Genomic DNA, 144,179 nt, shown 5'->3' with positions numbered 1-144,179 from the left:
ACTAGGAGAGCAGTTTTCTGCCTGTAAACATACTGTATCCTTTCTCTTGCTTAAATACAATTTTTAAAGGATTGAGTTCTGCTTCCTAAGCTATCTGATGCTTGGCCTGGCTGACAAGGCCTCTATATTTGGGTAATAACAACAATATGATTAGCAGTTTTCCATATAATGAGCCAGTCAGGGTGAAGCAAGGATGGACTGTACTAACAGGAGGGAGCAAACTTCCTAGGAGATCTAATATGTGGGATAGCTGGCTGACAAGGCTTCTAGTTTGATGATGATGATGATGATGATGATGATGATGATGATGATGATGATGGAGTTGATGGTGGTGGTGGTGATAGTTGTGGTGATGATGATGAAAGTTTCCATGTGATTGGCTAATAGTAGGAATGAGCCTGGCAGCATCACTCATGCTTTATTTGGAATGATTATCCTTTCACAGACAACTCTACATACCTCTGCTTCTCTTCCAAACCAAATGCAAAAAAGCTCCATTTGGGGAGCTGGGAAGTTGGCCTTGGAATGCATGCCTTAGGATGGCAATCTTGGGAGGAAAGGAAGTCCCATTTGAATCTACTTGTCTGTATGGATAACTGCCCGTGATGGCTTACAGCCAAAGCTACAACTTCCTATTGAATGTGTACCTCAAAGCTATTCTCTGAATACTGGGCTTGCAGAGAGCTCCCCTCACATTTCTCTGTTTACATGCAGCCCAGTGCCTACCCTGCAACTGCTTGCTGAAGCCTCAAACAGGCTCAGGTCCTTCATGTTCTCTCAACTCTGCCCATCAGCAGCTTTAACAGCACAGATCTCATCATCACACAGGGGAGTCTCAACACTAGAGCTTATATTCTTCCCCCACCCCACCCCCATCCCTTCCCCACTCTCATATTCTGGCTAGTTTGAAATAAAGTTTTCACCTTGCTTGTACAGTGCCTTGCAAAAGCCCTCTCTGTAGTTATTTTATGTCTTTGGATATGTGCACTTATGTGCACTTAGAGAAGCAGGAAGGAGCCAGCAGCATGGCAGGGGATTAAAAGAGAAGGCATGCAAAGTGGTGCAGGGGAATGGGAGGGTGATTGTGGGTGGAGGGAAACAGTCTGGGGCAAAGCTGTGCTGACTGACAAATCTCCCTGCTCTGGCAGCAAAGCAAAATTAAATTTGTGCTAGAAGTGGTCTCACTTGTTACAGGGAGAACGAAAAGTGAAAGCAGAGCTTGAAGAAATACATCTGTACAAGAAAACTTGCTGAGACAGACATTCACCCACACCACACAGCAAATATGTTGTGCGCAAGTGACTTGTAAGTCTGCATCTCAAGCGAATTGAAAACAAAGTATCTTCTTTTGCTGTTTTTAATACACAAGTGGGAAATCTTTATTTTTTGCTCTTGAGATTTGTGAATATTATAGGACGTATTAGAAAAAGAAAAAAATTCTGTTATGTTAAATTTAATTTATATACCACCCTCCCCCGAAGGGCTCAGGGCAGTAAACAACAGTAAACAATAATACAACCAATAATACATAATAGATATAATGCATCAAAACAGAATACCTAACAAGAAACTCGGTAACTCTTAGCAATATCTAATATCAGGTTATCTAATATCAGGCTATCTCTCAGTATTCATAACCTATGCAATTGTTCAGTGGAGTTGGAGCAGGGAAATGCCTATCACTGCTTGACTGCTTATCAGATCTCCCATAGATCAGTTTTCACATTAACAGAGGGGTCCTACTATCGTTTCAGCGTCTGCATCTTAAGCTAATTGGTAAGGAAATATCTTCCATTCTACCTTGAAACGCATAGATGTGAATTTACTTGGATCTTTTCTCTCCTTTAAATCTTGGGATCTGCAAGACTGCATGCACTTCAAGCTATCAAAAAAGTAATAGCTGCTACATTTGTTGTAATTCTGCCCCTCAAGTTAACTGGGAAGCAATAACTGTTGTGTTTGCCAGTAGCAACAAGGCAGCCTCTCCAATGCAAGGGAAGCCTCAAGCCTAGCTCACCCCAAGTGAAAAACAAAACTGTTCCAGGGGGAAGGCTTGCAAACAATGATTTGGAAAAGCATTTTTGTTATTTTCTTCAGTCTTGTAGATGGTTTGTCTTCTGTCCAGGCAGAAAAGTGGCTCATGGAATGCAGGGGTCTTTAACAAGAAGAATCAAGCATGGAACAGAATTCCCAGCTTTCATTTTTTAAAAAATCTCTACTAGCCTCTTCCCTCACAGATATATGCCTTTTCCCTTATACCTCCATGAAACAAGAGGCTTGAGACTTCCCAAAAAAAAAACCTTGGAATTTAAAGAACCTCTGAAGCCTATTGCTGCAACACACCAGTGAAATATCTATATTTTAGTGCTGCTCTTTTTTTTAAAAAAAAGTACGACATTCTCATTTTCAGAGTGGGGGGAGGAGTGGAAATGGTTTGACAATGACAGTGCAGTCATTGAACAGTGGCTGGAGGTAGATGGGAGCGAGTGGTATTACAATAGGCAAGGTCTGGTGTGCAAAGATAAAAAAGAAGGCTCTGCAAGGGGTAGCCAGTGGGCAGTTAGACAGTGAAATTAGGACCTTCCATTCTTTTAGATGCAATCTCTTGTCTGTCTCCAGTCCAGACAAATACTCTTAGGACAATACATTTCTACTTGGAAATCTATTCTGCTTTCTCAGGCCGTTTCCGCACGGGCGGAATATGGCGGCCTGGGGATGGCAAAAACGCAGTCCCCAGGCCGCCATTCGCACAGGGGGCGCAGCTGCATCGCAGCCGCGCTGCCCTCGCGCCGCCCGCCCGTCCCCACGCCGGCATTTTCCCAGAGCGCTCGGAAGCGCTCTTGTTGGGGAAATGCCGGCTGGAAGCCGCTGCCGTGTGAATGGCAGTGGCTTCCCCGGCGCTTCCCCCCCACCCCCTCGCTTCCCTTACCTGCTCTCCGGCCCTCCGGCGCGTTGCCGGGGCCTGGGGACACGCCCCCTTGCTCTGCGACCCGGAAGCAGGCACGCAGGGCAGGGAAGGTGTGTCCCCAGGCCCCGGCGACGCGCCGGAGGGCCGGAGAGCAGGTAAGGCGACCAGGCGCCAGCGCCCAGCAGCACCGTTTCCCTGGTTCTTTCTGGGACCGTCCATGCGGACGATCCCAGCGTCGTCGGGTCGGCGTCGAGTATGCCGACCCGGCCGCTTCCACATTCGTGCGGAAACGGCCTCCGCTAGTTATATAGTTAGGAGACTCTCTCTCTCTCTCCTCATTATTATTTATTATGTATTTATTGCCTATTATGCAGTTTTGATCGCTGTCTCCATAGCTGTTGTGAGGGAGAGGAGCCAAGAGTTCCAGGCACCACAGCGAGGGATCAAGTGTGTGTTGTTTGTGTATGTGTGTGTGTGTGTGTGGGGGGGGGGGTTGGTCACGCCCTGCTAGTAAATATATATCTGCATCTTCATCAGATTCTGAAATTCCACTGTATAACTCTAAACTCTGCAAATACAAAGAAAACTGGCAGAAACATTACACACAAGGAGAAAGATGACTCAAAATTGGGTTCTAGAAAAACAAGAAGGTAAAAGTGGTCTCAAAAATAGCACAAAAAAAACCCCTAAGGAAGAAGCAAAAACAAAAATCCTGGAGCAAAAACTAAAGTTGAAAAAACGCATGTGGAAATCAGGATAAACTGAAGCAGTATGGGGCCAGAACAAAAAAATCTATATGGAAAAGCCCTAAAACAGGAAAACAGCTGGAAAGAAAGACAATTTCCCTAAAAGAACTCCTGATTGACCTGAAGACTTTGCTGAAGCTTTGAGCTAGCTCAGTGTGTTAGAGGGAAAAGCATGTTTGGCATTCTAAATGTTATTTATTTTTCATTGGTTTTATCAATTTAACTGTATTTGATTGTATTTTATGGTGTTGCAGACTGCCCACATATTTGTAAATAAACAATCTGCCTTAATTTGTAAAAGGCCTGTGTCCTTCACAGTTATACGCTTCTAGATGGTGGCCAACATGTCTAATATTTGTTAGTTGTCAAGGAAGACTTTATTTTCAGACTCAGCGAGGGATGCACAAAGAGGTGATGCATAATGGAAGCCATATGTTAAGAAAACATATTTGCATTACTGAGAACATTTCAAGAGCCATGCTCTGTGTAAAGTACTGGCAGCACTCTCCTTCTGTGCTTCTGCGATGCCAACTCTTTTTTTGCAGGAGTTGTTCATGTGGCCTTTTTGTCTGATTTGTTTCCGTGGCCACTATGCAGAGGACACAAAACAGGGAAACTGGAGAAACGGAAGTTCATTTTTTTCAAGGCCATTTTTGATCACATGATGGTTGCCCGTATCAACTGGTAAATATGATGAAAACATATTTGCTTTTTGTAGGTGTAATCATAGCCTTTTGTACAGAAGTAACACAATAAACCTGGCTTATAAATCAAAACTAAAAATGGGAAATCTCAAAGTGCAAATATTTACACTATTATATTGCAGATGGCTACTCGTTGGAACACCCTAACTAATGCATGGCCTCAGTTGCAAATTATAATGAATCTCTGAGGCAGGACAAAGTGGCTCCTGGAACTGGAGTGAAGCTGCGCCAGTGCATTTGTCCACCCCACCAGTGTAAGTGACACTTATGCCAGCAGGGAGGACAAATGCAAAGGGAGGTGGGTACCATGAAGCTCCACAATACCTAATCCAGAAAAGCCTGCTGCCTGAAGAGCCACACTGGTCTACAGCTGGATGCCAATATGGCTGGGGGCAGGATAAGGGCATTGCCAGGGGTGGAGCCAGAGGCGTAACGGGGGAAATGGCACCTGGACACAACACCTGCTTCAGGTGCCCCCACGTTCCCCGCACTTGGGGACAGGATTAGGGCAGGGGTGGCTCGCACAGGCACCACAGCGACAGGCTGGCTCCCCAAGTCACCCCTCTGCCTCCCTGCAGGCCACCTCCTGCCCTCCCTAGGCCCTGCGGAGGGCAGAAGCTAGCCTTCAGGAAAGTGGGGGGCAGGGTACCATGGTGGGCGGTCCAGGAGCCAGCCTGCCACCACAGTGCCCATCCAAGCTGCCCCCGCCCCCCGCCCCCTAGGGCCTGGGGAGGAAAGGAGGTGGCTTGGGTGGGCGCCATGGCAGCAGGTCAGCTCCGTCTTTGGGCACCCCTGCCATTGCTCCTGGAGTTCGGTATGACACTGGGTGGAGCCAACTTTAGTCAGCTTCCATTGGGCTTTCGAGCCAGGAACACCTTGTGCAGGCCTCCAACTATGCCACCTGAAAGGATGGTTTAAGTCCATTTTGCCCTATGGAGGACTTCCAGGTAGCTGGGAATTTTATGGTGTTTACTGCCTTTCTGTGCTGCCTGCCCTCTGGAGGCAGTGTGGCGGCATGGCAGTGGCACCATCCACAGTCACCAGAGCTCTCTGGATTGGACTGTTAGGAAAAACATGCACATACAGTACATGACCTTTTGTGAACCTTTTAATCTATGTTTGTGGTAGACATTTGGGATTTGCTCTCCACAAGAAGGGTAGATAGTCTGTCCTCTGAGCAATGAACTAAACAGTGTTCATCATTCATAAACATGACCAGAAAATTTATTTATTTTATTATTTAATACAAGTATTTATACCTCACCTTTCTACTGCAGCTTACTTTCTCTCTGCAAGCCACAGACAACTAAGAATGTTCAGTTTATCCTGTTATTTCAAAAAAGTGGAAGAAAACATGTTAGGCAGTTTTGTTAAATTGCACTATTCTTGTTCACTGCCAATTTCATTCACCATATAGCCAAATTCAAAAGAAAATTTAAAAAATTGCTTCCATTTTTAAAATGGCTGCTTTAAGTTCACTTTTTAGATTCTTCAGTTTACTTTTAGTTCTCTTCAGCTCTGAGGCATAGCTAGGGAAAATGGAGCCTGGGACAAAATCTGAGCCCCCATATGGATGGTTGTCCTTTACTAGGACAATTTACTAGCAGCAAAGCCCATTGCTGGGGAGATGCAATGGGCCCTAGAACAGGGTAGAAGGCTGGGGGATTGGTAGGTGAGTATGAGGGTGGGGAGGGTGGGGAGTTAGTATTGGGGTGGAGGAGGGAGGCAAAGTGAGGGTAGGGGTGGGGGAAGTTTAAAAATGAGGCTTGAGTGTGGGAGTGTGGGAAGCTGTAGGTTAGGATGGGGGTGGCAGGCCCCAGGCTTCCTTGCAGAAGTGGGGGGAGACAGGGGAGGGCCCACGGAGCTGCTCCGTGGTTCCGGGCTTCCTCGTGGGAGTGGGAGGGAGGTAGGGAGTGCTTGCATGGATAAGGAGAAGCGAAGAGGGCATGCCTGGCAGGGCGTAGCACAGAGCTGTCCAGAAGGGGATGGCAGCCTGGCGAGGGGTGGGGTGGGGTGAGCCTTACCTCTTTCCTTGCTTGCTCGCTGCCTACTACCCAGCAGGGCAAGACTGTGCTGAGCACCTCAAGGGAAGGAGGCGGGGTGCTGGGGGGAAGGAAGAAGAGTGTGGGAGGCGATTTTCCACTTCCCCCACATGACTGAACGGTGGCCATCAGGGCATTTGACCCCAGATGTTTCCGTGGAAACTCTACCTCTGCTTCAGCTACAAAGTCTGGAACCAAAGGCTGTGCACATTCCAGAGTAGCAGAAAGTTGAGAATACTCTTATTTCTGTCCGAAAAGCTTCCTCCATCCAAAGACAAGGAAAGGGGATTGGCATATGGAGTCAGTGGGAGCTGTCCCAGTGTGTTTGCCCATCCCACCAGTGTAAGAAATATTTCCATCAGAGGGGAGGGCAAACTGGGATGCAAACAGATGCTGCACAAATTGGCAGACCCCAACCTGGAAATGCCTGCCTCCTGAAGAGCTGTGCTGCCCTAAACCTGGCTGCCAGCATAACTGAGGTGGGTTAGGGGTGTTTCCTGGGGTACAGCTAACTTTAATCAGCTTCTACCACATCTTATGCCACCTGGAAGGCTTCCCAGGTGGCTGGGTTTTTTCCCCATTTTTACAGCCTTCCCATGTCATCTGGAAAGACCTCTGGAGGCAGCACAGCAGCATGACAGCAATGATGCCCCCAGATACTGGGCTTAAGAGAGCATTTTGTCTTCACAAACCTCCCTGAGATTGTTAAAAAATGACCCAAGGCATTGGGCTCATGTATGCTCTCTCCTCTCCTTGCACATAGCACTAAAAAAACAAGCCTTCTACTTCTTCTACTCCAGATGCTTCTATTCCAGATGCTTCAACAAATAGCAAATGATTTGAGTGAAGTTAAAGGCCCAGTTAAAATCACTCAATGATTTGAGTGAAGTAGTAAAGGCCCAGTTTCGACTTCACTAGAAATGGAAGTTCTCGTCCTTGTGGTACTGTGCATGAATCGGCGTGACAAGAAAGAATAAGTGGGAGGAAACACCTGAGTGTCAATTGACGTGTTTGTTGGATGATGAAACAAGAACTTTGAGCAAGTTGTCTAATGGGAATCTTGCGCCTCCCAAACTATTGCCTACCCTTTTCTCCTTGTGACCATGGCATGTGGGCAGAAGCAGCTGGAGCCTTCACCTCCACCCTGTTTTCACTCCTGAAAACCAATTCACAGAGCTGCTCCATTTGTGAAAGCTTAGCTAACAGTGGCTTTGTGGGCAAGACTGGGGAAGAGAAAGTGTGGAAAGGAAGGCTACAGCCAATTTTGTCCTGATAGACTAATCAGAAGAAGAAAAGGGCAGGTGTGAGTCTGTGGAGCATGAAACTTTCATTGAGCGCCTGATTGTCCTTCTGTCATCCCCTGACAAGCACTTTGTAACGTGGAAATTGCCTTAATCTGGTCACAGTCCAATCTCAGTTTGGTTTTGACACCTGAATGCTGCCACAGAAAGTGCTTTGCCAGTTTTCCCTCTGTTATAAATGTTCAAAGGGATGTAGAACAGTGCAGCATAGCCTAATCCCATCAGGTCTCAGAAGCTAAGCAGGCCCCGTGCTTGGATGAGAGACAACCAAGAAAGACTTTGCAAAAGAAGGCTCTGCCAAGCCACTTCTCCTTCTCACTTGCCTTGGAAACCCCATGGGTCAACTTAACCCAGCTGCAACTTAATGGCACTTTACAAACCCAGAAATGTTCAAAAATAAAATTGATAAAGCTCATTGCCAATGATGGGATGGAACATAATCTCCAGGTTGAAAAAAGACTGTATAGTTTCACAAGTGGTGAGGCATCCTAACTTTATACAAGTATTCCTGAGTAAGTCCTATGTGGTCAAGGAGCAAAGGTCCATAAGATATTACAGAAAGCAGGATTTCCCTAACAAGTCTTTAATAAGAAGTCATTTTAAAAGTAGCATGAGAACTGATAAGAGTCAGGCAACCAGCTCCCATCAATATTATCAGTGAACTGTCTGCAAGAACTCCAGAAAAAAAAATGAAGCTAGGAAAATAAAACAATCTGGACAGCCTGATTTGGATGGATCCAGAAGCCATTTATCATGTGTTTTTCCAGGAGTTAATGGGTAATTTCTAATTTATAATTGTTTCCTGAAAAAGTAGATTTGTTCTCATTTTACTTTGTTATGAATAAGAATACAGTCATTTGGTGGGTCACATAATAGCATAATCAGGCAAATAGTCTTCTGCAATGGAAAATTATAGCACTTAGGAAACGTTATGCCAAAAATAATTAAAATAGTCTGATACTTAATTTTTAGACTGTATTGAGCCTATACTGATGTTGTAAAGTGGTTAGAGTATAGGATCTAGTAAAGCCAGGTTTGAACGCCAACCCTGCCATGAAAACTTGTGGGTGACCTTGGACCAGTCCTCTGCTCCTGTCCTAACCCACCTCACAGGATTGTTGTGATGATGAAACAGTGGAGGTAGAGAATGATATAAGCCATTTTCAGTATCCAATGAGGAAAAAAGTAGGGTATTGGAGCACACCTACATCCCCCCTTTCTTCAGATTTTTTTTTGCCAAGTGATAGTGTCTCACCTATACCGGAGCCTGTCTGAATTCCCCTGTTAATTTTTTTTCGCCAGTGTATCATGGCAATGTTACTGCATAGTAATGCCAAGTTTTGTTCCATGAACAAAGGATTGAGGCACACATGAGGGGTTTTGTATTCCGCAAGGAGCATGTTTGTAAACAGATTCAGTTAATGGCAACCAAGCCAGGACAGGGTATTTAAAAATGTAAATACCCAGACCACCCGACATATGCCAGCAAAACCAACAGCCAACTGCTTTGTAAATATATACATATTTTAAAAGTGGCAGTAACATCTCCCAGGAGAAGCAGTGCAGTTTGGAGCCAAGCCAGTAAGTTTTACAGCAAAACACTTGCGTGGGAAGGATAGCATCCACCTAGAACAGTGGTGGCGAACCTTTGGCACTCCAGATGTTATGGACTACAATTCCCATCAGCCCCTTCCAGCATGGCCAATTGGCCATGCTGGAAGGGGCTGATGGGAATTGTAGTCCATAACATCTGGAGTGCCAAAGGTTTGCCACCACGGACCTAGAAGCTGCAGCTTATGACCCTGCTATGGGGGAAGCTAGCCGAAAGACATATGTGTGGAAAAGGTTCAGATCTAAGTAAAGAATTATCATTGTATACTGTGGATTGTTGGGTAACTTGTGTTCATTAATGAAGCGTGGCAAAGTAGCTGTTCAGAGATAAATTGCATACTTGATTACAGATCATTGTGTAATGATATCTTAAAATCTTGAGCTAGGCTGATTTCTATAGAAATGTATAAAGTTCTGAATGTACCCATGAAGCAATATAGAAAACCTACGATTATATCTACAACATATATGAATTGTGTTCAAAGCCACTGAATTCTAGAATACATGATTCAGAGATGTGGAATTCTCTGGAGGATGGTATGATTCCTATCTGGTGTTTACAACACTAAGAATTGTGACATGGTGTCAATATGACTAAACTGTGAAATGTATTCACCACATGTCTGACATCTGTATTCTTCAAGAATCAGATATAGAGGAACTTCTTTCTGTAGATTCACAGTGCTGAATTTCTGAATTTTCACAAAATTGGTTGGTCAGCCATTGTAAAGTCAGTCAGTCATGGTCAGTCATGAAAACTTCTAATATACCGTATGCCAAATAAAAGTTTTTAATATGCCAAATAATTTGAATAGATTTTCTTAAAAATTGCACAGTAAACACATGCCTGAGTGCATAAAATGTGAAGGGGGGGGGGATAAAATAATGTGGACAGCCCGTGTGAAGCATGACAGTAAGACTCTCAAGTGAAGGCTATATGTAAGTCAATTAAGAAGTACATATGGGAGGAGACAGAGCTCACCCAAAAACTAGAATGCCTTCATTCATTCTTCATTGAAGTTATGTCTACCTTACAGCTTATTTCTGATATTTTGTTACTCAAGACTTCTGTAAAGATTGGAAGTTGAGATGTATTTATTTATTTACTTCATTGCTACCTCACCTTTCCCCCCCAATTGGGACCCAAAGCTGTGGGGGTGAACTAGAGACCTGTCGTCTCCCCAACCAACGGGAGAGGGCCCAGGCCTCCTCAATTCCTGAGGTGGTCCACGGTTGCGGACAAGCCCAGAGAGACAGCAGTGGACAAGCCCAGAGAGACGGAGACCAGGACCAGACAGCGACCTACACCGTGGACTCCCAGACTCACCACCAGCATGTCCAGGAGCACCACCGTGATCCCTGGAGAGACCAGCGACCCCACTGTGACTGCCAGAGGTGAACTACCCATGTGCACAGGTAAGGTTGCCTAGGAGCTGCCATCTGCTGCTGCTGCAAAGAGGCCTGCTCCCCCACCATGGACTGTGATCTTACAGGCCTGGAACATACGTTCTCTCTTGCTATGAACTAGTTGCTTATGTGTGCCATCCCAATGTGGACTATTTGCCTATGGACCAGTGACCGGACTCCCAGTGCATGCTGATATATTCTTGCTTTGTACTACCTACTCTTTGACCAATGTTTTGCATTCACCCACATTTCCGGGAACTGTCTGCATTTGCTACGTATACATTTTCTTTATATATGTATTTTAAACATTCTCTGAATAAAAGTCAATCTGTTCTCCTCTATCAGACCTGGCTCCCACCTGGCCTGGCATCGGGTGGCTGGAGCCAAGGTCACACCTGCACTTGCTGTTATTTGTCTATGTTAATGGATCTTTCTGTCTTAATAGCTGTGCTTTGCAACATAGTGAAGTCGGCTCCCTTGGTCCACCCCCCCTTCTGGGCCTGGAATAATGTCTATCTCATGTACTTGAAATACTTGGGACACATAACAAAGCTATTCTCACCTCGTTATTCTGTTGTTCTATTCAACTGTGGGAAGGTGGGCAGGGAGAGGATGAGTGAGGAGATATTTGGGAATAAATGTGCAAGATTTCTGCTACAGTGGCTTTGTACAATAGATCTGGCTTTCTGCTACAATGGTAACTGGCACAGTGTATTGTTGAAGGCTTTCACGGGCGGATTCAACTGGTTGTGGCAGGTTTTCCGGGCTGTGTGGCCGTGGTCTGGTGGATCTTGTTCCTAACGTTTCGCCTGCATCTTCAGAGTTGGCATCTTCAGAGGTGTATCACAGAGGGAAGTCTGTTACATATTTCCTGTTACACATGGCCACACAGCCCGGAAAACCCACCACAACACAGTTCAATAAAGGCTACTGATTTACTCTAGAGTCTTCATTATTGACTGTTGTCCAAGAACCTTACACCCTCTTGTTTATTTTATCCTCACAAAAATCCAGGGTGGTAGGCTGTTGTGGATTTTCCTGGCTGTGTGCTGGTAGTTTTTGGTCCTAACATTTCACTTGCATCTGTGGCTGGCATCTTCAGAGTCTGGTCATGGTAAGCTGTATTTTTCTCCATGTCACAATGTTATGGAGAGAAACACTATGACATGCCTCTGAAGATTCCAGCCATAGATGCAAGAAAAAACATTCGGACCAAAAACTACCAACCCATGGCCACACAACCTAGAAAACCGACAATAACCAGTTGATTCTGGTCATGAAAGCGTTTGATAATATCTGTATGGTAGGTTAGGCTGAGAGTGTGTGACTGGCCCAGGGTCACCCAGTAAGTGAAGTGTGGATTTAAATGTGAATCTCACAGATCCTGGTCCAACACTCTCACACTGCACCATGCTTACTGTGTGATCATGGGCCAATCTCCCTCTCTCAGAATAATCTACCTCACAAGATTGTTGAGAGGATAAATAGGAGGAGAGAAAAATGATATAGACAACACTGAGCTCCTGAGAGAAAGGACAGGATTAAAATATACTTATACTAGGGTGAACTTGGCTACCCTACAGGTGAATGTCAGTGTGGCTGGGGGCAGGCTATTGGCATTCCCAGGAATGCAGCTTTGTCAGTTTCCACCAGGCTTTTGGCCCAGGAACACCCCCAGGGTAATCTTCAGACCTACACCATGATAATGCACCATGTCAGTCTGTTTTCCCAATAGAGTTGTCCAGATAGGTTTTCCGGGTTGTATGGCAGTGTTCCAGTACCATTTTCTCCTGATGTTTCATCTGCATCTGTGGCTGGCATCTTCAGAGGTTCCGTCTGTTGAAGTCAGCGAGCTCAGAAGAGTGTGACTCTGCATCGGACTGCACTGCATATCACTCATTAAACTAGGTGTTAACCAATCACTTTGGTCAGTACTAGTTTAGTGTTTGAATACTAATTTCTGAGCCTTGCTCAGCTTTGCTGAGAGACAGGGATTCTGACAGGAGTTCCTTTTCTATATGCTTTTCTTTCTTAACTGTTTTTCACTTTTAATAAAACATTGGTGCAAAGTTTCTGACTGCCACTGCATTTTTTAAATATTAGAGTTCTCAAGCCTTTTGTGTCTGTTTTTGTGATGGTTTCAGAGAATGAACGTGAATATAAGCTGTCACAACCTGAACAAACCAGTGTGTGTAACTTGACCTGACTTTCACAGTTTAGTGAGGTACTAATAATATTTACTAAACTAAATCTGAGATAACAGAGTGTGTATATTGACCTTAATGTGCTTAAATAGGGGAAGGGAGAAAAATAAGGAAAAGGAGAAAGGGGAGAAAGAGAAAGGGGGAGATAGAAATGGGGGAAAGGGAGAGAAATGGGGGGTGAAGGGAGAGAAACCAGGGGAAAAGAGAAATGGAGGAAAGAGAGAGAAATAGGGAGAAAGGGAGAAATGGGGGAAGGGAGAGAAGGGGTAGAGAGAGAAAGGGAGTAAGAGGGAGATTCAGGGGGCAGGGGGGAATGTCACCCACTGCTGCCACAAAAAAGCACCTGTGCTTTAAAATTAAGCTTCATTTACTTCCAGGCAAATGGCACTGCAGCTGGGAGGAGACTGGGGGCAGAGACTGGGCCGGGAGGGCACCTTTCCTTGGCCTTATCCCTGCTCTTAGTCTCCTCCCAACCACTGCTCAGCTAGAAGCAAGCTAATCTTAATTTTAAAGCAACCACAAGCTTTTTGTCTGGTGGTGGCAGCAGAGGGGAATGTGGGCCACTTTTGTCTCCCCTGCCACATCTCTGCCACCTCAGCCAAAAAAAGTCAGGTTAGGTCAATCAGGGTGGGGGATCTTCCTACACTCCCCCAAGGAGAGTCTGGGGCTCAGGTTCCTTCACCGTTGCTGCTTGTACATCTGATCTACAGAGTAAACCCCATAGATTAAAATAGGACATACATCTGAACAGACTTTCTTAGGTTTTCTCCCTAACTGAATAGAATGGTGTATATTTTGAGCAAACATTGTCTTAAGAAGTTAAAATAGTTCTACATACTTTCCTCCAACAAATAGTTAAAAATATTGAGGGGCTGGGGAAGAAGTAAGAAAATACTATTATTTCATTCTTAAACAACATCACTGTGAAGTGGGCCAGTATTATTTTTATCAATATGATGGGCAGTTCAATCGGGCGTGGAGGGGTGGGGAGAGATGAAGCGTCTACTGGAATTGGCATGGGGCTATGTTGGTGCATTTACCCACCCTGCCTGCATAAATGGCACCTATGCTGGCAGGGAGGGCAGACAAGGTCCGGAAGATCCTGCTGCCTGCAGAGCCAGGCTAGCCTACAGGTGAATGCCAGCATGGCTGGGGGCAGGCTAGTGGCATTCCCAGGAATGCAGCTGACTTTAATCAGTTTCCACCAGGCTTTTGGCCCAGGAATGCCCCCAGAGTAATCTTCAGAACTATACCATAATAATGCACCGTGTCAGTCTGTTTTCCCACAGAGTTGTCCAGGTGGCAGCAGGCTGCACTGACTCCAGCCACCTCCAAACTTCCCCCCATCTAAAAGGGCTTCAATTGATATTTGAACAACAATAATAATACTGGCCGTTGTGGGTTTTCTGGGCTGGGTGGCTGTGGTCTGGTAGTTTTTGGTCCTAATGTTTCTCCTGCATCTATGGCTGCTATCTTCTGAGGCACATCATGATGAGATGTGTTTCTCAGAAAGAATCTTACTGTAACATGCCTCTGAAGATGCCAGCCATAGGTGCACTAGGAGCAAAAACTACCAGATTTTAGCTATACAGCTAGGAAAACCTATAACAGCCAGTTGTTTCTTGCCGTGACAATCTTGAAAAGTGACCCTCATCGACATAGCAGTACCTGGTGACAGTAGGGTCATTGAAAAAGCACATGAGAAGGTAACTAAATACCATGATTTGAAAATTGAACTGCAACGTCTATGGCACAAACCAGCTGAGCTCATCCCAGTGGAAATTGGAACCTCGTGGGCCTACCAAAAACACTAGGGCAGCACTTGAAACATTTTCAAATTGACAAAATTAACATCTGTGAGATTCAGAAGGCAGCCTTACAGGGATCCACACGAATACTATATGGATACATTAAAACTTCCTAGGCCTCTGGGTGAGGCTCAAATTGTAATGAAGGCTAACAATCAGCTAAAGAACTGGCAGCTGCGAAATCAACCAAGAATACTTAAGTAGTGTACAGAATCAAAGCATACTTCCTATATTTATGTACAAAATGTGTTAGATGTTTTTTGCCATAAAAATGCAACCAAATAGATAATAGAACTGGTTTCTTTTGCCATCCTCACAATAACCCTATAATGTAGGACTATGCTAGTGAAGGTTAAGAGAAAGCAACATGTTTTAAGGATATTCAGTGAGTTTATTTTAACTATCTGTCTATAATAATTACCTTTAGGTAGGAATCTCAAAACATCATGAGCTTAGTTTATTTCACTGCAGCATTGGTGATGCTCCTTTGCAAGTCCCATGATAAAGAGCAGAAAGAACCAGAATGCAACTGAAAACTGCATTTTTAAAAAAGAGTTCAAGGGAAGGAAGTTGTTTTGGTGCAAGCAGAATAACCACTCATCCTGGAACATCTCATGGCGAGCCCAGTTTGTATGTATCATCAGTTCTACACGAACTTGTAACTATGACAATGAAATCTGATTTGAAACATATGGAACCACTCTGCATGTGAGATGTGAAGGGAATGGTTCCATTGGATTCCTAGAAGGAAGAAAAAAAATCTAACATCACAACAGAGATTTTTAAAAGTCTAATTTAGCATCTTTTTTAAGAACATTTTTTTTAAATCTCCCACTCTCCCACCTCACTAGTCAGCTGTTCTGTGAAACAAGACTAGATAAACCATTGATCTGATCCAGCAGGATTCTTCTTATGTTGGAAAAAAGGAAGGAGAAAAAGAAAGAAAGAAAGAAAGAAAGAAAGAAAGAAAGAAAGAAAGAAAGAAAGAAAGAAAGAAAGAAAGAAAGAAAGAAAGAGCATTGAGAAAGTTTATACATATGGTTGTAGAGTTCCCTTACTGAGTTCCACTGATCTAATTCCTGTGGCTATGTGGTTAATTTAACTATTATTTTTCTAACAATGTGAATCACATTAAAATGATGAAAAAATTGTTTTCAGTATGGTTTTGATGCAGCAATGTTTTGCAGGATAGAAGTGAAATACGATCATCCGATCCAAATTTAGTTTGATTAGTTTAGACCTAGAGGTAAGGAGAACCAGATAGCTTGTTTACATGGAACAATCAAAACAGAGTTTTCCTCCGCTATTGTAACACTTGGATCAATTTGTTATTACTCACAATCCAGATGTTGAAAAATGCTCTAGTAACTTGTCTCAGCAAGCCAGTTCTTAATCTTTATATTAGCTGATGTGGATTGACTCTTTGCAACAAGCAGCCAATAATCAGTGTAATAAATCTATAGAGAAAAAAGTTATATGGAATCTTTTCACATTTCATATAAAAATGTCCTGTTGAATAGATTGAATTCGCAACAGTGATAAGGAGTATTTGGTCAGTGCATAGTTCCTCTTTTTTCCCCCAAAATGCAAATAGTAGCCTTTCAACACTGACCTCATTTCAAAAGGGCCTTGACTCCTCTAAAGAGCTATATAGAGCCAAAGGGCGTAGTCCATTAAGCACTGCTGCCACACAATTGAAGACATTTCATGATAGCCAAATGATGGGAAGAGTCTCCTCTTTTGTAGGATTAGGCAACTGAGAGCTTGAAGCGGCCTCCAGGAGTTTCTTGTCTGATCCACAGTATATCTTCATGGGTCCCTTCCTGTGGCTGTATACCACTTTCATGCATGAATGAAATAAACACATGCATAAATGATGCAGAAGGAGAGCAACAAGACTGAAGCTTTGCTCCAGTTCACACTAGCAAAAAGAAAGGTCAAGAGTCTTTTGACTGAGTCTTGGTATTAGTGCTGACTACAGGTTTGGCCACAACAAGACAAAGAAGATTAAGAGTTCTTTACCCTAATCCTGAAAGGTGGAGCTTGTTAAATGGCTGCCTTTCTGTCTTTCCTGATTGGCCAGGCCACCTGCGGCCTCCAACAACGCTGCCCCAAGCTTTGGTATATCTGTTCTTGGAAAAGATGAAACAGGCAAAATCAATCTCTATGTTTTGTCACTGTATGAAATTAACTTCCTTTTTTAAAAAATAATAAAATTACGCCATAACAGCCATCTCCTCAGTACATTTGTCAACTTTACTTCTCTCCCCTGCCACACCTAGGTTTCATCCTGGCATGGAAACACTGCTTGTACTTAGCCGTATTACAAGGTGTGAAGCATATGCCACTGACATATAGTTGATTGACTTTGAAGGATACATCTTTCTTGAAGAGATCTTGAAGGATCTTATGTAATCCCCTCGTATTGTTTAAATAATCATGTTTTATTTTTATTCAAGTTAAATAGTCGCAGGGAAATTCTGGTACAAATGTGGATTTTTTTGGTTGCTGTTTTTGTGTATCATGTTTTTATTTGGAAACACCCCACCCCACCACCCCACCCCCAATAATGTACAGATACCTTTGTGGTACTTTTAATATCTGGGAGTGGGGAGGAGGAAAATCCTTCTTTGGAGCCAGCTCATCCCTGCACCAGCAGAAATGCCCTTTCAGCCAGCTCAGAGGCAAATATGCTGACAGAAGGGCAACTTAGGGTGAATTCCCACTGCCTCCTTAGCACGGTTTCGGGCCACTTACTAACACGGTTTCATCGACGTCCTCCCCATGACTTCTGTGGCAGCAACCGTTTCTGACGCTCGTTCGCCCTGTTAATCCGCATTCTGGCAGAACCTGGATGCAAGTGGTTCAGGCCCCGTTATCACAGTTTACGGCTGTTCTGAGGGGAGGAACAAGGTTTGGAAACTGGAGTTGTTCCCCGCCCCAGAGCATGACATGCATTTCGCGCAGCCAATCAGATTGATTTGACCCTTGCGCAGTCTACTTCCGGGTTGATGGAACGATCATGTTTCTGAGCATGTGCAATACAAGTAAACGGTCGCCTGGTAACCGATTTAATGGTAAAACTTTCAGAAAATAGTTGCTTTACTGTAAATGACAAGTATTCATAGTGGTTGCACTTCAGCGTTCACACAGGTTTTTTAATGGGTAAAAATGGGTAGTGTTTCTGAAGTGGCTAACAGGTCCCGCCCAACTGAACACCGACCAATCAGATTAGGGCAATGAAGTGCGATCACATGGCTGTGGGGATTGCAACGATGCCTGCACCCGGGAGTGTCTGCTGTGTGCTCGCAGTGGTGGGGAGGGAGAAACTGCGATGAGGAGAACACGGATTCACAAGGAACAGGTTTGGATCCGCTTGCAATTTCAAGTGGGGATTCGCCCTTACACAACCAGGTGCTGCATGGCTCTGTGGTGCCCAACTTGGAAGCTGGCTTTGTTGCCCAGGCCAGCCAGCACAAAACACTATGGCAGCATGACCAAGGGCATGCCAGGAGCATGCCAAGGGTGGGGCCAATCTTAGTTGGCTTCCAGAATCCAGCTGGCCTCCTTGCGCCAGCAGAGATATGCCACAATTTTTGTTGTGTATCTCTGTTCCACACTATGGGGGATTTTCACCCCTCTTTTTAAAAAAGAACTTTTTAGGGCTTCCGGCTCCATGGGAAAACCCTCTGGAGGGGGGTGGGATGGTGCTGGAGCAGTGCCCTCCCTGCCCAGCATCCCAGTCAGGATTGGGCTATTAAAGTTTTTGTCCTTCCCTGTAAGTAAATTGAGAAACATCCTGATTCTAGTCATCTGTTGCATTCTTTTGAGATTTTGAACTTAATTTATAAGGATGTACAGATATGAGAAGACCAGATTTCTTGCTTTCTATGTGATCATTCAAGCTGCTCTATTGCAGTGATTGTATGAAATGCCAATTCAGGCATTTGGTTCTCAAATTGGTCAAATGCTAAAACCCTTTAAGAATGTCAATTACCAGTAGCTATTGAACCAGTAAAAATAAAAACCTTTGACATGGGACATTTGAGTTGGTGATGTTGCATGTCTGATGACCTCTGGACCATAAATTCAGTTTACGTACAGTACATTTGGTAACATGAACAAAATGAACCTTGAGTTTATCAGAGTCATGCTGATAATGTGTGTCCAGTTCAGGCTCTCTCTTCCCTAAGGTCAGTGGCTGAAGCTGGAGGGTTGAGCTTGGAGGGAAACAACTGCAAGGTTTGGCTGTATTGACCAAAGGCAGCAATAAACACTGGTCCTGGGAGTGGGAGGGCAGGAGTGCGAGAAGCCACCCTGCACGAGGTGTTACTTCTCCAGAAGGTAGCAGCAGGTGACAGAAGGCACCAGACAACGGAAGGAGGGGAAAGGATGCCAGAGAGAGGAAGGAAGGAGGGGGTGGGGAAGGAGGCGTGCTCGCCACATCCCAAGTGCAACTTGCCGTCATTGGCGTCGCCCACTTGGGCGGGATAGACAGCGGTGGTGACACCAATGATGGCAAGTTGCACTTGGGACACAGCAAGTACACCTCCTTCCCTCCCTCCCTCCCTCATCTGGTGCCTGCTGTCACCTTCTGCTACCTTCCGGAAAAGTAGCACCTTGCACGGGGTGGCTTCTAGCTCTCCTGTCCTCCCGTGCCCAGGTGGTCAGGCAGCCACTCTCTTCTTCCATGTCCCTTCAGTCACCCGTCTAGCTGGGGGCGTCCTCCGTAAGTGCAGCTGCCCCTGCAACTTACTGTGTCGGTCAGCTTGCATGGCTGGCTTACATGCTGAAGGGGGGCTTGGGGAGGCCAGGGTGGGGCTTGGGGAGGCCGGGCCATGCCCCCAGAGTGGGTGGGGGCGTGGCCTTACTCCCGAACCCACCCCATGTGGACAACAGCCATGTGTGACCTGGGCTGCAATGAAAAAGCGAATAGGATCCAACACACTGTTAACCGTAGAACCCACAACCACAACTATTTTCTATTCCAAGTCAGACATTTTGATTCTAAGCTTCCTGATTCAAACTTGGAAGACCCTGTGAGACACAAGGATAATTGAATATTAGTAGCTACCTCAATTAGCTATACTAATTAGTAGCTATACTAATTGAACTAATAATTGGATATTAGTAGTTGTAGTTGTCTTTCACACTGACAGTTTGAAGCCTATCCACATGGGTTTGGATCCAGTAAATTTCTTTTACACTCTTACCTTCAGCAAAATGAGTCTCCAACAAAAAGTCTTTTTCCAGGGGAAGGTACCTCATTATACCAAAGAAAGTTATAGGATCCAATTCACTATCTTCCTTCCTCACCCTCTGCCCCTTATCTCTGATACTGTGATTCAGCCTATCACTCTAAGCTGAAATGGGAACACAAAAATTATGCTGTTCGTGGGAGTCTGATGATGAGGGAGGTGAGCAGATTAGTATCTGGCTTTCTGCAGCCAGCTCAGAGATGGAGAGTTGATGGTTTGAGTAAGACATAATTTGTATCTAACTAATCATAATCACTCTACTTAAACAACTGGCTGTGGAGTAGCATGTAGTCATGACAGGCCTGTGGCAGAGGGAACGAGAACTCTCACTGGGGTGTGAGTCTTCATGTATGCATGGAATCCTGCTGGTTATATCATCTGCACATAGTTGATCTGCTCTCAATTAGCTGACCTGCTTGAGGAAAAATTAGATGTGTGCTCATGACCGGTGAACAGGAGGTGAGATGAATCAAACACCTCTGCTTAAGTGGCAGGTGATGTATATTATATGACTTTAGTGTTCATGCGCATGCATTGATATATATGTGTGCAATGACCTTATGTCATGGACCAACTGAAGTCTCCTCCAATTAAAAGATTGGAGATACTGAGAAAAGATACTGAAGTCTCCTCCAATTAAGAGTCAGCAGGCAGCCCTGGCTCTTGTCTATAGCCAGTGGTAGAAATGGTACAGAAATGGTATAGGAGCCAGACTCGAACCCTCAGCTCTCCAGTTCTGTTATGATATATTCAATTGTAAGATAATTGCACTTTTAATGAAAAGAGCTGACCACCTTGGCTTTTAAATGAGTGCAGGCCATTCTAGAGTTAAGGAGCACCATATTAAGCAGGAGAGGAACAGCCTTAAGTAACCTGTAACGATTGTATGTGAAGCTGTGGAAATAGGCAATGATGTACTAACAAAAGGCATACCCTTCTGACTATGCTGAAGTCAATGAGGTTAGAAAGGTGTAATGTTTAGGGGTGAAATTGTCTTTGGGATGAGACTGGGGTTGTTACAGGTATTTCCTGTCTTCATCTGTGAAATGCATGAGTTCTGCTTACATTTGTCCTGAAACACAAATGTGTACACTCTAGTCTAGCAGATGATGAAAGAGAGCCACCTTGTGGCTTTCTTGAAGTGGTATTGGCAAGTAAAGTATACTATGAAAAACATTTCATCCAGTGTTTTTTAGCTAACTCTTCTGACCATGTGCAGTCAATGATCATGAAGCTAGCATCACTTGTCTATTATTGTTACTATGATAGTTTTTAATTTACTTTTGCTTTTACATCAGGCCGCCATGTTCCAGGGAAACAGGATATGAATACATGGAATTACATGTGAAATAGTCCAAAGATTTCCTGAAAAATTCTGCAGGAGTTGTCATTTGGTGTGCCTTTTAATGGCCATTTATATTAGCCAAAAATCAAACGACAACTATTTTAGTTGAATTTTATTCTGATTAGTTACACTAATCATAAGTGACCTATTCCTAATTTTCACAGATGTATTCAAAGAAGGCAAGTACTGAGACTGCCTGTAATCCTCTTTACTTAACTGCATGCACAATTGAATTGGGTGTCATGGCCAGCCCTCTGTCCTTGTCCATCATATCTAATAACTTTGTCTTATTCCAGTGAAAGAGAGAGTTCATTATTTCTCTGGTGGGTGGTCATGGTAGAGGCTGGAGGAGGTTGGAATTCTACCAGGATAAGCTTGGTTACTGGTGGGAGGTTTGGGGAGTTGCATTATCATGAATGTGATGAAGCCACTTCCAGAGAAAACCTGAAAGTAAAAGCAGAGTTTGGATTTATACCCCACCTTTCTCTCCTGTAAGGAGACTCAAGGTAGCTTACAAATTCCTTTCCCTTCCTCTCCCCACAACAGACACTTTGTGAGGTAGGTGGGGCTGAGAGAGTTCTGAACAAACAGTAACTAGCCCAGGGACACCCAGCAGGAATGTAGGAGTGGGGGAACAAATCTGGTTCACTAGAATAGAGTCCACTGCTCATATGGAGGAGTGGGGAATTAAACCCTGTTCTCCCGATTGCAGTCCACTTGCACTATACCATGTTGGCTCATATGGTAGTTCTTGGAAATGGCACAAACTCTATGTTAAAACCATAGAGTTTCTGCCAATTTCTAGAGCTACTGCTATTACTTCCACCTTTTCCCTGGAAGTGATGCCATGACATTTGCAACCCTACCTTTACACTAATGGGAGATCAAGGTAGGGGAATCCCTTGCCAGACTGGAGCTGGGCAGCCCTACCCTTGACCAAGAAGTAGGTTGAGAAGCGTGATAAAATGGGTCCCAGGATTTTGTACTTTTAATGGTTAGTGAATGCTCTGTATTTTCAAGTGAGTCCCCATACCAAGTAAATATTGACTTGGGGGTCACCATCTCAAAAAGAGTGCAGTGAGTGGATTTATGATGAATATATGATACATTTGTTCTTTGTTGCATGTTGTGGGTCTACGATTGCCCATTTCCAGATAGGGCCTGGAAATGTACTGAAATCAGGACCTTTGGAGAAAATGGGTGCTTTGGAGAGTAGACTGTATGGCCTTATATTCTGCTGAGGTCTCTCCCCAGCCTTTAACCCCAAATCTCCAGGAATTTCCTTACCTACAGTTGACAATACTAAGTTTTTGATTTCCTGCCAGCCACTGTTGAGCTTTTCCCCCCCTGCTGGCTGCCCTTTTCATCTCTTTTGCTCTCTGTCTGAACTACTTTAAGTTATAAAACTGCGTCATAAGCTCAGCAACTGAGGCACTGCTCTTTTTACCATGCATATGGAAATAAGCAGTTCTGTGGTGCATGTCTGATGGTTTCATCTTCAAAGAATCAGGACTGACTCCAATGATAATATAAGCAGGAAGGCAAAAGAGAGAAGGGGAAGCAGGCCTATTTACTTCAGATTTGTGGCAATTGTTTTAGAAGATATTCAAGATGGCCAAGAAAGAAGAAATAAACTTGTATTGAAAATATTCTTCTAACCACTCTATAGAAACTGGAATTTGTTCTTGGAATTAAGCGTTCTATGGACTCAGATACTCCTTTTTCATATTTTAAATCAGCTGTATATCTAAATGGTTCAGTGAGTAAATATTTACTTGAATACACCCACACTCGCACTGTAATTTTATATAATGACACATAAACATGTCTGCACTCTGGTATAGAGATTTTTTTGTTGTATAGTAAATGCAATACTAATATGAAATTCATAATTAGATGTTACTAAATGCAGGAAAAATTGTAATGAATATTGCAGTCTACATTACCATTTTTCTTCTGGATTCAGTTCAAAGGTCTTCATATAAAGCAGGGGTTTCCAACCTATGGTTGTCCAGATGTTCATGGACTGAAGTTCCCATCAGCTCTGCCAATTGGTCATGCTGACAGGGGCTGATGGGAATTGTAGTCCATGGACATCTGGTTGGACCATAGGTTGGAGACCCCTGGTGTAAAATCTTTCACAAGCTGGAATCAACATGCATGGTGGGGACAAGTATGAAGCAGCATACTGTCTGCATACAAACTTAGATGAATTCAGTAGTCCTTGCTGATGGTGCCCTTTAGTTGTTTAATGTGTAGGCAATGAGGATTGTGGTTTCTCCATTGTGGTGCACACTCCATTGTGTTGCATTGTGGTGCGTGGCCTACTGGAGATGGTTTGGGAAATTCCTAGCACATTAACTTTTAGCAGAGAATGCCAAAATGTCTTGATTCTCAGGGCTTTTTATGATTGGTGTGATGCTAAGCTTCCATCCTATTGCACTGTGTGTTCATCATTAAAAAAACACATATTTGAAAATAGATAGGCTGCCTTGAATGCAGAAAGGGCACGGTAGAAGCTTTTAAATAAATCAACCTTCATTCCATTCCTAACAAAGACTTCTGCAGATGTCAAGAATGGCTTTTCCCGGCCATAAAAGGCTGCATGGGAAATGGATGCCAGGAAATTTATAGAATGCTAGAGGTGTTAATGAGGAATGATGACTTACAGGACTTTCATAAGTCCTGCAAGAGTTCCAGGGATCCTGATCACTGTAGCTGACAGGAAAACCTGGACTGGCATTACAGCAAATTGTACTTGGGGCTATGTGCCTATGGCTGGGTGGTTTTAGCTCCTAATGTTTTGCCTGCATATGTGATTGCATTCTTCAGAGGCATGTCACGTAAGATGTTTTTCTCTCCATGGCACAGTGAGAAGTATACTGTTTGATTCTTTTGTTATGTATGTCTCTGCTAGAGAAAAAAGAGAGTGCTCTTAGACCATCAAACTGGCTGTGGTCAGGAATATTGTGAGAAGCATGGGCAAAAGCCATGTGGGTCAGGAGTTGTAATACACAGAGTATTAAAGCAAGATTGAAGGGGAAAGCTGGTTGAATCCAATCCTTAGCAAGGTTGTACACCCTATATTGTCTGCAAGATCTTCCTTACCTGAAGTTTGCTTATTCCTTTATATCCAGCTAAAGCAGTATCCCTTTTCTCATTCCAGTTTGTTTTCTATTAATCACTTGACTTGCTGAAGTCAGCACTTAAAGACTCATTAACAGGTGTAACAGAATCTTGAAAAATGGTAGCTTTTATTCTCATTTTAGAACAAAGATCTCTACAGTTAACATGAATACCATAGTCTGCACAAACCTTTTAACCCTTCCATCACCAAAGCATGTTAGTTGAAATGCCAAATATAAGATTAATACAAGAAAAGAAAGGAGTTTTATTAAACTCATGCATGATGACACTTTCAATTGGATTTTACTGAAAAGAAATACTTCTAGACACAAACTGGAAATTTTGCTGTCCAGACAGACTCACAGGATGATATGCTTAAAAATCACAGACATGTATTTAACATACTATTATATCCATGTTTTTGTTTGTTTTTGCTGTAGCCTTTTTAAAAGAAGCTTAGCTCACTATCACTAAAGCTACTGTATATAATGTTTACATTTCATGTTAAAAGCTTATGGCACAGTTTCTTTTTATGCAGCTCACAAGTAAATAGCCACAGAATACTGAAATTAACTTTAGTCCATTGATAACCATTCTGTCAGATGTTGCCAGTACAAATTTAAGGAATGTCTCTTGCATATTTCACAGAGATGAAAGTGAAGAAAGTGCAATAGTATTAAAGCATGGCAAAAATACAGGATGAACGAGAATCGAATATCTTTGAACCCAAATATTCCCCTAACCGCCCCATCCAAGAGCTGGGCACCCTGCCATGGGACTGCAGCCATGCCCAGCCACCGCCCCCAAAGGCGCTTCCCAGCAGCACACAGATGCTTGAAAAGAGAAAAAGCCTCCCAACTTCTGAGAAGCCTCCATGGGACTCAATAGACTTATGCTGCCCTTTTGGGTTCCTGGCTTCTAACATCTTGCCACAAATGGCTGAGAGGGAGCCAACTAAAGTCAACTCCTCCCTAAAGACACTCCCCAGGCTGCCCCTGTTATGCTGGCAGCAGCAGGGGCACTGGGATGGTGGTGCTTCATCTGGTGCCATGTCCCAGTGCTGGGGAAGGGGATGGCAGAATTGCCCCTCTGCCAGGGTAAGTACCCTATGGAGGGCAAATCTGCTGCTGCAGCTGTGTGCTGCTTCTACAAGCAAATTACCCCACACCCCACCACAAATGGGCACTAAAGTCTCAGGGAATTTCATAAACTTGTCAAACTGACAACTGCTTAGGGACCACTGGATGAAACTTACTATTTTGCATTCGAGTCCCATTTTTGGTAACCATTGAGAAGGAAAGTCCCCCACGCAACTCACAAAACATACATACACATAGAGTACTCCCTGAAACTGAAGTGTGGTTTTTTAAAAAAAATTCCAAGTAGCTCAATTTGACATTAGACATTAACAGTCTATCAAAAAAACAAAAAACCATTATGATTGTTTGATATAATGTTCTTTTGTCAAATGAATCATAGATTTCTTTCACAAAGTTACACAGATTAAAATGTTTGAGTCAGACGACTATGAAAAGAATTAATTTGAAGCTTATTTCAAAGAGTTACCAATGACATCTAAATAACTCCCACTTTCATCATACTGAGAGCAGAATCATTCTCTGTCAAGAGTTATTTTGTGCTCTGGGTGTGTTACTTAACGGCATTCACAATTGAATTTGGCCTTGATGATTACATTAAGCATCTTTTCCAATTCATTTAAAAATACTACAATGTAAAACATTTTTTTAAAATAAGGGATTTTTAGCTTCATTTTTTAAAGCTGTGGAAACTAAAAGATTCATTATTCTATCAGTTCTCTAACACCAGTGACATATAGTGACATAATATCCTCACCCTCCTGCCGCATTAAAGTGCATATTTATATTGTCTCTGTAGAAGTCAGCCTAGGACTAGGTGTATGCAGAGAAAATATGTGCTTCTAATAAAGATTTGCAATAAATACTTTTCAAATATATAATCAATTAATAGTAATTTATCAAAGACAGCTCAGTAAAAGAATATATGTAAGATTAAATTAGAGTTGGACAAAAGTATTTGATGAACTCTCTTCAAGTCCACTGAAACCAACAGTACCTACCATCAACATTCCTTAAAGCATGTTAATAAATACTGATTATACCAGTTGGTTAGCATTTGCCTCTTCACTGAAACCTCTTCCATGCTTGGAAGCATCACAGAGAATACAAATCAAGGAAACACTGACAAATTATTGTAATGAAATGTTCAACCAGACAACCTTGTTACATCCTGAATCTAATTGGGTATATAGTAAGCTGACAAGCAGCACGAAACTTTAAATTCAGGGAATCAATCTGTCGTTTTGGGATACGACTGCAAACCTGCAGAGATCATAATGCGAGTATTTCTCATCCCTCTATTAAAATTCTCAGTGATGTGGTCCAAAGCTATGTGTACCTTAAAAATAAACCAAAGAAGCAGGATCCATGGAAGAAAAAGTATTGTTGAATGTCTCCTCACCATAAAGATTTCTTTTAGAAACAACTAGAAATTAACATTTCATGGATCTCCAGCAATGATGACACAATTTTCATTGCACAGTGCTTTATTGTCACATACCCAGACAAATGACTCTGGAAGTATCCCACAGAAACATAATCCTCTTTGATACTGCCATTGATTCTATCAATGTATACCTTCATGTATGGTTGGCTTGCTTTTCCAAATAGAGTTGGATTTACTTCGTCACACTAAATATTTGGTCTGGTATATTATCTGCAGGAACTGAATGCTACTTGCCCCATTTTATGTATTCATCGGCCAAGGCAGCAAGATTTAATATTGTATCAAAAATACATTGTGTTATTCATTTAAAAAAATGAAACAGAAACCAAGAGGAAGAGAATGTCAATCAGAGTGTGGAACTTTTGTATATGTATGACAAATATACTACAATAGGAATAACTGCTTGGAGTTATAGTGGTGACCCCTTCAATCATATAATTCAGGGATGTGCAAAAAAAATCCCTTGTGTTAAAGGATTCTGTTGATGTAAATTTGATGTAAAGTTGATGTAAAGATACCTTCATACAAGGTTAAAAAAAGCTTATTTGGGGCTGTCCCTTATGAACCCAAGGTCTAAGCGAGCGGTCATTTCTAACAGCCGCCAGCTAGAAGCCTCTACTAATGTCAAGAAGGTCCACACAGGGTCACAAACAAGCCATGCTGAACTAGTATAATTGGCAGTGTTTGGTGGGTTGTATCCCACAGAGCCAAACCATGGGGTACTTTCTAGTAACCTCTCCTGAATTCAGTGGAAATCTTCCTAACTTTTTACCACTTGACAAAAATCATTCAGGGTTTTTAAGTTGCAAGAAACATTAATTAGCCTGCTGGGAGTTGCAAGAAACATCAGTTAGCCTGACAGAATCCATTCCCATGGTTATTTGTGATAAGTTGTCATATGCCTGCTGGTATTTTGGATATTTTAAAATAGGCACTACTTGATAGCTGGTTTTTTGTTTTTGTTTTGTGGCATAAGACAACACAAAGTCTTTATTTACCATTATATACTGCAAATGAGTGAGATTAATTAAATGCCTCCCTCTGTAGATGTATAACTACTGTCAATTATTTGTTTATCCCTTAATTTATCCCTTTGCGTACACTTTACATTCACTATAAAAATTGTGAGCAAAGTTTGGTTAAGCTTAAAGTGAAACATTCCCTAGCTGTTGCCTAACCCAGTTTGATAGGGTGATCTCCTTGAATATATTCAGTAGCATTCACAGGTCATGGGTTGGGAAATGCCAGATGATCCTATGAGGTGAGTGCTTTCAGCTTGTTTAAACTGACACACATAGTTCAAAGTTTAAAATCTAGGAAGAGGTTGAATAAGCTAGGACAGCAAATTCCTGGTTATGAGGCAGAGTATGTCATAACAGTAGCAGCCAAAATCAGGTATGCCTGCTACATTGTAGAGATTTAGGCCGTTTCCACATGGCAGCGGAAACGGCTGGGTCGGCGCTTCTCGCGCCGACCCGAAGACGCTGGGACCGTCCGCACGGATGGTCCCGGGAAGAGGCGGGCAGCCGGCGCCGCGGAGCGCCGGCGCCCGCACGACCCGGCTTGTCCCTGGGCCTCCGGCGTGTCGCCGAGGCCTGGGGACACGCCCACCTGGCCCAGCGCCTGCTTTCGGCGGCAGGGAGAGCGTGTCCCCAGGCCTCAGCGACGCCGAGGCCCAGGGACAAGGTGAGTGCCGGTCGGGAGGCCGCGGAAGCCTCTGCCGCTCGGCCGCAGCGCTGCTTCACAGCGGCAGATTCCAAAAAAAGAACGCTTCTTGGCGTTCTCGGAATACCGCCGCGGCCAGCCGGGCGGTGTGGCGCTGCTGCGCTGCCAGCTCGCGCCACCGATCGCGAATGGCAGCCTGGAGACGGCGTTTTTACCGTCTCCAGGCCGTCATTTTCCGCCAGTGCGGAAAGCGGGCCTTAAATACTTCCCAAACATCTCTCCTGTGTTTAGGGAAAAGGGCCAAAGAAAATCTCTTGTGGAACTCTGACCCAAGACATAAATATCTTTTCTTTCCTTGGGGATGTTCTAATGGAACCCTGAGTATGCTCCCTGGCTCCAGTGTGTCTGTAGAACTTTGACTTCATGAATTTTATGCAGCCTAATATATGTTCGTATGAACATTTCCTTAATCCATTTACTCACAGAAAGCCAGTTCCATCCTTCATATCTGAAGTGGGAAGTCATATGGTACACAGGCTGTAGTACTCAAATTTTGTGTTTATATGGATACGTCAATTGTTTGAAAGCATTCCAGTGTCACTATCCCTCCCCACATCTAAAAATGCATCTTCTTAGAGAGAGGTGTTTATAACATTGGAGGCAAAATACATTTAGGAAGCATTCATTCTTAAACAATTGGATGGAGGCATCACTTCAAATCATGTTTGCTCCCCCCACTTCAGTCATTTAAGTCTTAGTTCTAAATCCAAATATACTTTACAGAAAAATTCAAATTTCGCTATTGTTCTTTCTTTCCTTAAAAGAAAACAACAACAAGAATTTTTAAAAAAGATGTGTTCTTCACAGTGGTATGTTTTCTTTCATGTATCTGGTAGCCAATGTTAACAATTTTGCTTTGCCTCATAGCACAAATTTGCTATGTAAATCATGCCACCATGTTAGAGATGTTGTAGGAAGGGCATACTGTTTACAGAACTTATCCTGTCAGACCACATTTGCAGATCCAAAAAAGTTAGGGTATGTCTAGTGACTTTCTTTCCTTGAATTGAAGACTTCTATGCCATATCAAAAATTACTTATGAAGGTCTCCTCTATTATATTAGTTGACAATTTGGCATGAAACACATGCTCAAGCAGCTAGTCAACTTTTTCACCTGTCTCCTTTGTACAGGATAAGTTCTGTATAAGTCTATGTTAAGTCTTGTTATGTGTCTTCAGTTTAGATAGACTGCGGAAAGATTACTTCTATGTCAACAGCTCTACTGGGGAGCAGCAGAGAATGTAGGCTAGCCATTTGCCCACTTGCAACAGGCAAACTTCTGCCCCTGGCCCCAATCACTACCCTTGATGATTTGAAGAGTAAATGGGAACAATAGCATTAATAGGGATGCTCTAGGAATTTTCCCAATCTCTATGGTAAAGGCATAGAGATTGTAGTTATTCCTAGTGTTTACCATAGAAATTACAGAAATTCCTAGAGTATCACAACAGATGTGATACCACATATCCCAGACAGTTTCTCTAAATTTCCTGGTGTTTGCCAATACAGGGCTAGCAGTCCTTAGCATCTGTAGTTGAATAATTCAGCATGCACAAAGCAGGAATGTATTCACTTCAGTGTGATAGGGTAAATAGTGTCTTTTTTCCTGTTAAATGGCAGGGCTTTTATCCCAGAGAAAGATGTATGTGAACAGCCAGTCAGTGGAGAATGATATTTAAGTCTTAGATGTCTTATGCTTTTCTGAAGGAAAATTTTCTGAGCACCTGTACCGTCTATGTTCAGAATGGGTTGACCCAGAAAGGGGTGGAGACTCAAAGCAGCAGGAGACTGCAAAAACTCTAAACTTGGAAGAAGCAAGGCTACCAGGCTTGGACCTTGATTTATTTCTTTATATGCTCTTAACACCTTGTTTAAGGTAACTGCAAAGTTGTTGGAAACTAGTGGGAAGGGAGTTGTTTATTTTTACTGTATTGTAAATGTTAGAATTTATTGTTTCAGGGCTTTCTGTGTATATAGTTGATGGGAGCTCTTTTGGGGGCCTTCATCATCTTGAATCCTGTTCACCAAGCCTCTGAAGTCTTCAAAAGCCAACCACCAGCAAAGAAGAATTGGCATTATCAGTAGACTGTAAATATAAGGACTTGAATTGCAACTTAACAGGACTATAAAGTGTAAATGTTAAATGTTAATGTTTTAAAGGTGTTATTTGTTAAGAGAAGTAAACCATTTTGTTTTAAATTTAGTTCTTTGCAACTTCTTCCAAGTTCTGCCCCACAGAACTCACAAGCAGAGGTTACACACCCATACACTATAAACACAGTCCACTGGAAAGTTTGATGAATTAGAGTGACCAATGCTGTTTCTATTACAGCTATTCATTTCAGTGGTATTTGTGAACAGGCTGTCAGTAAGTGATTTCCTAAAATTTAAAATATAACAAAATCTTGACATTTGATCCAGTCACACTGAAATTAACAATGTAGTCATAATCAGACTTCTAAATCTAGTTGTTTGCAAGGATTTAACAGCTTAGTATAGTATTTAAAAGAATTAATTTGGTGGGATCATGATTGGACTTAATTCTACTTCTGTTTTTTTAACTTAAGAATTAAAAAAAGAAAAAAAGGATTTAAAAAGAAACCTCCCCATATCTGTGAGTAGATTTCAAAAACTACTACAAAAACTACTACATACGAAGTGTTCTATTCTTACGATAATTCAAAAAAGTAATTTTGAAAGAAGAAATAATAGATGGCACAATTTACAGAATGAGTTTCCATAATCATAATGTTCTGTAACATGATGCATAGTTTACTGAAGAATACTGAATTTGTTTTCATACAAAATATTTTATTTCATTTAGCATTATTTTCTAATGTCCTCTTTTGGCTGAGGTCCACTGAGCTGGGTAAAATTAATGGGACTTACAGACTGGCCTTAAATAACTTAACCTGTGGATCTTATTGATGTGAAGGAGGTATGCTTCCCAATAAGCATGAACATTCAGCAAGTAGTAGTTCATTCATAATATTCCATAATTTAAATCATTTTAAAAACATACTTAACCTTCTCTGGGGTACATTCTACTTTTGCACCCCATCTGAGCTTTGAAGGAAACACCTAAGTGACTGTCTAGCCCCAAATCCTATCATTTTGGTTTAGTGCCAAGCATCTGTCCAGTGTTTCATTAAGTCAGCAGAAGGCTCATTTCTGCTGCTACTTGTATTATATGATGTGATAAGACACTTACCTACCTTGAATACTCTTAGAAATACTAACACTTGGCCAAAGTATACTTATCTGTGTCATAACACACATGGCCAACCATCAACATACGGCTCAGTCCAGAGAACCACCAAAGTAGTATTACAAACACAATAGAGATCCTCTGAAGAGGCCAGCCACAGATGAAGGTGAAACATCAGGAGAAAATGCTACCAGAACACGACCATACCGCCCAGAAACCACGCAACCCCCCAGTGATTCCGGCCGTGAAAGCCTTCGACAATACAATACAGTTGGTTTGTGAATTGCAGCTATTGCCTCTTTGTGAAGGATTTCATATGAAATTATAAATCTGAAATATTCCTGTGTTTGTTATAAAAACCATCGGCAGTGCTCTTAAAAGGGAAACCACCAAAGGTTACATTTCCGGAATCAAGGCCCAAGGCAAGTTTTAAGGAGATTTAAAATTGTAATAGCATCTCTGTTGGTATGGCACTTATCTGAAGACATTTGGGACTCCCTTTTGATCAATTTAAGAAATACAATTGAATTAAAAATTTCAGTAAGGAACTTCAAAGAGGCATTATACTATCACATAACAGAATGTATAAATACATTGGCAGTATAGTTTTAGACAAGGGGTTTGTTTTTTTGTTTTGAAAAAACTGGTTACTTTTAGTATGAAGTAAAAACTTTGTTGTACCAGATACCGTATGTTCATTGACTGTCATTCTTCTATTCCATTGTGACTTTGCATAGCAAGTCAAATAAGATTCTTTTTTTCTCCATGCCCTTTACGAGCCAATCAGTATTTGTACCATTGTAATAAAAATCAAAATGGTTAAGTACTGGAAATCTCTAGTACTTAACTTAATTACTGGTGAATGTCTTCATGCCTAATGATTTTGTAGATAATCCAGTAAAAAATGTTGAATATCAGAAAGGCTAGTGGAAAGCAGGCTCTGGAGATGGTGTCAATCTTCTTGGCCCGATCAACAAATACCTTCCTCATTTCTTCAGGGCTTTTTGGTACAACTTGAACAGGATTATTTGGTCCCTTGGGAGCCACACCATCTTTTGCTTGTATACATGGTGGCCCCATTCCATAGCCTGTGAAGCTGAACCGATTCTCTCTTATGTCATCATCCTGGAGGAAGGGGGGGGGGGGAGAAATGAAAAGTCAGAACCTTCATGCCAAATGAATTAAAATGGCTTCTATGCATGATTTTTGAATAAATTATAACTTGCTGTTGTAAATTTAGTAATTTCAGTAACAAAACTGGATTGTTGCTTAATCCATTTACTGGTACTTCCATTTTGGTCACAATTTTTCAGCTCTAAAGTTGTCATCAGCATCTGATTAGCTGAGGTATTATAATATTTATTCCTGCTTTATGACTGCCATCTACACAAGGAGCCTTGTATTGTACAGTTTAAGGTACATTCATACATGGATATTGGAACTGCACAATACATTGAGAGGAAGTATATTTTAACTGTTGCAGTGATTGAACACTACATCATCACTGTTTTTTCCTTCATTATTGAGAGCTGTGAACTTATCCAGATAAGCAGTAACTGGTCTGATAGGAGGGATATGAAATGATAGCTGATCATATACTTGATGGCTTACTAGATTTTTTTTAAGCTCAAGTCCATGGTTGTTGTTTGCAATAGCCAAAAATAGCCACAATCACAAAGGGAATCCTTTTCTGCTCTCTCAGACAGTCAAATCTTGCAAGAAGCCATGTGCTGTAAACGAAAAAGTCTGAAAGCCTGGTGAATTATGGGGAACGTTGTACTGAAATAGCCAAGAGAAATGTTTGAATGAAAGATGACTTTTCATATACTGGAGAGAGGTGATTAAATATTCTCTTCCTTCAAAGAGGCTTTAAATAGAATGCTGTGAAATTCTGCTCCACCCCAGTTTTAAAATGTGGGCTTGGTATTGTTTGGAGAAGGTTTTTGCTTGGAAAAGGTATTGCAAAGTGTTGTCTGTCTGCTATTAAGGAGTCAAATGGCTATGATACAGCAGTCTTCCAGAAGCTAAGCAGGCCTAGGCCCAGCTAGTGCCCAGAGTTGCCAGCTCCTGATTGGGCAGTTCTTGGAGATTTTGAGGATGGAGCCTGAGCAGGGTGGGGGTTGGTTAGGGGAGGGACTTCAGTGGGGTATAAAGCTACAGACTCCACCTTCCAAAGTGACAATTTTCTCCAGGTGAACTGATCTTTGTTGCCTGGAGATCATTTGCAATCTCCAGCTATCTTCTGGAGGTTGGCAACCCTACCAGTTCCTGGACAGGAGACTTCTAAGAAATCAAATGGATGCTGCCTTGAGTTCCTTGGAAAAAAAGAAGATATATAAATACAAAGGAGAAGAAGAGTGGGTTTTATACCTCACTTATTTCTACAGAAAGGAGTCTCAAAGCGATGTACAATCACTTTCTCTTCCTCCCCTGTAACAGGCACCTTGTGAGGTAGGTGAGGCTGAGAGAATTCTAAGAGAACTGTGACTAGCCCAAGGTCACCCAATAGGCTGCATGTGGAAGAGTGAGGAATCAAACCCGGTTCTCCAGTTTATAATACTATGCTCTTAACTATTACACCCCACTGGTTCTCTATATATGTTTGGCCTGAAGTAATGCCTGATGGGAGACTGGCCCTATGACAACATAATGTCAATAGTCTTTTATGGCAGACGTTTTCTGAATGGGAGGTAATTGTCAGAAGATAGTCTCCTGGTAGCACCTTTTTTTCTCCAACGCATCAGCCACTTGGTGGGAGTCCATAGGATTTCCAACAGCTCGGAGAAACAAAGGCCCTTTCTGCACGGGCGTTAAAGAAGGCTTCCCAGGAGATAGCCGCTTTAAAACAAAGCGTCCCTGGGGAGAGGAAGAGTTAACACAGCTGCACGCTGCTGCATCGAGCAAGCCTTGGCGACAATGCCGACAGGACGCTGCTTCGCCAAACCTTTGCTCCCAGTGAGGTTTTTCAGAAGCAGCATCTTCCAACTGCAGGCTTAGTAACTGCTGTTCAAGGTGCTTTAATTGCACAATATTCCTCATTCAGGTAGTCTATCTGTGCACTCTGAAATATTACATGAATTACATGAATGACAATTATATTGGTATTTTTATTTTGCTTGTACTGGCTATGATTCTTCTCTCCCCAATAGTTCAATAGAATATGTTAAAGGCCAAATCTCACTTTACGTTGACAGATAAACTCATATGAAAATTTTTTCCCATGTGGCATAATGTTTATTTTCTTTCAATGAACCTGTGTGTGATAAAGTCTGATATTTAACGCATGAAAGTGCAGTTTTAAAAAGTAAAACTGGTTTCTTATGTAAATGTGTCCTGTTCCAACAATATTACAAGTGACAGCCATGTTTTGTTTTGTTTTATTAAAAAAACTTTATCTGTCTTTTTCCCTTTGGCCTCAAGTTGTGTTGTTATTCAATGCCTCAGCTGCAGATAATTGCTTCTGAAACCTGCAGGTGGAGCTAGTTCAATTCATTCAAAATGGATGGACTCAATACAGCATTTGGCAGGTTCTGTTCAACAAAAAAAAATTGACTTTGCTGCAGCACTTACTGCCCCTAGACATTCAAACAAAATGAAAAGTGAAAATACCAGGAAAATGAATCAATTGTGAATTAATTACTTTTACTGTGAATTACTTTTACCTGTGAAATAATATATTTGTTGCAGTTAATCATGACCAATGATGTTTCAGATACTAATTTGAGAATGAAAGAACAGGGCCCTTTCCACACAAACGTTTTGAGGCAGGAAATAAAATATTTCCTCCATGGAATTACACATTGTTTTTATCCCCAAACATTTTATTTCCAGTCTTAAAACATTTTAAATGAATCCCCTTTTTAAAATGATTCTCTGGCTGAAACATTTTGAAAACATTTTCAATTGCTATGTGATCAATAGACTACAACAGACTACGCTTCTGGGCTTCCCTGAATTTCCTCCTCTGTGCCATTTTCTGAGCTCACTCAGTCCCCCTTGTCTATTTATTTGCAGTATTTCTCTGTTTGTTCTTTTATTTGAGGGGGGAGGTCAATCTTCAAAGCATCAAGTATACAAGGAGTATAGAATGCAGCATTGAAGCATCAATTCAACACAGAACTAAAAAAGAGAGAGAAAATCACATAATCATGGCCAGGAATAATTTTGAGGGGGTGAGTGCAAGCATACATTGTAATGCGAGGGGAGAGATTGAAAATGTTTTAGAAACACTTTAGGGAATTTGTGCAGAAAGGGCCCCAGAAATCACAAGTAGAGAGAGGAGAGGCCTGTAAATATAATAAACAAAATAAAATATTGCTCTTCCAATTCAGATCATGAAAATGGTGCAGGAGGGAGACTACTCCTCTCCACATACTTTCTTTCTTTGATCATGTTGCTTTTAATTAGATTGGGTAAGTGAACGTTTTGAAGGGAAGGCAACAGTGTATGGCCTGGTTTCATCATATATCAAATGCTAAACAGGGTTAGTACCAAGGAAGACTCGGCAGGGGAAGACAATGGTAAACTTCCTCTGCTCCTCACTTTTCTGATACTGCCCATATGTGTCTTTCTAGCATTTACTTTTACCTTACAGATTCCTCTTTACTTTCCTGCTTTTTGTGGGAACAATGAGAAGTAGGCAGCAAATCATGGAGCATGTTATCTAAGCATGCTCTCACCAAAGGCTGTAACAAGCCAGCATGGATCAGTTTTGACTGTTGAGCACCTGACAACATAGCTGAAATGAACTGAATTTCTTAAATGAGCCTTGGAATGCTCCGGTACGAGGTAAAGCTTCAGCAGAATATTCACTGAATAATTGCGACTGTTCATATTTACTCCCCAAAGTAATTGTTTTTGATCTCCAGTAATTTATATTCATTGCTAATTAGGATTCAGTAGTTGATAACTACCAATACTAGACAGCTTACAATATTTAATACTTATTACCTGTATTTGGCATCTGCAATTTGATATTTAACATTTATGCCACAGCTGAATTAATTTTCTCTTCCTTCCCCAATTTGTTTCACATGTTGTTATTTTTTTAATTATTTAATGTACTATTTCAGACCTGCAAATAGCTAACCACATCATTACCTGTGATGAAAAACTGCCTTGAGAAGAGTAAGAAATTAAATTAGAAGAAAATTGGTTGTTTCCTCACCACTTCATGACCTTCATTATACCACAATTCATTGACACGAGGCTAATTTTTCACTGTCAAAATGCCCCGTGGTACATCTGGGAGTGTACCTGCCATGGTGCTATTTGCCCCACTTTTGACTCTCCACTGCTACCCAGTTCTTCCTGGGATTCGAGGCAGGGCCGGTATGTTATGCCCCAAATATTTCTGCATGAGCTTGGTACTTCACCATTTGCACCGTGAGCTCTTCCGCAATGTCTTCCACGCATGCGGGGACAACCTCCATTTCCTGCGTTCTGATTGGCTGAATCTCTCCCCATTCTCCCACTAAATTTCACTATTTTAGTTTTAAATGAATCTGAACACAAAACAGGCACTGATCATCAGCGCCTTCAGTCCTCCCTGTCTAAAATCCTTGCTTGAGTGAGAAAATCGCCACCCTCCTGTTCGCTGCACCTGCCGCTTTTCTGTCTAAAAAACTTTCTCCCTCTGTGTTTTTTCCACTGCAAAGGGGGGAGGGCACTGATTCTCAGCGCCTGTCCATTGGAGGGGTGGGCCAGAGCAGCGAGGTGGGAAAAATTACCCAGTTCTGCTGCCAAAGGGGTTTTCATGGCAGTGGAAACCACCAGACCAGGGGTAGGAACCCTCGCGGCTCTCAGATGTTCAGGAACTACAATTCCCATCAGCCTCTGTCAGCATGGCCAATTGGCCATGCTGGTAGGGGCTGATGGGAATTGTAGTTCCTGAACATCTGGAGAGCCGCAGGTTCCCTACCCCTGCACCAGACCAACAAAGGGTCATTTCAAAAGAACCTCAACTTTGGTGTTTTCTGAAATTCATGTAGCAAAGCCAAAGCTGTGGGGCGCTGCTGGGGCAACAACGTGGCAGACAGGCTGCAGTACCAGGAGCTGTGAAGAACTCCTAGCTGCCCCAGGCTATTTTCCATGCTAGCAACGAGGCATTTTTGTTGGCTAATAAATTATGTAAACTTGTTTGTGAGGCAACAAGAGGCTGATAGTATCAGACCTTCATGTGGGATGAGACATCACATGACATCACATGATGTTTCACTGTCATTTTTGGTTGTATCCAGAAGTAATAGTGCAATGCTCTAGGGCAGTGGTGGCGAACCTTTGGCACTCCAGATGTTATGGACTACAATTCCCATCAGCCCCTGCCAGCATGGCCACCACGGCTCTAGGGATTCCTTGAATCTCAATGGCTTTGAAATTGTGACACCATTTTCTAATTACCAATGAAAGTGACTTTGCTCCCACCGAAGGAAAGATCTGGGAGCTGGGGATGCGAGATTGCTTGCCATGGGAGACAATCTGCTAAAGCTACATATGAGGGTTCTAGGTAACGTAAGGCTGAGCCTACCAACTTGTTACTCAGCCAACTGTACACATATTGCAACCCGACACGTATCCATGGGATTGTTTTCCCCATGTGTCCCCTTGTGCCAACTGCAGTGTTTCTGTTGCTATTTTCAAAAGGTAGCTTCCTGTGAGGGCACTGTCTTTAGAAGTTTTCAGGACTCACTGTAAGGCCATTTTATTTTCTAACACTTTTTGCCAGAGATATTTCCTTGGGCAGTGGTGGGGTAATAAAGTTTTATTGTGTTAACATATGTTTTAATCCTGAAATTTTAAGCTACCTTGAGCCACAAGGAAAATATGGGGCATAAATATTTTAACAACACATACATATTTGTGTTTGAAATCAACACGATTTGATTTGCCAGTAGATTCTTGTTAACTCTCACCATGGTAATCCCCACAAGAATATGTACAGCATAGTACAAAAGCCATACCAGATGATTTACTCCATGAAGAACAGAAGGTTTTGTTATTACATTTCTTAAGAAACCATTAAACTGTATTAAACTGCCAGTTTTATGAGTGGCTACTGGAGAATTTAGGGGAGTTGCAGCCTGTATTTACTGGATACTGTACATTTATGCAATAAATAATACCTGTTGTTGAATAGTGCACAAAATTCCAAACTGTCCTATCCGACTAACATTTCATTATATGCATAGCACAAAACATTTGCAAGCTGTCTAAATGTATGGGGGCCACAGTGCAGGCAAGTACAATGTTTACGAGTGACAGATTAGATTAATATACTTTTAGTCATAGACAGGGAAGTTGAGATCAAATTTTAACAAATCAGAAAAAAACCTCATTTACATCTACTCAAATGATCACTAAGCAATCATCTAATCTTTTAATACAAATTTAAAACCAATGCCATGATGAGCTAATGGAAGAGAGAAAATCATATCTCCAGTATATTTTCTGGTTGAATACCAACTGCTGGGAGATGACATGAAGAGATTGTTCAGATCAGAATCTCAGTGCAGGGGAACCAGTTTCCTGACCTGAAACAGTGCCTTGAAGCCACTATTGCAAGAAAACACAAGTTATCTGCATATAATCTATGTCTTTTCTGCACAGCACAAATAAAACATCTTGAGAATATGTAAAGTAGCATTTGGGGGAGAAGGTTCACACAGTGTGTTCCCCAAGAAGTTCTCAGGATGTTTTGTTTCTGCTCGATCTGACTCATTTTGAAATGCTAAACTAGCAATCTTTTCCCCCTGATGGGTTGAAGACATTTCTTGCTTGCTGTGCAGAAAGAAAGAAACATGCTTGCTGTGCAGAAAGAAAGAAACATCTTATTTTCCCCTCCCAAGTTGAAAGCTCTCGCTTTCGGTATTTCCACAGCTTGTTCCCACTATTTTATGTTGCTCCAGAGATTCACTGTGCTGCCCACCATTAGTTGAGTTGTTCCCCGGGATTTTTCCTCTGCTTGTATTGCAGGTAGCCACTATTTCAGCTTGTAAACGACACAAATAAACATAGCTTTCCCTTCCAATGCCATGCTTCTGTTTCCCCCCCTTTTTGTTTTCAATAACGTGTCTTCAAAACTACGAATACATGATATGAAAATTGCAGCCAATTCTCATATTCTTGATCATACGTAATTGATTTTGGTACAGTCCAGGGCAGATCTGCCAAATGGTGTTCTGTGGACAAAGTTACCTGGTGAATACAAACCTGTAATATCCACAACATAATGGGAATACCGTTTGCTGTTATTTTGTCTCAATACTGGTGTTCTATTGAAAAGTTACCTGGTGGCTTGAAACCTTTAAGATTCTCAATATATATCCTTGATACCTATGGGAATACCATTTAACATTTCTTTAGTCTATTTAAAACATACTTCTGCCCTTTGACCTTCGGCCAAAGAGAAAATGTCATCCTGTTATTGTGTTATTTGCACAGCCACTTTTTAAACAGAATGCTATTATTAGGAAAAAGACAACCTCTGCTCGCACTGCCTGTATTTCTCTAACCTGCACTTGTCATATTTACCTTGTTCTTCTTCCTCTTTCGGTGAAATCTCAAAAGTTCCTTATGCTGTCTTGACACAAAATTTACAGCTGCATATTCCAGAAGGGCCGAGAATACAAAAAGCAGGCATACGGCCATCCAGATGTCAATAGCCTTGACATATGATACCTAAAGCACCAAGTAGAATATTGCAGGTATTAGAAACACAGATGGGAAGTTTTTAGTATTTTATAACACCAAGGAATGAGAAATGTACTTCCTGAAGTCATAGTGAAAGCTAACTATATAACAGAGGGCATTTTTTTATTCCCTCATAAACGCATCATTTTATGAAAACTCTTTAAACCAGAAGCTCTATAGACTTGCTGTGTCATTATGTATAAATCCTCAGGATTGTTCATATTAGTAATTGTGCCAGTACGACATCACATACCATGGTGTCTACACCAACATCTCTCCCATGAGGGAGAAAAGCAACATATACATATAAAAATAACTTTTTCTGTAATCATACACAAGAGAGCAGTATTATATGCACTGGTACTGTTCTAATGTAAGTTCATTCAGCTGAATATCTGAGAGCCAGCGTGGTGTAGTGGTTAAGAGCGGTGGAGAACCAGGTTTGATTCCTCACTGTTCTGCATGAACAGCAGACTCTTATCTGGGCAACTGGATTTGTTTCCCTGCTCCTACACATTAAACCTGCTGGATGACCTTGGGTAGTCACAGTTTTGGGGAACTCTATCAGCCCCACTTACCTCACGAGGTGTCTGTTGTGGGGAGAGGAAGGAAAGGAGTTTGTAAGCTGCTTTGAGATTCCTTACAGGAGAGAAAGGTGACATATAAATCTAAACTCTTCTTCTACACCTTATGAAAGTCAAAGAATTCATACATAGGCTCTTCCAAATGGGAAAGCTCTGAAAAACGTAATCAAATGGATAAACTTATGCCCAAACACTTGTATGTGCATTTGGCTCACTGTACATGATTGACTGTGTTGGAATATAGCAATATCTAATGTACAAAAAAGAAGAAAGGTGATTCTGTAGGAGGCATAAAGGACTTAGACAGGACTTTAGTGGAAATGCTTTCTATCTAAAGGGGTTTCTCCTTGTCTGTGCAGAATGTTTTTCTTAGGCTTTTCTTCTAGAACAGTCTAGAACTCTCTGCAGCTAGTAAGGCAACCAGGTTTATCTCATCTCATCTATATCCAGTTTATTAGCTCCTTTGTTACTTTTAATCAATTCAGTGCTCTAACTGCTGCATAAGTATTCTACAAAAGTATGGCGGGACAGTCTGTGACACCTTGTAAATGCTTACTGGTATTAACCCAAAAGGAAGTTAAATTTACATGGTCTGGATGATAAACTACCTGTGAAAGTTTGTTTTTTCATAACTAAAAGAGATTGTGTTAATTCAGTTCATTTAACTATCTCTCCCCAACACCACAAACCCTTTGATTAAAAAAACCCCAGGCTTTAATCACTGTATGGTGTACATTTTATAGCATTTGGGACCTTTGGCAGTCTTGTATGCATACACATAAGCATACACATTTTTTCCTGCATGCACTTGTTACGTGACCTCCACCCATCCCATCATTTTACAGTAGATATTGTGCTATGTGGCTAATTTAGTTCCCTTTTCTGTTCAGTCTCCATGACTATTCTTTATCAGCAGTAAAACATTTTTGCAGAGTACAACACTTAAGACCACTTTCTATTCTCAGAAATACTAGTTTACTGTTCTGCTGAAGTCAGGGTTTCTTCAAAGTAAAAGAAAACATGATTTGACCTTTGAGTAATAAATCATATAACCGATATCACCTTCAAGTGATGTTTTGAGTTTTATGTCTGCCATCACTTTGAAGCCTGTAGGGAATAGTAAGATCTTTATGGACAAATCTGTGTGGTGTAACTGTCAAAGATACGTCCACAGGGCCTGTAAAACAGAGCTATTCCACCAGGCATATGGTTGAGGCAGCAACAGTTACTTTATTGGGCTTCACCCCTCCCCCATTCTGCTACCTTTTCATCCCTATTTATCTTGATAAATTGCTTTGTTTAATTTGTCCTCTTTTAAGATCTAGGGAAACTCAATGATAGGGTTAATTTGCCATCTTGGTTTGTATGAATGTATAGTTTCAATAGTTTTTTTGTATGAATAGTATGAATAGTTCAATAGTTTTAACCATTTTTGGATGTTATTATTGTATTGATCTAATTTTGGAAACTATACATTCATAGTTGGAAACTATACATTCATTCAGGGAAGGGGTAGTCTAGAAATTGAATAAAATAAAAATAAATACATTAAAATGTTTGAGCACAAATGAAAGAAAAATACTATTCACCTGTATGACATGATTATGATTATATGAATACACCAAGAGCCATAGGAATACTTTTGGGCAAAAGTATTATGAGATAATTACTGTGTAATCCTATAGGCTTTCCATTTACACATTTAGGCGGAGTCCTCACGGGCCAAAAACAGTGCCCCTGGAATGGTAAAAACACAGTTCCAGGGGCGCTGTTCGCACAGCTGCCACCTCTGCATCGAGGCAGCACCATGCTCCTCCCCTATCGGGGTGGAAACACTGTTTCCTACCTCACTCAATGAGGCTTTTGGGAAACAACATTTCCCAGCCAGCACCATGCAAACGGCACTGGGTTGGAGGCGCCGCTTTTCGGTGCCTGCATTTCCCCCACACTTACCTTCTCTCTCTGCGGAGCTCCACAGGGACAGGGAGGCACACCCATGCTGCCCTTTGACCTCTGGAGGTTGGAGCACAGTGTGGGCATGCCTCCCTGTCCCTGTGAAGCTCTGCAGGGAGAGAAGGTAAGAAAATGAAGGCGCCTCTGTGGGCAGCAGACACTCTGGGGCTGCTCGCACCTCAGTGTGCGAATGGCCCTCATGCTCCACCAACTTCATATATGCCTGTGGGAAACCACTGTAGGGGCCCATAAGGAATTCACCCTAGAGTAGGAAATTACCATTCTTTTGCCCGAATTCTCTACCTTTAAGTGGTTTGGAAACAGAAGGAAAAAAAAATGGCCTTCATATAATCATAGGCCCCTCCCGCACATGCAGAATAATGCACTTTCAATCCACTTTCAATGCACTTTGCAGCTGGATTTTACTGTGCGGAATAGCAAAATCCACTTGCAAACAGTGGTGAAAGTGGATTGAATGTGCATTATTCTGTGTGTGCGGAAGGGGCCAGAGTCTGGGAATGTCTAATAGCTCTATAGCAGTGGTGGCGAACCTATGGTATGGGTGCCAGCGGTGGCACTCAGAGCCCTCTCTGTGGGCACGCGCGCACAGAATTTGTCATGTGGGAAGGAAATTGCCCCCCCCCCACATCTGTGTACCTCAGCGAGCAGGGAGGACTCGGCTGGCAGGCCTGGTTCTCCAGGTGGCTGCTGCCGGGGGGAAGGGGGGGCAGAGGCAGCAGAGATGCTAGAGAGGCGCTGAGCAGCACATGTGGGACTTGCTGGAGGCTACAGCAGGCTGACCCCTGCTTGAGGGGGTTATTTAGATTAAATTGCCGCATTGGCACTTTGCGGTAAATAAGTGGATTTTGGGTTGCAATTTGGGCACTTGGTCTCGAAAAGGTTCGCCATCACTGCTCTATAACAAAGGCCGTAAAGACTGGGGAGACAGTCCAGAGTGTCACTAGAAAGTGAAATCACACCCTCACCAAACTGTATTCACTTCAGCATCCCCCCCCCCCCCAAATATCTTGATATTTTCCAAGGGAACCTTTTGCACATAATTACTCCAGTCTAAGTCCATTGATTTTAATGATCTTAAATGGGAGTAATTTAGCACAGGATTGCTCTACAAATAGTTAAGCTGCCATACTCAGTCTAAAACAATGTAAGTAAATGACATTTTTATTATAGCTTCTTGCAATTTTTAGCCTATCATTAAGTTTAAGAATTAAAACATGTAATTTCTATACAAAGATAGATAAAGTTATAATAAATATCTACTGGTTTTGGTCTTGCCAGCAAACTCCAACTCATGGGATAGATCTAACAAGGTTTCTGAAAGATGAGTCTTTCACCAAATAGGGACAATCCCTGTCAGTTAAAAGGCACCTTAGTGATATTGTGAATTCACCCCAAAGGGTGGAGACTGAGGAAGAAGAGAGCTCAGCAGTGGTATGATTACATAAAGAGGCCATTCCCTCCAGGGGAACTAATCTCATTAGTTGGAAAATCAGTTGTAATTCTGGGAAAACTCTATGCACCGTCTTGAAGTTGATAACCCATGTAATTCATGTAGTTAAATTCAAACGCCTTTTATTGGCATATCAAATTCATGTAGTTCACTAGTTGACAATCCCTTCTCTTTGACATTTTCTGTTATATTGAACTCTAGTAACCATATGTTTATGGAAAATATGGTCAAAGACTGTGAATACAACAGATTATTAATTAAGCTAATACAAATATAATTTGACATAAATGATGACAGTCAAAACAAAGGACGTTTAACAGTTTTCCTACCTTTGGGAGTGATGCCCGTGATCCTGAACTCTGCGTTGTCATAGTAAGCACAGTTGTTATACCTAAAGCCACTCTGGCTGGAGCTGCATCCATATTGATCCAAAAGGACACCCAGGACAGTATGACGATCAACAGACTAGGTATGTACATTTGAATTAGATAATAACCCATCTGCCGTTCAAGGTGGAAGCGGACTTCGATACATGTAAACTTGCCTAAATAGAACAGAGAAAAATGGTTAACTTATGCTTTTCATCAGCAGCACCTGATCAAATGACAGTAATTTCAAAAACCATTTCCAACATTTATTCAGTTTATATTGCATTTATAACAATTCAAAATAGAACTGCCACATAGTCATGGCTCCATGTGTTCCATTGAACTCCGCTTATTGAAAAAAAGATGTAAACACCTCTGATTCATAGGACCTTTCTTTGGACTCAAGATTTCTCCTCTTTGTGCTCTGATAACTTCATTTAATCAAGAAACGGTTTGGCACATGGTTTGCTCTACAGGCTGATCAACAGTGGTACATGGACAGCTGCGACTATTCTGTTTTCCTATCCAGCCAGTAGCAACACATGCATAATATCCTTGTGTGTTTCAAGAAACAGAATAAATGGTAAGCTATATGGAAAAATGGTCACCATACTGACAAAGGATTTGGAAACCAGTTATTTCCCAGAATCAGCACACTGAACAGCACTTTGGCTAAAATTTCTGTTTTCTTACTTATTTGCATGTGAAAAATGTTTCCCTTTTAGAGTCTGAATAGCTGAAATAGCGGCATAGGGATGCAGAGTTTTTAGTATAGTTCAGCAACTGAACGCAGGACTTGAGGCCTAGGTTGATATCCATGCTTCAATCTGAATTCACTGGTTTCAGTTTCCCATGAAATTATCTGGCTTCAAGGATGCAACTTATCCAGCCTCACTTTCATCATCCTTTTATGTTTTGATTTTTTCGGCTCCTTCATTTTCCTTAACTTCTATGATTATCGATAAAAACAAACCTTCAAAGCTTTCCTTATTGTTTTTTCTAGGTTCCAATGCGGAATGTGAGAGTAAGTGAAGACATGTTCCTACTTCAAGACACTGAGGAAGAGATGTTCTTCCTCTCAGTTTAGGAAATCACTTCCTGAGCTGCCATTTGTGGCTAATTGGCAACTGCACATGTGTAGCACCACTGCTCTTGGGCTATGACAGCTGTAAGGCTAAACATTACTGAAGTGTTTGTAGGATTAACATTGCAATAAACAACCACTGTCCTTGCGAACTGTTACAGTTAGTGAACTGGATCAGTCTCCTACCTGTGTTGTAATGCTTGGTGCAATAACATAAATCTTTCTCTTCTTTCAGCAGAAACTGAGGCAAAGTGAGTCCATCAGCTACCTGCACAGCACCTTTTTCTTGCCACTCAAAGATGAGATCATTCATTGTGTATCCAACTAGGAAGCAAAGCAAGGCATACAACACATGTGTAATTCCAGGACCAATTGCACAGCAAAAGTAAGTAAAACATTAGCATAGAAAGGTTCAAAAGTTTATTCTGTGCATATACTACATATTGTCTATGCATTCCATGTAATTTATATAGGCTTCCTGATAGCTTTATCTGAATTATGGATCTTTTTTCACCAATTAACTGGTAATTAAGTTTTTAGATGTCACAAATATCGTACCACGGCCACAATCTATGAGATTGTTCTGATGTTAAAAAGCAGGATGCAGCCTGAGCTGATGGACTGGTAGTACTCTTCCATTAACAACCATCATTAGTAGGTAGAACATGGTAATGATGTGCATACTTGTGTGCATGGGACTGAAACAAAGCATGACTGAATCGGGAAAAAATCAGCATAGCTTCCAGATAACATGGTGGAACTAGCTGCATTGGTTTAGCTCTACATAGTATTAAACTTTTCTAATACAATTGCAATTGAGAGGTAGCACAACAAGGTGGAAATGCAAGCTTATAAAGCGTAGAGTGTTATCTTAGATACAGTCATGCAACACAGTCTATGTATAACAGCAGGACTAAGAGCAAAAGAAACTTTATCTATGTAGGATGTCCTTTTATTGGGCCAATTTTTTTCAGTATGCTGAAGATTAATGCATCATCCTCAAGTACAAAGTCATCGAGATCTCACGAAAATGACACAGGGGAGTTACTAAAGCAAAGGTATATTGTTACTTCTAGCAAATGAACTGCAAATCCTTTCTTTCTTTGGATGATGTCATCCAACAAAAAGCTGTAGGAAAAGGGGAAGAAGGGGCAAATCTGCATTGTAATGGTTTGGCTCAAGAGGAGCTTATAGTAGACAGAAAGTCTTTTCTACATTGATTGTCTTATTGCGTTAGAGAAGTTTGCATGCATTCTGTTTCTTTCTTCCTTCCCCATTGTACAATCTCAGTCTAGCTGGCGATAGATTCAAATGTTATTATCGTATCTGGTTATCTGCTTACTGCTTAAGCAACATTATCATATATTATCAACCATTTACTGATAGTCTCAAAGTTTTTATCATATTTATAATCTGCCTTGTGTCCCACTGAGAAAGGCAAACTATAAATGAAAGTAACAAATAATAATAATAATAAATCAATGGGGCTCAGATCATGTGGGAAGGATTCCTTCAGCTATCTGACATCACTTCTGGTTCTCCCCCAAATATACTGTCATGCCATGTGCAGTACCAGCCTTTAAAAATATTCCTCCTACCACTGCTTGGAGGAGCAGCAGGCAATCCTAGTGCTTAGGCGTGCAAAGCAATGTTGTCTAGGACTGAATCCTGCCTCAAATTAAGTCAGCAATTGGTCAATTCCCCACGGGGAAATTATCCCGTGATACTCATGGTAAAAGTCACGGTTTGTAAAAGGACTCCCCATTGCTTGAGTGCTGAACACGGCTTCATCCCGGTTCTGGCGCTCTCTCCCCCTTATCACGCGTTTTTCAGAATCCTGCATGGAAGTGCAGCTTTTTGAAAAACATGCACCGAAGCCAGTTCAGTGGGAAGATTCAGGGGACAGAGCAGCTTATTTTTCCCTAGGGAGTGACATGGGGCCTTCCAACCAATCAGAGTGCAGTGGGCTGTGCGCAAAGCGTGCAAAGCCTTTTTTTGTTGAGTGCTTGCTGTGGCTACAAAGAAACGCTTCTGCACAGAGGGGAACAGCAAACACGCACATGTGCATAGCAACGACTGCTTCAGAATGATGAAACTGTGCATCTATGAAGCTGCACGCTAAAAAAGCTGAGGGCGGAGCATTGTTCCCGCTCCAACACAATAGCCAATCAGAAGAAAGCTGCTCAAACACAGAGGCAGGGAAATTCTGCCTACGAGGAAAAAAGATCCACTGAGCAGATTGCGCATTCCTGGGGAGTGTTGCATTGCTTGAAACCGCGAGAGACTTTGAGGTCCTCATTAGACGCACGCTGAAGTAGGGAGGGAGAAACCACAATAAAAAGGTGCTGTGTCTTTTTGAAACTGGGGTGTATCCTGCTTAATTTCTCCGTGGGGAATCCACCATAGTAATGTAATTAAGAACACACAATTCTAATGCATGAAAAGCTTTTAGCAATACCATGTCGTTTGTATAGACTTTCCGAAATATAATTATTTTCCCCATGTTTATTTATTAACATAATCTTTAGTTAAATATTGTTTTAAAATTAAGACTGGTTTGGCTTTAACCAAATCTCTAGTCAGTAACAGAACAGGATCTCTATAAACCACCTTTGTGGCTGCAGTGCCAAAGAGTTATCATGAAGCAGTTCATGTTTTTAGTCTGGATTTGTGTGTTAGTTGGTCTCATTTTTTAAACAGAAATCTGGTATCCAGCCTTAGCTCTTGACAAAATAGATTCAGCCTGTATATAATTTTACAGCTATATTCCTCAGTGTGCAGTATCAAATTATATGCCACCTTATTATAAATTCATCAATTTTCCCTACAGAGAGTGACCCTCCAATGTATATGTTGTATCACACCGTGTGTGCATTCAGATGAAAACCAGCTGTGTGTAAAACAAATTTATCATTTGAAGCATGTAGATTATAGCCAGGAGAAAAATCTCCAGAGTATAATTCATTGAATTGACAAGAAACAACTGCTGTGTCAAAACAGATTTTTCTAAATGAGATTCATTCATTGAATATGTGCTTTAATTATAATTATCTCCCATAGCCTCTAACTCTTCCTACAATGCAGTTCATTTAAATGTGGAAAAAATCATGGCAGTTGTGAATATAGTAGATTTCCTTTTATCCAAATCTTTCCTTCCTCTACATTGCTATGTATGGAAATCTCCAAGAAAATAGACACATACAGTGTGAGGTAGATGTAAATTACAAGGTTGACAATTTACCACCTCATTTGTGTACTGTCAGCAGATTTCCATGGCTAGTCTCATGCCAATAGTTACATAGGTTTTCTTTACCAACCGCTACATACTATCTAAAAGTCTATCCTTGTAGTAGCATTACAACAGTACATGCAATAGGATTTTTTCAGAAGCAAATTCCAGGATGTAAACCAAGCATGAATCATGCAACTGGCACTAAGTGAGGAATGGGACAATTCTAGGAACCCTTAATCAATAATGTACAAATTGCCTGACAGTTTGGGCAGACCAATCTGTGATGAGGGAAATATATGAGCTATGCTTCTACTATTTTTGTTTTTCTATTAAACCATCTGTGACGGAAACTGCTGAATTTGATCAGAACTGCGGCACTGGAAAAAGCCTTTACTAACCTTCTCCTCATTTTCCCTCTGTTTGATCACTCCCATAAATAAATTGGAAGCCCAAGAGAGAAAGCAACATTGGTGGTCAGTATTTAACATCCTCCCCTCTTGTTTCAGTTCACACTAGAAATGATTGGTAGGAACAAATGACATTTTTGCTGTTTTAAATATTTAAGCCAGTACAGTCTGTTAACTCAATCGCTCTAATGCATGTGTATTATTTAATAAGTCATCTGGCTCTTCTTCTGTAGGACCTCGGCACATGAGTTTTTCCTGCCAGCATTTTTGTCTCAGATTATTTTTAACTCACTGAACTCTCTGCTGTAGGGTAAAAGTTTAATAAAAATAGCAAAAATCAAGAAGAAAATGATCTCTGTTCTGACCTTTGCATTTTTTTCATGGATTTTTTTTAAAAAAATTAGAAATTATGCAGAATAAATATGTGTGCACGTTTATAAACTATACAGTGCACAAACTGTGGACTCTCCTAGATCTATTGCACTTATGAATTATGGTATTAAAATCCTTACAGGAAAAATAGGGCTGAATCAATACTTGTTTATTAGGAAGGTACAGATCACATAAATCATGATGACATCCATTTAGAAACCTCTGAAATACCACAGGGCACTGTCAACGGGACTGTCGTCACTTGATTCTATGAGATGCTACACTGGCCAACGCAGTGTATAGAACAAGTGATCAGATCAGGGCTGACTCTGCAATCAGGCAAGCTGGTATCCTGAGGCAGTATACTATAGGGCTGGGGTTGCCATTGTGTCACTCCATTGTCACCCTGCCCCCTCTGTTCACACTTCACCCAGGAGATGGGGCCACTAAGGACCTTTTGCTGTTTTACCTCCATCTTTCAGGCATCTTGAAAAACAGAATAGACAAATTACTCCTGCCTAGCAGAGTTTTCTCAACTATCATAAAAAGATGGGGCCTTTTAATTAAAAAAGAAATAAATTTGGAAATGAATGTAAATGTTTAATTAGAAATAGTTAAATAATTTTATACAAGTAACTTCAATTTGTTGTCAGAGGCTTTCATGGCTGGAATCAACTGGCTGTTGACCCAGTACCTAATAAAGGTGTGAGACCACAGCATAGGTTTAACTAGTTTATTTAAAACAGCGGATCTAGGTCATCAATTAACTATGATAGTATTTAACTGAGGGCAGGCTGCTTTAGACAGCCTAGCCATGGCTGCCTTTTGTTTTGGCAAAGCTATTCTGGCCTTGTTTGTCATTGGCCACATGCACTGTATGAAGAGGTGTCCAACCCCAGCCCCCTTCCCTGAAACCATGAGCTGGCCCCTTCCCTGAAGATGTGAAGCCACTTTTAGCCTTGAAAAGATGTTGAGTACCAAAGATGCTCCTTCACATGCCCCATCTTGCCATGAAGCAAATGATGGTGTATAAAGAATATGCCCTCCATCACACTCGAAGACTCAGGGTGCTCACCGCTGCTCCCTGCCTATCAAAAAGCAACCTGTCCTATCCCTTCCAAACTAGTTATGGCCTAAACCAGTGATGGTGAACCTTTTTGAGACCGAGTGCCCAAATTGCAACCCAAACCCCACTTATTTATCGCAAAGTGCCAACCCGGCAATTTAACCTGAATGATGAGGTTTTGGTTTAGAAAAAAACGGTTGGCTCCCTATTCCCCCGCTCCACCCACTCGAGCAGGGGCCAGCCTGCTGTAGCCTCCAGCAAGTCCTTCACACACCGCTCTGTGCCTCTCTAGCATCTCTGCGTCCTCTGCGCCCCCCCCTTGGGCAGCAGCCTGGAGCACAGGCCCCAGGCCTGCCAGCCGAGTCCTCCCTGCTCACCGTGGTGTGTGCACATCATGCTCAGTGACCTAGTCCAGCCTAGATGTTTGTGTGTGGGGGGGAGTGATATTCCACCCCCCACATGACGAACTCTGTGTGCGTGTGCCCACAGAGAGGGCTCTGAGTGCCACCTCTGGCATCCGTGCCATAAGTTCGCCATCACTGGCCTAAACAGTTACTGACCAGGTCTAGTTAAGCTATTAATAACTGTCCAGCCTGAACATCATGAAGCAGGTGAAAAAAGCCTTCCCCAAAAACCAATCAGAGAAGAACCCCCCAAAAGTCCTGCTTTGGTCTCAAAGGTGACGAGCTAATCCTGTGATATTCTAGAGCAGGTATGTAGGTCAGCAACAGATGACAAAAAAGCAATAAAAGCTTCTCCTTCCAGCTGTCCCATTGGATGGTAGCCTTTTACTTGCTGTAATCTGGCCTCGTGTTTTATTCAATGTGGGACAAATCAATCCCAGTCTTACAGGTCAGGAATGCCTCTTGTGAGTTTTCCAGGGTGTGTGGCTGAGGTCTGGAAGCTTTTGCTCCTAACGTTTTGCTCACATCTTTGATCGGCATCAAACCCAAGCAAAAATCCCCCAAACCACCCCCCCACTACTCTCAGGATACAAAGTATGTATGTCAATACATGTAAATATATTTTTCCAAAATGCTGTGTCTCATATCTGTTGGGCTGTGAATGCCAAGTATCTAATGCTGAAATTTAAAACAAGAGTGCAACCTTCCACACATGCAGAAGAAAAATACAAAATTGTTTAACAGGAATTAAAATTGCCACCTGGTCTCATTCGAATGTTTGGCAACAATCAATGTCCTGAAGTCCATCATGGAGGTTGTGACATTCAGCAAATCTTTCATGTAAATAGGACAGGTATCCCAGTGTACTCCTGTTTCATGGAATTCATTTCCTCAGCAGCATATTTCGGTCTTGCCCACAGTTTGTTTTGGGATCACTGTCTTCAGGTATTTTTCCAAAATGCTGTGCTATCAGTAACGCAATTTCAGCCTTAGACAGTTGACATTCACAGCCCAACAGATATGAGGCACAGCATTTTGGAAAAACATCAGAAGACAGTGATCCCAAAACAAACCCCTCAAAATAAATATGCAACATGTAATGGATAAGAAATGGAAGAGGAAACTGCTTTCTCCCCAGTAGCTTTCTTGAGCAGCATCTAGCTTATACTGCTCATACTGCTCATACTTCCTGGAATATCCCTAACAATTCCTTCCTTTTCTATTCCTGTGCAATAGAAGCAACTTGATTTCTGTGGCCAGTAGCATTCTTCTAATTTTTCCGCAGGTTCCCAGGACAAATGCAGACTGAGATAGCCCCTGATCCCCCTTTTTCCACCTCAAGAATGCTTAGACAACGTACTGTGATAAATAACTCATGTTAACAATACTAGGTAAAAAAAATGTTACAGACTTTGCTGGAGGGGAAAAATCAAATTGGGTGCTGGGTGGGGTGAAGAATGTTAGTGGATGCTGTTTGATCAACCCCTTTCTTCCTCATAGAATCATCACAACAATTCTAGATTAGGTTGAGAGAGTGACTATCTCAAGGTCACCAGCAAGAATGTGGGTTTGAACTCGGGTTTCCCAGATCTTAGGCCAGTGCTCTAACCACTATACCACAGTAGTTCTAAATAATGATTATGTGTAGAAGGGGAAGAATGGTGGCAGACTTTTAAAGACTTCCTCTAATGCTATTTCTCTATAATTTCCATTCTATTTTCCCTTGGTATAACATTCATTTCCCAGGGAGCCCAATCCAGAAGAGTAGCGGACCTATCTATGGAACTGGTGCAGCCTTGCGCCAGCATCCATATCGCTGGTGCAAGGGGCAAATGCGCCAGCAGAAGGCCAGGTATGAAGACAGGCAGCCACCATTCAGCCATGCTGCCAAAAAGCTGGAAGTCCCAACCATGGCAGAGCTGTGCGAGCATCCAGAAAGGACACCAGTGTGTGTGTGTGTGTGTGGGGGGGGGGTGCACTGGGGCATTCCTGGGGGTGGAGCTGTTGTTAGTTGACTCCCACCCAGGGTTTTGTGCCACAGCCCCAGCCTTGGACTTACACCACCCTTGGCATAGGTCCTTTGGCCACAATGGAGGGCTTTCAGGAGGTGGGCAGGGGTTTTGCTGTTTTTTCCTCCCTAGGCCCTCTGGAGGCTGGAGGGTGCAGCAGCCCTGTTCCCAGCTGCCTCCATGGTCTGGATTGGGTTTTATTGTTTGAAATAAACTGCTTACCATTGTCCTAATTTGATTTTATTATGGACATAAAGTGTCTTGGACACAGTGGGAGGATCTGTACTGTTTTGCACAGTAAGTAATTATCACTTAAATCTCAATTGGATTAGATATTTGCCCTATAGTTCTCCAAGCAACTTCTTTGATTTCTGCTCTCATTTTTTTACAGTTACTATTTAAGGACAGGTTCTGAAGCAGCTTTGCTTTGCTGATTAAATCTAAGCAGATCACTAAGCATCCTGCTGTGGTTAAGAACTATCATCATGTTGACTGCATTTATTTTATTGCAACCCCACAAGACATCCCAACAGCATGCCTCCTGGAGAGTTTGAAGTACATAAGTCTTTTTGAAGAGCAAAATTCCTCAAACTAAGTCTGTAACACAGATGAGTTAAATGTGACCTCAGCACCACTGTGACAAGTGTTCAAACAAGTAGTATTTTACATTACAATTCACTTATTTCCTTTCAACTTGGAAAGGGATCATCACTGATTCTTAAAATGAACATGGTATCAGATGTCAGAAACTAAACATGGTCGACCCTGGTTAGTACTTGGATAGGAGACCACTAAGGAATACCAGGGTTGCTATGCAGAGGAAGGCAATGGAAAAGCACCTCTTTAATCTTGAAAACTCTACAGGGTTGCCACAAGTCTGTTGCAACTTGATGGCACTTTACATACACATCTAGTATTTGACAATCTTGTACATGCGTTATCCACAGGACATTATAGATTCTACAGCTATAATCCATTTGAGCCTATAGGCAGAGAAAGGAGACATTAGTGATTTGAGCTTCTTATCCTTATGAGTCTCATTCTAGGGCAGGGGTAGGGAACCTTTAACACTCAAAGAGCCATTTGGACCTGTTTTCCATGGGAAAAGAAAGCACTTGGAGCGGCAAATAATTTTTGACATTTAAAATAAAGATAACACTGTATATATTGGGGTTTTTTACCTTTTACTCCGCTCATTCTGAGAAGCGCATGGATGCATCCGCCCTGCTGCCTGCAGGGCGGGCAAGGATGGGGTCAGCGGCTCGGCCTCGCTGGCTGCTGGGAAAGCGCCCACCCTGCTCCAACGAGGCAGGCGAGAGGGGAAGCCCACGGCGCGGCCCAGCCAACTGGTGCGCCCGCCCTGCTGCCTGCAGGGCGGGCAAGCATGGGGCCAGTGGCTCAGCTCATGGAGCCGCAGTGCAAGGGCAGAAGAGCCACATGCGGCTCTTGAGCCGCAGGTTCCCTACCCCTGTTCTAGGGGGAGAAACTGACATCTTCACAATCAACAGATGTATATTCAGTGCCAGAATTTAGCAAATAAATTTCTCCTCAATTTGGAAATCAATAGTGTTTTCTGTTATTATTTATACTGTGTGTATATATCTGTCGGTCTGTCATATCAACATGGAACATAATGTGGCTGAATATTTCCTATGGAAGCACCCAGTACAATAAATCAGTAGTCTTTAAGATATCACAGGTATATCTAATATGGTTACAAGAAGATTGTATTCACACTTACAGCTTTCCAGCTGCATTATACATGTTTGGACATCCATTGGAAAATTTTTGAGATCCATTGGACAGGAAAGAATTAAAGTCAATCTGAAAGAATATGAAGTAGCCATTATAAAGCATATTTTGGACAGCACACATTCCTTCACATTCCAAACTAGTTTTATGTACAAAGACTTACTAATGAGAACAAAATCTTAGCATTCAGACAGACATAGGCATCTGGATAGATATGCATGCAAGCTACTTAACATGATAGCGTAAGAAGGAGAAAAACTTAAAGTTTCAGTGCCGTGAATAGTTACTTGGGAATAAACCTCATCATGAATTTCAGTGGCACTCAGCTCTAAGTAAAAATGCTGTGACTGCACACTTTCTTATGTTTTTCACTCAAGGCAATTCATATTTGGGTTTGGCCATACTGTAGAATCTACAGCCTAAGCTTGTAACATTGTGTCAGTTGCTAACACTATTCCATCTCTTACAACATCTAAAAGTTGTAACGATTTACTGGGTTGCCTTCTGCCTGCAGAAATCTCCTGAATTATAAGGAAAGCCAATCCTTTATGGCAAGAAAAAATACATTCTATATTTTTAAATCTGTGGTGGTAAAAACAGTTGTATGGAGGAATACCTATGGAAAATACGTGCAACGCTGTACTAGAATCCAAATCTATGCAGTTTTCTCCTGAAAGGAACCAGCCAACTTTGCAAGCTTGGAAGGGGCAAATGCTATGTGCACACAGTTGAAGGTGAACCTGATGCCCCCAGAACAAGTGCCCAGCCATCCAAACTTTAGCAAAATTGGCTGGTTCTTTTCAGGAGACTCACACCAGCAGCCCTGCAGGAAATCAGGTGCCCCTATCCAGAACACCCCCCCCAGAGCCCTCCCCCCAAATTTCCAGCACAAAGTCAGCAAGCCCCATTGAAGTCTATGGTGGGAAAAGTTAATTACCCACCATAGAACTTGCTGAAGAGCCTGGCAGATTGTGCTCTGCAGTTGCTCCATTGTACCCAATGGGGAATTTCTGTGCAGGCTGCACTTTTTTGAAGATAGAGGCACCAGACTTTCAAGGTGGCTCCAGGAGGCCCTCCTGGTAATAGCATCCAGTCTTGGTTAACTTTGCTTCTGGAAGTGGTGGGGGGGCAGGGTTGAGAGAGTTCTGAGAGAACTCAGCCAGCAGGCTTCAAGTATAGGAGCGGGGAAACAAAATAAGCCTTTTGGGGGTCCATAAAATTGAACCCCCAGAAGCAAAGTTCACCAAGCCTTACAAGGAGGGCCTCCTGGAGCCACCTTTGAAGTCTGGTGCCTCTATCTTCAAAAATGTGCAACCAATTCCCCATTGGGTACAATGCAGCCACTGCAGAGTATAGAATCTTGGACAATTTCTTGGGGTGCCTGTTGGGGCGCATTTTTAAAGCTACTAGCACCAAAATTTCAGGGTGTCATCTGGAGACAGTCCTGATGATGCCTCTGAGTTTGGTGAAGTTTGGTTCAGGGGGTCCAAAGTTATGGACTTTTAAAGGAATAGTCCCCATCTCCTGTTGGCTCCTATTGGAAACAAGGGGGATGGGACACCCCCTTTGGGGGTCCATAACTTTGGCCCCCTGAATCAAACTTCACCAAAATCGGTTGGTATCATCAGGACAATCTCCAAATGATGTCCTGAAAGTTCAGTGCTGCTAGCTTTAAAATGCACCTCCTGCAGGCCAAAACGCAAACAAACACCCCCCAAATACAAAAAAACCCAGAAGGACCTGAATTTTTCGGGTACACCCAAATATTCAGGTATATCCGAATATGTTATTTGTCTTATTCGGGCATACAGATAATTTTATGCCCAAATAAATCTGAAGTTTACAGAATTTCTAGGGTATTGACAAAGCCTACCCCTGACCATGGATGGTGTGGTGGAAGGAAGAGAATAAAGCATCTCCTGCCTGACTGTTCATGCGGAAGTGGCTCCAACCCAGGATTTTGCAAAAGGATTGCTGGTGTGGCAACTTTTGAAAATCCCACATTGAGGGAAATAAAATGGGGCTGATTTGTTTTTGGAGACAGGAGCTATGCAAAGCTTCCCGCAAAACGGTTTGTATTGCAACTTTCAACCATGATATTTGCCTTGTGTGGAATACGCCAAAAACAAAAGGAGAACCAACAGGCTTGTAATGGCACCACAAGGGGAGAAGGACTCCTGTTTCAGAAGCAGTTTTCTCACATGAACAGCACTGAGGGGGAAAAAGTGATTTTGCTGATTTTGCTGTTCCACATGGATATCTGTGCACATGAAATAGCAAAATTGATGAAATAAATCCCCCTCCTCACGTCAGTTTTGAGGGTAAAGCAGGAGTTCTTCCTCCATTCACAGTGCCATTAGACTATGGAACTCTGTCTCTCTTTTTGCAGCAGTTCCCTGTAGCTTCTGTGCAGAGGCGTAGGTGGGAAACTTACTTACCTTAGTTCAGCCGGCTGCAAAGAGCAGCCAGATGAAAATGGGCAAAGTGCAGCTGGCTGAAAGCTTCTGCCAGGCTGGTGGGGTGGAGGAGGGGGAAGAGGAAGGGGGAGGGGTGTGTGGGGGAATTTTCCGCCCCCCATGTGACTCATCGTGGGGAGCCTGGGGCATTTGTCCACAGATGTCCCCATTATAGCTATGACACAACTGCTGTGTAGCTGTGGAGAACACTTGAAAATGCGAAAGATTTCATGGGAAAGATAACATCTGGTTTGACTTAAACATTAAATCCATGTCTTATTGGTGGTAGCCAAATAAGTAGAAATGGAAACTGGCATCTCCTTCAAAGGAATTATGCATCTCTCTCTCTCTTTTGAGTAATGATAGAATAGAGATCTGGTGCATGTCAATCTTGAGCAGTCATCTATACACAGATCTTTCTTCAGGATCTTCACACCAACCTAGTGTTCTGCTCATGTATTCTTCAATGAATTGAAAGTGTTATAGCAACATTGGCTCAGTTACATCTCATACTTGGTTGAACAACAATTAAAATTATTCCAGTTTCTGTCTAATTCAGACATGCCTGAACATATTTCAGTTCTCATCATCCTTATTAATTTGACTCTGCTATGTTGCTATAACATGATGGTGGTTAGGAAAAATGCAGTTCTACACAGCTGTTGTTTATTTCAATTAATTTTAAATGGCTTAATAATCATATCCCCATTGTTTTGATAAATTGGAATATTTTGTGAACAATCATTGTTAATAAGAAAAAGCACACTGAATCTAAATGTCACTTACTATGAATCTAAATGTTACTCACTATGCCATCCCTAGAACTGCAACCAAATTGAAGAAATTTGTTTCATCTAAAACTTTGATTCACTAATATAGCACAGCAAGCCTTTATTGGCATAGACAACAGTAGATTCACTAATATGAAACATTATGGCAAATTCTTCATGCTTATTTCCATAATATTGTCATTCCAAGGTTATGTGCTGCATCCACCCAGCTTTTTCCACTCAACCTCCTTCAGTTCTCATTCAATTACTTTTGTCATATAGGCCCCTTCCACACGGAGGCAGAAGGGGTTGGGTTGGCGTAACCCACGCCGACCCGACGACGCTGGGACCGTCCGCATGGATGGTCCCGGAACCGGCTGGGAAGACGGCGCAGAGCTGTGCCGTCGTCCGGGCGACTTACCAGTCCCGCGGCCCTCCAGCATGTCGCCGAAGCCAGGGGACACGCCCCCCTGCCCTGCGCGGCCGCTCCAGGGTCGCAGGGCAAAGGGGGCGTGTCCCCAGGCCTCGGCGACGAACGCCTGGGAGCAGCGGAACTAATGAAATCGCCCAGTGAAGGGGAAGAGGCGGCTTGGGAAAGCTGCTGCCCGTTCGCGGCAGCCAGCTCAACCAGCGTTCCCAAAAAACAATGCTGAGGGAAGCGTGGTTTGGGAGCGCCCGACTTCCGCTTACAGTCCAGGCGAAGCGTGAGAAGCCAGCGGCTGCGCTGCAGCTGCGCACCCTGGGCGAATGGCGGCCTTTTTCAATAATGATGAGGCAGGTTGGATTAAATCCTATAACTGTTGAAAAAACACTGGGTTAGTTCCAATGGTTCCATTCCAGAAACAGTCTTTCCTGAACATAAGGACTGCTTCCATTAGTGGGACACACTTGATAGTAACAGAAGAAATCCTTCCGAGATGGAAATTTCCTCTAGAAACCATCTAAAAATGTAACAGATATAAATAAAAAAAAGGCCAAGACTGGATAGAGTCCACTGAAAGAAAACTCAGCAATGACAACATTGGGGATGGTTCAAAGATATGATAGAATCTGTCTTCAATTATTTTACTGACAATATTCTTTACAGATGACTTTAAAAAACCTAACAGAGTGTATCATAACTTTGTTGTTCCTATATAAAGTCAGATCCTCTTTTACAACTTACCTGATAGAATAAAGAACATTCCCATTTTTAAAAATTCGTAGCAACTTGTTGTCTGTAGTTACTTCATGAAAGTTGGCACCCTTTTCATTAGCAAAGAATAAATCAGGCTTCCAAATAGAATCTAGCATAGAGGGATCTAAATCTAAAGAGTCATCTGGATATTCACTATAAGCAAGCCGTGGATCATTCCAGCTCTGACGGAGAAAGATGTTCACTCGATAATCCTAAAAAAAAGCAAAAGTATTCAGTGTTTTATCCAGGATAACTTATGTTTTATTTAACTCATATTTAACCATGAACAATATTTGCCAATGATTTTACTATCTTATTTTTTTTAATCAGCATAACACTCTTAAGTTTATGCTCTTAGCAAGCTAGCTGCCTTCAACTGAATCTTAAAGATTAAAACATAGATACAGAAATTCTAGCGTGCCAGTGACCACAACTGAACTAAAATCCATTATATGAAAAATACTAGTCTTGGAATGTGTTATAACCACTGTTCTCAAATACCAATCATGATGGAATATAAAGTTGAAATGTTTGAGCATGTATTCTTTTGTGTAAACACACGTCACAATTACATTTCCAGAACAACTTGCATTAGTTTAAGAAGGTTATTAAATTGTACCTTAATTATTCATGTTGTGACTTTGTAATCAGAGAACCTAACCTCCTGAATAATATGGAAACATAAGTCTTTGTGACATTTTCAGTCAGGACCATGGAATGAATTTTGAGTGCATCCTGGTAGCTGGCCACTTCACCACTATTTTGAATCCTGACCTGATTTTTTTAGGGATGGGAATGTCTTCTTAGAACAAGGATCTACTCTAGTTTTCTGAAACTACTTACTTTTGACTAAACTAAGGAGGCCATGCTATTTTGACCTTTTTTACCACTGTTTTCCCCAGTGGTAAATCTTTCTATTTGCTTTGTATTTGTTTCAAATACTATTTAATATGACCTCTCTCCACGTATCTGTTGGATTGATATCTATGGCATACAACATAGTTACAAACATAAAAAGCTTCCTTTCCCAAACAGCTTATAAATGGCATTGGCACATCCAGGAAAGGGAAAAGCATGCAGACAATCAAGAGCAACAGAGAATGTCTGTGAAGAAATGCCTTTTTGCAAACATAGCCTGGGTTGTTCAGAGAAACCATCCATTGTCTGGCCAGTTGTCTGGTGGCTGTAAGCTACTATTTTAACATTTTCACCATGATTAAATTTAAGTCCCTCTCATTAAAAATAAGTTTAAATCATATAAATAAACATTTGGCAACAGTAGAACCACCACTGTGAAGTTGAAGCCTGTTAATGATTTGCCTACTTGTAGACCGATGATTATATGAAGTATGTGTCTGTAGTGTGGAAATCATGAGCTACAAATATCAACGCAAGACTTAGTGAAATTTATATGTTATATTTTTATATGATTACTTCCACTATTCCTTCTCTTCATCGGAAATCATTAAAAATCTCAAGGGATGTACAACACTTAAATATTTCTACCCTTCTTTTTTGCCCCACAGCCCCACATGTCTTGTATGTGACAGAGAGTATTTACCAACTGTCTTGAGTGAAGGTTTGCCTAATGCATTTTGACTGCTCCACTGTCCTTAGAAACTAGCCAGTGAATGAACCCCCCTTAAGCGATCTTTATTTTTTGGCACATTCTGCAGTAAAGCCTATGATGGTCATTGAAATCTGATCATTCAGGAATTTAGAGATTCTCCTGCTATTCCTCGGGGTTGGTAATCATGTTCAGCGAAAGCATTCAAGCATCTGCCAATATCTTTGATTTGCGTAATGTTACCAAAGAAGTGATCCTGCTAATTTTTGTGGGGTATAAATTCAGCTTTAAAGCAAAGTTATCTCTGCACTCATTTGAGAATCAGTGGTCTGTGAGGAATATTTGTCATTTCCATATATGTGTGTGAGGTACATAACAAAAACTGGCAGCCCTGTCACTAGGGTAATTCACAACAGTCATATTAGTTTTGTCAAGGTCATCCAATCACAGGACCTTGGATTTTCATTTAAAAAAGGAATGGGCCTATGCACAATTATTGTTTTTTTCTGAAAGGAATCTCTTCTCCTTTTCCCCATTACCTTTGTTTTGCCCTTTATTCTTTGCCTCAAGAATATCTTAAATACTAGCTTGCTCCTTTGAGTCTGTTCTTTTTCTTTTGAGTAGTACTTTGAACTGCTTGAACAAAACTGCCAACATTTTCTGATCTAATTTCATTAACATTTGTTCAAACCCGAATGAGCACACAGGCTCCATGTCAACACCCCTGAGTAGTTTAAATATTAATCTTTCTAAACCTAACTTGATGGGATTGCATACTATAATAAAAAATACAGGAAATAATTCACAGTGTGTTTCACATATTTGCTTATAAAACATGCATGTTAAACTCACTCTAATATATGTGTTTGATAAGGGCAAAGTATATGGAGTGGCTCATTCTCTTTGCCACCAAAATTGTTTCTTACAGAGGGCAGCAGCTAGCCAACTCTTGATGAGCAGATGACCAGAGAAACTCTTGATGAGCAGATTACCAGAGAAAATGACCAGAAGAAAAGGTGCAGTTACTAGTACAGCAATAGCTAGCACAAAAAAAGACATCTGGGTAATGTCTGAAAAAGAGGCGACTTCCTAATTTTACTCTGAACATCCAAAATAGGACATTTTGGGGACGTTTTTGTAAAACCTATCTCTCATTTGTTTTCCTGACAGCACAGGTGTCAGAGGAAGAAAGACACTTTTCCCCACCCAACTGTTCAGCATTCTGGTCAATTTCACCCTCCACCTGTGCCCGACATTTTTGTGCTTCTGAAGGGATTCTCCCTGCCTCCATTTACTGAAGGTCGCCCCAGGATTTTTCTTGTGCTGGCTCCAATCCCAGTGCAAAATTTAGTGCCCTCCCTGTAATTGGGATGTGCACAAAGCAGCATTCCCAGTCACAGAAAAGGAATATATATAAAGATGCACCCTTTGCAATATGCAGACAAGTGGTGATTATGCAGAGATAAGTTTACCATGTCCCACTGTTTCCATCTGGATGTTGAATGAACATGCAGAGGGAACATGTGCTTAATGTAACGTGATGCAGAGACTCAATGCAAAGACATGGTCATACAATGTTCTAATTTATACAACTTCTTGTAAAATGAGAACACTCATGACTGTACCAGTTGCTGGGATTAAAAGCAGTGTTTATTAAGACACTACTTTGAGAGATCCACTGTAGTGTAACAGAAAACTGGACTAAGGACAGCTCTCCATTAGCCATCCATGCTGCTGGCATAGAAAACATCAACCATGTGTTAGCATAGAAAACATCAACCATCCCCCATTTGCCATCCTCATTGCAATTACTAGACTCTAATGATTCCCTGCAGCGGAGGAAAGTGTCAGTCCTCATGCTGTTGAAGCAGAGCAAAAACAGTTCATGGTCTGATAGTTCAATCTTATGTGATTGTGGGAGAAGCACTGATTTTACTTTCAATGGGGGTCGTTTTTGTTCAGTAACATTATTGTAGAGTGAATGTTGTGGTAACAACATGTTCAGTATGTGATGTCTAATAGGCTGGGATCACTTTAAGAAGGCAGTCCTAACTAAGAAAAATTACTGAAGCAGCAAATCTTAAAAGTTTTTAATTACAAAAAAAACCCCTTTGTTTCTCCCACAAAGCTGTATCTTTGGTTTGAAAAATTAACTGGGAAAATATTTGGTGCATTCTGAATTTAATCTCAGTTTGTGAAAAAGGGAAGGTGTGAACCAGCTCTCAATGATGATATTTTGGCAACACAGAAGGATCAACAGAATAAGGAAAATGCATCTTTCCCTTCCCACCAAATGTTAATTCATTTCAAAAACCTATCTAGGCTACCATCACCACACTTTGAGACAATGACATCCATAATTTAATGAAGCTTTGCCTGAGGAAATATTTTCTTCTTCTACAAAATATGCTAACAATCTGTTAAAAGACCCTACTAGTGTTGTAGAAGAAGAAAATATGGTCTCTATCCACTTCCTGCTTTTTTGTACCTTTCCTACCTCTTGGATGCCCTTTTTGATATAGGAAATGTTATTCAAAATACAGAAGCAATAACATTTTATAAAAGGGCATTATGACACTAGCCGTCTTATTTTCACCACTCCCCCCAATTCTAATAGCATGGATTTTCCCCCACCACAACATGTCATACACTGCTTTCATGTTTTCATCAGGCTATGTATTCCTTGAGCATTGTTCTAGAAATGTTTATCTAGTTTTGAAAAAGAGAGCAATTTTTATTTGAGTTCCATTATTCACAAGGACTTGGATCATATTTTTGTGCCAGTTACATGAACTTCAGCAAACTGTTGGGGGAAAAAAACTCACACATACTGCAGAACTCTAATTGCATTTGAAAAATAATAGGAGAGACTTCTCAGTGCCTTCATGCAAAGACAGAGTTATCTTTATGATCGGCATTGAGTACTATGGCAGAAGGAGTAAAAAACCATTTTGTGCACTGTCTAGATTTCTGATAATCATCCACTGAGGTCTGGGCTTCTTTTACCTTTGCCAGTGTAACTTGAAATCAAAATTGTTTTAAAAATAATTGTCACTTGCAATTCTATCAGCGTGGGCATATTCTTGTAACCCAATACATAACACACACTTTTTATGTAGACCCACAGAAAATGTATTACCATGGCAGAGAACAGATACTTTTTTATCTAGATGTGCAAATATATTTGATTTTTTTTTGCTGTTGTTGCTTGTTATTGGCCAAGTGTCTGTTTTGTTTATTATTTTTGTACAGGAACTCTTGGAAGGTTTAAACTAATATTTTGTTCCATTAGTATTGGTGCATTTCATTCCTTCCCTCCAGTATGTTCAGGGGGGTGAACACAGTTTATCACACCATTGTTTTAACCTGTGAGAGTCGGTGAATGGTCAAACATCACCCAGTGAGCTTCACGGAATACAATGGATGAGAATATACATCTTTCTGTTATTTATTGATATTGGTATACTACCTTCCCATTAACAAAAAATGTTGAATCTGCTTGAGCAAACTCTTATGCTTACATTCAGTACAATACGCCCACAATTTTAAATGGGGACAGGCAGTATGCTGTTTTAAGTTCTAAAAAATGCATCTCCTTTGGCTCTACCATATGGTGTATCTCATAATATTTTACACTTCGTGAGATGGATATGGGGATAAAAAGAGGAAGGCTATGCACTCATGCCAATTAAGCTATCTTCAGTAGGCAGGAAAGGTTTGACTAATGACTATATTAATAAGGAATGTCTGACCAAAGGTTTGAAGGAAACCAGGGCTTAATCACAAAAACTGTTTCTAGGGCTGCATCCATACATCATTGACTGTATTGACCCCACAGCTGGTACACCAAAACAATAATTCATAACTAGATTCCCTTGTGTACTTAGGAAAATCCATTTGCAAATGATTGCTATAGGGCACCAATAGTGCACTATCCTAAAATGTAAAGATTGTCCTGGAGTCCAGGTCTGCCTCTGAGTCCTGGAAAGCATACATTTTCCCCTCAGTGCAGGTAGCAGATCCTCTGGGACATTTCAGGTTGGGGAAATGTGGGGAAGTCTTAAGCCCTTTCTCCTTGTGTGTCATGGTCCCAATTGGGCCCAATATGCCTGAGAATTAAATTTCAAAAACTGTTGCTAGCCAAAAACATGGAACTCCCATAACAGGCATAATTTACCAGGTCCTCACCGCCAAAGCAGATGGGGAATTTAAAAAAATGAAACAACCTTATACTACCAAGGCTTCAAGTGGCTCTTCAGGGTCTTGGACAGAGATTTTACATAAAATCTGCTACCTTATTATTTTAATTGTGGTTACTGGGGCTTGAACCTAGAATCTTCTGAATGCAAAGCAGGTGATTAACTCAAGGTCTTTCAATATTTCCAAGCTCCAGAAGAACAACAAACCACTTAAAGAGACACAGTTATCAGATCATAACACATTTTAAGCTTCAGCCTGTCAAACAATTGTTCAAGGCTGGAAACAGGTAAGAAAACAGGAGTAATTCTTATAGCCAAGGTGAGTATACTGCACACATTTGTGTTCAAAATAACTAAGAGTAAACTGAGGTGTCGTAGCACCAATGGGATGGGGGGGTGCATGACACACCGGGCACATGCTGCTGCATGGGTGTGGCGGGAGCATTCTGAGGCATAGTGGGGGGCGGACGGGAGTGTGGCAGGGGTGCAGGGTGTATGCATGCTCCAGACGCAGTTTCCCCTCATTCTGCCCCTGGTGAACTGAGGCCAAAACATGTAAGAATTATGTTCATGTTTGAGTGTTGAGTGTTGTATGTTATTGTTCTCTATTGAGTGTTGTATGTTACTGTTCGGGAGGAACAGATGAGCATCTATATAAAATGCCCTCTTCTGGTGGGTAGACACTATCTGCTTATGCTTACAATTTCTCTAATTTCAGTTTTTGTTTGAGAATAAATTTTGAATGGTATCCCCTTTTCACCTGTCTCATGGGCTTCTGGGTAAACATTTCACAGATGACTTCACCCTGCCAATTCAATTTTTGTATGCAGAGTGTCTTCTATTGTGATCATGTATATTTATACTGCTGCCCTTGTTGGGTCAGACCCCTTCCTTTACTTTTGAACAGACTGAGATCACAAGAAATATTCTCTAAGTGAAAACAATAGAAAAATTGGGTAGCCGAAAACAAGACTATAAGAAAGCTTTTGTTTTTCCAAATGTGTTCGCTATACCCATCTCTATGGATATATTTAGCCTAAAGGGTGTGAATTTCAACCTGATAGCTAGATGACTTTGTTCTGAACTCCTGTTAATCCCTATTCATCAGTATAATGCAACTTCTAGCCTCCAGCAGAGGGGTTTATGATTTACCCTTAGCCTACTTTAACATTCAAAAGCCAAAGGAACTTTACAAAAATATGAAACTGGAACAATTTAAGCCTTCTAGCTTTTCATACTGGCACAGTAGCTCTGCTCTTAATGCCAGCTTAGTGTGTAGACATGAACAAGCAGTGGTGTTTAACGTTGTACTGTGAAAAGTGTTGCTTGCCAATTGATGTATATCAAGCTGTTGTGAAAGACATAAGAACAGATCAGGCCACTTTCTACTGGCAACTTGGCAACCCTGAAATGACAATGTTCCCTTTACACCTGCAGTTACACCTGCAGCTGGGTCATCAATATCATTGGCTTCGGTGTTTTAATTTGGGTTGCAGCTCTGACTTGAGAAATTCCTGGAGATTTGGGCAAAGCCTGGGGAGGACATGGCTTGGGAAAGGGGAGGGGCCTCAGCAGAGTATAAGAAACTCTATTACCTCTCAGGGAACTGATCTCTGTATTCTGGAGATTCATGTGTAATTCTGGGAGATCTCCAAGTCTCACCTGAATTATCTGTCAGGCATATGATGTCTTTGTGTCTTTAGAACAGTCATTTAACAGTTGACTCCTTTTTTCCTAGTTAGAGAGAATGTTGTCAAGCAGCAAAGTCCCTACAGTTGCAAAACAAGATGTATCTGCTTGGTAACGTGGACACTTGGCAAGACCATTGGGGAAGGAAAAACAGTAAGAGCACAAAGCTGAATCCTCTCTTGGAGTGCTTAAGACCATCAGTTATGTACCTAACTTCCAGTTTAGCCATGAAATAAGATGGTGGGTCCTGAATCTGTTCCGAGATCCAAAGTTCCAGTCTACTCAAAAGGAGTCTCGAGCCTCCCCAGATTAAGAGAAGAGATACAAGAAGTTGCATTGACTCTCAGGACTGTCTCCATTGGGATCACATGGGAGAGATGTTTATCAGAGGCCCTTTCCGCACAGGGGAAAAGGCACCCCTGCACCGGCAGGAATTCTGCCGGTGGAGGGATGGGGGTCATTCGCACAGCAGCGTGTGAGCGGCCCCTGGTGAGGCCGGCGCGAGGCAGCCTGACGCCACCCTGGGGGTGGGGGAGGGGAGCCAGGTCGGCGCTGCTGCATTTTAGCAGCACCACCTGTGCAAACGGCTCCCTGGGGATGACATTTTTGCCGTCCCCAAGGCGCCATAAATGGCCCGTGCGGAAAGGGCCAGAGTGATTTGCTGGGGTAGAGAAGTCGAGTCAGCAGCATTGACACCATTTCCTGCTGGAGATTTTGCTTTTTCTTTGGAAGAAATGAAAGTAAATGAGAGACCAATAAGAAGAGTCCAGGATCTGTTGCAGATAGAGCCAGCAAAAATGGAAAGATATCTCTAACAGGTATGGAATTATAATAAACAAAAAGTTTTAAAAGAGGAAGAAAAAAATAAGAAGCTGTTTTTAAAGGAGAAGTTTAGAAATAAATCAAAGATAAATAGTTGTTTTGTAGCTATAAAAATAAGACTGAGCTGACTATCTTGGTCCTCTAGAGCTGGTGGAGGCCAGGTTTAAACCAGAAAAGAAACAATATAAAGGAAGTTTTGCTGAACCATAGAAAGATAAATGAAAGAAATAACAGCTTCAACAACTCTATTATACACGTGGAGTCTTGTTGCACAGTGACATCTAGTCGTCCAAGATGGCTACTTGAACAGGTTAGTTTCAGGCAGACTACCAAGAGATTTCCAACAATGTTCAAACCATGAATTCAAATTTATAAAATCTACAATTAGTAATAGACTATAAAAACTGGCATTCAAAACATACCAGGAACAATGGCTGAACTATTAAAGGATATTAAAGAAGTTAAAAATGATCTTAAGAAAATTGGACAGTTGGAGGAAGATATAAAGGCACTAAAGAAGCAAGTCAAAGACTTTTAAAAAGGGGGTACAGTCAGTTTAAACAGAATCTTCTTTCTGAACATGAACAAGCTATTCTTTGATTGGAATAACAGAACAGAGGAAAGGGTGGAACAATGACAAAGATTGAGAAAGGTTGCAGAAGGCCAAAACCCTGGGAAAGAGAATCTTAAAAAGAAGCATGCCTTGGCTCTGGCCAACTTTATGATGACACAAGAAAAAGAGATGGATGAAAAGATGGAAAAGATATATAGAGTGAACTCCAAAAATCACAGGGAATGTGTCGAGATATGCAAAAGACACTGTAGATCAAATTATGGAGGCCCATCGAAAGTCTAAGATGGATGACAAAAACATTATAATCATGAAGGAAATTCCATTGAGAGTCCTGCAGACGTGAAAAAGCTGTACTATTTTAGTGGATACCCTGAAGAAGAAACAAATTAAGTTAATGTGGTTGTAATGGAAGGAATTCTTTTTATACACAGAGGTCAAACACAGAGAATCCCTTGTGCAACAAGTGCTAAAGAGTTCTACAATTAAAAAAAACATTTAAAAATTTACTTAAAAACATCCAATGAAATAGTTGAAATGCAAATAAAAATCAATAAAACTAAGTAGAATGCTAGATATGAATTTTAAAATGTCAGACAGCAATCTTAAGTATTTATTTAGTGTGTTAAATGTTGAAGAATTTATATGTTAATTGCCTTTAAATCCAAGAACTAAGGCCCCTTCCGCACACACAAAATAATGCGTTTTCAAATCACTTTCACAACTGTTTGCAAGTGGATTTTGCCATTCCGCACAGCTTCAAAGAGCATTGAAAGCAGTTTGAAAGTGCATTATTCTGCATGTGCGGAATGAGCCTTAGTTAGAGAATAAGGTTATACCATGTGTGTTCTTTATATGCAAAGGATAGAAATATATGTAGTTTTTTATATGCGAATTGCTGGTCTAGATATCAGTAATAACTGTACAATATTAATGATTAATTTTGCAAGGGCTCCTTGGCAGGAAGTCAAGTAGTTGTTCTGTTTTGTTTTTCTGGTGTTGTTCAGTAAGTAGTTTTTTAGTGTTAGGGTGACTGTGTCACCATAGAGTTGTATGTATTGTTTTACATTGCAGTATATTGCATTAGTGAATGGCGATGCAAATGCGCACATATTGTAGATTCTCTAATCATGTCATCATAGCTTCACAGACGTCCCCCTCAAAACAAAATGAAAATAGGAAAAATGTACATGCATGGGATAGCGAGGCTCAGCAAACTTTATTCATATACTTTTTACAGTGAAATTGTGTGTGGATAAGCTATAAGCAGAAGACACCATGGGAAATCTTCACAGAGAATCTACTGTACCATAGAAAAAGGTGAGTGTGAGCAGCAAAAATTAAAATTTAAGAGGTTTGGATTGGAGAAATAAAGCATTTTCTGCCTGCTGTGTTCATTCAGCAGCAGGAAATGTCTTCAGCCTAGTTTAGTGATTTCTGAAAACCTGGGTTGCGAGAAATAAAATGGGCTGAAGTCATTTTAGGGAAGAGAGCTGTGCAAAGTTTTTCCCCAAAAGGTTTTTTAAATGTCCTAAAGATGTTATATTTATATTTGGAATCCACCAGAGTATGATAATTGCTGACCACAAGAATGCCTTCTTTTGAGCTGCACTGATGCATAATTTACCAGCAAACCATTACAGAACATTGACTAGCCTGTATTTTACTTGTCAATTCTTAAATCTGATGTACTGGGAAGAATGTAAAGGAGAAATTATGCAGCAGTGTACTATTGACTGTACTCAGGGGTCTTGGAAATGATGCTGTTTGCATATGTCTGCTGAATTGCATCTTTCAATTTTAGATGGCCAAGTTTCTGGCTCTCAAAATGTGTTAGCATTAGCAATCTGCTGAGGTTTGGAAACCACTGAGTTGGTGTGATCACAAAGTAGTTCCTCAACATATATCTATTTCCCTCACCCTTTCCCCTAGGACTTCCTCCATCTGACAAAATACATTCTTATCTCATTCAAGCATCCTGTCCTCCACAATTATCTGCAGAAGTTGTGATGAAATTCTCGTGTATTTACCTCTCCACTTACTTCAATGGACAGTGCAGTTTTATGCACATGGAATTTCTCTTTCCACTGATGGGAACAGGGAAGATTGGTCACAGAGGAGCCATGTATGTACATCAGAGTTTATTGCATCCCTGAATGTGGGGCAGGATTCCTTATGGTCCCAAATTACTACCATATATAACTGACCTTGTGATGTGAGATAATGTTTCCTTCTGGGTCATCTGTGTATTACAGAAAACCTGAAAGAAGGGGAGTCTGTTATTTGGTGCAAGCTTCTCTCTATAGGTCCAAAGCATGTACAGAAGCCTGTGGCAAGGAGTCAGTCTCTTACTCCTTGCTGATTCTGATTGTTTGCACAGCCAGTCTCAAGGAGAATGAATTAAACTGCTTCTTCCCTGAGTTTCAAAGGTCCCTTGGGAAGACTATGGCCCCTTCCACACATGCAGAATAATGCACTTTCTATCCACTTTCAATGTACTTTGCAGCTGTGCAGATTAGTAAAATCCACTTGCAAACAACTGTTAAAGTGGTTTGAAAGTGTATTATTTTGCATATGCAGAACAGGCCATGTTTGCTTCTTTATTTTGCAGTGAGCTTTGAGGGCAATCAGAGACCATTTCCCTATGGGTCAAAAAAGCCAGTAAAACGATGGTAAAAATAACATTATGGGCGGGGAAGTTGCATGGCTGCCACTGTAGAAATGACACTGCAGTGATGCAGCAATGCTCCAGCAGCCCCACAATGGTGTATTCGAAAATCGCTCAACAAGTGAACCTTTTCAAAAATGGTGCTCCGCAGTTGGCATTGTGCGAAGCACCCACCAGGAATTGGTCCGCAGAGCCCACCCCCCACAATGGCGGCCCACACTGGCCAATCCCGGTGCCGAATGCCATGACATCTAACCTGGGAAAAAAACACCATTTGCAAAGTGCAGCCATGCGAAGCACTGCGGTTCAGACAATGCGCTACCTGTCCATGAGTGCCTGCCCATGCAAACGCTCAGTTGCTACAGTGTTGCCAATAACACCGGCACAACGCTGTAATTGGCTGTGCAGAAACAGCCAGAGAGTCTTTCTTGGTGCTTATGAATTTCTCTAATGCCTGGAACAAAGCAATCCCCTTTCACTTAATATCAGGTGTTGTCTGTGCTTCACTGTTTTTGAGCCTTTCTAGTGAACTGCATAAATGACCCTATTATTTCTCCCAGTTTTTATGAACTCGAAGGAGGAAAAGAGCATTCACTTGCTTCACTTGCAGTGAAATCTCTCCCCTGGTATGATCTAATGTTTGGCAGGGTGAGAGAGGATTTCCTTGACTCATTTAAGGTGTTAAGGGAGAGGTGGGATTGGGGCAAAAGAAAATTTGCCAACATTTATGGAACCCTGATTGTTTGTGTGTGTGTGTATGTGTTTTTTCAAGTCACAACTGATGTACGGTGACCCTGTAGGGTTTTCAAGACAAGATGTTTAGAGGTGGTTTGCCATTGCTTGCCTTCTCATGAAATGAGAGTTCTGAGAGAACTGTGATTGCTCCAAGGTCACCTAACAGGCTTTACATGGAGGAGTGGGTATTTGAACCCAGTTACAGTTTGTCAGACTTAATTACTATACCATGTTGACTCTCTGACTAGAAATGGTAAATTCTTTTTCTGAATCATTGCCACCACTGTTACCACCACACAGTTTTGTGGGAATAAACATCATAAAAATTTGGGTTCGTGAAGGTGGGGGCAGCAGCCCACTGGCGGAGAGAGTGCTGGGCTGGGGTACATCTGCTCATTGTTGGAGGCTCCCAGGCAGCAGTGAGGGCCAGAGGCAGGGCCCTCCACGGAATGTGCAGAGTCTGGGTGTGGCCCAATTATAACATGGCAGCGCCGGCAGGATGGTTGCTCTTCCCGCTGGAATGTTACACTCTACTGAGGATGGAGTTTAGTGGATGCTGTCACCTACTGAAGGTGCTGACTGTGAGGGGGGTTGGGTTTTTGCAGCTGTTTAGTGATCTTATACTGTGTTATTTATATTGATTGTTCTAGTCAGTTTAGGTGTTATATCTTAGGTAGTGAATTGGTTAATTGGTTGTAGTAAATAGCGTTAGTGATAGATGTTAGGTATGGGAAGCTTAAGTACTCGACTTAGCAATATGATTGCTTCTTATGTTGGTTAGTTACTAGGCTTAGTTTATGTATTGACACTATTATGACCTGCTTGGTTGGTTAGCCTTGGGTCGTTATGGTCATTATGTTCTGTAGTTTGATTGTTGGAATGTACTGGAAGTCGGCATCTTATGTATTCAGGTTGTTTTCATGGTGGGGTTTGACATTTTGTTAATGATGTTCAATGATGTTATGATGCTGTTAATGATGCTATGTTACTATGTTTACTGATTTTGTTTTATGTGTAATGTTTACCTATCAATATGTAAGTTATAATTTTATATTGTTATTCTATGCAGTTATGTTATAGAATACTGATAATATTGAAGTTTTTGCTACTCTGTAGTGTTGTGTTATTGTTGCTCGTTGACCTGATGATGACCCTCGATGCCTGTTGTTTATATCAATGTTGTTCACCGCCCTGAGCCCTATGGGGGCAGGGTGGGATATAAGTTGAATAATAATTTTTAAAAATGGAATTTAGGATTTGAATTGTATTATATAAATCTTGATGTAATAGCTGTCAAATTTCAAGGAAGACTTCACATGTGACAAAGGGGCAGTTATAGGAACTGTAACTTTCATGGGCTGAAAAGAGTTACATGTTTATGCAGGAGTTCTGTGAATACATGGAAGGGCACATGTGGCTCCTGAATATGGTGATTAATCCAACAATCCTGTCTTCTTATTCTTTCGGTTGTTTTGAATTTTGGGCTCTGCCTTCCTTCAGTGTTCCCTCCCTCATTGATTCATTATCTGTGTTATGTATTGTTAACTTGATAGGGGAGCAGTTGAAATTGCATTTTGTATATCATGTATTTTATTTGATTGTATTTTAAACTGTTAATCACCTTCATTCTGAAATTTTGTTGGGAGAGGATAGAATACAGATCAATCAAACAAACAATTATCTTTTCTTTAGAATCTGCCTGCCCTTAGAAAAAGAAGGATTTGGATTTTTACCCCACATTTCTCAAGCGTAAGGAGTCTCACAGTGGCTTACAAATTCCTTTCCTTTCTCACCCCACAACAGACACGTTGTGAGGTGGGTGGAGCTAAGAGGGTTCTGAGAGACATGTGACTAGCTCAAGGCCACCCAGCAAGCTTCATCTGTAGGAGCAGAGAAACAAATCCAATTCCCCAGATAAGGGTCTGCCGCTCATGTGGAAGAGTGGGGAATCAAACCCTGTTCTCCAGATTAGAGGGCCTTTCCCCACTTACCGTAAGCCCCGCACTACTTGAGGAGAGTAGCGCGGGGTTCCTCCTCCCTCCCCACAGCAGGGGCGGCCACAGCGCCAACGCCTTAGCCCGGACGCTCACACCACTCAAAGAAAATTATGCCCTTCGAAGCGTCACGGCATCCCAAGCTCTTCTGAACAAAGCGCCTTTTGACGACCCCCCCCCCGCACAGAAGCCTTGAGGGTGTCCAGCGGGACGCTAGGGCGCACGCCTGGGATGCCGCACGCTGAGAGCAGCGTGCGGCATAGGGGGGATGGAAGGGAGTGGGGAAAGGCCCAAAGTCTACCTGATCTTAACTATTACATCACACTGGTTCATCTGCAGCCCAGCCTATGTGCATATGTGATCTCAGTTTAGTGGAGCTTACTCCCTATTGACTTTGAGCATAGGATTGCTGCCTAAATGAGATGAAATATCATATAATATCTTACCATGGTTGTCTCTGCAATGGATCCAAAACTGTTTATAAAAATGTTGCATGTGACGTTAACTGGAGGTCCTGAAAAAAATTAAAAAAATTATCAAGCAATTATGGCACATACCAAACAAAAGCTTGGGCTAAATATGCTAGGTAGAAGAAAAATGAAGCAAAGGTTCGTGGTTTTTTGAGAAGCAGAACATGTTAAAGATTTCATTGTTTTTAACAATTATCAGTCCTTTTCCAAGTTGCTAGAGGTATTATTCCTAAACAAGAAAGAACTCCCAACATCTGAAGAAAAGATCAGTACACCTTTGGCTAAATTTATGCTTTAATAATAGGCAGTGTGCTTGTCTCCTTCAATGGAACAATATACACAGCAGCCTTCAAGCACAGTGACTAAAAGTGACAGGGTTTCAATAGATCTGTTCTTTTAGTTAAATCTAATTGTATTTTACTACCCTTGACAAGTTAGACAAGAGTTGTCAAGTTGAAGAAAAAGGACATACTCCCTCAGGTATCTGTCAAAGACAGTCTAGACATATTTTCTGCTTTAACACAAAACATTTGGAGAGGTACCAAAAAAATTGCCCCACCTTAATGCTGCTGGTTTTGAAGATGACTGGCAGTTAACAGGTTCAAGTCAGTTCTTAAAATTCTGAAAGACAGAACACTTTCTGCTTCTACGGGAGTTGCGCTGACTATCTGTAGGGTTACTTTCTCATGTTGAAAGGTACAGCTTGAGATAGAACGATATTTCTCCAAAGAATAGCACTCTCCATCAGGCTTTTGCTGAAAAGTGTTAATTCACTCTTCTCTCTTAGCAATGTATTTGCCAAGAGATATGGAAGGCCTGGGCATTGGAGCCCTTACCTAGGGCAGCAGGAGAGGCTCTGGAGGACAGATGGCCTGGCAAACATCAACACGATGTGGTTATAGCCTGGGAAAGCACACTGGGAATGGGCCAAATGGAAGGTACAGTAGAGTGATCTATGAGGATAGTAGCAAGGGTGCCACAAGAAGGAAGCCTCAGGTGTGCAGGAGGCAAGCTGGTAGGCGGCAAGTAGCCTGACCCAGGATGAAGGGAATGGAAAAAACCAAAGACTTGACCTGGCATGATGGGAAAGGAGAGCATGAGTGGTGAGCCAGGAGGAAAAAGACTCTAGATGCCCTGGGGAGGGGAAAGTGTGGGAAGTAGAGACAAGGGGAGGAGCCAGGGTCAACTCAGAGTAAGCAGCCACTGATATAGAGCTCTGAAAGATCCAGGGCCAATCCCAGGAGTCCCAGGAGTCCTGGGAGGGAGGGGATGAGGGAAGGATTTGGGTGGGTACAAGAGGGACCTGATAGGCTGGGGGAGGCAGAGGGGTGGAACAACCCCTTCAAAAAAGCAATGACAGGAATGGCCAAGGAGGATATGGGTTGGTATGGTCCCTGCAAATCTGGGGAACCTTTCAGTTGGGGACAACAAGGATACAGATTCTTCCTCCAGCAACCAGTCTGAGACCAGTGCCAACGAAGCCGAGGAAGAGTGCCAGTTACAAATGTGGGTTAAATATCAGGAGCAAAAACTACTAGGTTGCAGCCACACAGCCTGGAAAACCCACAACAGCCATAGCACTGATAATATCTTCAGTAGCAGAAGATGACCAATGCACAGTAATGTGTGCCCTTGAGTACATAGACCTGATGGAGTACTTGGGATGTTCATCGTGCTCTAGCTTAGACATAAATGCAATTGCTGGATCTTGATCTAGAAATATTGTCAAGCGTTCATTCAGCAGTTGTTGTGACTTACTCTGATATGTTAATGTATCACCAATAAAAACAGTTTCGTTGTTAGGGATTGACCTAAAGTAGTTTTTTTTGGAGAAGCAACAGTGTCTATTTCACATTTAATAATGTTTCTTTTTGAAATCCACTGGTCAGAAAGGTTTTTGCATTTGTATTTATGTATTTATATCCTGCTTTTCTCCACAGCTAGTACTCAAAACAGCTTTTAAAACATTTGCCCCTCCTCCATTTTCTCACAACAGCCCTGTGAGGTAGATCAGGCCCAAGCTCATCCAGTAAGCTTCCACTGAAAAAGTTGCAATTCAAACCCAGGTCACTTAGGGTCTTTAGCCCACTCCCCATGGGCTTCGGGAGCAGTGGGGCACTGGTGTACATGACACCGGTGCAGCCCTGGGCCTGTTCATGCACTTGTGTGCGGGCAGCCCCTGGAGCTGCCTCCACTGGTGGCCGTGTGCATGGAGATGTCCATGCACATGGAGGCGCACTGCTTTTTTAAAAAACCTCACCTCTTCTTCCCTGTGTTCAGCCAAGGGGGTAGAGGGCAGGAGGCATATCCCCTCTCCCAACGGAGCTACACAGGGAAGAGGGGTAAGGTTTTTTTAAAAAAAGCAGCTCGCTGAAAAGCAGCCATGTGTACTCTGTGCTGTTTGCTCAGCATTAGCTACACACTGCCGTTTTTCAAAAGACTCAAAAAACACCATTGTGGGGGGAATAGGCCACTGCATCTGGCCTCCAGCAGTGGCAGCGGTGTGAACTCCTCTCTACAACTGTGTTTTTATCAGCATCATGCCAGTCTTTATGGCCCATGCGGAGTGGGCCTTTGTCTGACCCTGTATCCAGTACACCACACTGGCTCTCTGTTAGGAACAATTCTAATTTAAAGTCCATTAGTACATACATGGTTTGGGGTTGTTTTGCCAGTCCTTTCATTCAGCATGCCAGTATTGCCTGGCATGCTGCATAGAGACTTATTTTCCCTGCCTCTATATGATTAGCTGTAGCTTTTTCAGCCAGGTCTTATATTTTAGATTTTCTATTAGCTTCTTGAACCCTGTACTTTGCTACTTTATTGCCCTTACAGTGCAATATGCAAAATTATTTCAGTCTTAGCTCTTTCATTTCAATAGGCTACCATTGCCTCTGAGTTTCCTGCTGTGTTGCTCCTACACCACAGCCTTTACTTCATCTGGCATAAGCCAAATGAACTTTGTGCAATCTTTTCTAAATTACAAGAACATCACCACTTGGACACCTTTTTTTCTAGCAGATAATGCTGCAGTCTGCTGTCAGGTCCAGGCCTGCCTTTCCATTGGTGTTCAATTCAACAAGGATTGTAAAAGACTCTCTACTGCATTTGTTTCTTTTATCTCTTAATGAAGATAAAAGCATTGTGGAATCATTGCAAAATGACAATCTTGTGCAGTGAAAAGCTACAACATACTCACAAGATGCAGCTATTTTCAATCTTTGCCATTTGAATTCCTCTCTGTTGTACCTTTCATGACATACTTGAGCCATTTAGCTTATTAAAAAACTAAAATCAATTAAAGTTTTAGAGTTGAAGTATTGGACTTGCCACGTGAGGAGGGGATGAAGTGGTCTAAGAGTGCAGATGGAGACACAGGAAACCCATTGTGTGGGTAACATTTGGCCACAGCCATTTTATTGGTGAGCTGGGTCAGTTGTGCTTCTGCCGTCCCTGGTACTGCTGCTTGCCCCTGCTCTTAAGGCACCTGGTGCTGCCTGTGGACTGGAGGGGCACTCTACTGGGTTGCCCCTACCATCATGCTGTTCCCTCCTGCCATTAGTGCTCCTTCGCCACGCTTGGGCTTTTTTGCTCTTTTCCCTGGCATCTCCTGCTCGAGCTCCCAAAAAGGGGGGGGATCTCTGTTATCACTGGGCTACTGCAGCAGCCCCCTTATTGTCCTCTTCTGCGTGCCACTCAAGGTTGCACTGCGATCTGCTGGGCACAATTCACCAATTCCCAAATGCTTGCTCCTGCAAGTCTGTTGCTGCTCAATTCAGGTCTTCTTCTGTTGCCCAGAGGCACTAAGCTAAAAAGCTGTTTTTCCACTGCTCCATGTGGCCTGATAAACAGCAGCCAGGTGACGTGAGGGAGAGAGAAGAGAAGCCATTGGTGCTCAAACAAGAAGAGGCGTGGGATGGCCCTGCCTGCCCATATAAAGCCATGGCCCTGCCTCCTCCAGGCATGTCATCTGTGCTGATAGCTGGACAGCCCAGCCCCTTGCTGGGCTGTGTTATGCTCCCCTTCCACCCCACATCTTAAAACATGCATCCAAACCGGGATATTTATGGATAGAATATATATGTGAGATATATTTCTGATATATTAATGCTAACAGATATATGGTGTGGCGCAGGATAAAATAGGCTAAAAGCAAGCCTAAGAAATGGCAAACAGTCAGTAAAAAATAAATCTACTCATTTGCTCCTTGATGTCCACACCCAAGCCAGAGCTACAGTTGATAGAGTTGTAAATGTGCACTATCCCTTAAATTGAGATGCTGCAACCTTCCTTCCTTTCAGCTGTTCCTAAAACCTCCTAAGTGCTCCCATCCCTGATTTAATCTCGCTGCCTCAGCTAAATTACAATAGCCAGAGACTCACTCTGCTGGCCACCTATTCAAGGTGTTTCTAATGTAATCAAGAGAACAATTGGCTACCAATCCACTGGGTTTAGGACAGGGGTAGGGAACCTGCGGCTCTCCAGATGTTCAGGAACTACAATTCCCATCAGCCCCTACCAGCATGGCCAATTGGCCATGCTGGTAGGGGCTGATGGGAATTGTAGTTCCTGAACATCTGGAGAGCCGCAGGTTCCCTACCCCTGGTTTAGGATAATAGATAGAGCTGCTAATTAGCTCAGCCCTGCAACCCAGCACAGATGCAAAGAAACTTAAAACCTGTAATAACAAAGGGTCTCTTTTTTTCCCACCAAACTAGCGATCCACCCTATAAAAGTCCTGCTCACATTAAGCTCATTGCTCATTTCTAACCTGAACCTCTCTTGGTCAAGTTGGTGTGAGACACGAAATTGTTCTTCTATGGGATCTCTGTGCTGGCATAGAGTCCCTGCCTTCTCCTTCGTCTGCTGCATTGGAACCATTAGGTAATGTATCACCCTGCTGCCTCCCAATTCCCTTTCTATCATCTAAACCTATTTTTCTCACCTTTTTATATCTCTAGGAACTTGTGTGTATGTGCCTGCATATCTTACTGTATGTGTGCTTGAAACCAAATTTATATAAACATTTTAAACTTGATTTGGACTCCTTGTGTTACTCTGCGGAATGCTCCTTGCCATATTTTCCTGTTTCCATAGTCTCAAAGATCTTCTCCTAGCCTCCTCTCGCATTGCCAAGCTATCTCCCCAAAGCTCTGCCAAGCTGTTGCTCTCCCCATTGCTCTGCCAAGCTAAGCTCTTTCCCCAACGTATTTGCACAACTGAGCTATTCTTCCCACTGTTAAACTAGGTAACTATTGCTAACTCCAAAAGAAATCCTTCCCCCTGTTAAGCTAGGTAACAGCCGGATGTCAGCACTGAGCCTGCCTCTCTCCCTGCCCCACCCCCAGACAGCAATGGCATCCAAGGTAAATCTCAGCCGCTCTTTCCATATCCTAGCCTGCCATGAACATACTGGATCTATTTTTCAGAAAGTCACCTTCTTAGCTGCAGAACTAACTAGTTCTGAGGGGGAAAATATCATATAATAGATCAAAGGAAAAGGAGCTGGATCCAAAGTAGCATCTTTGTGAGTGAAAAGCACTTCTACCTATACAAGAAGTCTAAATCTGCTCATGTTTTCCCCATGAGCTATAGCCCTTTGTGCTGCAATCTGTACTTTTTTCTGATAGTTCCCCAAATCCCAAGTGCACCTTTTTGAAGAGGATGGGAAATGCAGAAGACAGCGAGAAGACAGAACATGCTGTTCTGCAAGCAGAATTAAGCTTGCAGTTCCCTGGATAGAGTTTAAGGAATTCTAATGTACATTTAGTATAATTTTAATATATGTCCATTTCCAACCTATTTGAGTTGTAGGAAAATTAAATGGAAGTGTATTCTGGGATAATAAATGAGAATTAATGTGTGAAGAGGAAAACAACCCCACAAAGAAGAAGAACCATTAAGAACCATTATATTATGTCTGAATGAATAAAGATATGGGACCACTGTATGCTTACATGGGTGCTTTGCCACCATTGTGCCATAGGCGGAAAAAAAGAGAGAGAAGCTTTTAAAGCAAATTTATAATGAGTGAGTCTGTCATGTATGATAAGCAAATCTAGTGCTGCTGCTGCTGCTTTCTCACATGAAAGCCAATAGTAGGAAAACAATGTTCTTGACTATAAATAATTGAAGGAATATGGGGAAAATAATACTACTATCTGAAAGTCTTAAAACCTCTGTCGAGAAAGACTTCACAGAGTATTTCAGAGGGAACAACTAGAAGTGATATTGGAGGTTGAGTATCTCCCATCTCAGTATTTATGAATAGCAGACACATGGGGATCGAGTTAGATCAGGACTTTGGTGCCTCACTTAAAAAGGACGACACAGACACCAGTGTTGGATTAAACTAAATGTTATCCATTAGTTAAAAGCTGGATTACAGCTATTATCCAGTTAATGTGCACTTAACCCTAAGTAACAAAATACACAATAAGATTTTCAACCAGTCGGGGCTGGGCTGTTCATATTTCTCACAGTTACACAGCAGCTGCAGATTTTTTTTGGTAATATTTGGGGCACTGATTCGACTCTGGACCATAACATTGTAGGAACAGGGGCTCTTACCTTCTCCATGCACCATTTTCCTGAGGCAAAATGGCCTCCAAGAGGAGTTATAGTCTTCCTTTTGGAACTGCATGTATATAGAATTCTACATTTAGCCACTTGTTATTTAGCTACATTTAGCCACTAGTGAACTGGAGGCTCCCTTGCTGTCTTCAGGCCCTTGTTTGGCCCCAGTTTCTTGCTCTCGAAGCCAAGCCGCTTGTTGACAGAGCCTTTGGCTGCTGTTGGGACCCTACTACTCGTCCTCTGGATCCTTGCCCCTCCTGGCTTGTTAAACTTTGCAGGGAGGAGCTACGACCCCACCTGTTGAAGATCATCAATAGCTCCTTTGAGCAAGGAGCCTTTCTGGGTGGGTTGAAGGAGGCAGTGGTCCACCCACTCTTGAAGAAAAGACCATCATTAGATCCTAAAGTGATTCCGGCCACTACCTAATCTGTCTTGAATCTTTTCAAGCTTCTGGAAAGGTAATTTTTTTTACTAGAGCCGCTTTGAAATCTATATTTATTGTATTTAATCTGATATTAGTGCTCTACTTTATGTTGTCCATCACTCGAAGCTCCTTCTGGAGGGCGAATGATTTATAAACCCAATTAATAATAATAATAATAATAATAATAATAATAATAATAATAATAATAATAATAATAATAATAATAATAATAATAATAATAATAATAATAATAATAGAGAGAGTGGTGTTGGAGCAGCTTCAGGGTTTCCTGGATGACACATCGGCTTTTGATCCCTTCCAGTCCAGCTTCCATGCTGGGCATGGGACGGAGACTGTTCTTGTCATGCGTCACTGCCAGATACGCTTCCCATGCAGCTTGACCGAAAAGGACGATCGGCACTGTTGGGTGTCGTTAGATATGACCGCAGCGCTTTGACATGGCTCGACCACGCCATCTTTTGCCCACCACCTGGCCACTTCTACGGGAGTGTGGGGCACTGTCCTTAAATGGGTTGTCTCGTTCCTCCGGGATTGGAGTCAGCAAGTGTGGTGCGGGACCAAGCCTCCCAGAAGTCCCTACTTCATTGTGGGGTGCCCCAGGGAGCTTATTGTCCCCGTTGCTATTTAATATCTATATGCCACCCCTTTGCTCAGCTGGTATGGAGCTTTGGGCTGATCTGTCATCAGTACAGCTGGATGATACTCAGCTCATTCTGTTGATGGAGGGGTGCGTCGCCGTCCCCTGCAGCTCTCTAAAGCATTGTTTGGAGTAGCGGTAGCTGGTTGGTTACAACAGAGCAGGTTAAAACTCAATCCATCGAAGACCAGGAGATCCTCCTTGGCTCGGGGACCGTAGTGGGGGGGGGGGCTAGGTTGGGAACTTCTTCAGCCGTGGGGCCATGGGAGGGGGGGGTCTCATTACGCCGCCTCCCCTCCTCGCCTGTAGAACCTGGGGGGTCCAGCCCCTGGATCGAGTCTCTTTTTTCAATGGAGTAATCAGCGTGGCCCATATAACCTGGGTTGTGTTTTTTCCATCCAAATCCCCGCCAGGCTCCAAGCTGCTGGTTCCCTTCTCTCTCCCACGCATGACCCGCTGGCCACAGTGATCCATGGCAACGTCACCTCCAGGCTGGACTATTGTAACTTCGCTTCTGACGCTTGGCTCACTCCTTGAAGGCTGATCCGAGGTTGGTTGCAAACCTGGTCCAAAATGCAGGGACCGCCATACTGCTCACTGAGGGACGCTTGCTTCCGCGTGACCATATATTCAACCAATATTGTGTTGTCTGCATTGGCTCCTGGTTGAGTTCGAATCATCTTCAAGGTATGGGTGCTTACCTTTAAGGCCTTACTGACGGTCTGGGACCCCTCATAGCACCTCGGGACCCGTGTGTTACCCCATATGTCCCCACTAGACCTTCTGCGCTCAGCAGAGTGCCAATTTACTGGTGAGTCCCTGGCCCCTCAATGATGCTGGCTGGCTACACTGGCTGCCAGGACCTTTACAGCCCTGGCCCCTGCCTGGTGGAACACTCTTCCTCCAGCTGTCCGGGCCCTGCGGAATCTTGGTGATTTCTGCAGGGCCTGTAACACGGAGTTGTTCCGCCAGCAGCTGAAAGTGCCCCCCCCCTCCATCCCCATGGAAATTTGGGTTCATTATCATCTACAGAATCCACCCTTTGTTCTCTCCTCTTGGGAGGGTTTAAGAGGGATTTTAACGGGCATTGTTACATATTAATTGCTACATTTTAATTTATATTATTGAGAGATTATTGTATTTGATTTTATGTTTATTTATATTTGAATTTCATGTTGTTCACCGCCCAGAGCCCTTTGGGGATAGGGCGGTATATAAGTTTGAAAAATAAATAAATACATAATTGCTATGTAATTTCCTGCACATTAGAATTATGTGAGAGATGTCATTGAAGCTATTATCTTACTGTAATCAGCATAAAGTTTCAGGAGTTTATCAGCAGCACTGAGAGAGTACCTTCCCCAGGACTTGAGTCTGACAGCCCCAACCATCTGTTTTGATTACCTCTCCCTATACTAATAAATTTCAGGCTAGGGTTGAAGAGGACATGGGAACTGGTAAAAGTGGCACCATGCTGATGACATGACAACATTTCCTGTGAATACTGGAAGAAACATCACTTGGTTGGTAAGATATCAAGGCAGCATTCTAGGATTTAGGCAAAACTCTATGGTACAACCTGGTCTTCCTACCTCAAGAGACTTGTGAATCTTATCAACAAAACATTTAATCCACACCAAAACTGCCACTTCACTGTGTGAAGAAATAACTTCCTTTTGTCTATTTTGAATCCTATCCTTCAAAGCAGCCATTTTCCCCAAGGGGAACTGTTCTCTGTTTAGAGATCTGTTGCTATTCCAGGACTTCTCCAGGTTCCACCTGGAAGTTGGCAACTTTGATATATTTATTCTGAGATATAGACCTGGATGTCTCCTAGCAGAACTGGTTCAAACAGCACAATTGTAGAGAAGATTTGTCAAGTCCATTTTAAAGAAAGAGAAACGGTATCAAATTAGATTTTTTGTCTTTTTCATGCCCCAGTCAGTGGCATAATGAAAGGGCCACAGGGAGGGGATAGTGCTGGAGCTTCAGGCACCACTTCTTTGGAGGTGCATTGCATTCTTTGCCCCCCCTTGCAACTGTGCCCCAGTTTCAAACTTCCTGTGAAGTTCAGGGCCAGGGCACAGTTGAATGCCAGTGAGTAGAGCTTGCCCTGCCTGCCCTCAAACTCCACTTGGAGATATCCACATGGAATTGGGGAGTGGGACCAGCCAGCTCACCTCACCCCCAATATCCAGGTGCAGCTATGTGGGGCTGAGGCACCCAGAATTAGCCCCAGGTGCTGTTTTATAAAGCTACACCCCTACTCTAGCTATTGCAAAAGAAAGCTTTAAATAACGTGAAAATGAGAAATACATTAGAGAAACTTGGATGAATCTATGACTTGCTGAACATTTACCCTATTATTCTTATTTCATCAATGCCTTAGCCTGGGCAAAATCCATATTCATAAAGAAATGCTGTGAAAAACAATAAATGACCAACGTATTCCTCACCATTCTCATATACCCTATTATGCTCTGTAAATGTGTCATATGATAGTGATCATATGATGCTCATAACAATTTCTACAATCAAATTTCCGAACAAAATGCTAAGCCATAAAGCTGCTAATTTTTCAGAAACCTTGAAAAGAAGTACAGGAGAAAGACTAGCAGCATCATTTAATCCCACTGACTTCAATGGATTTATGATGGTGTAACTCTTTTTTAAGATTGCACTGCACATTCCCTGATGTTATTGCCTAAAGTTTTCTTTCCTGAAGCATGGCTTTACCTTAGACTGAACTTGAAGTTTATGTACTAATGGGAATAACTATAGTAATTAAATGAGAACAACTTAAGCAACAAAGCAGTGGGAGAAGGGAACAATTAGAAAGACAGTGCAGAATCGCTACAGAACAGCATGCAAAAGTAATATTAAAAGCACATACATAGTTTTGCTAGATACCGACCTATTTCTTTTTTCTGACTTAAGCAAAACCACAACTACCTAAGAGCCACTGCACATAAACCAGTTGCCCACGGGGAAACATTATATCAGCTATTTGGATGCATTGGCTCACCAAAGGTCATGCCAATAAACAAATTCAGTTCCTATCACTGCAAAATTTTGGTTGTTGAGGTTTTGCAGTGCCATAGGGAAAAATATAAATGGCTGTAACAGGTACTAAGGGAATGTTTTAAAGTTGCTTCTATATGGCAGTTGTTTTGTGTGTATACCATCCCATAATTATCGAAAGGGAGTAATAGGCATCAAAGGATACTAAAATATGAAGTTAACAGGAAGACATGGTCAGCTTGGGGCAACACTGCCAACGTGGGGGAATGTATAGTACAAAATTACCACCACCCTGGTTTACTCTGAGAGCCCCAGAAATATGGTGATCTCAGAGAGGAAGTGTTGTAAAAAAATATCAAATTTACATTGTCCTCTGCATGATCTGTGAAATAGCCTTGAAACAAAGTTGTTGTTCAGCAATGTTTTAAATTGTTTAATAGCATCTATAGCCCTGCTATATACCTGGAGCAACTTTTTAATTACAATTGCAGATGGGTCATGACTAGAGCAAGGTGTAACTCTTTTCCGTCAGTACATCTTCAAGGTCGCTTCTCTAATATTCCACAAAACAAGTGTTGCTGTCGATTTTGTCCTGATACAACTGATTCACTTTCTCATATTCTGCTTCACTGTTCAAAATACAACAACATTAGAACTGATTTGAGAACTGTATTACCAACAGGATTTATGCTCCTTTCTCTGATAAGTTAAAAATCTTGGAAGCTGTTGCTATATTTTTACTCTGTGTACTGCAAGTTGTGCAATAATGACCTTCTTATTGTATTTGGAATTCTTGACACACACCGGTTTTATACCTAATAAAGGTCTTGGAATTGGAATTAATAGCATCTAGAGTAAGTGTGGGGAGAAGGTAAGTGGGGGAAAATGGAGGCGCAGAAAAGCAGTGCCTCCAACCTGATGCCATTCCACATTGAGTGAGGCAGGGAAACGCATTTTTGCCCCAGTTGGGGGGGGGAGCACGGAGCTGCCTCGTGGAGGTGACAGCCTTGTGAACAGTGCCCCTGGAACAGTGTTTTTACCATTCCAGGGGTGCTATTTTTGGCCCATGCAGACTCCACCTATGCCTTGTGATTTTTAATGTCATCTAAAATATAAATATAAGTATAAAATATAATTGTAAGTGAAATTATTTCATGTAAAGTATTTATTTTGTTTAACTGCAGTACTATTGAACCCATGGCTCCTTACACTTATCAGCTTTGGTTGGGCTGTCCAACAATCAATTTTGGATTTGGCTGTAAAGGTCTCTCTAGAAGCCAGTTTGCACTTTCTCAATTATCCAGAATTCCAAACTAGACCACAGTAAGATGTGGTGTCCTGATTTCTACAACAAGTGCAAACCACAGTTTGTTGGTTTAGATAAAAGGACAAGTAGTGTTTGTCCCCAACTCAGAAATAACTAATTAGTATGTGATATATGAAGGACAAGAGGCAGAGACAAGGAGACACCTTGGGAGACGCCTGAGCTCTTATATTCATACCATCTCAAATCATAGCTTAGGTTACCTCTGCACCACAATCCAAAATGGTTCCACAGGCTTGTGATACAATATATTTTTATATTAAAATGCTGCACAAACTTTTGGTTGCTTTTGAGAATTTTACTGTGAAAAGTTGCTGCAGCATATTGACTTGAATGGAATAACTTTTTATAGAATTGCACAGCCAGGAACTTTTGTTGAGAAACTGACTCAGTAAGCTTAGGTGACTGAAAACAAAAATGTAAACATTGGGGAAAGTCTTTTTAGCCTTGATTACTGTCATGCTGCCATCCTGAGTCACAAGCACATTACCAAACTGCTTCATAACAGGAAACACACAGCATTCTTTAGTATTAATGATTTTGGTTCACAAACATCACAGTTTTGAACATGAGCATGAGAGTAACAGAACAGAACAGAAAGCCTTTATTGGCATATTAAAAAAACACAATAGCTACAAAACAAACCAATACAGCAAAACACATCCAATGCAAACCCGCATGACACATCGATCCATGTTCACATCTTCAGCAAAAAGAAGGCCCCCAGTTCTCATTCCACTGGGCCCGAACCACCCAACAACAAGCAAATTCTGTCTGCATCATACTGGCCATGTTTGTTATGATTACTATTAGCAAGAGACAAAAATTGAAACACATATTAAATCTAAAATTAATACCACATGTAAACATTTCAGAGCTGCTACAGAGACATGCTAAATTCCCAGGTTAATATATTGTAGTATAACAATAAAATATTAAAGTAAGGTGGCGTGATAAGGAAGGGAGAAGTTAATTACTTATGCTCTAAACATACTTAGACCCATTGCTAGATTATTTGCATTAAATTATTTCAAGGAGAAAGTCTACAACTCTCAGGGTTGGTATTATTCAGAAGAATTGGAATTGCAACCAAGTCAGCAGGGCCATGGTGAGTAGTGGTATGGGAATTACATATCGATCTCTGACTCCCCTTGGTTCTCGAGCAGTGAAACAGAGAATGGGCTATGGTTTCAATCTGGCGCTATTGCAGGACCTTAATCTTTGAGTTTAATCAAAATTATTGAACCTGCCACCCAAAAAGCCGAGGGCATAACATTAAATCTGGCAAGCGTCAAGGCTGCGCCCGCTGTGCTGGGTTAACCAGAGTAATTAAATAGTGTTAGCCATTTGGCCTTGGATCGGGTACTGTGCTAGATTAAGTGGTGAGCATGTCCTTTTTTGCTGCCTTGGTCAGGTGTTGCTTGGAATTCCACATCAAGCAGTGCTTCACTTTCAGGGTGTTATAAGTTTCCTCAGTAAGGGTAAGCATTGCCTTCGAGCAATTCCAAGGATAGACCAATGGTTCTTTCCAACTTTGTTTTTTTGATAATATTTGACCATAACATTGGATTTGCTATCTTGTAGAAAGAAAGTGAATGAAACTGGAAGAGAGTCCTGTTGATAATGTATTTTGAGCCAGTATTTGAATGCTATTAACCAAGCCAAGGTCTTCTAAAAGTGACCTTCGTCCCGCTTTCCAGGCAAAATAGCAGCAAAGGGGAACACACAGTTAGGTAGTGTGGCCCATTATTTTTGTGTAGAAATTTGGATTGTAGAGTGTTAATGGTTTTATTAACTGCAGAGATCCAAATTGGGGACCCATATAATATCTGTGCTCCGACTTTGGCATTAAATACCTTAACTGCTGCAGGTATATTACCTATTACCAGTATTTTGTAAAAAGAAACGGGAGACTGCTCTAATGCTATTGGAGGCCAAGTGGTTGAGGAAAGATTATGGCGTCTGGTGCTTCAAGACAGATTATAAGAGAAGGTGATTCCCTAGGTTATTTAAATTGTTTGACCTTGCTCCAGAGTAATATTATTGACTTCCCACTTTGTGGCATCTTTCAAATTAGCCGTCGTGAAAAACTAAATCCGTATTTTGGATTTGTTATAGTTACATCTCCAGTTTATTAGTTTTACAATACTGGATGCATCATCGCTTCTAAATCAAACGGAGAAGGCCCACTCTTTAGATCTTGAAAGTAAAAACTGCATCATCCGCGATATAACATTAATGGTATATGGCAATGCATTTAGAATTTATTTATTTATTTATTTATTTTATTTATTAAACTTTTATACCGCCCCATCCTCTAGGGGCTCTGGGTGGTGTACAGCACAAAACATGGTAAAACAAGTCACTAAAATCTTTAAAACAGCGGTAACAAACATTAATAGTAATCCATAAAATAGCTTAAAACTCATAAAAACAGCAAAAACCATAATACATAATAAAAGGCGTCCACCCCCCCAATTCTAATTTAAAACCTACCCCATGGGATGGCAGGACCCTCAATATGAGGGGACTCCTGATGTAACTGCCCTAGGGCAGGGCGGTGCAGGGGCACCATGGTCAGCAGCTGACACTCCAGCGTCTGGTGGAACAACACAGTCTATTGCAGGCCCTGAGGCGGACTTCACCCAGGACCCGTGAGGGTCTGGACAGCTGCTGGATGAAGGGTGTTCCACCACAGGCCGGGCCATGTGCGAGCTAAGGTCCTTAACCGCCGCAGGCCAGCCGTGACATCATAGAGGCCGGGGCCAATTAAGTTGCGCTGGCCTCTGCAGAGCCGCAGAGGCCTAGAAGTTGGGACATATAAGGTGATGCGTCCCGGCTGCACGAGGGTCCCAGGTCAGCGCGAAAGCCTTAAAGGTCAAAAAAACCCACACCTTTGAAGATGATTCGAATTCCAACCGGAGCTAATGCAGCTGTAGCAGCACAGGCTGGATGTGTTCCTTCTGAAGGCTTCTCCTCCTGTGAGTGCAGGCGTCGTTGCCGATGCGTTAATCCAGTTTTAACTTCCGAATCAAACGTTAAGGGAAGGTCAGCGCATACGAAGTTACATAATAGTCCAGCCTGGAGGTGATCGTTGCATGGATCAGCGTGGCCAGATCCGCCTGGGAGAGAAAAGGAGAGCCAACCGCCGGCCTGGCTAAGATGGGAAAAATGCAGTCCGGTTGTATGGGCTTTACCCGGTCTCCATTGAGAGATCTAATCCAGGTGGACTTCCAGACTTTAACAGAGGGTCGGGCGCAATGAGACCCCCTCCCCACACCGGGCGCGGCTGGAAATCCTTTAACTCACCCCCCGGCGGTTCGTTCAGCCAGAGGATCTCCGCCTTCGATGGATCTTCAGCTGCAACCTGCTCTGCTGCAACCAACCAGCTACCGCCTCCAAACACGCTGGAGAGCCGCGAGGGCTGCAACCGCTCCTCCCTCCATCAACAGAATGAGCTGAGTGTCATCAGCATATTGATGACAGATCAGCCCAAAAGCTCCGCACCAATCTGAGCAAGTGGCTGGTCGATATAGATGCTAGCAATAATAGCGGGATAGCAGCGCTCCCGCGTAATATCTCCGCGACTCGAAGCGGGCACCTTCTGGGAGGCTTCTTTATCTCCGCACCACACTTTGCTGATTCCGGTCCCGGAGAAACGGTGGCAATCCACTGAAGGACAGTGCCCCTGCATTCCTCGAAGCTGCCGAGGCGGTGGGTCAAAAGGTGCTGTCGATCGCACCATATCAAATGCCAGCGGTAAGATCTTAACAAAAACCAGCAGCGCCGCATCCTACTCGGGTCGAAGTTGCATACGGAGCGCGTCTGTGATGGCGACATAGAGCGGTACTCCGCCTCCATGCCCAAAGCACGGAAGCCGGACTGGAAGGTCGAAAAGTCGGCGCGGGCACATCCAGGGAAACCCTGAAGCTGCTCCAACACCATTCTCTCAATTACCTTCCCCAGAAATCGGTAAAGATTCGACGGGCGTAATTGGCCAGATCACCTGGATCTAACGATGGTCTTTTTTCAAGAGTGGGCGGACCACTGCCTCCTTCAACCCATCCGAAAGACCTCTTGCTCAAGGGAGCCATTGATGATGTTCAACAGATGTGGGTCGTGAAGCTCTGCCCGCAAGCTTTTATAAGCCAGTGAGGGCACGGATCCAGAGGACAGGTAGTAGGTCTAACAGCGCAGCCAAGGCCCTGTCAACAGCGGCTTCGAGAGCAGGGAGAACTGGGCCAAATCTTGGGGCCCGAAGATTCGCAAGGGAGCTCCAGTTCACTAATTGTAGATAACGTGGCGGGAAGGTCCCGGCGAAGCTAACGCGATCTTTATCTGCAAAGCTCATGAAATGCCTCTACAGCTAATAGCCAATCGATGATTTGTAGACCCTTCCGATAAGGAGGTCAAAGACCGAATTATACTCTAAATAATTCGCGCCGGGCGGAGCTAGCAGACGCAAGAGAGGAGGAGGTTGCAAAGCCCTCGCCTCCTTCTGCTGCCATCTCATATGGCCTTCATAAACGCCCTATAAGATGTTCGCGAGCCGCCGTCGCCGTAGATTTCCGCCACACTCGCTCAAGTCGCCTAAGCATCCGTTTCATATGGGCGCAGCTCCTCGGTATACCAAGGAGCCTGCCGAACACGGGGCGTAAGAGGACGCCGGGGAGCAAATAATCTCGATGGCATCGGAGAACCGGTCTTTCTTAGTCCTCCACCTGCTTCATCGAAAGTGTGCCGGGCGGTTCAGGGTCCCGCGTGAGAGCATCTCAGGAAACCGAATCGGATCCATAAGTCTCCGCGTATGGGCATAAATCAGCTCCCTCGCTTAGACGGGTTTGGCGGCAGGGCCATCCTCAACCTTCAAGGCGCAATGGTCAGATTTCATGGCATTCTATCCGAGAGGATATGACCATATTAACCCCCCAAACCAAAGACCAAATCCACGCGTGTGGCCGGCCCTCATGAGTGGGGGCCAGAATCCTTACCAAGGAGAGGCCTATAGTGCCGCCATGGATGACATACCTACAGGTCCGCGAAGCCGTACTGTACATGAGGGGCGGTGTAAACGGCATGCGACATTAAAAGTCCCCCCAGAACAATAAAACTGGGGAACCGCGAATGCCCAGCCAGTCCGGGCCACCACCCTCCAGCAGCCGCAGCAGGCTGTCCCCTGGTGCGCTAGGCGACCGGTACACCAGGAGGACCGCCATCCTCTCCACGGCCAACCACTCTAGGCCGACACACTCCATGCCGGCAATCTCTGGGATGGGGGCCGCCCTGAAGGGAATGGAAGATTTCTGAATAGGAGGATGACTATTGGTTTCTGATAATGCAGGGGCTAAATCATTCAAAAAAAATATTGAACAGTGTGGGGGCTAGTATGCAGCCTTGCTTGACTCCTTTCGTGATTTATGGTATATTTCTGTTAGCAGGCTCCTCTTGCGAGCATTTGACCTGGCAAGATGTATTCGAGTGGAGTTGTTGGATCAGGAGGAGCAGTCTTGGGTCCATTCTTAAAACCCGGAGTTTCTGCCATAGAAGTTCTCTAGAGATGGAGTCAAAGGCTCCCTTGAGGTCAATGAATGCTGCATATAGTTTGCTCTTTCCCATGGTAACATACTTTGTTCGCTAGATGAAACAAAAAAAAGGCGCGCGGATCTAAAGTTACTGCTTTTTTCCTCCTTTACAGAAGCCAATTTGCTCAGCCAGCCCAAGAATTTTATTGTGTACCAGCCAAGATTCTATTTTGTTCAGCAGGAATTTGGAGTAAATCTTTCCGGCCACTGATAAGAGAGCAATCGGATTCGGAAATTTGTGGGATCACTTGGATCTCCTTTTTTGCATATCGGCACAAGTATGGCAGAAAGCCAAGAATTAGGATTTGGCCTGAGTTGTTGACACGGGTAAAAAGCGCTGCTAGCAATTCAGAGTCTTTTCCACCAGTCTCGAATTTAGTTTGAAGATTTCTGAAATAAGTGCATCAGGCTCTCGGGGCTTTCCCCTCTTTCATATTATCAATCAAGATGGTAACTTCTGCAGGAGTAACTGAGGCCAAATAGGAGTTGGTCAGTGTCTGGCCAGTCAATTTCATTAGATGTCTGGATCATGAAAGAAGAGGTTTGAGAAATAATTAAAACCACCTGTCTTGGGGGGAGATAGAAGAGGTAGAAAGCTTTATGCAGGGCCTGTGGTGTTATTTACCAATGCCCAGAAGCACTTTTGCATCCTTGGCAAATGGAGGCTTGTAATAGTTTATTCCATTGCAATATTACAAAAATCTTGGTGCTTCTGTTTGGTTAAGGTTTTGAATTCATATTTAAGAGAGTGGGCAATTTGAGACAAAATGTCCTTGAGGAGTCCGCCGTGATGACGATAATACCTAGTATAGGGCTCCTAATATTGTTGTTGTAAGTAATACAGTCTCTGTCAAACCAATCCCTTTTCCCCAAGCAGATTTGCTCTTATCTTGATTAGTAATGGTAGAGTGTTGGTAAATGGAGGGCATTTATAAAAGTTTTGATTAATTGTTCTATAACTTCAGAAAATGCTGAAAGTAGGTAGTCTTCAGTGTTAGTTATGGAATTTTGAGAGTAGTGGTCAAGGGGAGTTAAACCAAGCTTCATTGTTTTGGACTTGGCATGTGAGGGACCAGACTGTCCGCGCTGAAAAATAATTTTGAGAAGTTGTTGAATTCAATCCAGCACGGGTTTTTTTAGGTTAGTATTCAGAGAGAAGCATAGTGGGAGATGAGATCACTTAACAGTGAAGTCATCACCTACAAAAAAAAAACGACATTGAATCAATTCAGTAAAAGAGTGGGGAGATAATAACATAGCTCGATTACACTTTGGCCCCAAGTAGTTACCCTAGTATAGTCCCCAGGCATTTTTAAAAAAAAGTGCTAAGACCATTTAGCCAAAAGCTTATTATTTTCGATGGCTAATTTAATTTCCAAGTTCACACCAGCTGAGTTTTAGTGTATATGGTCTTTGGAGGTGCTGCTGGTGCGAAGCAACAAAAGGTGTATATAATCATCATCTAAACCTTCTCTTGTTAAAAAACGCCTATTAAATCATTGCCAACACGGGCATTAAAATCACCAGCTAAGATAAGTTCGCTGGCAGTGGGATGACTCTCTCTTCAAGCTCTTTCTAAATAAGTTCTGATAGCAAGTGATTCCAAGTAGTGGAGAGCGAATCCGAGTCCAACTCTGGGAAGGTGCATACATTAATAAAAAATTAATGGGGTATTCTCAGTGCATAAATTAAAACTGCTCGCGTACAATGGAAGAACAGTTGGGTAGGGATTTCTTAACAATATCATTTCTTGTTAGAATAGATAGGCCTCCTGGAGTAACGTCCATAATGTGGAGGCCTTTGATTGCTGGTAAGGAGAGATGCAGTATAACCATCCATCTTGACATTATCCGTTAGACCAAGTTTCTCTTGAAGAAGAATGATATTGAAGTCTGTCATGGAAAGTTCATGAAAAATATCTCCAGTTTTTACTTTGTTACTCCAGCCTGCAATGTTCCAAGACAGGACAGTAGAGTTTAAAGTACCTCTGGCGCCATTCTAATTGGGGAAGTTCTCCTTCTCAATAATTATTGGTGCATGCTGGATGTACATCCATTAGTGGTACTTCCTCTTAGTTCTGGCACCAACAGTTTCAGGGTAGCTAAGTGGTATCAAAAGTAATTTAAACTCATGTTCATCGTAGTGCTAGATGCTCTCTCTCCAAGCGGGATTGAGGATTATTTCGAGGGGGGCATAGCTGGTATATTTCCACTACTGTGTTCCTCAGATGAAGGAGGACTTAAGCAAGTTATGGCCGATGAATGTTTCAGAGGATTCATAAGTTGGGCAAATTTATTTCTTGTTGCCTCAAGCTGTTCTAACACTTTCTTTTGTTCAGGATGTGGTAATTCCTGAAATCCCTCGAATACTTCCTTTTGCCAAATAGCAGATTCATTTTGATTGTCAGTATCATCCTTCCTGTGCATCCACTAATTAGATTGGTCTCCATGCTTTGTTCGCCGCTGATCGGACATTTCTACCATACCTTGGGGTGTCTCCAGTTCTCCAAGTTCTTGCGCCCATGTTTTCTCGCATTGGATCGCTATAGAATTTTTCTTGGTGCAGGGTTCCCACTCTTGACGCATCTCATATCAAGTTCGTGGAATCTGCTATTATAGTTTGAGAATCGGAATGGCCTTTAAGCTCTGTTTGTTTATTAAGTTCCTGGACTCCTTCACGGAAGGAGAGGGAGTTTGAGGTAGTAGGCTTGGAGGTAGGTGCAATGCCTCGTCAACTTTACTGGTTCAGTGCGCTAGTTGCACTGGAAGCTTCTTATCTCTGCTTAGATTCTCTTTCTGAATAATAGAATCATGTCTTACTTTGAAATGGATTAGCGGAAAAGCGTTCTTTCAATGATAGAACGTTGTGCAATCCACTCCATCTCTTGCTAACATCTGCCTCAAGAGTCTTCCGAGTCATCCAGGATTTCCTCCTAATCTCTTCCCCTGTTAGTCACTGGTATTTTGACTGGAGAGGCACGATGCTCGGGTTCTGAGTGGAGGCTCTGAATAAAGGTAGTTTTATTTTACGCAGAGCACTTTGCACTAATTAGTTGAGTTAATTCGTAGTGTTATGAAAAACACGGGAAAAGATGATGTCAAATTTTGCAGCTAGCTGATTGTGCTGGTTAAGGATGAGAGACGGAATCTCTTCAGATCTAAACTTAAAAGCCGTCATTCTTTGATATCCATTGACAGCTGGAAGTCGATTGTATGACACAAGTTGCCAGGTTTTCCAAATAGGACAGTTCAGTTAATCCTGCTGAGAGACATTCTAATATTTTGGAAGGAGTTCCATCTCGCCATAGTTAAGCTCTAGTTAGAGACCTATGTGGAGATAGCCACCTCCAGTTCTTGCCAGTAGAACCAAAGACACATTGTTGTTGGAATCTTATTGTATTCAGGAGTCAAGCAACAGTGAATCGGGTCATTAAGCGTAACTTCTTGCTATTATTAATCTGTTCAGTTTTCTGGTTCTGGAGAGCTTAGAATAAAGTACTGAGAAAATCAATTTTTTGGAACTTACGCTTGGCAATGTGTGCTTGGATAACAAAGTTCCAAATGTATCAGATATTAAAAAAAAAGCTTCTTTGGCTAATAATTCCATCAGGTTAGAAAGAAGAGGCGTGGCGGAGAGCCTCTCAGCTTGTTTTGGGAGAATCACTTGTGCAGTTTTGATCTCAGTGCAAGATCTACCTCTTTTTAGAAGTGCTGTGTCCGAGATTAAGAGGTTTTTCAGAGAGGCTCCACGGGAAAGGAGAGAAAGGCTATTTGTTACCACCATCACCTGCAATGGAGCCGAAGTCATTTCCTAAAGCGAGAACATAATCTGTTACTATGTGCAAAATCCCCTGCACTTTGATAAATCTTCTCTTTCTTCCAAAGGTTTGTCGTTTAAGAAGCAATCAATCTTGCTTTGTTTGGAGTTCTTTTTGTTTGGGGGAGAAGGGGAGGAAAGGTGACTTTTTTTGCTTTCTTTTTCCCTCCCATTGCCGCACAGAGGAGTTAACTTTCAAGGACCGATGAGTTTTGAAAGCTTTATCAACATATGCACAAAGATAGTTTCTTGGTGAGGAAATTGTTAAGGCAGTAAATAAGGTGTATTAGAGCCAAAGCCTGGTTCTGTGACTGTTTTCCAGCCTTAAAATTGAGAGACGTTATTGAAGATAAAACAACCGCTTAAAAATAATTTCCTCCTCTAGTAGTAGGCCTCCGTAAACTTATAATGAAATAATTGTAGGAAGCTTAGAGATTAAAATTGGCAGGGTGCCTGGGACCCGGGAAAAACAGATAAAAAGACAGAATAAAAGTGGAGGAGCTCACAAAACCACGTCTCTCTTCGGCGCCATCTTTTCCTCCCTCCCGATGATACTGACTGCCCAGTGCCCTTGTATAGATGGGGTCTCTGAGCATGAGAGTACCAGTTTTTCATACACGCCTCGACTGAAAACATTTTATGCTTCACTTGTAGCCATTTAGCATCTACTGTACTTCTGTCACCCCAAAACATTACAAGAATGCACTATTCTAATTAAGCAATGGCATGGCAACTTTTCTAAAAGTTCAGCAAACAGAACAAGTTTTTTGCAGAAGTGTGAAAAATCAACAAATTCACACAAAAAAATTTTTGCCTCCAAAATATGTTGACTTTATGTTTCTCTTTGCACATGGGAAAATGCTGTAGTCAGATCAAGGCGGGGGAGCAAAAGTTACCTTTGAAGTTCGGTCTGATTCTTGCATCATAGCCTGACATCCTGCCCATTAATTTGTCCAGGAAATCCGATGGGGACATTGGCATGCTCCGAGATCTTGCACTGTCGGTTTCCTTTGTGGCCACCAAACTAAAAGCAAAGAAAACAACACTTTTAATCAGATGTGAATTCTTATGATTTTTGATTAACCAACATTTTGATGATTAGAACCTAGAGCTGCCAGGCTGCCACATGGACCTCGTGAAATGGGAGTAGGGGGGCTTGTGGCATTGTGTAAGCAATTACCTAACTTCTGTGAAAATCATAAGTAAAATCTTGTTAATCTAAGAATTGCTGGAAACGTTATGGTGAAACCATCCACTTCCCAGCGATTCCTAGAGCAACATGATCTCATTTCCCAATGCTCAGTGGAAGTGACTTGTGTCATTTAAAAAGTTTCTTTTGGTGCCACTCAGGAAGGTCATCACCCACAAGGGATACTAGTGGGAGGTTTCTTGCCATGATGGGTAACCCAACAACTCTACTCAAACACAATGCCCTGAAACTCACACCCAGTACCTTTATAAAGTAGACTTTGAACAGCAATTGGTAAACATTGTTATGAATAGTAGTGGCTGCATGCTGCTAGAGGCTGTAGTCTGGGGGAGCAGGAACCAGGAACCAGAAGGAAAAAGTTTTAACTTGTCTAGGCTGCTCTACTGATGTCTACGTTGATCTACTGATGCAGCAATTGTTCTGCCTGTTTAACAGCCCAATTCTAATGGGTGGGCTGAACATTCACCAGGAGCAGTGGAGGACTGCACCAACATTTTTGCCCCCTCCCCCTTCAGCTCTGTAGTGGTGAATCCAGGAAATCGAGGCTGCTGCAGAGCAGTGCCAGATATGCTTGGACGCTGGCATGGTGGGGGGTGGGTTGAGGAATTCCCAGGGGTGGAGTCTACTTTATTTGGCTTACACCTGAGATTTATGACCGCGAACACCATGGTTCAGGGCTTGGATTTATGTCCCATGCAGGGCTTTGTGTTGTGGGGTATTTTTTCCTTCTATCTGCTTCCCTGCGTCACCTGAAAGCCTTCTGGAGGCTGTGTGGCAGTGCAGTACAGCACCATCCCATTCCTGGGAATGGGATTGGTCTGTTAGAGTTGCAATAAACATTTTTGGAACATAAATTGCACTCAGTTGCTAGATACAACAAATATTTTACTTGCAAAAGGAATATAGGGACTCACATTGTTTTCAAACTTTTTTACAGCAGACCAGCCAAATCCTTTTTTTTACTAAATAGGACTGAAAAAGGGTATGTTCTTTCAGAGGGGAATACTTTTAAGGAAGAATAGGTTAGGATTGGGAAGACAAACATATATGAGTTGATTCATACTATAAAACTTGTATGAGATGGTGATAGAGTTGTACCGTTTGTCCAAAATTCTGTGGTTTAATCAAAGAGTCTTGGATGGATGCTAGAGTGTTACCCAGAGTGATGACATACTTTCCAGGCTGCACCAAAAGCAATAGCATCATGCCGAGGATGTTGCTCACACCCTCCAATCATCTGGGCATTTCCTGCCATCATCCAGTTCAGTGGCAGCTGGCAAAAGAGCTGGTAACCCTGGTAACTCTACTGACAATGCACACCATTGTTACCCATCATTATTGTCACCCACCAAAATGAACAGATCTGTTCCATCAAGCCTGGTATAAGATTCTACATTTGTTCACACTGTTAGCCCGAAAGTAGGTAGTTACAATTATGCCTTAAAATGTAAGGAACAGACTTTTCATTATTTTTTTCTATCCTAAAGTGACCTATGTCAGCAAGTTTATTCATAGTTTGACATTTTACTCTTCTGGAAGTTTTTCATATCTACTCATATACCGAAGGCTAAATTCCTGTCCATCAGTACACTCAGGTTAGACTAAAAAGGATAGTTATGTAATGAGGTTTTCATGTCTTATGAACATGTTTGATCTAATGAGCAGAAAAGATCAGGCTCAGGCTCTATGCTTTCTTCCAGGATCCCCATCTTAGCCCGTCTATATCTGTGCAAAGGATCCTGAATATTTAAAACTCAGCATTACAACTTATCTCCAATGTGACATAGTGATTAAGAGTGGCAGACTCTAATCTGGAGAACCGGGTCTGATTCCCTGCTCTTCCACATGATAACAAATTCTACTCCAGTGAACTGGGTTTGTTTCCCCACTCCTCCACATGAAGCCTGCTGGGTGATTTTGGGCTAGTCACAATTCTGTCAGAACTCTCTCCATCCCACCAACATCACAAGGCGTCTGATGTGGGGAGGGGAAAGGAAGGCAAATATATTCTGCTTTGAGACATCATAAAGGTTAAAAAAAAGAGCAGGCTGTAAAAAACAGTTCTTCTTCTCCAGTCTACTTGGTAAACTTGGGTAACATGATAAATTCCGTGCCTACCTGGAATACAGTACATTTGTTCGTTTCTGTTTTAGCACATTTGCATAAATGGTGGCATGTAATAAAACCAATCTATGGCTGTAATGGGTGATTGTGTGTGATGACAGCGAGATGCAGAAAAATGCAGCAGGTAAGCGAATACAAGATGTATGGAACAAGTAAGTGGCGCAGAGGTAACCATCACTTTTCGAAGCCGCTTTACACCGGCTGCCCAAGGGAATTTTGGTTCATTTGTTTCCGGCTTTCGTTTCATCGCGGTATTAGCAGCTGAATCCCAAGCTACGCACCTGGACCTCCACAATACGGCTTTATGCAGGTAGAATTCGCCGGTTGCAGGACAAGTGGGCAGTGCCATGCCGACTGATGCACTTTTTCATGTAGTCCCTGTTCTAAATGGGTCTTGCCCAAATAAATCCCACAATGTCCTTTGCGGACTTTCCTTGATCATAAGAACCCATCCCTTCCTCTTCCATTAACAAAATCACTGCCATGATCCAACCACCTATTTAGTCCAAATACATTATTCACAATTATCAAAATACACCTACATGAATCTATTCTAATATTCATTTTAATTGCTTAATTGAGGAAATATGGGAATAATTCAAATAACTGAAACTCATGAAAAAGTCTTTGTTTTAAAACCCATTTGGCCAGATACATGGGCCCTTTCCGCACGGGCCAATAACGACACCAAATCGCAGCAGCGCCGACCTGGCTCCCTCCCCCCTCCCCCAGGGCGGCCTCAGGCCACCTCCGCTGCACTCTCTTTTCAGTTATAGCTTATGAAATAAATTGCTGGATTCCCCGTGTTGCTGGATTCCTCCGAAGGCCCTCCCTCACTGTCCTCCAACCCCTGGAGGTCGGAGGGCAGCGTGGGCGGGTCTACGGAAGCCAGCAGGGCGACGAGGTGAGTGGGGAAGGACAGGGAAGAGGTGGGTCGGCCGGGCGACGGCGCTCCGTGGCGCCATCGTCCCAGCCGGTTCTTGGACCGTCCATGCGGATGGTCCCAGCGTCATCGGGTCGGCGTTCATTATGCCGACCCAAGCCCTTCCGCCTCCGTGCGGAAAGGGCCATGGAGAGCTAAATAATAATGGGGCTACCCGGAACCTCAGAATCTGTGAATCTCATGCAGCACTTGCATGCAGCACTTGTATAGGCTGATTCCACATGGGCCAAAAACAGCAGTGTGAAAACGGTGTGAAAACAGTATAAACCCTTTTACACCGTTTTAAACTCTTTCACACGGTTTTCACACCGTTTTCACACTGTTGTTTTTGGTCCATGCGGAATCAGCCTAAGTGAAGAGTGGGGTGAGGTGAAACAAGCTGCACTCTCTTTTCAGTTATAGCTTATGAAATAAATTGCTGGATTCCCCGTGTTGCTTCAAGAGTCTAGATTATTATTTTGTATGCAATGTCATAAACCTAAAGCGTGATAGTTTGGAACAGATCTTACTATCTCTGACTGAGAGATTCCTCCGGAGGGAGAGTAGATTAATCTCTTTTAGGATCTAAAGCAGTTACATCTTCAAGTTTTTTAAGTGGCTGTTTAATAACAAAATGGCTATAGTCAACACTGTGTCATTCCTTTTTATACAATAAACATAGACAGTTACAAGTACCTGTTTTGTAGAACAGAGATTAAACACCCACAAATTCACATTTACTGATGCTGCATTATGTACACCCAAAGTACCTATGAAGGTTTTCAGCAGAGGGTAATTGCTCCCCTTTTTGCTGCCCCTTCCCCATGTTGTACCACGGCCATCCTTGCTCTTGCTTTGTTCCATTTTGTTTGTTTCTCATTCTCCCCTCCCCTCCTTTTTGCTGGCTTCAATTTCGTCTCTCTCTTTTGCTTTGTTCCCTTCTTCTGTTTCTGTGTTCACTTGATTCACCTCTTGCTCTCTGGTTGACTTTCTGCTCTACTTCCCTTCCCCTGGCAGCTCCCCTGGCATCTTTGCCCATCTCCAATCCACAACTCCATGTTTCCTCACTTCCTGGGAGTGAGCACACAACAGGTCCATCCCCCTAGGCTCATGAGACTACATAATGAAATCAGAACCTCAATTTTGGGTCACCTACTTGATCTGAGATCATATCACTGAGACGGCCTCATTGTTGGAACCTTCTGTCTTATTTGAAGAGTTTTTCCCCCAAAAGGTTTCTTCACCCAATGCTTTGTAAGAGCTCTAAACCCTCCACAATTTATAAAAACTATCATAACCAAGGCTGGGTGCTTCAGCAATTTTGTCTGGAATTGTCTTGTTCAACTTGTAAGTTTGTCTTGTACAGTCCTGATCATCATCCTCTAAAGTCTACCCCAGCACAAAGATCATTTGTATGGTTTTGAATTATTTTAAGCACACACCCTTATATTTTCAGATTTTTATGTAAACTAGGGTTTCTCTGGATTTGCTGAAAACTCTGTCCTACCTTGGGGGCCCTCATTACAGATACTCTGATCTGTAAGGGGGGTGCACATGGCTATTGAATAAACAAGAAGAATTTTGGGATTCATTTTGTGTTTACAGAGCCTTTGGTTCTCACTTGGTTCTCACAATCTGACATTTTCTGTATCAGAAGTTGTGCTTTAGCTTGAAGTGTTATCATGAGCCTCATAACTTGCACAAAATAAAATTTTCCTTGAAGTCAGCTCATCACCTGAAGATTCCTATAGTACCAGATTAATCCAAGATAGACATATGGTCATCAAAATTTATTTTGCTTCAAAAGTGCAAGGAGGTAGGCTTACAGCTGCAAGTCCACAAAGGGAGCAGTCTTGGGACAAAATTGTCACATTGGCTCCATGTGGCAAGCTTTATGTTCAATATCTTTCTCTTCGTGTGTACGCAGAACATTCCTGTTTTGTACATATTGGAAGATCACTGGAATTAAAAATGTAGATCTGTGAATACATTCAGTACCCCTCCCAGTAGTGAACAATTACATACATCTACTACAAGTAGCTCAAGGCATGCAATAAGGAATTGTTTTACAGTTAGTTTTAATGTATTTTAACTGTTTGCTTCTAGCTGTTTTCTGCCTTGAAGGCTGAATTAGGTTAAAAGATGGGATGAAAGCAGTGGCGTAGGAGGTTAGCTTGTGTATCTAATCTGGAGAAACCGGGTTTGATTCCCAGCTCTGCCACCTGAGCTGTGGAGGCTTATCTGGGGAATTCAGATTAGCCTGTACACTCGCACACATGCCAGCTGGGTGACCTTGGGCTAGTCACAGCTTTTCAGAGCTCTCTCAGCCCCACCTACCTCACAGGGTGTTTGTTGTGAGGGGGGAAGGGCAAGGAGATTGTAAGCCCCTTTGAGTCTCCTGCAGGAGAGAAAGGGGGGATATAAATCCAAACTCTTCTTCTTCTAAAAAAAGTTTTAAGAAAAGATATAAAATAAATAAATACATCAGAAGAGAAAAGGAGTCATGTTCTATTTTAATACAGGAGCCCCCTCCACATGCTATTTGGTAAAATCCATGCACAGGCTCAGTGACACTCATATTTCTGCTGTCACAAGATTTTGAGCCTTGCACCAAAACCCAATCCTGGTACTGGCAGTTACATAGGGTTGCCACCCTCCAGGTGGGACCTGGGGATCCCTCAGAATTGTAACTCGTCTCCAGACTATAGAGATCAGTTCCCCTGGATAAAATGTGTGCTTTGGAGGGTGGGTTCTATGGCATTGTAGCCCACTGCATCTCCAAATTTCCAGGAGTTCCCTACCCTGGTAACCCTATGCCCCGCCCTCATCTGCAGGGGCAGGGGAATATGGCAATCATAGTTACATGGAGCTGAAGTAATAAACTTTGTACTCAGCACCAACTCAGATGTCCCGTATCTTTATCAGAAAGATAAAAAAATACATAAAATACAAGAATAAACATAAAGCTCCAAAGCAAAAACATATTCTCAGTATGAAACCTGTGCAAATATCTATACAGACCCCTCTCAAATTTAGCCAGTATAGATTTCCTTCTAAATTCCAAGGAAATATTCTCTATTGTTAGTACTATGTCAGTAGTTGTAGGTTGCATCCTGGCACTGAAAACAACATATCTTTACAACGACTGAATTTTGACTCACCATCCTGACTCTGGCGTTTGTGTGCAAAAGGACCAAAGGCATATTTTTTTTCCTGCAGAAAGGCTTTGTACCTCATCCTCAGTAACCAAAAAGAAGGATCAGAAAACAGTAACTCAAAATTCTCCCCATAAACAAATAAACCAGGCCACCTTACGCATGTCAAAACACCACAGGCATATTTTAAATAAATTACTGTTTCAGCATATAAAGATATGTGTAATAAAAGACCACGATGAGGTGTAGGAAAGATCAGAGACAAACAGTAGCCCTCACATCTCCCTGGGATTTATTCATCTAGAGGCTTTTCCCCCCTTTCAGGCTGTATTGGTTGACTTTGAGGGGCCAGTGTTCACCAATGTCCTTTGAATAAAGAAGTCATTAATACATAGAAACCTCCTGTTGAGTTTTTAATTATGTTGGCACTAAATTAAGCACTACATGGTGTATATTTACTTTATGAAAGGAACAATATCTACCTTTGAAGGGAACAAGCATTTCCTGCCTTTCTGAGAAATGTGGTTCCAACTGCAGTGCACAGTGACAGACTCTTTCTTTGGCTAAAGGAAAAGGATTTGATACCATATATCATGAAAAGGAGAGGGATTGGGTACCAGGAAGCCTAAATAGCCCAGACCAACTGGAGCTTGTTAGGGCTTGGAAGCTAAACAGGGTTGGCCATGGTCAGTTACATGGATGTGAGGCCACCAAGGAAGACTCTAATTGCTATTAGAGGAGGGCAATGGTAAACCATCTCTTATCATCTCTTGCCCTGGATACCCCATGAGATGTGAACTTCATGGGGTCACCATGAGCTGATAGTGACTTAACTGCACTTAATTATAATTAAGTAAACCATTATGTTAGTTGACTCTCCAAGATCATTAAAATGGAGGAAAAACGGAATATAAACATATAAATGCACGGAATATAAATGTACAAAACCAAACCTTCAAGCTTTCTTGTTTTATATGAAAGTCAGAAGCTCACATCTGTGGTAGACACTGAAAGTTTTGTTAAGACTACGCGCCTTGTTGGTTGGGCAGCTTGTCGGCAACGGCAAGTGAGAGGGTATTAAGAAATACCGATTGACTGAAAATGCTTTGCGACAGAAAAGAAACCATGGCAGGACTGCATGGACCTAATGGCAGGATGCGCTGTTTCTGGACAGGCACGGCCAACGTTGGCCAGCTCGAACAGATGAGACTGTTTGCAAGCTGGGGCTTTGTACCGGGCAGCGGAACTGGAAACTAAGAAGGACCTGCTGTCATCTTCCCTCATTGAAATTTAGAACGCGGCGGCAAAAATGGAATTCGCGGTTCTTCTTATACTGTATATGAAAATGTCCTATCGGACTTTGGTGAAGCAATAAAAAAAGCCAAAGAATGGCCTGAAATACAGCAGGTCACACAAAGCAGTGATGGGAAACTGTAGAAACTACTGTAAAGATAGGCTGAAGCAGGGAAAGGCAACAAACGCAGCGAACGGCCCCAGGCGGTTCGGAAATGATATTTCTTATGTGGCGCTTCCCCTCCCTGCGCAACGGAACACTGGGCGATCGAACGCCCTCCCTCACCGTACCACGGGGATGTCCTCCCCAGAGTTGTTGCTTTTCGACTTCGACTGCGGCCAACTGAAACTGGAAGTTAGCCCACAGGGCTTTGCCTGGTGTTGAAGGCTGCCCCCTCTGGCGTCTGTAGCTGGCTCTTCCCTGAACCCGGCCTGCGTGTCGGGCTCCGCCCTGCCGCAGGTGCCTCGCTAGTGGCCAGAAGGCTAGACAGCTTTAACGCTTTCACACCCAGCGGGCTCACTGGACGAGAGACTGCTGCTTTGAACGCGAGGTGAGCACTTTTGGCGACACGGCGCCTTCAACTTTCTTGCGGCCTTTCTTTTCGATAATACGCTGACTTCGCGCTTCGTCACTCTGCTGCAGCGGCAGCTCCTGAGCTTCCCTTTGCTCTCCCTTAAATCCCCTTCCCAGACTCAAAACCCTCCCCCTGCCCAGCTGTAGCGCGTCCATGCCGAGCCGTTCGACTTCGGCTGGTTATCGGCAGGAGAAACGAAGCTGCGTGGCTTTCACCGGCTTCCCCGCGTCGAAGCTTCAACGCGTTTCTGCGCTGGTCCCGAGGAACCCCACTGCCCAGCCGGCCTCAGGATCGCCGGCTTCAGTCCGGGCGCGGGGATGGCTACTATCGCTCTGCCCGTGCTCGGACATCTTAATCCTTCCTTCCTTCCTTCCTTCCTTCCTTCCTTCCTTCCTTCCTTCCTTCCTTCCTTCCTTCCTTCCTTCCTTCCTTCCTTCCTTCCTTCCTTCCTTCTTGGAGGTCCCTTTTTCCCTTTTCCTTTTTAATTTTTTTTTTGCAGCTTGCAGCTGTGTAGCTACACAGGTGCAGCCGGTCATATTGTGGGACATTGGTATGGCTGTGGGATTCATTTCAGCCTGTCTGCATAGCTACGCATGCAATGCAAGACAATAAAAAAGAGAAACATATCCATGTGAAGGTGTAATAGCAACCTGGATTGTTTCTGTGGCCTCCAGTCACTGCCTGCACAGAACACATGTGAATGGAAAAACAGGAAACCGGGTTCCTTTATCACAACTGCAACCCATTATACATTTGCTGTGTAGAAGGGGTCAAAGCTTCTTTTACCTCATTCGAGTTTCTGCAGACTTGCCTGCCTTCCACTACATACAAAAAAAGCATTTGGCTTTGTCCGCCTGCTGGAAAAGTGAATTGGCTCCCTGTCACATGTGGTGGGAGTTTGAACCATTGTCTCTATGCATGAATGATTCCAATGGAAATGGGGGTATTTTGCCTCTGTCTCTCAGTCCCCCTCACTGCCTGCCAGTGTGCTCAAAAAGGCCATTGCCCGTCATTACCAGGCATAGATGCTGGGAACAAAATATTGCACATAAACACAAGGTCTATGCTTATATAGAATCAGGAAGTCATCACAATGCTAGCGAATGAATGAATGCTTTACTTTGGTCAAGAACCAAAATTTGGTACAAAAATACAATATGCAACTTAATATACATAACATCAGAAATACATATCCCTATATCATATTTATAATCAATGAAATGATAAAATTATTAAAATACTGTAAAAAGTAATAAAATCCATTGAAATTTACAAAACATCCTATTGGGTCAAGTCTGTTTAGTGCCACAGAATACAAACACTATTGCACAAAACTTGGAAACCAGTTTTGTAATTTGTGGATATTCATTGATGAGGAGAAGGTCTGTTCTTACAATAGCAAGTATTCTTCTCCAGTAAGTAACCTAAAAACTTATATTGAGCTTCAGCATAAGAGCTATATTTGAGGAAGATAAGTTCTATAATTTCTAGTTCTCCAGCCTTACCTGGATAAAGTTTCTGAGGGCCAAAGATCTTTTTAACCTCCTTTCTAAAATGGCAGAAGGCATAGTTGCACAATGTGCTGGAGTGAAAGCCCTTCTCTATATGTTTATTTCCAGAGTCAAAAGATGTATAGCTGGACAAGGGATACATTTACTATGAATTGGTGACCTAAAAGAAGGAACTCTGGCATCAACACAAAGCTAGTGAGAGTCGAAATGATGTTCACAGAACTACCAGTTGGGGTGATCCTATTTGTCAGGAAGATCACTAACTGTTAAAAAGATCACATAGCTGTTTTTACTGGACTTGTCCCTGTCAGGCATTGTCCCTGTCAGGCATATATCTGCTAGGTCACCTCTTACAGTCTTTCTTGCAGCCTAGAATTGGTGTGGGTCAGATTTTATTAACAGAGTTCCAACTGCATGTTTGATTGATTTAACCCCATCCATCCCACACACATGCATTTTATTCTCATGACAAACCTCTGAGGTAAGCTAAACTGAGATATTGTGACTAGTCCAAAGTCACTGATTTAACCCCATCTACCCCACATGCATGCATTTTATTCTCATGACAAACCTCTGAGGTAAACTAAGCTGAGAAATTGTGACTAGTCCAAAGTCAGAGATCTTCAAAGGTATTTTAACTCAGGCATCCCCAAGCTTAGTCCAGTGTTGGAATAACTGCACCAAGCTAATTGTCATTTTCCTATAAAGATCCTGGATTTGTTTGAATGTGTTTGAATGGCAAAGTTGAACCTACTGTGTGGGTAGTTCTTGGAAAAACATTTTTTGGAACAGCAGGAGGTTTCAGCATGGTGTACTGGTTAAGAGCAGTGGACTCTAATATATAGCTGGATCTGATTCCCCACTCTTCCACATGAAGCCTGCTGAATGATCTTGGACTATTGACATTTCTCTCAGAACTCTCTCAGCCCCACCAACCTCAAAAGATGTCTCTTGTGGGAAGGGAAAAGAAAGGTGATTGTAAGCTGTTTTCCTTGACAGCAAACAAAACCAACCCTCTTTCTTATTTGTTGAAAATGCATCTATTTAACTATTTTACATGGTTATTTATAATAGTTCTTCATATTTGGCCACTTTTAACTCCTAAACATTTTATTGAACAATATTGCAAGAAACAGCAGTGCAGAAAACCGGTACAATTGAGATCACCATAATTGGGTGATTCAATTGACTGCCCAAGCTTTACATGGTATGCGGTATCTTATGTAAACATGTCAAAATGTTTTCACATGAGCACATGAGCAGAGAATGTTTTCAAATAGATCTCAAGTTATAGGAAAGTGAAAGATAGCCTGGAGTGATTGCTCCCCTATAAACATTAATCTAAACTAGCACTTCTCTGCACTAGTAACAAAAAATGGTAAAAAGACTAGGGTTGTAAAAAACAAATAATCAGCTTTAACTATAGTATCAGCTTTAACTATAGTAGTGGCCTAATAGCACAGTCATATATTCAGAGAAACAGAAGTGCTTTTGCTGTTGTGATGCTCAACAACTCCAGAGTCACCCTGATTTATCCATCCTTTGTAAACTGTGGCTTCTCCAAGTGTACACAAAGCTCTTCTACCATAAATACACCCACATTCATTTCAAAGGAAAGTGACAGCTCTCCCTATACAAACAGATGCCAGTGCAGAGTGACTCTCAAACCTAAGTGACTCTCAAAGGCTTCATAGCATAACAAGGCTTTGGATCAGTGCAAGTAAGTAACTTTGGGATATTGGATAACCTAAATGTAATTAATGTGGGCTGTCTTTTCAAACAATTTACTTGCCTATTCAAGCATTTCCTCCCTTGCAGATGTAAGGGGAGAGCATGGGTGTTTCCACTGCTTGCAGAAAGGGAGAGCCAGCCAGCCTGATGTGATGCACACTTCTTCATGCAGTGTCAGGGATGGGACTGAGAAAGTCTATTTAAGAGGTCGACGTTCACTCAACCTTCTCTTGGTTCAATGGATGGAGTTCTCTTTTTAATTATTTACTCTGTCCTTATACTGGATCTTTTATTAAAGTAATATAAATATACAGCAACACAGGACTAGAGTAGTTGCAGACTAATCAATTCATATAGTGAATATCCCCCAAAATAATCCCCCAAAATAATAATTGAGAATGTTCCAGTGACATATCCCACATAAGTAGGAATTTAAGTGTACAGATGTCCTATTGAGTATGCAGTGTTCGCAAGTTCCACTGGTCAAAAAAGCAGGAAGAAGAAAAGGGCAAACTTTAAATCTCAGACTCTTCACCACCACTTGAGCTTTGTGCCCATGATGGTCTCCACCAAATCTTGGTATCCATTGGGCTGGGGTGTGGGAGTCACAGGGGTTGTTGGGGGAAGGGAAGGTGGAAGAAGATCTGCTTCCCCTGTGTTCAAAAGCAGCAGCCCATAGACCTACAGCTTGGCCTGTGGAACGCCAACTGGTTGGCTGATACCAAGGAACTATAATCCTAATGGAGTCATCATAGTTACTTTCTATATCCAGGTAACCATCAGGATAATGTCACCATCCATGGATAATATCACCCCTTTTCTGAAAGATGTGCTGGGGTAGCTTATCCATTTCCAGTAACAATTGAAAGTACCAGATCTTACTATTAAGGTCCCATATGATTTGGGGGTAGTATACTTGATGGACCACCTTCTTCCCTAGCGTGAAGCCTATCATTTCAGTCCCTCCTTACAAACCCTACTTTTTGTATATTATCTGTGTGTGGCAACCACAGACAAGGCTTTATTTCAGTGGTGATGCCTGATTTGTGGAGTTCCTTTTCTCTTGAGATTCACCTGGAGTTTACCTCTACCTGCTTTGGGGCACCAGACAAAACCTGTTCATTTCACCCAGGCATTTAGTTAAAGGGTTGATCTTTTTCAGTTTTGTTTACGGTCTGCTTCTAACCTGAGGACAGTTTTATCTGAATAATTTTAGGTTGCTAAATGATTCATGATGTTTGTATGCTCCGGCTGGGTTTTGTCTAGTTTTTTATTTTAACCATTTTATGGTAGTTTATGATTTTATCATGTTTTACTTGGTAAAACACTGAACTTAGTAAAACCTTTAAGAGATGGCATATAAATGTTCTCGACACCACTAACAAAACTGAGCTGATTTTTGTCTCTGCCAAGCCATATGCAACAATACAAACCCTTAATTTTGCATTTAAAAGGTAGCCAATGTAATTCTGTTGGTACTGGTTTGAGGAGAAATAAGTGATAAGATCTCCTTGGGGCATGTATAGCTGGGCACTTTGAAAGGGGCTGTCTTGCAAAATGGTGGATGCCAATGAGGAGGAAGAGGAGGACTTGGGGTTCTGCAAAAAAGAAATCATGGTGGTGTTCCTCTGGTAACTGAACTTTGAGGACAGCTGGCCTAGTTAATTTTATGTGTATTATAATTATTTCCCCTCCATTTTCTTTATAGGTCTGAGCAAATTGCTGCTTTTTCAGTATTCACTCTGAGGTTCCCATGTCTTAGGCAGCTGGTTTCCTCTGAGCTTTACTATCCCCTAAAGGATGCCTTTCTTTCTGCTGATGCTCACGATGTGAAAATCCCTTTTCTCTTTCCAGTGTACACCACATGATAGTGTAGCATTAGAAAGTTAATGATTCCTAACTGAGCAACTCAACTTGTTTTGACTGTGCTGCAGTAAAAAAGAAAAGGTAGTCAAGGGACTTTGGTGATGGGCTGGTAAATACACAGAAAACAAACAAACAAACGAATGAACGAACGAACGAACGAACAAACGAATGAATTAATGAAAAGTACAGATTTCCACTATGGCCAGTTTTGAAGGCTTCATCTTGTATTGCGTTTCTTACATTCAGTGGAGTCCACTGAATGATCTATACAATCTCTTAAAAATTTGTGGAACCTATTTAATGATCTAAAGACGTGGGGAGTCGCTGTCTTTATTTAGCTGACTTTAACGTAGCCCATCCATCCCCACAAGCGTAATTCTATACAGTGTATATGTAATCTAGCAGCAAGTTTTTCTAGGGTTGCCAGCTCCAGGAGAGGACATTCTTCAAGATTTGGGCATAGAACCTGGGGAGGGTGGAAAGATGCTAGGAATGTCAGGGCTATGATACCATGGAGTCCACAGTCTGAAGTGGCCATTTTTTCCAAGCACACTAATCTCTCAAGTTTGGGCATCAGTTGTAAAACCAGGAAAATGTTTGGCCTCACCTGGAGTTTTGCAATCATAGGTCTTTCTCAAAGGCTGCCAAATAATTGCATCTATACAGGGGCTCATGACTAGAAGCCATCATAATATGAATGGTTCAACACATGGGTATAAGACCACTGGTGTGACTCTATTTTGCACTACTTTTCTGATCAGGCAGGATGACTTATCTATGAAGCCTTGCACTGGTGCATGTGCCCACCCCACAGGCACAAGGGACAAATGTGCTGGCAGAGAGTGTATCCAACCTAAGTGCTGTGGCAGTGCGGAGAGTGAGAGGATGGCCTTTCTCTCGGAATGCTGCCTTGTCAGACCCAGCAGGACAGTGCCCTGAAAGGAGTGAATTCAGAAACTCCATATTGGGACTGTATCTGACCTTGTGAGCAAGACTGCCTCAAGGACTCCCCACCCCCACAACTTAATCCCTGGTCCATACTCAGGAAACAGCATTTGAATATGGACAATAGCACAACCTGTTCTTTTGTATTTTTCTCTTAATCTACTCAAGTCTCCCTGTGACTCATCTCCTTGTGACCATACAGGTTGCAACGCACATTAAGGGTTGTTACCTGTTTTGTCCAACACCTGAGTCAGCCATCAGCTCAATGGTCTTATACTCAAGACCATTACCTCACCTGGAACAGCAGGAAGAATCCTTTGTTCAAGGATTTCCTTGCCTCCAAGACATGCTTTTCCCTATAAAAAGCATGTCTCAGAACATGTCAGTTGTTCAATATTATCACGCCACCATGGTGGTCAGTAATATTGTTCCATTAGCGTTGATCATCCAGAGCCTGGTCATTAGGTCTCTGCTTCCTGGACACCCACAACAAGACTGGTAAATATAATCTTTTGATATCCCATCCCTTCTTTCTATATATCCAACATCTATCTTTCACCTCTAAATTATAACCTAGGAAACCTTGAATGCATGTGTTTTTACACTAGTAACTGAGTGAGTGAAATTTTGTTTTATTCCATTTGTTATTTTTCCAATAAAATCCTTTTTAAAAGAATTTATTTTTCTCTGTTGGTTTCTTATGGTGAGCTGAAGCCCATATACATAGGCTATCTATCTATCTATCTATCTATCTATCTATCTATCTATCTATCTATCTATCTATCTATCTATCTATCTATCTATCTATCTATCTATCTATCTATCTATCTATCTATCTATCTATCTATCTATCTATCTATCTATCTATCTATCTATCTATCTATCTATCTATCTATCATCTACCTATCATCTACCTATCATCCATCCATCCATCCATCCATCCATCCATCCATCCATCCATCCATCCATCCATCCATCCATCCATCCATCCATCCATCCATCCATCCATCCATCCATCCATCCATCCATCCATCCATCCATCCATCCATCCATCCATCCATCCATCCATCCATCCATCCATCCATCCATCCATCCATCCATCCATCCCCCTCAAGTGAGTCTAAGCGACCTTGTGCTCTGTATCTAATTTCCCCAACCAAAAAGGGTTGTTGTGTCCCACCATTTTGGGTAACCAGGGTCAGATATGCAGTGGGCGTACCTCCACTGCAAAAGTTGGAAGTCCAGGCTGCAGCAAAGTTGTGCTGGTGTCTGGAATGGATGGTGGGGTGGGGGGGGGGGGGGGATGGGAATCCTGAGGGTGGAGCTAATATTAGTTGGCTCCCACCCCAGGTTTGCAGCTAGTTGCATCACAGTCCTGGCCCTGGTCTTGGTAGTTGCATCACAGTCCTGGCCTTGGTCTTACTCTATCCTTTTGGGTGGCATTAGTCCATTGGCTCAAATTGCGGGATTTCTGGAGGTAGGGGGGTATTTCTGCTGATTTCTCCCTCCCTGCAGCTGCATATAGCCCTCTGGAGGCATTGGGGTGGTGCGGCAGCTGTGCTGTCCCCAGCCACCCCCACTGTCTGGATTGGGCTTTTAACCTGGTCATACATAGGTATTTTACTTAAGGCAATATGTTTCCTAGCCATGTACCAAATTTTATTTAACTTGTGAGAGTTTGAAAATTTGCTTAAGCATGCGAAAGACTGGATAAAGACTTTTTTCTTTCTTCAAAAGTACAATTCAAGTGACTTGTGGGGCAATCCGAGAGTGAGCAGGCATTCAAGACATGTTACCCTAATATAAATCCTATAATTAGTCATTTTGATATAGGCCACAGTGGAATCCAAAGTCACCCAGTTCAATTCAGAGCCAAAGTATTTATTTGTTAACATTATTTTCCAAAGCACATATATAAGTACATATATAAGCACATATATCATATTTGTAGCTGGGCTCATAACTCAATTTGTTGCAGAGAATCTCAGTGTAAAAATGTGAACATAGGGAAAGGAATGAGAGAGACAGAGAACTCTAACACAATGCAACTAAAGGGCAAGTATTTGTTTTAACTAGTGTTTTCTGCTATATTAAAGTGAAATGAACTGATTTGTAGTACAGTCATAAGAACACTTTCATAAAAAAGAAATCCCATTGAGTAAAACTGAGTAAGTGTTAGTGTCATGACCCTACACTTTGTATTGGATTGACATTTTTGGGCTTTAAATGACTTACTTTATATGCAATACCAATATTGTTTCCTGTGTGATTTTTCTCCATTTATTGTTCAAATCTTGGATCATGTAAAGAGTCCTTCAGGATGGGAAATGAAATGATTTAACATAGCAAGAGATGTCAATATAAATAGAAATATGATAGCAGTTTTAGTTACTACCTTTGCCAACACTCACAATGGTATATCTTTCCAGATCATAAGAAATTATTTCCTACTTGTATATGTGTGTGAGTGTGTTTGCAAATTGGAGCAAAGCATTTTCAAAACACAAATGGGAAGTTAAAAATGGGAATTGGCTTAAATGTGTGCAGAGTTTAGCACATGATAAGTTCTTGAACCTGGGATGGCAGCCATATGACTACTCTGCTGTATGATGTGCTTTAAGAACATAAGAACAAGCCTGCTGGATCAGACCAGAGTCCATCTAGTCCAGCACTCTGCTACTCGCAGTGGCCCACCAGATACCTTTGGGAGCTCACATGCAGGATGTGAAAGCAAAGGCCTTCTGCTGCTGCTCCTGAGCACCTGGTCTGCTAAGGCATTTGCAATCTGAGATCAAGGAGGATCAAGATTGGTAGCCATACATCGACTTCTCCTCCATAAATCAGTCCAAGCCCCTTTTAAAACTATCCAGGTTAGTGGCCATCACCACCTCCTGTGGCAGCATATTCCAAACACCAATCATGCATTGCATGAAGAAATGTTTCCTTTATTAGTCCTAATTCTTCTCCCCAGCATTTTCAATGTATGCCCCCTGGTTTTAGTATTGTGAGAAAGAGAGAAAAAAATTCTCTCTGTCAACATTTTCTACCCCATGCATAATTTTATAGACTTAAATCATATCCCCCCTCAGACATCTCCTCTCCAAACTAAAGAATCTAAACCAAACGCTGCAGCCTCTCCTCATAAGGAAGGTGCTCCAATCCATCAATCATCCTCATTGCCCTTCTCTGCACTTTTTCTATCTCTTCGATATCCTTTTTGAGATATGGTGCCCAGAACTGAACACAGTACTCCAAGTGCGGTTGCACCACTGCTTTATATAAGGGCATGACAATCTTTGCAGTTTCATTATTAATTCCTTTCCTAATTATCCCCAGCATAGAGTTTGCCTTTTTCACAGCTGCCATGCATTGAGTTGACATTCCCATGGAACTATCAACCAAGACACTTTGCATGGATCTGCTAAGGTCACATTCTTAGCATGTCAGTTTGGTCAGGTGAATTGGTCTTACGACTCAGTGTTAGTTTCCATTGTCTTCAGGAAGGTGAAGTCTGCTTAAATATTCTGAAGGGGGTGACTGTCTGGGAGAGGGTCACTATTCAGAAATGTCATACACAAGATTTCAAGTTGCACAACTGCCACTTATATTCACTAAACAACACATATTTATATTTCTTAAATACAAATATAATGTATTTGACTTCCTGTTCACATAAGAGGTGAAAATTGCACTAGTGTAAAAGAAACCACTGTACCTGAAAAAAGAAACCATGCCTTCCAAGAACATATGGTTCTTCGTCGTGAGAAAAAAGAGAAAGAGAGATGATGTATTGCATTGGCATGCTTTAGTTCAGAACCGCTGAACTGTTGGAGGCTTTCCATAGCCTGCCTTGGCACTATCACCCAAAGATTATGATATGCTTTCCAGGAAAGCTTGTGCCAGGTTGTGAAATCAGTCTGAAGGCATGAGCTAAGTATTCAGTGAAAAAAAGTAATTGGCTTCAAAAATTACTCCATTCTCTGGAAGACCTCTTTGCCACTGACTCTGAAATGAGAGACAGGCAGCTCAGTGATGGAGAATATGCTTTACATGCAGACAGTCCGCAGTTCGATCCTTGGCATTGCTGGTCAAATGGCAATTAGATAGCATGACTGAGAAAGATCTTAGACAGAACTGAGATCTATGGACTGTTGGTCTAACTTGGTTTAAGGCACTGTGTCATGAGTTTCAGGCTTCTGAATGAAGCACACAGTAACACAGCAAAAGACTTGAAGTGAAAAAATACTATTTTAATTATTTCCCACATGCTTCTCAGGTGGCCACAATCAGAGCTAGAAATGTAACTTGCCAAATCAGTTTGGTTTCTTTCTTTCTTTCTTTCTTTCTTTCTTTCTTTCTTTCTTTCTTTCTTTCTTTCTTTCTTTCTTTCTTTCTTTCTTTCTTTCTTTCTTTCTTTCTTTTCATTCCTTCCTTCTTTTCTTTCTTTCTTTCTTTCTTTCTTTCTTTCTTTCCTTCCTTCCTTCCTTCTTTCTTTCTTTCTTTCTTTCTTTCTTTCTTTCTTTCTTTCTTTCTTTCTTTCTTTCTTTCTTTCTTTCTGATTTTGCCACACAAAATACAACTACTGGCATTATGCTAGCAGTGAGTGTTTCTCCAGATGTTATGCAAGTTCAGTGTGCACAGGCCAAGTGTGCATAAACAACATACAGCACAGAAACGGGTGAAGAGAAGGAAGAACAGGATGATACATGAGATGGTGCAGCTATGCACCATCCCAAAGACCTTGTATGGTTGACTAGTTGAACCCTATTCTACACATTTGTTATATCACAGTAATCTTTTCTACTGACAGGCAGGATAGCTGGATATTCATTGTGCACTTCTCCAGATACTTAAATCTGTATAAAAGGGGAAAATCAATGGAGGTTTAGTATGAAATAGGTTGTTGGCAGGGCATTGTATAAGATATGATACATAATATGCCTAATAAAGGTAATACTGTTCTGGATATGAAAAGCCACATTGATTTATAAAATAACAGAAATCCTAACCAAGATCCCTACCCTCAAAAACACCTGAGATCAAAGCAGTTAAAATATGAAAAGTCAAAATGCCTCACGGTAGAATTGTTATATTGTTCCACATCTGTTTTAACAGTTAAAGAATAGTTTTAGCCAAATATATGTAGACAGGAAGAGTGAACAATGAATTAAAATGACCAGGGCCTATGTTATTTTTCTTCAGGCTTCATTTTTTGCCTACAGAAAGCATATACGCGGCTATAAGTGGCAGTATTCTCATATCTTTTAACTCCTACTGGCCGCCCTGCCCTGCCCTGCCACCACCACCCTGCCACCACCCTGCCACCAAAGTGCCTTCTCCCCATATTTACAACGAATATTAGTAACATGAGAAATTTTTTTCTCATTCGATTCTGTTCGCATACTCAAAAACAGCAGTTAAAAAGTTGTCTTGTAACTTTATCTATAGTGCAATCCAACATGTTTACAAGGGAGGTTTTTCATTAAAAAGAGCACTTTTTATAAAATATGTCACTAGCAAGACCTTGACCATCTACGGCACAAAAACAACTAAGTCAGTAGTAAGGACACTGCTATCAGCAATAAATGAGACAGCAAATAGTGAACAAGGTAGTAACAGTATCAAATAGCGTCACATATTTTATATTTAATTTTTTGCTGGGTATAAACTGAAAGTTAAAGGTCCATACATCATGGCAAAACCTTCTTGGGAGTAATTTATCCTGAGATTCCTTTCTTCAGTCAAGACTATAATTCCAATAACAAACCTGCCTTCCTTTTCAGATATTGAACGATTCAATTTGTACTACTATGGTTTCTATCAACATTTTCTCAGTATGGTTGCCCTATGAGTTTCCATACATGCAATGTTACCCACAGTCCAATTGTATTAAGATTTTTGTAGTACAAACTATTTCCTCTCCTATCTCTGCCTTCGTATGTCTTTCTATGTAGGGAGTCTGTTCAGTGTAGGATTTTCTTAATAATATAACAATAAAACAGAATAACAATCTTGCTTGTCACATAGAATTGTATTGACAAGACCACTTTGATATGCAAGACACTAGAAGAAAAAACACAGTTCTTGGAGGATGTTACATGCATGTGTGCCACCAAGTTGCTACTGACTTATGATGGCCCCAGCAAAGGGGTTTTCAAGGCAAGTGAGAAGCAGAGGGATTCTTTGCCATTGCCTTCCTCTGTAAATATTTCCTTGGTGGTTTCCCTCCCAAGTACTGGCCCTGCTTAGCTTCTGATATATAGTGAGATGAGGTTATATCATGCTTTCGTCCCTCCTATGTGTAGGATGTTGAACCTCAAAAATGTTCTGGTATACAAATGGCTGGATGGGAACACATTCCTTAAGGAAAATGCAATTATATAGTTAAAATGTAAATTGCTAGAGGCTGAATTTTATCTTCTTCATACCTTAGGCTCAACACAGCTTCTTACCGTGTTTCTGTGCTATCACCCAAGCACAGGTTTTGCCAATCAGTGGTCAGTGTCAGTGGTTACACAAACATTTTTTTCTTCATTATTTCTTATCCTACTTATATTTAGATTGTATATGTTATATGTTATATATATTTAATTAGTAATGTTGGAAGCTGTTCTGAGCCCAGCCAAGCCAGGAAACAGTAGGGTATAAACGAACAAATGAATAAATACAGATTGAGACTGTTCTCTCCTCACTTGAATAGATGAAGACTGGCATTCATACTTTTTATTACAGATACTTTTAATGAACATATACTGTTGCTTATATATGCTTTGGCACATTTGTGAAGTTTTCTCCAGATATAAATGTTCTTCCCACAAAAATCAGTGGCACTTTATCTACTGATTTTTAACATCAGAATCAACATTATATAAACTCAGTATGGGTCACTGTTTGTACTGGCCCAAAGGAATACCATTGGGACCATGTGATCAATATTAAGACTTTTGAATCTGACTGGACAAAATTATTGCGTCATGATGTTTCCACTATAATTGGGCTGCCTTCCATGGGCATAGTCCAAAGATAACTAGACATTCCTGTGCTCCCTTGATGCCAATGGAATTAAATCATTTAAGGAACTTTAGTCAGTTTATTTCATTTGACTCTTACACATAGTATTCTAAAATTGTTTTTGTCTTAGATTCAGTCACACTAAAATTTTAATAGAATACGAGTTACTACTACCTGATACCTAGACAGGGTTCAGCTGCCTTCATCTTTCTCCCTGGCTGTGTGTTTCCTCTTCATAATAATCCACTTATATGTTCCCTCCTTTTTCCCTTTTCCCTTAGTTACTGTCAGGCTGTTATGTTTTAGACAAATCCTGCTTATTTAGCCAGTTTGAGAAAATGGAATATAATGGCTGCTTTTTGGATGATGATCGACTGAAAGAGGCAACTTCATTGGGGAAGTTGCTTCCAATGCCATTCCAGCATCAGTTGAGATGATCCTCAATACATCTAGCATAAGTTCTCTTGACATTACACTTATGAATGAATTGTACTAATATGGCAAGTTTAAATTGCAGAGTTTAATTCCTCGTTCAGGTGTGAAAGCTTTACCCTCCACCCTCCTTCAGAAAAGTGTGACTTTTGCTTTACACAAATCTCCAAATCTTGTTTGTGACATTCAGTTTGTTAAAAAGTGAGAAAGAAATTATATTGTCCTATTGATTTTGAAGTAAAGTATGAGGGATTTTTTGGGAAATGGTCACTTAATGAATGGGTATAATAAGATTTGCAATCCAGAAAATATACACAAAAATATTAATCAATTCCAGGAGAGACATAATTGTTGCTGTATTTTACCAGATATATACATATATACAGATGAATACAATATATATACACATATACACACATATACACACATACAATTATACAATTACAGCATACAATGTACAGTGTTATCTATCCTTCTATCTAGTGTGCATGAGTGAAAGAGTATAACTGTTGCATATTTGCTTCTTTCCTGTAACTTTTAAAGACTATAAATATATCAATAGTTGCAGTGCCTTGTATATATATGCAACACATTATATACTTACAACCCTTCAAATCAGAAGAGATGCTTAATATTTTGTGTACTGTTTTTTAATCACATCCAGACCTTGGAGCTGGAGATTATTTTTAATCACAAAGATTTTTCATAATGTATTCTCTTTCTTGTAGTATGTCCTGAACTGAAAATTTAGGCTTAATACTTAGTACTGTACTAGCTAATATTAGCCTCATAAACATTCAGATAAAATTCTCTGAATGCTAATAATATTTTACTGCGCTGAAACTAAGCTGTCTTAAATGCAGTTTGAAGAGTGAGCTTGGGAAATTGCAGAAATTGTTGCCAGAGTTAATTTTATATGTAAAGGCTAAAATTTCACACAATTGTTTTTGAAAACCTAAATATGGCACATGAATGTTAAAAATGAAGTTTTGCAAAAGGGAGATTCAACTTACATTATGTAATGTATGATTGGATTAATACTGTTTTAAAAGATGGCATTTATTTCTTTTAACAGCTCTGCTGTTTTTTTAATGGGCTCAGAAAGCAGAAAGACAGAAGGATCCCACTTGCTGTATATTGTTTGGTTTAAACAGGGGTGTTTGAAAGAGACAGAACTACAACGGAATTAAACAAAAAGAACCACGTAAACATCACACACACATTTTAAAAAAAATGCCACCAGTGCCTTTTCACAACAGCACATGCCCACATCTGTCTTATTTTCCTAAATGGCATCTGTGGGACAGGGCTGGAAGGGGCAATCCCCTGGCTCAGCAGCCATGAGTCACTACGGCACATCTGTGAGATCTGGCAGAGACTCACCTGAGCAGCAGGGCAGCTTCCCAAAGATAAAATCCCGAGACAACTGCGCGCAGGTACCTAATCCGTGCCATGGTACTATGAGGTTTTCACAACCTCCTCCCAAGCGGACGTGTGCAAGTCATGAGGGAATCCAGAGCAAGAAGCTACGGAATGGAGAGCTCCGCTTGAGAGCCGCCGGAGCGACGGCCACGATTTCAGCACCCTGGAGAGCTCCCCGAAAACCTGTAAATCCAGTAAAGCGCGGGAGACTTTGCCGGCAGGAGTTCAGTGGCCAGCGCCGGGGACTTGGAGCGGCTGGGGGTTGTCGCTGGCAACCGGCTCGCCGGGGTTTGGGCCGTGCATTTAAACAGAGAGACTAATCCCTGCGGGGAGGACCAGACATCAGAGCAGAAGACAAGCAGCGGCGATGAAGACCTACTTTCGGGCTCCCCTCGCCTCGGTCCTGCGTGCTCCGGCCAGGCGCCAGCTCGCCACATTCCTGAACACTGGAAATGTCACGGCTTTGGAGGGGAGGGAGCGATAAGAGGGCGGAGGCGGAATCAAAGCTGTGGGTTTCCCCTTAGCCAGTCAGGGAAGCTCCCGGACCTACAGAAGGCATAAGCTGGGCTGCCTTGCCAATGTAGCAGAAAGACACGCCAAGGGAGCGACCGTGTTGGAACAAGAGCAGGAATTAGCCAGATGGTGCGGTGTAGGAATGGCACGATATCCTCTAAGGAGAGGTGCTTTAGACAGGGATTCAGGAAAGGTTTCTAATCTCGCAAGCCAGTCAAAGAGGAGGATTTCTGAGAATGAGGAAGAGGGTGGGAAGAAGGATGGGTTTAGGTGAATGGGTTAGCAGTGCAGTGCTATTCCTGCCTAAACCTATTGAAATCAAAGTGTTGAGACTGTAGTAACTGAATAGGAATACACTGTGAATTATTTCTGAGCTAATTCTGGAAGGCCTCAAAGGGCAAGGTTTTGCTCTCTTTTCCATCCTCACCTCCCCTTTCAAGACACAGCCTCTTTGTGATACAAGTGTACTGAAAGAACTAAACAACTGTCGTGAGTTGTCCCATCAATATAATGATAACGATTATATCCAGTAACAGTGGTGTGAAAAGAATAAGGGGTGGGTGTTGGGGTGAGAGAAAGTATCTGGAAACAAATGCAATGAGCATATTGGCTGGCAGGTGCTGTAAGAGCCAGTGAATAAGTGGTTCTAGATTTCAGCAACAAAGAGAGTAGAATGCCAACTTCTCAACAGAGAGAAAGACAGACAGAGAATAAATGTGTGGTGTGTCTTAACTTCTATTGATCTTTGTTAACAAAGCATGAAGAATAATCTTGTTTTAGGATCATCAAATTAAGTGCCAGGTGGGTTCTATGTTTTTCCCCTATCTGTCAAATGCTAGAAAGGACAAGAAAATACAAATGATCTGACCCCTTGTCCTATGCTTCAAACATTTGCAGTTTGGGTTGGAGTGCATCAGAATGAATAAAACAGAAACATATCATTGGTTGAATCTGGCAGAAACACATCTCATTAAATTACCTACTTTTGCTATTTTGGCTGTGTAAACATTTTTAAAGGAATAGGCACATAAACGTAAAATCCCAATTGGAACAGACCCATTTCTAGAATCAATTTTGATAAATACATCCAGTAGTAAAGGTGTGAGGAAAGGCACAGTACACTTTTCTTCACATCTGAATGTTATTGTGTTAAAAGCAAGTTTTTGTACAGTGTTTGTTTACTGATTTGTACATTCTCACAACCAATTTGTTCTGCTTTCCTTAGGGATCCAGGCAGATGCATTTTTCATTTCATGGTAATAATTAAAAGTACTATCAGGAGATTCTAAGAATAAATAAGCTATATTTCTCATTTATAGAATCATGCTTTATGTATGCATTATGCAACAGTGTAACAAACTTACCAGGCAAATCAGCCTTTAAGTAGAAATGTATTTCATTGTTGATTTAATTAGAGATATATTGTGGAATGGAGTAACAATTATTTTACTGTGCAATGGAGTAACCATTGTTTAAACCATTGTAGTGTGGTGAGCTTGTTGGGTGATTTTGGGCCAGTCACACACTTTCAGCCTAATCAACTGGACAGTGTTGTTGTGATGAAAGAATAGTGGAGAAGCAAATGATTAAAGTCATTTCCAGTTGCCACTGCTGAGAAAGGTGGACTATAAATGAGGAAAATAAATAAATAAACTTGCAACACTGATAGTACAGGAAATAGAACATACTCAGTTTAGATGGAAAACTACTTTGGACATTGTGATAATAATATAAAGGAAGCAGCACTTTCCATGCTATCCCACACTGTGGAAACTGCACATATGTATTTCTCTGGATTGGATTGGATCAAACCAAAATCATGCTGGACTTCACTGACTTCAGTAAAGGGAGATAGCATTATTTAAGTCAATGGAGTGTTTCTGTTTGCTAGACGGTGTTCTTATTTTCATTTATAACATGTCCTACAAGCACAAGACAAAATTGGCAAATGATTAAATAAATCAGCTGAAGTATTCATGTAACTAGCAGGTGCTGGGTTTTGTAATATTGAGCAGCTAGTTCTGCATGCCTGAGGAGGCTTTACATTGGAAGTTATCCAGAAGAAGCTCTAAGTGCTGGATAGTCATTATTTAACTGTTCAGAACTGTGCAACTCCCAATAAAAACTTGAAGCCAAACAGAAACCACCAGAAATGCTTTACGCAAGAATATCATACATTCAAATTGTTCATTTGCCTAAAAGCAACATTTATATTTGAGCAATAAATGAAGTTCCTCCCTAATAGTCCAATAGATTTCTTTGGCCTAATTTGCTTCCTAGTACTATAGATGGCTTTATAAGTATGACAACCAAATTCAGGAATAATCCACACACATGTTAAATATCTTTCAACTTTAAATTAATTTGCCATCCATTACAGGCTAGCTCCTGCATGTATAGTCAATACTTGCTATCAACAAATGAAGTCATTGGCTGGCTCCTGTTGATTGTAGAGTTCAAGCAGGGGTGTCAAACTTGTGGCCCTCCAGATGTTCATGAACTACAGTTCCCATCAGTCCCTCCCAACATGAGCATTGGCTATACTGGCAAGGGCTGATGGGAATTGTAGTTCATGAACATCTGGAGGGCCACGCGATACTTTACTGGTATCAGTGGGGTGTTACTCTAGCATTCCAGTCTTACTGTGGTGTAAATATTAGGATGCAAGCCATATCCGAAGTGAAGTTAAATTGTTTGTATGTATAGTTTTACTCAGCTCTATAGTTGGCATGCCACAATTTTTCAGCTATTATTCATGTAATAAATGAAGTAATAGATGAATATAGTTTGGAGACAGACCCCCAGGAACTATGTGACTCAGTAAAGAGAATAGACACATTATCATGGATTAATTGCCAGTTTCTCCACCTACCAAACAGAAAGCCCTTGGAGACACTATACACATCCTAATGAAGACAAAGATGTATCTTTTTTTTGGTTTGCCTTAGAACATTCTGTACAGGGGCGTACCTAGGCAGACTGGTGCCCGGGGACAAAACCTGAGTTTGGCGCCCCCCCCCCTGCCCGGCGTATGGGTGGCCACCCTCCCCCACTATGACCAAACAATGATTTTTTTTGTACCAGCTCACAAAACACCTCCCACTCCCATCAAAACATACATGGCTGTCTCCCCACCAACTCTTTTCCTAATCACAACAACCCTATGAGGTAGGTTGTTAGCCTGAGAAACAACTCCAAGCCAGTGCAAGTGGGTATTAAGCATGTAAATCTCTCACAAATCACCCCCAGCAAAACACTTACCAAACAAATGTCAGCATCATCTCTCACAAAACACCTCCAGTGGAATCCACCCCCAAACAGCATCACTTTCAATGGTGTTTAAACTAGGGAGCCCAGATTCTTCTTTTAAACCACCTTAAAGGGAGAACCTGGGGTCCCCAGTTAAACTAAAATTGAAAGTGATGCTGTTTGGGTGGATTCTCCCCCACCCTGAAACAGCATCACTTTCGAGGGTTCGAGATTCAGATGAAACAAACAGCAGATTCGGCTGGAATCTGGGCAAATTTAGACAGAATTTGGACAAAAATTGTCGATTATGTTCTGCCCAAATATGAACAAATGCTAATGCAAGATATTTGGGGTGGGGGTATTTTTTGGTGTTTTTTCAGCCTGCAGGTAGTGTATTTTAAAGCTAGTGGCACCATGATTTCAGGGCATCATCAGAGACTGCCCTGATGATACCACCAGTTTGGCGATCTTTGGTTCAGGGGCAGCAAAGTTATGGATGCCCAAATGGAATGCCCCCATCCCCATAGTTTTCAATAGGAACTAACGAGGAGATGGGGGCTACCCATTTCGAGGGACCATAACTTTGGTCCCCCAATTGCACTTCTAAACTTGGGTGGCATCCTAGAATAGTTAACAGATGATACCCTGAAATTTTGGTGTCACTAGCTATCCTTCCAGACACCCAAGAAATTGCCCAAGATTCTTTGTTTTGCAGTGACTTTGCTCCATTGTAGCTAATGAGGAATTTCTGAGGCAGGCTGTACATTTTTGAAGATAGAGGCGCCAGACTTTCAAGGTGGCTCAAGAGGCCTTAATAGCATCCAAGCTTGGTGAGCTTTGCTTCTGGAGGGAGTTGAGAGAGTTCTTAGAGAACTCAGCCCACGGGGTTTCATATGCAGGACCGGGGAAACAAAATAAGCCTTTTGGGGCCCATAAAACTGAACCCCAAGCAAAGGGCTCCAAACCTGGCTGCTATTACCAGGAGGCCCTCCTGGAGCCACCCTGAAAGTCTGGTGTCTCTATCTTCAAAATGTGCAGCCTGCCTACACACACTCAGAAATTCCCCATTGGCTACAATGGAGCAAAGTCACTACCAAAACAAAAGAATCTTAAGGCAGAATTTCTTGGGGTGCCTGGAAGAGGTGTATTTTTAAAGCTAGTGACACCAAATTTCAGAGGTATCATCTGTTAACTATTCTTATGATGCCACCCAAGTTTGGTGAAGTTATGTTCAGGGGACCAAAGTTATGGTCCCTCAAATGGAGTAACCCCATCTCAGGTTAGCTCCCCATCCCGAAAATGGGGATGGGGCACCTTTGAGGTCATAAACTGCTCCCCTGGACCAAACATTGATCCACAAATTTGGGTGGTATCGACAATCACTGAATGGTACCCTGCAATTTTGGTGCTGCTAGCCTTAAAAATGCGCCCCTGCGAGCTTGAGCATTGAAAAAAACACTTTAAAAATTAAAAAAACACACAAACGACCCTGAAATGTTGGCGCCCCCCCACGTGACCAAATGGGGGGCGCCCGGGGACATAGGGTACCCCCTGTCCCTAGGCAGGAACGCCACTGATTCTGTACCCTTGTTATTTACATACTTTCCCAAGGATTTGTCAAGGTAAGTTACAGGAACCATAAATAATTCTTTGTGGCAGTGGATATAAACATTATGGATGGAATATATGACCATGTTGGCCCCACATTAGAAGAGATAGTACACATTAAATGCATCTTTAATCTGAAAATATAATTCTCTCAAACAAAACCTTCACAATTAGAACATTTATTGGGCATCTCTGGGTACTAGATGCATATCCAAAGTCCAATTATGTTTCCAACATGGAAACTGACATTTGGATTTCTGACATCAATATTACGGTGCTTCAAACATGAAACTGTACAGATCTGAAAGGAAAGGAATGGTTGAGCTAATGGGTAGCCAATATCTCTTGCAATGTATATCATTATATTGAAAGCAGATAAAGCTCAAAGGGAGTATCAACATGATTGTAAAGTGAAATATGACTGCAAAGTTTCATCTGATTCAATGTGTTTTTAGATTTCATGCAATAAAATATCACCTGCTGAATTCTCTTCCTGCTGGAAGATAGAAAACAACTGTATTGCTAAATTGTTGCTCCCCAGCCTTAGCAACCTGGCAATTTGGATTGATGAAAAAAGTTCTATTAATGGCTGATATGATTCTTTGGAAGATGTACTACTGAATTAGATTTCTATTAACCTAGCTCTGAAAAATGTGGTTTAACTGCATGTTCCAATGAATTACTCAGTCCATATTTTGGAGCTTGTTTTTAAAGCTAGGAATGCTTTAGTCATGTTAATTAATGCAACTTTCTCTCTACTCAAGGTTCTGAAGGATGTAACTCATTCAAGTGTGTAAACCCAAAGGCTTTGACATATTATTAAATATACATCCACAAAGAAAATGCACTTGGTCATTAGTAAAGCTTAGGAATAAAAGAAGCCAGGCAACTGAAAGGAACAACAGCAATAATTATTTTAAATTGCATACACTAGTACTGTGATCCTAAAGGTAATTAAGGATGCAATACAAGTTTCTTACTAGGAAATACCACAGAAATCAACGAGCCTTACTTCTGTGTGTATGCACATAGAATAACGTTGTATGCATTAATCTTCACATTACTTCTTTTTTGTAATATACAAAAATTGACTAATCACTGATTAGTAATTGTCAGTCAGTCAGTCAAGTATTTATTGTTTGAGCCATTGGCTATAACAATACAAAAATACATGCAGTTAAAACAGTAACTTAGTTAAAAACAATAATTTAGAAATTAAAACAATAATTTAGTTTTACATTAAAATATAAATTATTAAAAGTGTCTTCACAATCTCTAAATTAAAATGCCCCATCAAATCTCGTCCAGATGTTTTTTTTGCAGTTTCTTCCTAGCTAGTCTAAGTTAATCTCAGTGCTTTACAACATTAGTTCAAACAGCACTTTTTATAATGCTTTGCTTTCAGTGGTTTCCTAGCATCCAGGGCAAGAGAGCCATCTTATAAGAAACATAGGAATCAATATCCGATAATAAGAAAATCAGTTCTCATCATCAGGACAAAAAAAAGCATCCTAGGTAGTATTGGCTCTAAAACCTTTTCCATATTTCAGAATATAAAGGACAGGAGAGTATGTAGTGGAAGAGATCCTCAGGGCCTCTTGTTTTCCACAGATACAAAAAAAAGCTTGGATGAAAATGGGTACTCATGTATATCTGCCCATAAGGACTGCTGAAAGCATTGATTGAAATCTAATAGAGAGTATAAGCTTATTCTTAGATTTCTTGTTAGTGTAGTGGTCAGATATGTAGCTCTAATATGATCTCTTTTAAATAGTTTATGCCATGGAGCAGTTTTTTGTCTGAACTATTAATTGTCTGTTTATTCTTGTCTTCTTCTGTACACTCCAGTCTTCGAGGTTCAGCATTGGATGTTCAGAAACTCTTAATAGATCATCTGGAATAGTGTGCCGAGATAGAATTTTTTTGAAAAGGTAGAGCCGGTTTTATTTTTTTTGTCATCAGGAGAGTAAAAGACTGATGACCAAAAGGTTCCTTATTATCTGAGCTGTTTTTTTTCCAGGCCTTCAAGATTGCAAAGATGGGCACGTGATTCAATTGATGGTAAGCCTAACTCTGCTTTCATTAGTGCAGCGATGTATTCCCTTTGGCAGCATCAAAATCCGTCTTAAAAAAAAGGTTCTGAATGGATTCCAGTGTCTTGAGTATAAGGTCATTCCAGCCCCAAACTTCTATTCCATATAACATATGTGAGATGACTTTACTTTCGAACAGTTTTATAGCTGGATCTACAAGACAACCACCTTTTGAGTAATAGAATCTCATAATTGCCCCTATTATTTTTTTATAGCTGAGATTCTTAAAGTTCCTAAGTGTACTTTTCAATTTAAGGTATCCTCACTCAAAGTTAATTCCTAGATATTTAAAATGAAGGCTGCATTGCTCTATAGGAATTCATTTGTATGGATCAGGAGTGTTTTTTCGGGTTTTTTCCTAAATACCCGTGAGCCTTTGTTTTGATATAATTCGATGGAGAGTGCTTCCTCCTTGCAATATTCACCCAAGCTATTGAGCAGTCTTTAAATCCCAATCGGGTTTTGAAATTAGGACCATGTCGTCTCGCATTACAACAGGATGGAAATTTTCTGTTGGTTAATAGAGGGGGCTATGTATTCTGGTCCTGATAACCTTTGTACTATATCAAAGTTTATATAGAGAGATTAAAAAAGTAGTGGAGCTAGGACACAGCTCTGTACTTTTACACACTCGCTTAATTCTGATATCTTGTTTGTTCAAGTTAGGAAACCCATCATACCAACTCTAATCCTAGCCTGGGTGTCTGTATGTAATTCACAGAAGAAGGAATAACAAGCGTTGATAGATTTTAATTTCTCTAGTTTCTTTGACCAGAAGTCTGTTTCTGTCGAATTGAATCGGTAAAAGCAATCGTAGCCAGATCTACAAAAGCCACATATAAGGCTCCTGTGGTAGGGCTTTCTATTCCTGAAAAATGCCAGATTGTAAAAGCTGCTTTGACAGTGGTCAATGGTAGATTGGTCCTCTTTTAAACCTGCTTGATGTGGATATATTAGATGATTGTCTATAACCCAATCTTCTAATTTTTGATATAAAAATTTGCCGTAGATTTTTGAGGCTGTATTTAATAAGCTTACTGGTCAATAGTTCTTTGGATCGGTTTTGTCACCTTTTTTGTGGATTGGAATCACTATACTTAATTTCCAGCCTTTGGGGAAGATACCAAATTTGTTAATATGAGTAAATACCTTGGCTAACACTGGAGACCACCAACTGGAAAAAAATTTAAATAAGTCAGGTGGAATTAAATCCTCACCTGGTGATTTGCCAGATGCCAAAGATGAAATTAAGTTCTTAATTGTTTTCTCTGAGACTGGAGGCCAGTCTGGTAAAGCCGAAATTTTTACATTACATAATGGACTTATGTCTTCTGAAGAACTGAATGTTGACTGTGTTATACCAAAAATTCTGGAGTAATGTGCATACCATGTATTTTCTGATATTTGGGCTTGATTAGTAATTGTGAAATGTAGCAATTGTGTAATTGTGTAGCAATTAGCAAATGTAGCAATTAGTAATTGTGAAATGTAGCAATTGGGAAAACTGCATCCAGGGAAACTGCAATTGGGAAAACTGCATCTACAATATTTATCTAAACCTAAAACATGGTGCATTCACAAATAAGACAATCAGATAGGATTCTGACAATGCAATCTGGGAACACTTTTCCTGGGACTAAACCTCACTGAGTAAACTTCAGAATGATTCAGAGTAGAACTGCTTAGAATTGAACTGTATGAGTACAACTATTGGACTAAGTCAGTGGTTCTCAATCTGGGGGTTGGGACCCCTTTGGGGGTTGAACAACCCTTTCACAGGGGTTGTCTAAGGCTCTCTGCATCAGTGTTCTCCATCTGTAAAATGGATAAATGTTAGGGTTGGGGGTCACCACAACATGAGGAACTGTATGAAAGGGTCGCGGCATTAGGAAGGTTGAGAACCACTGGACTAAGTCCATGTGGAACAAGTTTGGCACACTAGGCAGTAACTCTTGCCATTGAACCACTGAGATATTTTCCATATCACAAAAATTATTGTGGAGAAGAAAGTGATTTGCTTTTTGTGTATGTGAGACAGCATGGTGTAGTGATCAAGAGTGGTGGGCTCCAATCTGGAGGACTGGTTTTGATTCTCCACTCCTTCACATGAGTGGCAGACTGTTATTTGATGAGCTGGATTTGTTTCCCTGCTTATCTACATGAAGCCTGCTGGGTGACCCTGGGCTAGTCACAGTTCTTCGGAATTCTCGCAGCTCCACCTACCTCATGAGGTGTCTGTTGTGGGAAGAGAAAGGGAAAGAGCTTGTAAGCCACTTTGAGACTCCTCACAAAAGAGAAAAGTGGGGCACAAATCCAAACTCTTCTCTTCTTCTCTTCCACGTGTGTACATAAGTGCCATCAAGTCATAACCAAGCTATAGTGACCCCAGCAAGAGGTTTTCAAGGCAAATGAGAAGCAGAAGTGGTGTGCCATTGTTTTCCACAACAAAGTTTTCCTTGGAAGTCTATCACCCGAGTACTGATCATGCTCTATTTTTGAGATCCGATGAGATTGGTCTGTACCATGTTGTCTTCCTGCTCACCCTATTGCCTAGAATTATAACGTGCAATTATAATTACTATTAGAATATTCCAATAATATTAAATATTAATTATTATGACTATTACAATGTTCATATAATAGGCACATTTTACAATCTTTTGGGAAGTCTTCCTCTACAGCACAGGTGTCAAACTCGCAGCCCTCCAGTTGTTATGGACTATAGTTCCCATCATCCCCTGACAGCATCATGCTGGCAGGGGATGATGGGAACTGTAGTCTATAACATCTGGAGAGCCACGAGTTTGACACCTATGCTCTACAGTGACTAGCATTTACTTGTTTGTATCCCAGCCATGGTATCTTCTCAGCATATGATTTACCATCAGATAGAACTTGCCCCTGGACAAATAAACCAATACATATTGTCAGGGAGTGAGTGCTTTCAGATGTTCCCATATTGGCCTTGAACAGCTTCATGTTTAATGAGGGGGACATCTAATCTGACCCAGTTTTCTGACTTCAGAGTTATGGAGATTTCCCAAACAGAACCAGAGGTCTGTGTTCGATCCATATTATTTCTTCACCTCCAAATGGAACAAAATTGTTTCCTTAATTAAAAAATGTTGTTTAGTGATACATATATTTACTGTCAAATTATAAAACAAGCACAAACAATGTTAAACTGAGTTGCTTGGGCATTTATCCCGTAATGGCAACTTTAAAAAAAACACCCAAGTGTGACGTTACTTATATGCCAAACTATTTTTTAAAAAATGTTATATAGTAAAATAAGAATTAATATGGATTTCAGCTCCTCAGGAAACTAGGTCACTGTAGCTAGGACAATGACGGCTTTCATTTTTGGTCAGTGGCTAAGACAACCATCTGGTTAAAGATCCCCAACGGGTGTTTTTGAGCAGCTACCATGTGCTAAATATTCCTGTAAAACCATCCCACAGTTGGGTTTCTATGCTACATGTTTCCATGTGTTAAATTGCGGCTATTGCTCAGAGAGAGCAACCTTGTGGGATTATATGCAGTCCTCTGGTACCACTTGTAAAAATTTCTTCACAATGGGAGATGCCTGCTGAATAAATAAATCCATCCTTCAATTGGCACAGACATATTAATCAAGTACATAAATATAAAAATCAAGATGTGAAGACCTTGTTACAGCAAATGCCTGTGAGATACATTTCAATAACCACAACACTTATTTTTCCAAGCACCAGTCCACATCTGACAGCTTAAGACCAGTTCAAATATAGAACCTGGGGGTAGCATCTTGTATATGGGGGACAGTGGACCTGAGACCTGGGATACACATGGCCAGCACCAGATGGCCGGCATAGTTAGAACCTGGCACTTGTGCAAATAGTTTATTTGATACTCCTGATTCTCCCCAGTTGGTTGATGTAATATACTGTATGTTACTAGTACCTCTTTACATAGCAAGCTTGTATGAGGAATGATTACATTTAGTAACTGGCCTTTTCTGTTTGGAGCAAAAGAAAATATCTTTCAGATTTGAGAAAATGATGTGGGCATTGGAAGGAAGGCATTTTTGTAAGGAAACATGATAGCACTCTGGTCAAAATGCAGCTGGGTAACTGTTCAGTAGAATAGTGAAGGCAATGTGTGAATGGAAAAAGAATCAGTTGGGGGGGGAACAAAAATAACACCTGCTTGTGAACATTTTATAGCAATCTGCAGGAGCAGTTTGAAGGCTTGTGTCTGGATAAAAACGCCATTAGGTGAAGGTATGCAAGCATATAAGAGGGGGTACCTTTCAGAGCACCCCTTCTGAAAGCCTCTAATTCAATTCCTAAGAATAGACCACTTACACATTAGTCATGCTACTTTCAAAATGAATGCCTATATTTAAAATGCAACCCAGCAGGTGTATAAATAGGAGGATAATTTGTATGCCATTAACAGTTTACCACTGCAAGATGACTTCAGAAAGTTAATCCAGGGAGTTTATTTCTAAAACTGAAAAGTATTAATAGGACCCTAATTTAAGGTCTTACTGTGTGAATGTTATAATAGCTTGCCTACATTCTCTAGTTACACTTATCCCAAAGATTTTAATGGCTCATCACCTCAAATCCCTGTTTGGCTCACTAGGTGACCTGGGTCTGTCACTTGTCATTCTGCCTCATCTATCTCACATGATTGTTTTGAAGAGAAAATGAGAGATGGCAAGAGTGAAATAAATAGTTAAATCCTTGGGAGTGGGATCGGCTCATTTGAAGCCTGTTATTCATTTAGATCTGAAAGGAAAAACTTTGTAAATGAAATAGCAGTTTATGTTATCATGACCTAAGGCATCCCATGCAAGATATATTTACTTAGGAGCTTTGTAGCATGCAATTGGCCATCCAGAAATTATACTTGAACAAATACATAATGACAAAGCACAAAAGATAAATCACTTTAGATGAAGTGACCCTGGAGAAGTTGCTCTGCTACAAAAAGACACCCTTATGACTCAGTTGATGTCGAGATGATCTTGTGTGTGAGCTTCAGTCCCAGGGCTGGAAAGGCCATTGGACCAGCAATTTTAAGTCTTATTTGATTCAGATGTAGCCTCTCATTAGCCGTGCTTTTTTCTTTGGCAAAACTGCTTAGTCTTATGTATGAAACCCTTGATGTGATTATGCGGAAATGATCATGATATCATTGTTCAGACTATCTCTGTAAAGACTGACCACTTTTTCTCACATTGTTCTTGGTAGCAATTGAACCATTAGTCACAGCAATTCAGGCAGAAGTAGATACGGTGAAATGAGCTGCAGGAAAAGAATTATTATATAGGGTATTGTTTCATGGAGTAATAGGACGGTGAGTAATAAGGTAATATTATTGTGAGTAATAAGTCTGGGTCATCAAGTCCCATAACCTGCTCTGAGACAATACATACTACAACAGAATTGTTCCTGACAGGCATTTATCTTCTTTTTTTTGCAGACATTCCCAGGTCTGGTGTTTTAACAATTCCCTTGACAAATAGTACCATGAAAATGTTCTTAGATGGTAGAATCTAGATTTCATCTTGGCATCAAGACACTATTATGAGCATCTGTGCTACCAACATTGTCAAAGAGTGCCTTCCCTAAGAACAGTCCTTAGATGGGGGAGTTAACAAAACAAATTACAAAACCCTGAGGTAGGTAGTCAGCACTTATGTCCACCCAACAGTCAGAGACTGAGAGACAAGCTTCTGGCTCTCTTGTGACTAAAATCAAGAAAGTTACCCTTGCAAGGTAGGACACTTAAAAGGCGAGTTTCATAAAAAAAATTAACTTGGTAGCTGTAGCCAAACCAGGTCAAATACTAGACTCCGAATGAAGACTCCTGAATTCAAAGTCACTGCAAAACGTAATTAAAGGGCTTTATTAAAATTGTGCAAGGAATAAGAATAAACGAGCAGTGAGCAGTGAGGACAGAAAATAAAAAGTCTGATTCAAAAGACTGATGACACAATTAAAAGCATTGGTTCCAATATAAGATGTTACCTCAGAGGCTGAGTTCTTACATCAGTCAAAGTTCAATCCAATCCATGATAAATTCAGGTTTCCAGTCAGCAAATCTCACTCTCAGGACAGGTTCAAAGAAGATACCTGGAAGGGGGAACAGGAGATTGGGGACAAAATTAGAATGGAGGGTCTGAGCTACATGCCCAGAGTCCTGAGTTGGCCTGATGTAGATTGGCCAAGCCAATACATGGTTTTTGTTTTTCACCTCCCTGTGCCACCAAGGATCCCTTTGGGAGGCAAAAGCATGGTACCACACTGAGGCACCACAGTGACACAGTGAAAAGGGGTTCTGGATTGGGCTGTAAAACAGTTCTGCCAATGCATTAATGTTATTCCTAAGCTTGCGAACAAGGGCTGGGTGGTGATGTGGGATAGACAGGAATATATCCAAGAGGCATACACAGAGGCATAGCTCCAAAGGGGCGTGAGGGGGTGCACAATGCACCGGGTGCACACCCCTGAGGGAATTCCAGAAGCATGGCGAGGGCATTCCAGAGGCATTCTGGAGGCATTCCGGGGCAGGGGCATTCTGGGGCGGAATGGGGTGGAGGACGCACCGGTGCACTGGGCGCTTTTCTCCTTGCTACGCCTCTGGGCATTCAGACAGGTGAATAATGAAGCTCATTAAACAAAGCACAGTAAAGTCGCACAGGGAAGATCAAGAAATGGCTGAATCAAATCAACACAGATGGCATTAGTGCAAAAGTACACTGACAAACATACATAATATTCTCTCCTGCAACAGAAAATAGGGTACCTCAGTTTTATTTACTTCCCAAAATACCATCTTCAAGTTATTAAATATAGCAATAATCTTTCAATTTGAAACTGGGCAGATAACAGAATTCAGAAATTTCACATTGACTATAGTTTCAATTAATTTTAACTTTCCATGGAAACACATGCACCATTCATCATTTTCAGTCTTTTACATATTATGTGTGTTGTCTTATAAATAAATAAAAAAAACCATGAAGCGTGTGAGTGATTCTTCATCAAGAAGGTGCCATAGGTCTGGTTCAGAGAAGCTATGGCCTTTTCTGCACGGGCGGATTATGGCGCCCTGGGGACGGCGTTGGGAGCCATTTGCACAGGGGGTGCAATTGCTTCGCAGCTGTGCCACCCTCACCCAGCGCAAGCAGTGTGAAGCCACCGTTTCTCAAGCGAGGTTTATGGGAAACGGCTGCTTGGAGCCGCTGCCGTGTGAACAGAGCAGTCACGCAGGGCAAGGGGGGCGTTTCCCCAGGCCTTGGCGACGTGCTGGATGGCCACGGACACGGTAGGTCGGCCAGGCGATGGCGCTCCGCGGCACCGTCTTCCCAGCTGTTTCTGGGACCGTTCGTGCGAACAGTCCCAGGGGGGTTGGGTCGGCGTGGAATACGCCGACCCAACCCCCACCGTCGCCGCGCAGAAACGGCCTATGCTTCTACAGGCCATTTTTTAATTTTGTTCATTTAAAGAGTATTAAACAAATTATGGCATAGGGCCAGTGACACTCAGGAAAGCATATAAAAAGACTTAATGCAGTTCCACTTGCACAAGATATTTCATAGTGTTTTCTCACTTTTATATTACAATGCCTGGAAATTGGTTGCCCAAGATCTTGCACAAGTAGAAATTCACATGGTGATACAATATGTTTGACACTGTGCAAACAGCTAATAGTTCTTTTCCTTGCATTTCCACTTGTGCAAGAGTTCTATTAAATCTTTTTAGGGTTGTACTGAGGGGAAGAAAGAGACAGTAATCACTGGTGCTTCACAAGAGGAGAGATTTGGTTGGCAAGACCCATCTTCCATCTCCTTATCAATGTTCCCCATATTAAAGAAAAAAACTAATTTTGAAGCAGTAAAGGCCAATGCCACTAACTGCATGAATTGTGATTTCAGCTTCAGTTCATTCCACTTTAGCCTGTCTGGCTTTTGGAAGGCTTTCTAATCTTTCATTCCTAAATTGCAGAATGTGCCCTTTTGCGTGAGATCAGTTTCTGAATCTCTTTTCCTATCACCCTTCAGAAACTGTATGCACACTCAAACATGAAAAGTTTTCAGGAAAGTTAATGAAAAAGAAGATAAAGATGACTCAGCAGACTCAGTTTAAGAGTTTTTTCCCCCAAAAGTCCTTGATAAGGTGTTCTTAGGAGATAGTGAAGGCAAATAACTACCATGGAGTGAAGGGCACGTGTTATCATGACAGGAAGACAGGTCTAGTGGGAAGTTAAGCATGGAGTAGAATCTATAGTTAGTATTATCTCCATTGGTAAATTTGGTGTCAAGTTTTCGAATAATTTCCCACTTTAAAAACCGCCGACAGTCTTTCTGGTGTACGTTCACAACCTGTTCCCGATATTATATTATAATTTGTAATAGTTGACAGTGGAATGAAGTGGTTTATGGTAGCACTTTCTTGAACAAAATTCTCATCCTTGTGTGCTTAAAACTGATCCATAGTCAAGACAGAAAGTCAGATGATCACTTTCACTCTATTGTGTGCACATGGTTTTTTACAGGGGGCACAGCGCCCACGAGGTGGGGTGAGGACGGAGGTGGGATTCAGGGGGTTCCGAAGGTTCTGTAGAACCTGTTGTTAAAATTTCCTTTTCCACTTTTTTAATACTTAAAATATTTTTATTAAGTATTAATATTTTAATACTTAAAATAAAAAGTGATATGAAAAATATTTTAAAAATACTTTTTAACAGTCATTATTTGAATCCCACCACCATCGGAACCTGTTGTTAAAATGTTTGAATCCCACCACTGGTGAGGACATGACGCCCCATGTGGAGTAGTGGCGTAGGCGTGGCTGGGCCATTGAGGGGGTGTTCCAGGGTGGGGTGGGGGCAAGCGATGCTGTGGTAGGGGCACAGGGCACACGCATGCCCCAGGCGCAGTTTCCCCTTGCTCCACCCCTGGCTGTGTAGGTGTTGAATTAACTCTCTGTGGGAAAAAAAGGTGGGGGAAAAGAAGTCCCAAACAACTATCACCCAGTCAGGTTAACATCAATACCAGGAAAGATTCCAGAGCAGATCATTAAACAGACACTCTGTAAGTACTTAGAAGAGAAGGTCATGATCACTAAAAATCAACATGGGTTTCTCAAAATCAAGTCATGCCAAAATATCTTATCTCTCTTTTTTTCAATGGACTGACAAGTCTGTGGTAGATGAAGGAAATTCTGTGGATGTAGAATGCCTTGATTTCAGTAAGGCCTTTGACAAGGTTCTCCATGATAGTCTTGCAAAAAAAGCTAGTAAAATGCAGTCTAGGCAATGCTACTGTTAGGTGGATTTGTAATTGGTTGTGTGACCAACCTCAAAGGCTGATCACCAGTGGCTCATCATCTTGGAGAGAAATGACTAGCAAGGTGACACAGAGTTTGGTCCTAGGCCTACTGCTATTCAATTTTAAAAATGTCTTGGATGATGACATATATGGTATGCTAATCAATTTTGCATATGACACCAAATTAGGAGGGGTAGCTAATACCCCCAAGGATAGGGTTAGATTTCAAAAGAACCTAGACACATTAGAGAACTGGGCCAAAACTAATAAAATTAATTTCAACAGGGAGAAATGTATGGCACTACTTTTAGGCATTAAAAAAATGAAATGGACAGATCTAACATGGGTAATACCTGACTTGACAACAGTACATGGGAAAGGGATATGGGAGTCTTAGGCCTTTTCCACACATGCAGAATAATTTACTTTCAATCCACTTTCAGTGCACTTTGTAGCTGGATTTTACTGTGCGAAATAGCAAAATCCACTTGCAAACAATTGTGAAAGTGGATTGAAAGTGAATTATTCTGCATGTGCTGAAGGGGCCTATGTACATCACAAGCTGAACATGAAGCAACAGTGTGGTGTGGCAGCTAAGAAAGCCAATGCAATTCTGGACTGCATCAATAAGAATGTAGTAGCCAGCTCAAGGGAAGCAACAGTACCACTCTTCTGCTTTGGCAGACTTCATCTGAAATACTGTGTCCAGTTCTGGGCACCACAATTCCAAAAAGATATTGACAAGCTGGAGCATGTCCAAAATGATAAAAGGTCTGGAATCCATGCCCTATGAAGAGAGATTTAAGGAGCTGGGTATCTTCAACTTGGAGAACAGAAGGTTAAGGGGTGATATGATAGCCATGTTTCAATATTTGAAGAGATGTCATGTGAAGATGGAACAAGCTTGTTTTCTGCTGCTCCAGAGACTAGGACAAGGAATAATGGATTCAAGGTACAGGAGATTCTATCTGAACATTAGGAAGAACTTTCTGATGGTAAGGGCTGTTAGACAGCGAATACACTACTTCGGAGTGTGGCAGAGTTGCCTTCTTTAGAGATTTTTAAACAGAGACTGGATGGTCATCTGTCAGGAATGCTTTGTGTATTTCTGTTTGGCAGGTAGTTGTACTTTATAGTCCTTGTGGTCTCATCCACCTCTATGATTCTATGATTCATTCAGAAATTACACGATAGCAAGAAAAATGGCTGAAGTTGGCACTGAAGAAGTATCAAAATCCTACATCTCCCATATAAAAGGACTCCTTTATCTGCAATGCACAATTTGGAAATGGAATGTTTACCATATTTATTACAATTAGCTGTGTGAAATAGTCTTCCACAAATAGAATAATTTCCCACCTTGATGCAACTTGATTCTCCTTGGGTGAACTATTTTGCAGGGGAAAACCAGCTCTGCAAGTCAGGCTGAACAAGTCACTGCTTGGTCACAACCAAAAAAAGAGACGAAGCAGGTTTATACACTAAATATTTTATGCTGCATAAATCTTCAATCTGCCATTGAAATGCCAGTGCTCCATTCTAAGTCAACTATAATGACCTAAATTCAAATGACGTCCCCTATGAAGTTTCGCGCAAGGGTAGTCCTCTGAAAATAGCATCATTTGTTATGCCAAGGTTCTGATGTTATTGCTATATGCTTTACCCAGGTCAGTTGGATAAGGTTATACTGAGTACACTTTTAGAAGGAAACTTTCACTGATAATCCATGTTGCTTTTTACAAAAGATAGAGGTTAGCCTAAGGGATCTTCACTTCCTGATTTCTAGTTCTTGACACTAAGCTCCTTATTCTAGACATTTAACATATTTTTATTTTGTTTAAGTGTATCATTTCCTGAAATTGTGTGTTCAATGCAACATGTAACTGATCTTTTTCCACTATGCATTTCAGGACTGCATGTGCATCTATAAAGCTTCTAACAGTTCATTCTCCTCCTAGCAAATGTGTTTTCTTTACCATTCCATTCTAAATAGCTGTCATTTAGTTCAGAATTCTCACCCAAAACCAAACTATAACCTTCAGTCGCTGGCACATCCTCCAAGGACTGACGCTGTTGCTTCTGTGCCTGTTCCCTATCATTTCTGACAAGTGAGAGAACTTCAAATCAATTCTGTAGCTTCAAACTCACAGAATATTCCCTGGTCCCTCTAGTTCTATATGTCACATTCCTCCAAATGCCCACCTCTTGTGTTTGAGAACTGCTCTCCTGCTCCTCAAAGAAATCGCCAGAGAGTCCCACCACCCAGTATTGTCTTTTCCACTCTGTCCAGGAAATAATCATTCTTCCTAATGTGCTGAAGAGTAGATACTTGTGCCTCAAAATGTTGGACCTTCTCTTCTCAAAGAGAAACCAACTTGCACCTGCTGCATGTGTAGCTACCCACATCATCCAGCAAAAAACAAACAAAGCACATCTGTTTCAGGTGACTGCAACAACTCCCTAACCATCCATATTTAGTAAATAGTACAAAACAGGCCTCCCTCTAGGCCTCCCTCTCCCCCCTAAAAAGTATCCGACTAAATTTACTCACAAAATGAGTGTTACCCTTCTTTGTTAGCCAAGTTAGGGAAGTTTCTGTTCACTGAGCTTCAGGGGCGAAGACCTAGTCGCAGAAGCCTCTGTCCTCAAACAGGTCTCTTTCTTGCTCTCCTGGAAGATTGGCTGTTACTGATAAAACTTTATGCACAAGTAGGCACGTGCCACTGCTTCTCAGAGATTGCTCAAAAGTGCTGGATGGCAGTTAAACAGACTCAGGCAGTTATGGTGACTCACCAGGAGTCCCACCTCTCAAAAGCCTGAGGCAAACACAGGGCCAAAAAGAAACAAAAGCCCCATGCAAACACAAGCCCTCCAAGTCTTCAAAAAAAACCCCACAAACATACCTCTCAAACACACACTCAGTTAAAGATTCAAGGATATCTCCCTCCTTGCACCCCCCCACCCCCAGGTCACATTTTCCTCTTTGTTTGGTCCCTTCTGCTCACTTTTGCTAAATATCACAGATTTCTCAAGAGTGCTGGATGGCAAACACAGATGATGAGTCATCAGGAGCCCCACCCCTCAGAAGCCTGAGGAGGTATTTAAGTACAATTTTGAAGCTTGTTTTTTTGTTTTTTAAAAACAGGTTATATGATAAAACAGCAGATCAATCAGTATAGTGAACTAAGCTTTCTCAGTGTACAGTTAGTTAACCCTGGCCTACAGGCTATCTTCAACCAGGACTAAGGCCCCTGACTGGTAGAACTCTGACTTAGGAGACCCTGACAGATCTTTCTAAGTTCTGGGGGGCCTGTAAGACAGATGTATTTTGCCAGGCTTATGGTAGAGAGCAGTGACAGTTTACATCTAGTAATAATAATAGAAATAGTAGTAGCAGTAGTAGAAGTAATCCCACCTACCCGATCTTCAGTTGGCCTTCATGTGCATCAGGCTCTTCCCAAGAACTTAGGATGTTATTTCTGTTATGCTACTTCTGCGATAAAATCAAAATTATCCATTTGATTGCTATATCTCTCTGTGGAAAGGCAGAGTTCCTTGAGGCATCCTTTTGCCTAAGAGATACCTTCTGGGTACTGAGGAGACAGGCAGAGAAAAGAAAGCCAGGCCATGGTGGAGCAGGCCCCGCTGACCTGGTCAACAGACAAGAATTAAGGCTGGGTTTGACCAGGGACTGATGCCACTGGATGCTGGCAGCTGGTGGTGGTGCTGTGGTTAAGAACAGTGAACTCTAATCTGGTAAGCTGTGTTTGATTCCTCACTCCTACACATAAGTGCCAGACTCTGATCTGGTGAACAGGTTTGAGTCTCCATTCCTCCACATGAAGCCTGCTGGATGATCTTGGGCTAGTCATGGTTCTTTCTGTGACACTGTGATAAGATTTATTTATACGATCCATGACCAGAATAAATGAAAGCTATAAAGTAAGACTGAAAATATAATGTCAAAACATAAAAAAACATATCCATTACAAGAACATAGTTCCAAATATCAGGGGAATCAGAATAAATTAGAAAAAAATAAAGTAAAATTTACAAAATTAGGAATATAAATATTTTAAAATAATAAGTGACTAACACAGTTTTTTTTCTAATTTTGCTAGCTATCCGTCCAAATTTGGTAACTCTGAATAAGTTCTCCTGATTCTTATCTGATTCCTTTAGTTGCAAGAAGAGTATTTCTGCTTTTTTCTGGAAGACGAGAAACTGTAGGATTAATGAAAACTTCCCTAATACACCCATAGATTTTACATTCAATTAAAACATGCTTCAGTGATTCAATACTGCCATCTCCACACAAACATACACATTCTATTAACAGTAATCTTTTATATTTCACAAATAACTGAAATGTAACAATGGAGTATGGAAGAATCAAGATAATGAATAATACAAGCAAACACTTCCAACAATATAAAGTGCATGTATGTGCAGTTCTTAATTAAGTAACAGTGCAATTCTATGTGACTAAAGTGTATATAATAGAACCATAACTGCACATAGGAAGCAAATGAGGAGTCCACATATAATCAGTCTGCAATCAAAGTGACTATTCTGTACAGCAAGATTCCAGTAATTGTCTCAAGTTCAAATAGTTCAGTGATGTGTTTCCAGGTCTACTCTCATTTCATGGTCAATACTTTGTCAGTATATCTCTACCCGCTTACCAGTTAAGGGTACATATAGTTCCCAAGTTTGTATAGTTCATAGAAGGTATTCTCTAGTTTGATGAGTCCCTACTGTCATGGCTAAATTGCAGGCTGTTTCTCTTTTCTCTGGTAATGCAGCTTATAGTCAGATAGCTTGTAACTGAAATATTTGGACTTGACCCGTCATTGAACTATTTAGACTTGACACTTATACTTGGAATCGTGCCCAGCACTGTACAGAGTAATCTTCTATATTTGCCATGAAGATTGGCAGAATGTAATACATCATATCTTAATACAGTGAACATTCTCCTGTAGCTGGGATTATCTAAATACTTAGCATAAGGCGTCATGGCTATCCTATTTAGGGTACTTGTATCACAAAGGATCTCTTAACTCTGTTCAGGTCATGCTGTATTTCTATATCCAAGACTTTCTGCTTCACCAGATCATATGCCCTGGTGTAATCCATGATCAAAAGGAGTTGTTTGGAGAGACAATAATAATTCAGTTTCTCCACTATTTTACACCATGGAGAACCAAATGTATCCACTAGAATATAATGGACAAGACTGTTAGTGAGGAAAATCAGCCTTAGTCAATAAAATAAAGCAGCAATCCACAATCTTGCTTCCACTGTGACCATGCTGGTCTCCAAGATAATGGCTGCATTTGAGACACCTGGAGGTATCTGAAATATAGTTTTTAAAATTTTGACTGAGTTCTTCTCAGAATAGTTGTATTGGCTGAAATACAAAGCAGTGCCCCGCAGAATAATTGGGCTAGGGGTTTCACATTAAATAATTTTATAGCTGCCATCACATTTCATCCCCCTTTGGACCAATAAAATTTTTGAATAGCCCCAGCACTCAGCTGAGCATTTACGGAAACATGAGCTATATGAGCATTCCTAAGTCCAGATATTTGGGATATTACTCCTAGATATTTTTAAGAATGAACCTGATCCAGACTTACTGAACTGATAAACCATGAATGATATTTGGGATTTTTTTGCATACATACACTATTACTTTCCTCTTGTCAGTCAATCCCCAGGCAATTTGCTTTACAATATTGGTCAAACACATCATTCTTCTTCCTTTATATACACAGCATCATTGTCTGAAGTCGGCCCGCGAGGGTCGCAAGGAAGAGGCAAGACGCAGCGATATCATCCGGTGGAGAGAAGCCAGCAGCAGGAAGCGTGATCCGTGGATCTGGCGACTCTACTGTGGTCTAGTCCCTGGCACCTTTTATTAGGATTTCACAAGAGGCGGGACAAAGGTGGGAGAGCGGGAGAATACTGTACAGTACATGACTCATGGGGTTGCCTACGTGAGAGAGGAAACATTTCTGTCTGGGCCTAATCCATACCTGGGGGTATGCGCCCCTTTGTCCCTTTGTCTGGGATGTCTTGTGATGGTGAGTCAGGCATCTCATAAGAACATAAGAACATAAGAACTAGCCTGCTGGATCAGACCAGAGTCCATCTAGTCCAGCATTCTGCTACTCGCAGTGGCCCACCAGGTGCCTTGGGGAGCTCACATGCAGGAGGTGAAAGCAATCGCCTTCTGCTGCTGCTGCTGCTCCTGAGCACCTGGTCTGCTAAGGCATTTGCAATCTGAGATCAAGGAGGATCAAGATTGGTAGCCATAGATTGACTTCTCCTCCATAAATCTGTCCAAGCCCTTTTTAAAGCTATTCAGGTTAGTGGCCATCACCACCTCCTGTGGCAGCATATTCCAAACACCAATCACACGTTGCGTGAAGAAGTGTTTCCTTTTATTAGTCCTAATTCTTCCCCCCAGCATTTTCAATGAATGCCCCCTGGTTCTAGTATTGTGAGAAAGAGAGAAAAATTTCTCTCTGTCAACATTTTCTACCCCATGCATAATTTTATAGACTTCAATCATATCCTCCCTCAGACGTCTCCTCTCCAAACTAAAGAGTCCCAAACGCTGCAGCCTCTCCTCATAAGGAAGGTGCTCCAATCCTTCAATCATCCTCGTTCCCTTCTCTGCACTTTTTCTATCTCTTCGATGTCCTTTTTGAGATGTGGCGACCAGAACTGAACACAGTACTCCAAGTGCGGTCGCACCACTGCTTTATATAAGGGCATGACAATCCTTGCCGTTTTATTATCAACTCCTTTCCTAATTATCCCCAGCATAGAGTTTGCCTTTTTCACAGCTGCCATGCATTGAGTTGACATTCCCATGGAACTATCAACTAAGACGCCCAAATCCCTTTCCTGGTCTGTGACTGATAGCACTGACCCCTGTAGCGTGTATGTGAAGTTTGGATTTTTTGCCCCTATGTGCATCACTTTACATTTTGCTACATTGAACTGCATTTGCCATTTCTTAGCCCACTCACCTAATTTATCAAGGTCCGCTTGGAGCTCTTCGCAATCCTTTGTGGTTCTTACCACCCTACATAATTTGGTATCATCTGCAAACTTGGCCACCACACTACCCACCCCTACTTCCAGGTCATTTATGACCTATGACTCATGGGGGCCTGGGGACAGGTGAGCGTGTGCACCCAGAAGGGCACAGATGGCACAGGCATTCCTGCGCTCTTTCTGAGGCTATGCTGGGTTAGCGGGGCTCATCCCTACAATTGCCAGCATATAGTAGAAGGGAAAGATGATCATCTGCCTTTTTTTTTGGAGGCGGGA

The 144,179-nt window shown here is 41.8% G+C and overlaps 1 protein-coding gene across 1 annotated transcript; it reads right to left on the bottom strand.

Annotated features, from left to right (window-relative positions):
- Positions 1-30,914: 30,914 nt before the first annotated feature.
- On the bottom strand, positions 30,915-120,629 carry GLRA3 (glycine receptor alpha 3). The gene is made up of 9 exons (XM_048509008.1): positions 120,006-120,629; positions 96,744-96,871; positions 74,423-74,490; positions 59,720-59,943; positions 55,318-55,400; positions 46,273-46,410; positions 44,964-45,178; positions 40,468-40,614; positions 30,915-33,063 (listed from the first exon to the last, which is right to left on the bottom strand). Exons 1-9 carry the CDS (start codon positions 120,074-120,076, stop codon positions 32,791-32,793), a joined length of 1,347 nt encoding a protein of 448 aa, XP_048364965.1. The 5' UTR covers positions 120,077-120,629; the 3' UTR covers positions 30,915-32,790.
- Positions 120,630-144,179: the final 23,550 nt, after the last annotated feature.

This window comes from Sphaerodactylus townsendi, linkage group LG10 (genome assembly GCF_021028975.2).
Source record: "Sphaerodactylus townsendi isolate TG3544 linkage group LG10, MPM_Stown_v2.3, whole genome shotgun sequence".
In the NCBI taxonomy this organism is placed as follows: Eukaryota; Metazoa; Chordata; class Lepidosauria; order Squamata; family Sphaerodactylidae; genus Sphaerodactylus; species Sphaerodactylus townsendi.
The sequence above is the reverse complement of the archived record's forward strand: the minus strand, read 5'-3'. Positions and strand labels throughout refer to the sequence as shown.

Coding starts and splice junctions, on each gene's coding strand:
- GLRA3 (XM_048509008.1), bottom strand. CDS start 120,076: ATGGCACGGATTAGGTACCTGCGCGCAGTTGTCTCGGGATTTTATCTT. Junction 55,401..59,719: donor AATGTTCTTTATTCTATCAG/GTAAGTTGTAAA, acceptor ATATTCTTTCAG/ATTGACTTTAATTCTTTCCT. Junction 40,615..44,963: donor CACGGGCATCACTCCCAAAG/GTAGGAAAACTG, acceptor TTGGTGCTTTAG/GTATCATATGTCAAGGCTAT.